Source organism: Panthera uncia, chromosome C2 (assembly GCF_023721935.1).
Source record: "Panthera uncia isolate 11264 chromosome C2, Puncia_PCG_1.0, whole genome shotgun sequence".
NCBI lineage: Eukaryota > Metazoa > Chordata > Mammalia > Carnivora > Felidae > Panthera > Panthera uncia.
Window position 1 is genome coordinate 72,421,069 of NC_064810.1, and position 142,826 is coordinate 72,563,894.

At 46.2% G+C, this 142,826-nt stretch overlaps 3 protein-coding genes across 5 annotated transcripts; 2 read left to right on the forward strand and 1 right to left on the reverse strand.

Moving 5' to 3' along the window:
- Nucleotides 1-8,850: 8,850 nt before the first annotated feature.
- FAM43A (family with sequence similarity 43 member A) lies at nucleotides 8,851-12,169 on the reverse strand. The gene has a single exon (XM_049628378.1). The coding sequence runs from the start codon at nucleotides 11,206-11,208 to the stop codon at nucleotides 9,925-9,927; it is 1,284 nt and encodes a 427-aa protein (XP_049484335.1). The 5' UTR covers nucleotides 11,209-12,169; the 3' UTR covers nucleotides 8,851-9,924.
- Nucleotides 12,170-25,338: 13,169 nt separating this feature from the next.
- On the forward strand, nucleotides 25,339-62,002 carry LSG1 (large 60S subunit nuclear export GTPase 1). Its single transcript, XM_049628379.1, has 14 exons — nucleotides 25,339-25,488; nucleotides 27,296-27,422; nucleotides 33,759-33,879; nucleotides 34,056-34,142; nucleotides 34,689-34,775; nucleotides 42,641-42,701; nucleotides 43,751-43,927; nucleotides 48,460-48,876; nucleotides 51,557-51,658; nucleotides 51,795-51,938; nucleotides 53,664-53,787; nucleotides 56,088-56,167; nucleotides 57,720-57,893; nucleotides 60,761-62,002. The coding sequence occupies exons 1-14, from the start codon at nucleotides 25,390-25,392 to the stop codon at nucleotides 60,938-60,940; spliced, it is 1,980 nt and encodes a 659-aa protein (XP_049484336.1). The 5' UTR covers nucleotides 25,339-25,389; the 3' UTR covers nucleotides 60,941-62,002.
- Nucleotides 62,003-72,920: 10,918 nt separating this feature from the next.
- On the forward strand, nucleotides 72,921-108,761 carry TMEM44 (transmembrane protein 44). Of its 3 annotated transcripts, XM_049628382.1 has the most exons (11): nucleotides 72,923-73,171; nucleotides 76,233-76,359; nucleotides 78,063-78,156; nucleotides 79,209-79,375; nucleotides 79,551-79,637; nucleotides 84,219-84,389; nucleotides 86,301-86,429; nucleotides 88,272-88,376; nucleotides 93,103-93,261; nucleotides 103,711-103,743; nucleotides 106,494-108,761. In XM_049628382.1, exons 1-11 carry the CDS (start codon nucleotides 73,035-73,037, stop codon nucleotides 106,602-106,604), a joined length of 1,320 nt encoding a protein of 439 aa, XP_049484339.1. In that variant the 5' UTR covers nucleotides 72,923-73,034; the 3' UTR covers nucleotides 106,605-108,761. The 3 variants fall into 3 exon arrangements, with proteins under 3 accessions (XP_049484337.1, XP_049484339.1, XP_049484338.1); XM_049628380.1 differs by lacking the exons at nucleotides 103,711-103,743; nucleotides 106,494-108,761 and adding an exon at nucleotides 95,604-95,899 and having other exon boundaries at nucleotides 72,921-73,171; XM_049628381.1 differs by lacking the exon at nucleotides 103,711-103,743 and having other exon boundaries at nucleotides 72,925-73,171; nucleotides 106,494-108,760.
- The last annotated feature ends 34,065 nt before the right edge of the window (nucleotides 108,762-142,826 follow it).

Sequence of the window (142,826 nt, forward strand, 5' to 3'; positions counted from 1 at the left end):
AATGCTTCTTCTAGAACCTAGATCAGGCAAGGTTTTATGATTCAGTCGGAGCTTTTGAGGAGACCACTTTGATGGTTGAAGAGGATGATCATCTCTTTTGTGAGGCCCTCTATGACTACCTCCCTCCCTTGAATGGATTGAGATGGGTTGGCTACCCCTTCTCTGTGTTTACTATACACATAAACTGTGTACATTTTTATGATGGATAGATACCACATATTTTGGTCTTTTCCACTGGATTCTAAGCTCCATGAGGGCAAGGACGGCTCTAGTTTCAGTCCTTACTTCCTTCTTGTTTCCCTCCCCCACCCCCCTCCTCATACTCCCCCACCACACCCCCACAACCAGCACAGTGCTTGGCACACAGTAGGTGCATTATAAATGCACACGGTAGATACATTATAAATGTTTCTTCAGTGAGGGTGAGAACAGGAATGAATTAATGAAGACATGTGAAGGTTAAGGTCAAAATTACCTAGGTATTAGGTTGGGAAACTATATCATTTATCATCCAAACTAGGACACCTTGAAAGTGAAAGGTGGCTCTGCTATAATTATGTGATGACCTCAGCCATAACTGGGACCATCCTGAGCAAACCAGAATCGACGGCCATCCCGGCAGTAGGCTTCTTTGGATCACGGTCTCCAGCAATATAGAGTATTCTCAAAGGAAATTGGTGATTTCTGTTAGGTTAAGGACCTTTTAAGATTAAAAACAAACAAAAAGCAAAACTCAGAGTACAATGGAAAGGAAAGGGTGATGTGATTTGAAGTTTTTCTTGGCAGAAATCTGGGAGGATCAGCATAGCTCTCTCATTGCGCTATGAGTTTTCACTGATCATTTCACACTAATGCCAACCACAACAACTCGAGTTTACAGTACAGCTCATATTCACCCTTGAGCACAGTCCCAGGCATACCCACAGGAACAAACACACACACACACACACACACACACACACACACACACACACGCACACACACACCACAGTTCTATTAGGACAAGAGGATCCTAAGTATTCCCGTGTGTACTCTAGCTATATAGAGTGTGTTCAGTAAAAACCTAGAATCTCTACATTTCTACAAAACAGTCTAAAGAATTACTTTAAGAGGACTGTGTCCATTTCAGAAACATCTGTCTGAGAGGTGAATTAAATTACGATTGCAAATATTTGTGGGAAGGTTTTGGGAAAGGGTGTGTGTGTGTGAGTACATGCATGCGCCTGAATATAAAACACTAATCACAGTAGAAATAGTGATCTGGGCTGATAATCACATGCTGACAAAATGAACCCCATTACAAAGAACAAATACAAATCCCGCCAGAGAACACAAGAGGCTGCCATGCTCTCCTGCCACACCTGATGGAAGAGATTGGGTTGGAGACAGAGCCACATAGTACATGGGGATATCTAGAGCTTCAGACGGAAAGTTAGCCCATAATCTTTCCACATAAAGCATGCCATTTAGATACCCACCTACTGTTTCCTATTCTTAATAGATTACTTCTCGTTTTTGCCTGTTTTCCCTCCTTGGGTCCTGGAATATGCCTCATGGAAAATGTTCCTGCCCATGACACATTCACACTATGAGGGAGCCCCACTGAGCCTCATTCATCCCAACTGTGTTATTTCAATCTGAATATTCCAACAGCAACCACTCCTTTCCTGCACTACCCTTGACAAAGCATTCGCTCATCCAATTTTTAGATTTTCAGCCTCAAAAGAATCGGAGAGAAAGTTTAAATATTACTATCTCCATTTCACAGAAAGAACTGGCCCCAAAGGAGATTTGCACAAGGTCATAGAACTACCGTACGAAAACCAGCACTGGAACTGGATCTCAAGCCCAGTTCTCTCTGAGCCATACCTTACAGACTCACCCACAGGAATACTGCCTGTCATCCACCCTAGGCACCCAGTCCCACATCCATCAGTTAATACTGGACATTTGCTAAGACCTGGGTCAAAGGAATGGAATGGTGAAAATAACAGTGTAAGACTAAAACCTCTTTTGACTTCAGCAGTGTGAACATGTCCAAACACGTCTGACCAGCCACGGACTCTGGGAGCTTTCCTCATTGGCAACGACTGCTGTAGATATGAGGGGAAGGGCCTCTACACCTTGGCGTGTCTACGCATCTCTTTTGAACAAGCAATGTCGTTTGGTCTAAGCACAAACAGGAGCACCTAATGTTGTGGTGCTCTTTTAAAGAGATGTGCTCCTCTACTGGAAACCAGGTGGTGAACAGTTTTCCCTGGGATTTGGGGGCACTGGGGGCAGGTGGGCAGGCAAAGGCTAAGATAAGTTTCTCTGCAGGGGCGCCTGGGTGGCTCAGGATGTTAAGTGGCCAACTCTTGATCTCGGCTCAGGTCACCATCTTACAGTTCACGAGTTGGAGCCCTGCATCAAGTTCCGCGCTGACAATGCAGAGTCTGCTTAGGATTCTCTCTCTGTCCCTCCCTCTCCGCTCCTCCCCCCTCCCCCCCCACTTGTACTCTCTCTCTCTCTCTCTCTCTCTCTCTCAAAAATAAATAAACATTTTTTTTAAAAAGAAGTTTCTCTACAGAGGAGGCCGAGGGGAGGACAGACAACAGTCATAAATAAGGAACCAATGATGATCTTGCAGATCTGTAAATGGTACCTGGGAATCATTTGCAAGCCTTGAACTGGAACACAGAACTGAGAGTGTGCTGATGCGGGACCCTGTGGCCCTACGCACCCTCCTTTCTTGAACTCACATGACCTTGGAAATACCACTTTCTCTTTCTCTGTGTAAGAGTTCAGCTGCAAGAGTGGAAATTTCAGGAATATGGCTTATGTCAGGAGGACATCTGTAATGTGAGGAGAGGTACTCCCAGCACCACAATATTTCTTCCTGCCTCCTCCCATCATGGTGCCCCAAATACCCTTATTATTTGACGTTTTACTGCTCAAAGTCTTTAAGTGTTCAAGAGTCCCATATTAAAATGTCAATTCCCTCAGAAGGCCATTTAGGTAAGAGACATCCACTGTAGGCTGAGGAACAATAGCTTGGGGACAAAATTGCAAACCTTACCACTTGCAGAAAAGAAGGGAACGCTGCACTTCACAGACACACAACTGGCCCATGGTACCAAGGAAGGGGGCTCCCCGTATGACTGTTGAGAGTTTCTGAAAGAGGGCAGTGTGGTGTCTTGGAAGGAGACTGGGGGAAAGTAGGAGCCTGAGTTCTAATCCTGGCTCTACTATCAGCTCCCTGTGACACGTGGACAAGTCCCTTCCCTTTCCTGGGCCCCAGTCTCCTCATCTGCAAAAGGAAGGGACTGAGCTGGAGGAGGAGTAGTGTTCTGTCTGGCTCTCAGATTGCAGGGCTAAGGAGGGGAGGAGATCTTGGAGTGAGACGGTGACCCCTTGAGTTGATTGTTGGCCAGTCCTGGAACAGAGGGGAGGGAGAATCCCCGAAAGGCAGCTAAGAAGAAATTGTCCTAGGAGAAGGATCTGGAATTGGGGTGGGTCCTGGAGCAGGAAGTAGCCTACCACAAGGGGGAGGTGGGGAAGCATGCCCCAGGTTATCAACTCCCTCTTATTCCCAGACTTGCTGCAAGTGGGTCCTGTTCTCCATTGTTAGGAGAGCAAACACTGATGCCAGGTGCCCTTATGGCCTTTGATCAGATGCCTGGGCTCTGCCAGGTTTCTCTTGACAGTGGCCGGGTTGCTTCCAAATGAACTTAACCCGAAAGACACAAGGAAAAGAGTAGAGGACTTGGATTCAGGAGACCTGAATTCTGGCCCCATCTTGCCGAGTGATCGATTTCAGGCAAGTCCTTTTATGACCCGTCACCTGGCCCTACTGGCCTTTAGATTCAATGTCAGTCCCCATTTTAGGACCCACTGTTGCCTCTAAGTTTTGGGGTAGTGAAAGGGCTGCCTCACAAGCAATCCCTGCTCTGCTTTAGCCAAGAAGACCTCCAAGTTAAACTCCAGTGGAGGGTCCAAGCCACAATGTGTCCTAAAGATGAGCCCTGTTTCCCAGAGCTCCAGATCAGGGGTTTCTTCTATTCTGTCTCACTAGGGAATGGAGGAAGGCAGAAACACACTTGACCTTAGCCTTTGCTCCTTCTTCAATTCAGGACATTAATGCTGAAAGTCTTGCTATCATATAATCGAACCTATCCACTTTACTCATGAGGATCCTGAGGCTAGTGGGGGGAAGTGACTTGAGTAGGTCAATGAGAAGGGATTCCAAGTCACTTCGAGGCCTGGATCTGAGGCTCTTCCTGCAGGCTTTCTGCTGTACACATTATTTGGGCCTTCATTTGACTCAGATTAGAGGGATTGGGGCCATAACCTTGGGGCTGAGATGAGCAGGAATGGGACTCCAATTCCATCCAGAGCCAATTCCAAATAAACCATCCTTCTCCAAACCAGAACCACCCCTCCCTAGGAAGATCAGGGAAGTTCTAAGGAAAATCTTGGGTCAGTTGAACCCCAAACTTCCCTTTTTATAAACATATGTCCTTAAAAGCTTGACTCCTCTATCCAGGTAATAGCCTTGAGCTTTATCAGACCTATTCTCCTAGCCTGAAGTAGAATCACTCCTTTCCTCCTTAGCATTTCCTGAGTACTAACTAGGCACAAGGCTCTGTGCTGAGTTTGGTGAATCAGAGATGCCTAAAAACACATGCCTGTCCTTGGAGTATTCAGCCAACCAGGAAGGATACAGATGATTCATAATCGTGATGCAATGGGAAGAGCTCCCCCCCCCCCGCCCCCACCAAACTAGACCTGCTCTTCTAGGGTGAGATCTTGCCAGACCCGATCTCAGAGTAGAAGCAAGAGGAGACCAGGTTCCTCTGGGGGCCACCACCCCACCCACCAGGAGCATTGTTGCCAGGAAGACATCACCCGCCCTCTCTACCTCCAGCATCATGCAGCTAGTAGATATTCATTCACACTTGGTGGCAGAAGGAGGCATGTTGATGAGTGGCATGGCAAATACTTATCCTCAAGCCTCTACCATGGATGGAATGTAGAGGTACAAAAGAAAGGGGGAATCAAAGAAAAATTCAACAGCCAGTTTCTGCCATCCCAAAACCAAAACTCTGGTTATAAGCCATTAACACTGGAGGAGCATGAAAAGAGCACGGGTTTCAGAGTCTGGACCCCTGGTTCTTCATCCCTCCTGTGTAACCTTGGGCATGACCTCACCCCTCTATGGCTCAGTCTGTTCATCTGTAAGTGGGGGACAGGGCCAGAACATGCCCAGGGACTGCAGGATTGGTGCTGACCAATGACTATGTGTTTGATTTGTCTGTCCCTTAAAGTTTGGGCTTTCTTCCCTTTTAGCTTTGATTTAAGGTCTGAGCTTGGCTTTCGGGCAGGGGGAGAAATGAAGACAGGATCAGGTGGGGAGCTGGGCAGTAGAAGAAGCCAGAGAGAAGTGATGCATTACAGGAGGAAATGACGCATTACAGGAGAGATGAAGAGGGGAAGCATCAGAGGACGCATCAGAAGGGCCACCCTCCATGCAGGTCAAAAACACGGACCATTGCTGGTGCCATTACACAGACCTAGAGAAGGGAAGGAATGGGTGCCAAGCTCCGGGGCCACCCAGTCATTCAAGCCACCAAAACAGCGGTTAGTCAGGGCTGTTCAAATTGGGTCACCTCAGAGCAGATGGGGGGGGGGGGTTGGGAGGGTGGCCTGGCTGGCCTCAGGCACACTGTGGCCTGTGAACACTGATGAGCCAGCAGGAGCAGCAAAGGCCCCAGCGGACAATAAAGCCAGATCCAGATGTGGCCACGTGTGGAAAAACCTGGTGTCCAGAGTACAGAGTGCCCTGGCCCGCGTGGCCTCCTGGCCCTCCTGGAGCCCTGAGTAGTCTCCCGCGTGTCAGATGTGGCTCCCAGGTGCCCGGTCCACACACACTCCCAGCTCTGTCATGCATCGCTCGCCAGCAGATGCGAGGACCACTGATGCATACCACATGGAGGAAAGAGTTCTGCTTATTAGATTACTAAATCCTCCTAGAAACGAGGGCAACTTGCTCCTAATAGAATTTTTTACGTGTCTCGCGATCCTTGGTGACTCCTGTGAGGTTTTTCCATCTCCGGAGTGGTGCCAGGGGTGGATTCTACCAGCCAGTCCTCTCTCCTTTCAGGAGCAGGGCCCTTGAAAGCAACTCTGTCCCTGGGAGGGAACCGTGCTTTCTTAGTATAACAGGCCCTTCTAATTTGTTTAAAATCTGTCCTGCTGACTGTGGGGGCAGTGGGGGGGAGGTCTGCTTTCAGGAGGGGGGAGGACGCATGTGTGCAGAGTGGGTGTTCTCTGAAACTCTAATCGTTGAGAGGGTAGGTAATACTATTGTTTATTTTGCTGGGTCCTACCTCTCCCTCGCTCCCCATCAACACACAAAAGAAACCGTACAGATGAACAGGGGATGATGTTTTTGCAATTGAATGTCTCCTCTGCGGACAATGCCATCCTGCAACGGAGGCTCTTGCCACCCGGAAGTCACTTCGTTTTTCTCCAGGTCAATGGTGCATTGTTGGACACCGAGGATTTCTTAGGCTGGGGAAGAATGTGCCAAGGGTCTCACTGCATTTAAAGTACCGTCAGGTGACGCAAAGGAGAAAGGCGAGCCTCGCCTTGCCAGGAGGAAAGAGGCTAAATGTGGCGAGTCAACCACACCTCAGGTGCTCTCTGGGACATGCGTTTCATCTAAGTATTTGGTTTTGCTTGGTCACAACCCTCTTTTCTCTCCGAGTGTCAGGAGCAAATTAGTGTTCAGTTTTTGTTTTCTGCATTCAAACTTCTCTTCTTACACTAGTGATATCATCCCTGGAAGACCGAGATGTAAGAAGAGGCGAATCATGTATCACCTTCGCATCTCTTCTAGAATTACATCAGCCAGAGTGCTGTGGGGTGCAGTGGGGATAAAAGCCAAAAAGTAGAGGGGAGGAAGGAGGGAAGGGGAGGGCACCCAGAGGGAGGGAGGGAGGGAGCCAGTTCTTTTGCAGTTTTCTTATTTTCTCCTTCCTCCTTCCTCAGCCCCTAACCCCCCTTCCCTATTTATAAATCAGACAAGTGGAAAAATTAGACTTTAAGGAGACAGTTGCCTTATATTTATTGACAGCGTTGGTTTAAAGGTCATTTCTCTGAACTTTCCGGCCAGTCGCCATATCCCCATCAATCACAGGCAAAAGCCAACCCTGGCATTGTCACTAGCCACATAAATTGGTTAAGAATGAAGACACACAGACCCTGCGCCACCACCAAGTATTAGCCATATGGTCTTCACCCTGTTTAATGTTGCATCTGGTTCAAAGAGCAGAGGGACTTGGCAATGTGTGAAAATAATTTGAAATGTGAAATCTAGTCATGCAGGATAGTGATGGGCCACACAAGCTGCCTGCCAGTCAGCTGAGAGCTGTATGGAAGGCACACTGTTAGCATCTGGGGAGGGTGGGATCTGACTTTCCTGACCTCTCTCCACCTGGGGGTTTTAAATGTCATGCAGTGATGTGCATCTGAGGTTTGTGGGGAGAGGGGTAGGGACTCAAGCGAATCAAAATATAACAGATTCAAAGGCCTGGACCTTATCCTGATGCCCTTAAGAAGTGATTCTGAGTGTCTTTTAGTTATTTCCCACCCACCCACCCCTTTCTTTTCATTTCTAAAGCTGATCTTATGCCTGAACCACTCCTATCAATTAATAAGAAAGTCTTTCACCCTCCCTTCCTCTATGGTTTCAACAAATTCCACCCTCCTCAGGATCTCTGTGTCTAGCTGCTCAAGACAGAATTATGATTTGGGGCACCTGGGTGGCTCAGTCGGTTAAGCGTCCGACTTCGGTTCAGGTCATGATCTTGTGGTTCATGAGTTCAAGCCCCATGTCGGGCTCTGCACTGACAGCATGGAGCCTGGAGCCTGCTTCGGATTCTGTGTCTCCCTCTCTCTCTGCCCCTCCCCCGCTCGTACTCTGTCTCAAAAATGAATAAAACATTAAAAAAAAGAGACATAATTATGATGAAAACAAAGCAGCGGCCTCAGGACAGCAGGGAAGGCCAAGAGTGGGATCCATTTCTGCAACACAGGAAACAGAGCCCAAAGGGGCGAAGGGAAAACATAATTTGAGGAAGGCACAGTTTAGGCAGCTTCTTATTACAACTTCCAGCTGATTGGGTGTAGCCAAGCCAGAGACATCTGTTTGGAGTTTACAACAGAAACAAGCACACAGAAAGCCTGAAAAGCCGGAGACAAACACACAGCTCTGACAGTTCTTGTCTGCCTTGACCTCCACACCATTCCCCCTCTGGGTCACGCTGGGTTGTAGAAGGGAAGGAAATAGGTTCTTCCGCCGGCCTCCCCACCAGCCCCACCTGTGCCATGACTCATTCACGCCATGATCGGAACTTACCAACCTCCCTCCCTCTGTCCTTGATTTTCCTCCCAGGGAAAACAGTGACGGTCCCACTCCTCACAGAGCCCCATGGACACTTTCTTCAGGTCTCCAGTCGATCTTTAAAGTCCCTTGAGCTGTTTGTAAAGGAATAGGTGACCCACAGAAGAAGGTGGTAAAACCTCAGAAGACCCTGAAAGTCACTCCGTCCCTAAATAACTTCACAAGTCTGGGAACGAGGTCCAGAACTCACCTTGCATCTCCAAGAATTAACTCAGAGAGACCAGAAAAGGCCCACACCCCCACAACTCACTGAGTGAAGAATACGGGAGGATACACTCAAGGAGAAGGCCAGGGCTGTCACCAGCCATGGCACCCCCCATAGTGGAGGGCCACAAAGACCCCAGACTATCAGACTATCAAACAGTGGGTTCCCCTTCTCCAGTCACCTCCAAGCACTGCAAAGGCCGAACCCTGTCCTACCACACCATCCCAGAGATGGACAGACCCTCTATCAGCCCAAGGGCCCAGGCATTTTCAGCAGACGCTCACCTGTTCTGTTACATTGTCCTCTTTATTCTCTCGCCGCTGGACGTGCAAACAGAACCAGAGCAGGGCTACTCTTAAAAAATAACAAAATGTTTTATACACATTTCTGTATGTACAACTGAACAACATTTTACATGTCCCTTTTGCACAGCAAAAGATATAAACATTTAGCTCTGAGAACACAGTTATGTACAAAAAAAATGTCAAAAATACTTCACAACAGTGCAAAATATTTTACACAGTATCATGGAGGGAGATCTTTTGAGCAGGAGTAAAGTGTGTGTTTTGAAAGGAAAACTCCTTTTTCAGATATTAGATGTCTTTAACTGTAAACAAAATGCAACTTTCTTTCATCCCCACCCCCCCCCAACACCCCTAAACAGTTATTTGAGGAATTTGGCAGAATTTCAAGGGTCTGAGTCTGAGGTAAACAACCCAAGCTCTCGCACCAAAAAGACTGGGGCAAGGAGGTGGCATTAGAGCCTCAAACATTGTGAGAGCAGATTTTTTTTTTTTTTTAATGACATGTCAAGGACAGCGCTAGGCGGCTCCCAGTTACTGTTATTCCGGCGGGTCGGTGGGGTGGAGAGGAAATTAACCCCTCCTCCTCAGGCCCCAGCTGCCCCACAAACAGGAAACTGGCCGGCAGGCACCTCTTGCCTGTGGGACTGCTAACCAGCGGGCCAGCTAACAAGCGGGCCCTTCCCTCACCCCTGCCTCTCTCTCCTTCCGTGCAGGGTTTGCCCCCTCGCATGACTCCACCCACAACCTCGGCCCTCTTCACCTCTTCAAACAGAGCCAAATGTGCCAAAGGAGAGGGGCAGGGTAACTCTGGGCCTCAAGTGTCCCATTTCCCCGCTTCTGGGGAGGGGGGCGGTGGGATGGGGGAGGGGGGGGAGGAGAACTGCGGGTAAGGAGGTTGTCGAAAAGACCCGTGGGGAGTCACGGTGGGGCGCTAGGGGCACGCGCAGGAGGCTGCTGGGATCTCAGCCCTAGTGGGGCTCCTCTGGGCCCGCGCTGTCGTCAGGGCCCGACCGGTCCCCGGCGGTGGCCGAGGAGGCGTCCAGGCCCCCACCTTCGATGGAGCTCTCGCTGCCGGTGCTCTCGCCGGACAGCAGGCGCGTCACCCGCAAGTCGGCCTGCAGGCTGCGCACGTCGTTGCCGAAGCTGAGCTCGCCAAGGTCGTTAATAAGCTGCGACAGCTCGGCCTTCACGTCAGAGGCGCTGCCCAGCAGCAGAGGCGGCGGCCCAGCCCCGGGGCCCACCGAGTCCCCGCCACCCCCTAGCGCCTCCTCGCGGCCACTCTCCAGCGTGTCCAGCAAGTCCCCGCATTCCAAGTGCATGGCCACCACCAGCGCCCGCTGCGCCTCGGCCTCTTCCGCTGCCGGGTCCTCCTCCCCAGCACGGTCCTCTTCCTCCTCCTCCTCCTCCTCCTCCTCCAGGCAGCCCTCGGTGTGCTCCTCTTCCTCTTCTTCCTGCAGCTCCTGCTCCTGCTGTTCGCCGAGCAAGTCCTCGGTGATGGAGCCCAGCTTGGGCGCGCTGCGGCTGCGTTCCACCGGCGGCTTGTAGCAGCAGGGTCCATGCAGGAGCAGCTTGCGCAGCGGCACTAGCGGGATGGTGTGCGCGCCCACCAGCTCCTGCTGCTGGTGACGCGCATCGTCCCGCCGCTTGAGCCTTTTAAATTCCGCGAGTGCGTTGGCCGACGTCTGGTAGAGCAGCAGGGCCATGGCCTGCGCTTTCTCGGGCTTGGACACCAGCACCGCGTGGCAGCGCAGCATTACCGCCTTGTGCTTGAGCTCGTGCCGGTATACCCAGGCGAAGACCTTGGGCAGCCGAGCGTCCGCCACGCAATAGGTAACGCGGTGCAGCAGGTAGAGGTGGCCCGGGCGGCGCAGTGCGCGCTCCTCGGCGTGCACCATGCGGATGCCCTGCGCACTCACAGTCAGCTTCATCTTGGTGCCCTGACGGCCCGCCTCGCTCTTGCTCCAGATCTTGCCCACCGCTAGGTCAGTGCAGCCGTCGCCGCGCGCCTGGATGGTGGTGGCATTGCCCAGGTAGAGCACGGTGTAAGTGGGGTCCTCGCTGGTGATGTGCAGCTTCTTGCGCTTGGAACGGAACATGCTGCCCACCCGGCTGAGCGCGCCTTCGGGGCACGCCCGCGCCAGCGAGCTGAGCGCGGAGTAGTGCAGGCTCACCGCGTAGCCCTTGGGCTTGGACGCCTGCCGTGGCGGCGCCTCGGCCAGCAGCTCGAACTTGTGCTTCTTCCACGGCAGCATCTCCGGAGGGCGCCCCCGCGCAGCTGGGCGGCGGCGGCAGAGCGCCGGGTGCGAGCCCAGCTGAGCCACCCGCCCCGGCCGGGCTCGGCCCGGGCAAGACAGAAAAATAAAACTCTGCTGAGAGTGGCCCAGTGGTAGAGAAGTGGGTAGAGAGTAGAATGCTCGGGGACCCCAACGAAGAGGGTATGGGTAAAAATTTTTAATGGAAAGAAAATATTCAGCTGCGAGGGGCGGGGGGGTGGGGGAGCGCGCACAGATTTACCCCAGCTCGGGCAAGGACCAGGACTAAGAGTCTTAGGCAAGCAAAAGGAAAGACGGAATGAGAGTAGAACGGGAAAAAGATGCGCGCGTGCAAAGAGAGGGGACCCCGGCCAAAGCAGCCGGGACGGGGCGAGAATATGCAGGAACTCCTGGGCGAACGTGGAACTCCCCCGCGCTCTCTCTCTCTCTCTCACTCACACACACACACACACACACACACACAATCCCCTGGGCTGAGACTAGAAGCTGCGGAAACTGGATGGCGAGTGTGCCCAGGGGCCAGTGCTCCCCCACCCCAAGGAGTGCGGAAGACCGAGAGTCCCTCGACTGGGCTGGTCCCAGAATCAGCTGCTTGCCCCAAGTGCAGTCAGACGCTACTCCCGCTGGCCGCGGTGGGCCCGGCGCAGCACTCCGGCTGTGGCTCACTGCATCTTCGCTCCGGCCGGACGCGGGGTACTCGGGCTCGGCCGGCTCACTGTCCCGGCTGGCTCGACCCGGGCAGCACGGGGCGCCGAGGGCGGCGCGCGCGCATGGTCGGCTCTGGGGACGGTCGCTACCTCATTTCTTCCCTCCGGGGGTGTCCGACTCCGCTCCCGAGGTCCCCTCGGACTGCTGTCCGCCCGTGCGGTGTGCCCGTCCCGTGCTGCGAGCGGTGTCCGGCTGGCCAGCCTCACATCCTTGCGGTCTGGGAGGAAGATCTCGGGTAAATATAGGCCGGCGCGAACCATTCGGCGCGCGGGGACAGGGGAGGAGCAGAGAAGAGGATGCGTTTCGGGCTCGGACGCCCGGCGGGTTCCTGGTCTCTTAAAGGGACCTGGCTGCAGCCATTTGCCAAGGGAAAGGGGAAACCGGTCCAATCCCGCAATTACATCTCAAATTTACCAACATCTCATTTATCTGCAGATATCGCCAAGACCTGGGGTTACCCCTCGGGAAAAGCAACTTGTATTCTGGCACTCCACCCCCAGGCTGAATTGCAACTCACTAAATAAACCTATGTCTACATCGAAACTTCTGGGGGAAGTGGTGGAAGGTGGAATTTAGAGTAATTTACTATGCAAAAAAGTTGGGGAAATAGTGGTTCTTTCCTTGTGTGGTAGCTCTCTGAGAATGACTGGGTGCTGTTTAATATTATATTTTTTTCACAATTTTATTTCGTTAAAGGAAATAGAAGCAAAGAAAACACTAAGACTTTTACTATTTGGAGCTCTTTCTGCACAGGCAAGCAGATAGTGAAAAACAAGATTGAACATAATGGGGTGGCTGGAATGAACAATATGGTATATAGTGCATAAATAAAGTGCTTCCTGACCCCAATCCCTTGCAGTGGCCACTCTTGCTCTCAGGCCTCAGAGGAGAGCAGCTTTCTGAGCTCTATACAATTTCTAAGTATGCTTATGTGTGTGGTTAGAACTCACTTTACTTTGGTAGGCCGGTCATTCAGTTTTATTACATCATTGACACAATTTGGATGAGAATTCCTGGTAAAAATTCAAATGACATTTTCTATTTCAGCATCTGATAACCAGGCACCCTCCACAAAGAATGACATTCACATTATTATGCTTTTCTCTTGTGCCACCCAAACAGTGTAGTGTTAATCATCTGACCAGCTTGGCCCTTGGCTTGTAACTCATTTCTGGGCCCTCAAGAAAACCTGCTTGCCTCCATGGTCTGCTCAGTCAAAGCCAAAAAAAACCTTTAGGCTGGAATGTGTGATAAATGTCCAGACTGGTCCTGCATCTAACTCCCAAGTTGGTCCTGGAAGAGGACAGTGGACCCTCTTACCCCACAGGCCCAATCCACTGGGGATCTCAGATGTCTCTGGCTTCCATGTCAACACTGCTGATTTCAGAGCCACTGTAGCCCCTCCTGGAAATACTCTGGAGCTACCTTTGTTAACTTTTAACTTTTCTTTGAATTCTAACCCAATTTTCTCAGAGTCATTGGTGCTGAGTTTCAATGTAACTTTTCCGAGTACTTTTTGCTGCCAAGCCCTTAGCTGGGAGCAGACCCAGGTCCTGTCTCCAAGAAGCTCCCAGTCCAATAAAGGATGTAAAAATTCCACCCAGCTCTGGGCTTCCACTGAAACTGTGAGAGCACCCTGTATCCCCCAGTGCCTAGTACAAATAGGCACTACTTGATCATTGACCTAATGAATGAGACATACATGTGAGCCAGAAGGCAGAGCAGGCTAAATGCCCTGAGAAAGACTCAAAGTACTATGAGAAGCCGGAAGAAGAGAAGGTTTGTTATGAGTAGAAAAATCAGAAAAGGCCAGAAGGTGGTGTTTGAAGAATGAACAGGATTGCTCCAAGCAGGGAAAAGTTGAAGGGCTTTCTGGGTATAGAGGACAGTGAAATTACAGAACATGAAAATGCATGCACATGGGCAGATTGGGATGGAGTTTAATGATTATAACAGTGAGTAAAGAAAGTTTCCTGATCCTGCTTTTGGGGCCCTCCTAGTCTCTGAGGGATGGAATGGCTTTTTCATGGCTGACTCGCCCCAGGGTGTCATTAGACCAGAGCTGTGATGCCTTACTCCTCAGCTATATTAATGGGCTAAGGGAGGGATACCAGGCCTGGTGCTGGAATGAACCAGTTAGGACTATAATAAGCCATTTAAGCCAAGGTTAATTCCTCTTCTGCTCAAAGTTCTGGAATATCTTGCAGTGGCAATGAAGTACACTGTATGTGCTCCAAACCAAAAATTCCGGTAAAAACACACCAAATTAACCTGGGTTAAGTGACCTTTAGCTGGTCCATAATCTCGAAGCCTAAACTCTGAAATAGTAGATGTCATGTTCAAGCAGATAACGCTTCCAGGTTGCTCGGAGGTCCAAGGGTCAGATGGGTTTAGGGAGGACAAGGAAGGACCAGCGGTGGGGTCTAAGGCTTGTCTCATCTCCTGCAAGGGGCCCACTGGGAGTCACATGTTAGCAGGGAGACCAGTGGGGCCCAATGAGGGGAAGGATCCCACTGGCAGGCCAGGCTTTTCAGAGGCAGCTAGAGCATCGGTTCTGGGCAGAGCTGCTCCTGCAGACTGGTCTCTGCCACACCTGGGCCTCCTTCTTAATAAGTTTGTTTTCAGCCTCGAGAGGACAGAAAGGTTCTAGGCAAACGTGAACACTCTGAGGTGTGAGTCACACTCGGTGCTGGTGCTCACAGACCCAGGAGGAGAAGGACCAGGCTGTCTCTTGCCGGTCTGGGCGTGGGCCAGCCTCTGGGGCCCGCCTCACCTTGTGAAGAAGCTGGCTACCCCCTCAGAAAGCACAGGTCACAACAGAGGCTGGGGGCTGGGTTTCTTCAGCGGGGAAAGCTGGTGGCACCATTTATGAGCCCACACCACAGTTCTGAGACACAGGGCAGCTCCAGAAGCAAACATTAGCAGAGTCGGTTGGGAAACAGGTCAGAAACTACATCAGACCACAGACTGTACTGTTTTTGTGTGATGCTGCCCCATCTACTGGTACCAGGCAGAAGTGCCACTCGGTGGGATGGTTTCTCATAGAACCGGATAAGGCAGTGGTTGAATCAACACACGGCCAAGTCAGAGCTGGAAAGAAACCTGGCCTCTAATTTGACATCTGACAGTCAGACTTTGAGCTCATAGAAAGCTTTCAGGCTGGTTTTCTCCCACCTTAATTCTTACGTAATGATCCGCCCTCTCGGTTCTCCTCCCCTAACATCCCCCTAAATGAATGCTGGCTTCAGAGACAGCAAATGACTCATCTGGGAGCCTCCAAGTCATTCAACAAACATTTGTTGACAGTCTATGGTGGATGTGATGTATTTGCTAGGAATATTGCATTAAAGAAGACAAACAAGTCTTTGCCCTTATGGGATTTATATCCTACAGGGAGGCAGATAATAAGCAAACAAATAATAAAATATCAAACAGTGATAAGTCTCAGTGCAAAAAAAAAAAAAAAAAAACAACCCAGCAGTGTTAGGAGCAGACAGTGATTGGTTTCAGACAGCATGGCCAGGGAAGGTGTCTCTGGGCAGAGATCTCAACTAGATGGAGTCAGCTATGCAGGAACATTCTAGCCTGTGTTGACCAATAAGGCAGTCCCAAGCCACATGTGGCTACTGAGCACTTGAAATGTAGTTGGTCCAAATTGAAATGTGATGCAGGTATGAAATACACACTGGGTTTTGAAGACTTAGGAAAAAAATAATATAAAATATCTCAATAATTGTATAGTAATTATATATTGAATGTTAATATTTTAGCTTGGTTGAGTTAAATACAATATATAGTTAAAATTAATTTTGGGGCACCTGCGTGGCTCAGTCGGTTAAGCGTCTGACTTCAGCTCAGGTCACGATCTCGTGGTTTGTGAGTTTGGGCCCTGCGCCGGGCTCTGTGCTGACAGCTCAGAGCCTGGAGCCTGCTTCAGATTTGTGTCTCCCTCTCTCTCTCTCTCTCTCTGCCCCTCCCCCGCTCGTACTTGGTCTCTCTCTCTTTCTCTCTCTCTCTCTCAAAAATAAATAAAACATCAAAAAAAATTTTAATAAAATTAAATTAATTTTGCCTGTTTCCTTTTACCTCTTTAATGTGGGTACTAGAACACTTACAACTATGTATCTGGATGGCATTGTGCTAAGCTGACGTGCAGGCCTGAAGGCGGGGATGAGCTCAGCAGGTTGAAGGATCCTCCAGTTTCAAAAATCCTGCTGTGTGATTACAGCCTCTGACTCTTAAGCCCTCCTCATTTCTGACTCTTATTATATCAATTCTTTAACCTCCTCAAGACCTCCAGGATCTACAAGAGCATTCCTCACATAGTGGACTCACCCACTAGCTGCACCAGAATCCCCTGGGCCAATTTCTGGCTCCCTTAAATCAGAATCTCTGCTTAAACTCCTCTGTGATCGAATACATACTAAAGTTTGGAGAACCCTGCCCTGGCCCACTTCATTTCTCCCACTATCAGCTCCTTCGTGGCTTCTTATCCTCCCTTCGCCCCCTTCTAAGGGTCTTTCAAAGTGAAAGCAGAGGCCTCAAAACCTTTATGCTAAGTGAAAGAAGCCAGACAGAAGAGGTGATATATTGAAGGAGTTCATTTATATGAACTATAGGGAATTAGGTGAATCCATAGTGACAGAACACAGATTGGTGTTTGCCAGTGGCTGGGGAGAGAGAAGAATAGGGAACGACTGTTTAATGGATATGGGGCTTCCTTCTGGGGTGATGAAAATGTTTTGGAACTACATAGAGGTAGTGGTTGCACAACGTTGTGAACGCCCTAAGTATCACTTAATTGTTGACCTTAAAATGGTTAATCTTATGGTATATGCATCTCATCTCCATTTTTCTTTTCTTTTTTTTACAGCAGAGAGAGGATCAGAGTGATGTGTTGTGATGTGAGAAGGACCCACCCCTCCCTTGCTGGCTTTGAAGATGGAGGGAGGGGCCACAAGCCAAAGAGTGCAGGCAGCCTCTAGAAACTGGAAAAGGCCAGGACAAATCCTGCCCTAGAGCTTCCACAAAGGAGAGCCTATGACACCTCGGTTCCAGCCTGGTGAGACCTGCACTGGAGTTCTAGCCTGTAGAATTAGAAGTCCATGTTGATTTACACCAAGTTTATGGTTAATCTGTTACAGCAGCGATACACCTCCCAGCCCGCCATCTCTTCTCTTATCCTGATTCCGTTTCCTCCCCCGGTCTCCTCAGTGGGCACCCTCTGGCCTCACCACTCTTCCAAAGCTGCCCACTCCCCACCAGAGCCAAGCACAGCACCTGTAGCTTCCTCAAGAAAAACATGGCAGTCAGGGCGATGTTAACCACGCGCCAGTCCCAACTAACCCGCTCACTGAGCGCATCCACACCTTCTCCCGCCCCTTTCCCCCAGGCTCGAAAGTCTCTCTTGAGACCTGTCCCCCTCAAACCCACCCTTCACACTGACGCCGAACCACACATCTGACCTGGTGACCCTTCTCATTATAACCGTTCAGTGGCTTCCCACCAACCACACGTTGCGGCCTCAGCTTCACAGCGTAAGATGGGTATTTTCAGGTCTGGCACCTGCCCGCCTCATTCGCCACTTCTCCGGGCCTCCTTATTTCTGCTCCAGCCATGGAGGAGGGCCTGTGCTTCTCACCATGCTCACGAAGACAAAACTGTTTCTTGTCTTTGTGTCACTGCTTAAGTGATTCTAACAGGAACGACCTCCTCCTGTCCCCTCCCCTGGCTGATGCCTACTCATTTCTAAAGAGCCAGCTCAGCTACCATCTCATCCAGGAGAAGCACCCGGCCTCCCTAACTCCTTCTTCACGCTCCTTATGTGTATCTCTACCTTTGCACTTGCCTTATCGTAATTTATTGTCTTTAACTCTGCCTCCTATACTGGACCGTGAGCTCTGGGAAGGCAGCAACTGTATTTGATTCATCCTCCTGTCCTCAGTTCCTAGCACAATGCCTGCCTCCAAGTCAGTATGTAGAATGAACAAACATTAACCGCATGTTTATTTTCACAGCAATCGGACTATCATATGCACAGGCTGTCAGAGCTGGAAGGGCCCTTCAGGACGATCTAGTCAACCCCCTCCCTGGGTTCACAGATGAGGAAACTGAGGTCCTGAGAGTGCATATACATGGCTATGCTGTTATTTAGCGGTGAAGCCAAGATTAGGACCCACGTGGCCTGAATCTCAATTCAGGGCACTTTCCTTCGGCTAACCATAAAGCTGGAGACTTTAAATACACAAGTGTATAGAACACATGTCCTGCTACTCTCCCCTTCTCTGAAGGGTTATGTTTTGGGGGCTCATGGCTTCATTTGGTAGACTGGGCAGGTGCAGCTCTCACCAACCAAACGCTTCTCCCTGTGACCTGACTAAGCTGCTGCTCACTGGACCCCTTAATGGAAAGTCCCCTTGTTACTGGCTGTCACTGCCACCAAAGAGGTTAAAGTCAAGCAAGACTGTCATGGGATCTACACAGTGAGACTTTGGTCTCTCTAGCGGTCAAGATCACGCCCAGGTCCAGGAGAGTCTGGTGGCCCATTGGGCTCCTCCGCTCTGCCCAGTGGCCCTTAATCTCTCTGGGATTTTCACTTGGAAAACAATGAGAAATGTGGCAGTTCTTATTTTACAGAGAACAGCATAAAGAAGTACCAGATGAAATTAAACGTGTATGTAAATGCTTGGAGGTTTTCACACTGAGAAAGGTTATTATGCAACCTGTGTTTTCCTTTGTCTCTTGTTTTTGAACTTCTCTCTGGGCATGTGGGCCTGGCACATCTTTAGCTAGGCTATGCAAATCAGCTGGCAAAGTGACAGCTATTCAGTCACAAATGTTAATGCACAGGCCTCTCCCCACTAGGTGCTGTGGAAATGCATACGGTCTCACCCTTAAGGAGCTTCTGAGTCCACTGATTCAGAAAGGTACTTTTGGTATGCTGTAGGAGGTGAAACATAGGTGCAAATAAGTGTGACCTGAGCTTTGTTAACACAAAGTACTGGGGGCTCAGAGGAAAAGGTAACTCTAGTGAGGGGGGAGGGGTGGAATGGGCTCCATGCTCCACTGAAAGACAGACAGGCAGGTTGCTTTGGGCAAAGACAGAAGACAGTCCAGAGGGAGAAAATGGCCCATGCAGAGGGTGGTTACTGCTGAGCTCTGAACGACTGGGCCCAAAGCAGGGAATTCAAGCATACTGAGCACCTACTATGTGTCAGACACTGTGCTAAATGCTTTGGATCCATCCAGATGTTTCATCCTCATAAGAGTGTTGTGAGGTCCATGATACGCTCTTCACTATACAGAGAAGAAGGACTGAGGCTGGGAGGAGTTAAGAAACTGGCCCAAGATCACCGAAGCCTGTGCTCTTGGTGTTCAAGTTGGCTCAGGGCCGGACTCTGGAGGGCTTTGAATGGCACTGTCTCCCAAGCTGTGGTGAGTCACGGGGCATCTGAGCAGGGACTTGCTGTGATGACAACCGGAGCTTAGACACCCACATCCTAGCCCTGAGTCACAGAGGGTCCCAGATGCTGCCCCTGTCTGGGCCCTGGCCTCCCAGTAGGTAACCTAAGCAAATTCCCTTCCAGTCCTGAGACTGCAGGAGGCTATATTGGTTTCCTAGAGCCGCCATAACAAATCGCCGTATACAGGGGGGTGAAAACAACAGAAACTTTTCCTCTCACAGTTTTGGAGGCCAGAAGAAAGGAGCATCGTTCCTTGCCTCTTCTTAGCTTCAGGCAGCCGCAATCCGTGCGTTCCTTCACTTACAGAATCTCTGCCTCCGTCTCATATGGCGCCCTCCCTCTGTGTTTTCTCTCTATGTGCCCAAATTTGTATCTTCTTATAAAAACACATGTTACTGCATTAGGATGCACCCTAATTCAGTATGACCTCATCTCCACTTAATTACATCCGTAAAGACCCTATTTCCAAATAAGGCCACATCCACAGGTATCTAGGGTTAGGACTGTAATCTATCTTTTTTTTTTTTTTAATTTTTTTTAACGTTTATTTTTGAGACAGAGAGAGACAGAGCGTGAACAGGGGAGGGGCAGAGAGAGAGGGAGACACAGAATCCGAAACAGGCTCCAGGCTCTGAGCGATCAGCACAGAGCCCAACGCAGGGCTCAAACTCACGGACCGTGAGATCGTGACCTGAGCCCAAGTCGGCCGCTTAACCGACTGAGCCACCCAGGCGCCCCTGTAATCTATCTTTTTGAGACACACCATTCAACTGAAAACAGAGGCCATGGCAGGGCATTTCAGGAGTGAGAGAGAAACAGTAGACAAGTAGATTTCTCTGAACTCTGGAGGTCCCTGTGGCACACGCTTGCCTTGAAGCCCCTCCTTTCATGGACTGCGTGCTTATGATGTTCGCCACCCAGACAAAACCCAGGCAGAAAAGCAAAGGCAAGAGAAAGAAGTCAAAAGAAGGGAAACCTTGAGCCTTTCTCACCGGTACCACCAGAGACAGGAACCAGATGGGTTTGTCCCCTCTGAAGTTGGAGGGAGGAGAAATCGGTAACCCCTGAATGGTTAGCTTAAAAACAGAAACCTAGGACCCTAACACTTTCCATTGTGATAATAGCATTTGTAACTGACGGACGATGGCTGAATTTGCTAGTTGATGGTTCACAGTACCCTCACACTCACGTGACAAGGAGGGCAGGACAGAGTCTTTTCTCAGAGCTACGTGGTGAAGGCACTGCCCCGCTACTGCCAGTCTAGGCACCCTTTCTTTTTTTTTTTTTTTTTAAGTTTATGTATTCATTTTTGTGTGTGTGTGAGAGAGAGAGAATGGGGATGGAGCAGAAAGAGAGAGGGAGAGAGAGAATCCCAAGCAGGTTCCATGCCTTTAGCACAGAGCCCGACACAGGGCTCAAACTCACAAACCATGACCTGAGCCGAAATCAAGTCAGATGCTTAATTGACTGAGCCACCCAGTCAGTTTCTGAGGCCATCGCTGTTGCCCTGTTATTTCAAATACCAGGGTGACATAGAGTAGTGTGAAGGGGAAGGGAAACTCTCAGGGTAAGAACTCTGTTAAGCACCTTAGTAGTCATCTATTCCAACCCCCATTTTGAAGCATGAACCTGCTTTAGAACATCCTGGCACTTGGTTATCCATCCTGTGCTCGAATACCCTTGGTAGCAGAGAGCTCACTGCCTTATAAAGCTGTCCACTCCATCTTTGAATCACCCCGATTGTCAGAAAGTTCAAACAAATTGAAACTAAATTTGCAACTTTGTATTTTCTACCCATTTGTTCTAGTTCTGCTGGCCTTGTGTCTACTCAGAGCCATCTTCTCTCCCTTCCCGATGACAGTCCTTCGCATAAACAGAAATGGCCCCCCCACAGTCTTGGAGGCCCCTTTCCTGAGGCTAGTAACACTTCCTTCACCTTTTTCTCATTCCCTCACCATCCAAGTGGACATGCCAGCACTTCTTAGTGTACTTATCAAGTGATTTAAGGGGAGCGGTCACATTTAGAAACAAAAGTAAAATCCCAGTGGTCAGAAGGCCATCCTGGTAGAGTAGGGTCTAACTGGTGGTGTGGTTCATGGCTCCACCATTGACCTGAGCAACTTAACTTTGGATGAATCCCTCTGCAGTCTGATAACCACCAAAATGTAAGCTCATGGGGGCAGGGTGTTTGTCCAGTGCTGACTCCCCAGAGCCTCATGATGAATGAATGAATGAATGAATGAATGGGGAAAACGTGGCACTTTCTATCTGCAGATTTTAGAGTTGGCTATTATTAATTCTATTTCTACTCTCCTATGTTGAGGAGTGAGTCACTTTGCTCTTTGCTTCAATTTATTGGGTCTCAATTTCTACAACTGAAAGTTCAGAAAAATAAAAGTTCCCTTTCTCACTTGACTGTTGTGAGGAAACAAAATAATTACAAAGTCATCTGTGAGTAAAAGACCCTGGATATCCTGCATAAAACAGTTTGGTAGAAAATTCACAGGTTCAAATATAGTAGAATCTTGCAGTATTTATCACCAAAGCAAAAGGTCTTTTATACTTTTCATTCCGCATGGAATGACTTGCACAAGCAGGCAATCAATGTTTGACTGAAGTGATTTAAGTTAATCACTGATAATGACCACAAATAAAAGGCTGCTAGATTATTGAAACTCACTCATGTGTAAGAATCCGCCCATTTTCAATGGAGATAAATCGAGAATGGCAGACAACCGGAGGGAGTTTTCCTTACTGAGTCAGTGGCTGTGGAGACCGCCAGACTTCTATTTTCACAACTCTCAGCCTCATGCAAACCGCCTTCATGCCCTTCTGGAATGAGGTGCTGTAGAGAATGGGCGAGAGGGAGAAGCAGGGCAGCAAGCCTGCCTTGGAACAGGGTTTCTGCCACTGACACGTTTTTGGCCAAGGGGTGAAAATTAAAACCAGAAACCCACCCACTCTCCCTTCTCCCTCCCCGGACAGATGTAACACCCAGAGGCACAACAGTGCAGAGATGGAGAGTGGAGAGTCACTCCAAAATTTGTTCCTTGGGTGTGGGTTTCAGGGCTCACGACTACATTGTTTAGCCACAGTAAATCAAGTGTTACGCAACACCGTCAACGAGGAACGCTCTCTGTTGCTATTTGGAAGCTGGCTATGAATCAAAATCAATGCAACCTCCTCCAGAGGTCAGCTGTCCAGAGAATCTTGGCTTCAACAGAAGAGCTCAGCTATGCGGGGAATCAGGAGAATCTGACCAGTTTTCAGGCACAGGCCTGGTGGATGAGCATTTCCACTGTCGTGACAGAGTGATGAGAGGAGTTTGGCTGGGTCGTGTGGTTCCCTGGTGTGTGTGGGAGGAACGGCTTCTACAGTTGGCCGGCAGAGACCTGGGCTGATTCATCTTTGCAACACCCCTCCCTTGGTTTGCAGCCATCGCCTTGCCCCACCCTCCACCACCACTATCATCACTCTCCACTTGATCTCACTTTGTTCCTCCAAGTCTGGACCCCGTACTCTTATCTCATCAGCACCCTCAATCCCCTTCCTCCTCCTTCTTCTCAATGAACTGGCCTCATAATCCCACAACATGGGTCAATTATACATGTGGACTATTACCTGCATCATCCAGTTGTTGGGGGGGGGGTGGTTATTACCTGCTCAGCTTTATTACCTATTACCTGCTCAGCTGTGAAAAGTGGTACCCCACAAACTACCAGGCAATGATCTTTCAGCAGTATCTCATTTGCTGCCTCTGCAGGACTGGAATTATTATTATCCCCATTAAACACGTAAGAAAACTGAGGCTCGGGTCATTCTTTTTCAGTGGTAGATTTGAGAAATGTCTTGAGGGAAATATTAGAATTATGTATGCCTTACTTATTTGTCAGCCAAGAATAGCTGCTGCTATGATAATCTTACAATGCCAGTGTCTGACTCTCTACTAGTCTTGATTAAATGATCACTTTACTTGGTTAAGGTATTTTGGAGAAGAACATGAGAAGAACGACCACAGGAACCCAAAGTGTTTGCTTTCACTGAATCTCTGGAGATGACAAAATCTGGAAAAGGAGACGAGGGAGAAATCCCAAGTTCCTGATTGAGTTCTAGTAATGAGATGGCAGGTTTCTTCATATCATCTACTGTTGTTATTAGAATGTAAAATCCAGGGCGCCTGGGTGGCTCAGTTGGTTAAGTGTCTGACTTCAGTTCAGGTCATGATCTCGTGGTCCATGGATTTGAGCCCCGCATCGGGCTCCATGGACCCTGGAGCCTGCTTCAGATTCTGTGTCTCCCTCTCTCTCTGCCCCTCCTCCACTCACCCTCTGTCTCTCTCTTAAAAATAAATAAACATTAAAAAAATTTTTAAAAAAAGAATGTAAAATCCATGTAATCCTGCTTTATGAGTTAGTTTTATCTTTCACCACTCAGCTTCAAGAGAATTCCAGGAACTGTCTGCTAATTCTCCTCCATGGATCTTTCCCATAACTTACTTCTAGAGATTATGTTCAAGTTCTTTAAAGATATACCGTTTCTACGCTAGGAAATGGGAGAAACCATGTTCTGATGCATTCATTCACTGATCTGTGGGCACTGACTTCCTGAAGTCAACTACTACATGGCTTTTCAGCGATCCTTTGGTTGTTTCCCAAAGTTCACTTCAATTCAGTATGGGTCAGCAGTGAGGTGTAGCACACGTGGGCTGGGAATCCAAAGATGGGTGGGCAGTATGGTCCCAGCTTTGCATGCCCCTAACTTGCTGTGATTGACTTTTTAGACGGTTCAGCGCCTTCATGTGAACAGGAAGGGAGTGGACTTCTCTTGGTACTCAAGGTGTGGCCAATGGACCGGAACGTTAGCATCAGTGCCACCCCTAAGCTTGTTAGAAGTACAGAGTACTGGGCCCAGTCCCAGACCTTATTAATTAGAACTGCTTGCTAACAAGATTCCTGGGAGGATCCACAGGTATGTTCAAGTTTGAGAAGCACTGGGTTCTTCTCACAATGCCCTCTCACAACCCTCATTCTTCCCTCTCCCCAAGAACATATAAGGTAGTTGATGACATGTGGGTTTGGCTCCTGACACCATATAAATTCCACCTATGACTTGAGCAAGCTGCTTCCTCTCTGAGCATGGTAACACTGAGGTGGTTCTCACAATTAATTAAATGCAGGTAAAACGCCCAGCGCCCACACAACTCTAACCCAGCATTCTACATTCCCAGCTTTGGGAAATTAACGATGAAGTGAGGATCAAAAGCCCAGGCCGCAAAGAGTGGAGCCGGCACTGTTTTCACTTTAATTATAGGAAATTTTAATGCAATTCTAAGTGGAACCTTTTTTTTTTTAACTCATTAAAGTCAGATCCTGTGGGCTCTCCATGCAACCTTGCCAAATTCTGGAAACAGTCATCCTTCCATTCCGAACTCCCATCGAGGCAAGGACTTTTCTCCCCAGTTCGCAGCTAGGAAAGACTAAGTAAACAAAAACTACTTAGATTTCGGACTTGAAGGTGTCAGACCATACCTCCAGACGCAGGCCGAAAACCAGCGCCAGGAAACAGCGCCTCTTCGCGCGGCTGTAAGTCTCCGCCTCTTCAATGACAAAAAACAGCTGGGAGGCGGAGTTAGGACCCAGAATACGAGCGGCCATTTTTTCAGGTCTCCTAGTTCCTCGCCGGACGCTAAAGATCAACGCACGAATCTGGAAAGTACCATTCTTTTAATTCAAACATTTTATCCAAATTTGAGATATTCGCAGATATAGTCATAGAAATTCAATTATGAGGCCATTTTCACATTTATATTTTATAACAGTGGCAACGCGAGATGTACAAAGGGCAGTTTGGAGCAAGTTATTCCGTTTTCTCTTCAACTCGGGCCTCCACCACTTGGGCTCGCTTATACGTCACTTCCCGGGGTCGAGCTCTTGAATACCGGAAAACGCGCGTGCCGGGCGGAGAGTCCTGGCGCGAGTGCTGTGCCACCATGGGCCGCAGAAGAGCGCCCGATGCCGGGACTCTCGGCCGGGCCCTTATCCGCCAGAAGACTCAGCGGAGCCGTAACCACCGTCACGCCGATTCCTGGGTAACACAGAGCTTTTCCTCTCTCTAAGCCTTTCTTTCTAGTCAGGAGATCCGCCTGGGGTCAGAGGTCACAGGAACATTTTCTAGGGAAAGTGACGCCGAAGTAGGGTTTTGAAAGATGAGTTGGTGCATCGCTTCTCGGCCTTTTGGCTAAGATCAAGTGTGAAAGATGAGTTGGTGGAAGTTACTGTCAGAACGATAAGCAGTCCTTCTAGCAAGGCGCAGAGGTAGAGGCTTGAAGGGAGGGCTAGTGTGATGGTGAAGCTATTGTGAGAACTTGGAAGGATCTCGAATGCCAGGGACGTTGAGAGTTTCTGAGTAGGAAAGACAGAAAAGCTACTAATTTTGGTGTTGTTCAAAGAATGCAACAACCCCAGGAGCGGCTGCTTGCCACCAGAAATAACAAAATAACGCAGATGCTTGCTACATCCTTATTATTCCCTAAGGGTTTCGCTTTGGAAGATGAATCTCCAAAATGTGGCGAGCTGGCCTAACATTTCCCAGGGCCTGGGGATGAACATAATTTTAAGATCCTTGAAAAATGGATGAGGTAATTTGACTTGTTTGGTCAACTCATACTCCCAGGTATTTGAGATTCACTTGGTTTTCCGTAAGAACCTACGCTAAAATAAAAAATATCCCTAGTGCTAACTCCCTGCGAGCCACTCTCACACCCTCCGATTCCCATCCGTTCCCTGGGCAGAGTAAACGCATACAGGGCTCTGCAACAGTCAGCAGGTCCAAGTTACTCCGTAGATTACTGATAACTTTTAATTGATTTTGAAGGAATTTGTTGTATATCCTTTAGGAAGTGGTAAGAAGATTGAATATGAATTCTAAACTGGATTCTAATCCTTACTCTGATTTTTTCTTTTTTTTTTTGCTGGCCTGTGGCCTTAGACCACCTAATCTTTTAACCTTCAACTTTGCAATTTATTTGTACCTGTGCTGAGCATGTGGCTAGAATAGTGTTTATCAAACTCTGTATTGCTCCTGGAAATTAGTTATGTAAGTCCCATCTACTGGTTTTTTAACCCAACAGGATAGAATTCAAAATATCAGTGTATTATATGTGATGAGGTAACTCTGCTTCAGGATTCTGTCGTTTCTATTTTGCCCTACTGAATGGCACAGAATTGTATCACTCTGCGGATCACAGCATTTGGAGGACTTTGTAACATGTTAAAAAAAAAATTTTTTTTTAATGTTTGTGTATTTTTGAGAGAGAGAAAGAGAGACAGAGCATGAGCAGGGGAGGGGCAGAGAGAGAGGGAGACACAGAATCAGAAGCAGGCTCCAGGCTCTGAGCTGTCAGCACAGACAGAGCCCGACATGGAGCTCGAATTCACAAACTGCTAGATCATGACCTGAGCCAAAGTCGGACGCTTAACCAGCTGAGCCACCCAGGCACCCCTAAACATGTATTTTTTACTGTGGGTCTCCATCAGAAATTTTCTACGACATCTGCCAGGATCAGACAGTCTGGATTCAAATCCTACCTCTACCACTTATTAGCAGCAACTCTGGGCAAGTTATTTTTATTTATTCAAGACTGTTTCCTCATCAGTAAAATAGAGTTAATAAAATTTATTTCAAAAGGTTTTGAAAATGGAAAGGTTTTGAATGGAAAGTGCCTGTTAAGAGGTAAACAGATGCTCTTTTAAGTGTTAGCCAGTATTAATATTGACTCTAAAGGGCCTGACACCACTCTTAAGACCACAGAATAGTTCCTTGGGAGTGTAAAGTTTCTTCAAACGTCAGAGGCAGAAGAGAGCAGCTGTCTTATTTACCCTGTGTTTTATTCATAGTTGCACACAAGTGAGCTCAATGATGGCTACGATTGGGGTCGTCTTAATCTTCAGTCAGTAACTGAACAGAGTTCCCTCGATGACTTCCTTGCAACTGCAGAACTTGCAGGGACAGAGTTCGTAGCTGGTAAGTGGCTTATTTCTGAGTACATGGGACACTGGTCACCTTTCCATCTTTGCTGACTAGGTACAAATATGTCTGCTTGGAAGTGTTCTGTGGACCCTAGTAAACTCATAAACAGGGATGCCTGGGTGGCTCAGTCGGTTAAGTGTCCAACTTTGGCTCAGGCCATGATCTCATGGTTTGTGAGTTCAAGCCCTGCATCGGGCTCTGTGCTAATAGCTCTTCTGTCTCCATCTCTCTGCCCCTCCCCTACTGGTTCTCCCTCCCTGCCCCCCACCTCTCGAATAAACCTTTAAAAATAAAATAAACTCATAAATGAGCTGTCTTTAAGCAGAGTCCCATATCCCAGAAGAACGTGGGAATGTCTACTCAAGTAGAATCAAGCTGTGAGGTTCAGAATGTGCCACAGTTTTAAAATTAAGTCTAGGGGCACCTGGGTGGCTCAGTAGGTTGAACAACCGACTTTGGCTCAGGTCATGATCTCGCGGTCCATGAGTTCAAGCCCCGCATCGGGCTCTGTGCTGACAGCTCAGAGCCTGGAGCCTGTTTCAGATTCTGTGTCTCCCTCTCTCTGACCCTCCCCCGTTAATGCTCTGTCTCTCTCTGTCTCAAAAATAAATAAACATTAAAAAATAAATAATAAAAAATAAAATAAAATTAAGTCTAAAAACACCTTCAGATTATGTACCTCATTATATCAAAAAACTCAATCTCTTGTGGGATAAAGACCAGTCAACATGGTGGACAATACCAGCACTTTCCAGAAAATGTTGTGTTTTTTTTTTTTAAAGTTTGGTTATTTTTGAGAGAGAGAGAGAGAGAGAGAGGCAGAGTGCAAGCAGGGGAGAGTCAAAGAACGAGGGTTTTTTTTAATGTTTATTTGTTTTTGAGAGACCGAGACCGAGAGTGAGTGGGAGAGGGGCAGATCCCAGGCAGGCTCCAGGCTCTGAGCTGTCAGTACAAAGCCTGACTCGAACCCACAAACCACGAGATAATGACCTGAGCCCAAGTCAGGTGCTTAACCGATAGCTACCCAGGCACCCCCAGAAAATGTTTTCTGATACCATAGTTAGAAGCAAAATCCTGGGCCTGGTGCTGTTACTTAGGCAGTTTGAATTGTGTTTTAAAGTACTTGTTGACACAGGGTTGTGAATTATCCATGCACGTAATCTGTTTTAGTCACTGCTGTCCTTTTTTTTTTTTTTTTTTTTGGTATCTGTCTTCTAAGCACAGAGGTAGCATTATAAACTATTTCTATTGCTCTTTCATTATGATAAGTGTTATTGTGTTGTTTAGCAAATTCATTGATTTGTTTAGATGCTTTTATTGGGCTTCAGCTACTATCAGGGATTGTCTTGGCTACTGAGAGTACAATGTTGAATACGATGATTTTATTTCTGCCAACTTTTGTTTTAGGTGCTATGAAAGAAGTCTGTAGCAAACAATGGGATCACAAAAGATGTAGTTAGTATTCATTCTGTCTGAAAGAGGACTGGGGCCACTCAAGAAAAGCTCTATGCTTGGGCTGAGTCTCAAAGGGTGACACAGGTGAGATGACACAGGACAGTATACGTGAGCAGGCAGAGGACTCCAGCTAAGATGTGAGCAGCAGCTTACTTTGTTCAGAAAATGGCTAGAAGTTGGCCTTGCAGGTGCTTGAAGTACACAGACACAGGATGTGATGAGCAAACACAAGGGAGGTGGGCAAGGGTTTTATTTTATTTTATTTTTTAATGTGTATTTATCTTGAGAGAGAGCAAGTGGGGGAAAAGGAGAGAAAATCCCAAGCGGGCTCTGCACTGTCAACAGAGAGCCCGATGCAGGGTTCTAACTCAACGAATCGGGAGATCATGACCTGAGCTGAAATCAGGAGTCAGACACTTAACTGACCCAGGCGCCCCAGCAAAGGCTTTAAATATTAAAAATATTGAAAAGTAGGGCTTTTAAAGGAGTCTTTCTAGAGGCTTAAGCAGGTATGAAACATGATTCTAGATTTCATTGTTTTGAAAGGTCACTGATGGATTTTGAAGAGGAATGACTGTCCAGCAAGAAAAGCAGGCCAGACAGAAATAGTAGTAGAAAAATGGCACAAAAAATTGGAACAAGATTACTAGGGAGATGTAATAAACCAGACTTTGTGGAAGGGAGTGGAGTGAGTGAAGAAGAGTGAGGAGAGGTAGAGCCATCATTGGAGGAGAGAGAAAAAGGAGTAGAAAAAGAGGGAGGTGGGTGGGGCACCTGGGTGGCTCAGTCAGTTGAGCATCCAGTTTTGGCTCAGGTCATGATCTCATGGCCTGTGAGTTCAAGTCCCACATCAGACTCTGCTGACAACCTGGAGCCTGCTTCGGTTTCTGTCTGTCTCCCTCTCTCTCTGCCCCTCCCCCACTCATGCTCTGTCTCTCTCACTCTCAAAAATAAAATAAAAACATTTTAAAAACTGAAAAAAAAAGGATAAAGAAATCGAGTTAATGAGCGTGTTGTATTCTTTTGAGATACTTGACTATGGCAGAGAGGTTGTGTGTGTGTGTGTGTAAAAGTTATCAAGGTTAATAAACCTATGCATAGGTTATAGGGTGAGAGTGAGCAGAGAGAGGTTGAATATACATTTGGTTTGACAGGATCAAAAATTTAAAGTACATATTTCATGACCTGGTGTTTCCACTTTTCAATACTTGTCCTAGAGCAGTGATTCTCAAATTTTAGTGAGCATCACAGTTACCTAGGAAACAGATTCCTGGGCCCCTCCTCTGGAGATTCAGTAGGTGTGAGTTGAGCCTGAGAATTTGCATTTCTCAAAAGTTCCCAGATGATGCTGTATTTTAGCAATGAACACTTGGAAACAACCTAAATGTTCAATAGGTGGGAAAATGGCTAAACTGTGGTATAAACACATTGAAATACTCTGTGGCAGTTAAAAAGAATGAGGTAAGTTTCTGGATACTAAAGTGAAGGATCTCCATGACCTGTTACACTAAAAGACCCAAGTTGGGGCACCTGGGTGGCTCAGTCAGTTAAGCGTCCTGACTCTTGATTTTGACTCAGGTCATGATCTCGTAGTTCATGAGTTCGAGCCCTGCGTCGAGCACTGTGCTGATGGTGCAAAGCCTGCTTGGGATTCTCTCTCTGCCACTCCCCTGCTTGCGTGAGCTCTGTCTCTCCCTCTCCCTCTCAAAAAAAAAAAAAAAAGATGAAGTTGTGGAATAGTGCATATAGTGTGGTACCATTTACATTAAGAAAATAATATGACCAATCTGTATGTGTATGTGTGTATTAGGAAACAACTTGGACGCCCACCCATTTAATGGATAATCTCAAGGGAGGGAACCAAGTTTGTAGGGGTGGGCAGAAGGTTGGGAGTTGGCTATAGAGAATGTTTGCCTTACTTTATTTTTGAATGTTTTTACAAGGAAAGTTTATGTATTGTGTAATTAAAATTTTTAATTTTTTTTTTTTATTGTTTTATTTTTGAGAGCAAGCAGGGGAGGGGCAGAGAGACAGACACAGAATCTGAAGCAGGCTGCAGGCTCTGAGCTGTCAGCACAGAGCCCGACATGGGGCTCACCTTTGGGGGAGGGGAGAGGGACTGGAGATGAAGCCAATCATAAAGGCCAGTGATTTAATCAAGTGTGCCTACATAGTGAGCCTCCATAAACCTTTCAAATTCCATTAAAATTTCTCATTAAAATTTATTTCGTACATTTTTCTCTCTCTCCCTCTGGGCCTCTCCCCTGCTTACATTCTCTCTCTCTCTCTACAATAAAAAAATAATTTATTTTATACTTTTTCTTCCTTTCCCTTAATAATGAATGTGGAGGTGATAGAATTTTGTTTCAATTCTCTGTAGCCTGCAGACACTGCTGGACACACAGGGATAGGGATTCTTAACCAGGAAACTACATATTTCACCTGTGTGTGAACCCTGCAGATTGCATGCTAAATTTACGTGTGTGTGTGTGTGTGTGTGTGTGTGTGTGTGTGTGTGTACGCACGTGTATGTTTTTGGATTGGTTGATGATCAGTGATTTTTAAGTACATTTTCATGTGAGTTCCTGACCTAACAGAGGATTGCAGAATAATGACAAATGCTAAATGTTCTTTGGGAACTCTTTACTTTTAAAAGATGGCACAGGTAGTGCTCACTCCTTTTTTTCAGCAAATAAGGAGAAAACGTGATGTTGTGGTAACATATATTTTGTCTTCACCCCCTGATTCCTGATACAAGAGCTTCTAAAACCCTTGTTGGTAACTTCCTGAGTCAGGGGTGAGAGGAGTGTCTTTTGTTACTCATAATAATCCCCTTATAATTTATTAACTTCCTGAGTTTATGCTAATGAGGAACTAGTGGGTCCCTAGGTAGGTTCTGCGCAGGGCTGGCTGCAGTAGGAACCAACCCTGTGATTATGGGTTGCAATTTTCAGGACCTCAGAAGAGGTGCTAGAGATTGGGCTAAACACCAGTAACCAGTGATTTAATCAATTGTACCTGTGCAATAAAACCTCTATAAAAGCCCATTCAGAGACTTGGCATCTGAAGTGGAACAGTCTTGTGGGACTGAGCCTTTAAACCTGTAGAGTGTGACACTAACTCTTGATAGTGTCAGAATATGATGGAATTGTAGGACATCGAGTTGTTGTCAGAGAGTTGGAGAGCTGGTTGCTGGTGTGGAAAAATGCACCCATTTGGTGTCAGAAGTGTTGTAAGTAAAAACAGTTCAGAGACAAGTGGCTGTATTGTGTTACTTGCAGCAACCCTGAGAGCATTGCTACTGAAATCAGAAGGGATACTTGGCTTTTTTAAGGTTAGGAGGTTTGGTAGCGGGTGCAGTAGAGTAAGGAATTTTAATGTTGAGTTGGAGGGTGGTTGTACCATATGGTTTTAGCCCAATAAGGAAGGAAATGAAGCTTTGAGCTGGATGTGGGACTGGGAAAAGAGGAAAGAATCAAGAGGGTAGAGGCATGGACAGAGGTTAGACACAGCAAAGTGGGAACGTCAGGTGGGGGATCACCATTGGAAGGAGAAAGAATTACCAAATATGGGGCTAAAGGGGTGTGTGTTTTGACTTGAAGATGGCATGAATGACAGTAACGGTTGGGTGGACTGTACTCTATGTTACTGGAGTGTGCAGACCAAGGTCATAGATGGTGTTGTTAGTCTGACGGGTAGCAGGTAGCACTCTGCTTGAAGGTCAAGAGGAACACTCCTAAAGGTGTTCTGTTGTGTTTGAGTAGGACCTTCCCTTAGCAATTAGGTAAGAAGTTTAACTGGCTTCTCTCAATGGAATCCTCTGCCCATGGAGACTAGGTGGCTATGTGTGGTGAAATAGAGAGGCCGAGAGCAACTTGGGGGGATAGGGCCCTAGAGCAGGGCTCTCCGTAGTTTATACATGAACTTGACATTTATTTTATTCCTTTCAGTTGTTATACAGCATTAATTGTGGGCATTCATCATAAATATCTTACATAAATTGTAGCTGTGTAGTAGTTGACTGGTTTTAACTGGAGTGAGTCTTTTTGCTGAATCTTTGCTTCCCCACCCACTCTTATTGTCTTTAATTATTCTCTATGTGTAAAATGAGATTGGTTGTGCTGAATCTTTGTAATCCCTTCCCACTCTTACGGTTTGCTTCCTTGAAATGCATTCAGTATATGGAGTTTTATAAAATTAGTACTTGAAAAGATGGTTGACCTTTTGAAAGCTTTAGTAAAGGTTTTTTTGTTTTTTTGTTTTTTGTTTTATTTATTTATTTATTTATTTTTGAGAGAGATCAAGCAAGCAAGCACACACACAAAGGAGGCGGGCAGAGGGAGAGGGGAAGGATCTTAAGCAGGCTCCACGCCTAGTACCATGCCCAACGTGGGGCTCAATTTCAAGACCGTGAGATTGACCTGAGCCGGATGCTTAACTGACTGAGCCACCCAGGTGCCCCAAGATTTTTTCTTTCATTCCTTTTTTGGAAATTATTTATCCAAGGCTGGAGGCATCTAAATCAAGAAAGCTTAAAGGGGCACCTGGGTGGTTCAGTCGGTTAAGTGTCCGACTTCAGCTTAGGTCATGATCTCACAGTTTGTGGGCTCTGACCCTGAGTCAGGCTCTGTGCTGGCAGCTCAGAGCCTGGAGCCTGCCTCAGATTCTGTGTCTCCGCCCCTCCCCTGCATATGCTCGCTCGCTCGCTTTCTCTCTCTCTCTCTCTCTCTCTCTCTCAAAAATAAACATTTTTTTTTTTTTTAAATCAAGCTTAAATTCTGTTTTAGGTACTGTATTTTTAGTTTTGCAGGTAGTGATCAGTATTCACTATCTATGTTGTCACTTCAGTAACAGTATTTTCTTTTCTCTAAACAGAGAAGCTGAATATTAAGTTTGTGCATCCGGAGGCTAGAACTGGACTGCTGTCTTTCGAGGAGAGCCAGAGAATTAAGAAACTCCATGAAAAAAACAAACAATTCCTGAGTGTACCACGGAGGTGAGTTGAACAAGAATGTGGGACATTATAAGGCATAACAAGACCCCTGAGTATAAAATTTTTAATTTGGTGTTCTCTTTTTGCCTGTTTCCTTTTCTCAGCTGTCATTATTAAATCCAAATCCCGTTTTATTTTGGTAACTCGTGGATTGTTTTTTCCCTCTGTAATTGTTTCAGGCCAAAGTGGGACAAAAACACTAGTCCTGAAGAACTCAAACAGGCAGAGAAAGATAACTTTCTAGAATGGAGACGTCAGCTTGTCCGGTGAGTATTAGAAGATAGGAAGATTTGTCTTGAAATTCTGAGTCTGACATTTTGGTGTGTTTGCACTATTTGCATTTTGAAGGCTTGATTCTTTTAGAAGGGAAATGGTAGATTTCTTCTTATAAGTGTGGTTTCTTTGTGCAACCAGCATTGCTGGGTACTCATGCATCTTTGCCCAGAGATGGTAAATTGATTACTCTGCTCCATTCCTGGCCTTCTCTCTTTTTCATACCCTTCTGTAACCATTAGTCATCCTGGAGTTGATCACCGCTCTCTTGAGCATTCCTCCAGAAAGAGGTGCGTGGGAGAAATGTCATTTTGTGTGCTACACTTCCAGGGCTTAAATAGATTAAGTATACAATTTCAAATTTGATTTTCATATTGACTCAGTAGAAAGTATATAAAAACAATTTGATAGTATTTGTGTGCGTGTGTGGGGGTGTGTGTGTGAGCTTATTTTTTAATGCAATTAATTTGAGTGTTTATACTACTTGAAACCATCAGTTATAATCTGGCAAAGATATAAACTTTTCATTCTAAAGCCAGGCTAGAAGAGGAACAAAAGTTACTATTGACTCCATTTGAAAGAAATTTGGACTTTTGGCGCCAGCTGTGGAGGGTGATTGAGAGAAGGTAAGTTACCATTTTCTTTTTGTGTAACCAAGACATTAGTAGTATTATATTAATCATATCTGGATGTTGATAAATGCTCATAGGCTCACGGGGCGGGGTGCTCAGGGCTTAAAGTATGCAAAAAGCTATTGATAATTATTATAAAAACTGAAAATAAGATGCTGTATTTCTTTTAAAATACTGATTTTTTTTTTTCTTTTTTAGTGAACACTTTGAGAGCATGTAGGAATGGTAAATGTTTTCTGTAAGATGAGTTCTAAAGTACCTACAGTTATTTCAGCAAATGTCTGTTGAATCCTATTGGAAATATGGAAACTATGGGTGTGAACAGGAGTAGGTGTCTGACCACAAAGAGAAAATATGTTGGGCAGTGGGCATCAGGGGCACACAAAGGAATGAAGTGCAGTCTTGTCAGATGATTCAATACCCAGTAAATCCAAAGTGCTTATGATTCTTGCTGTGTTACAGATAGAAAGGCAGTGGGCTGTGTTCTTACAGAGGAAGGAGCAGCTGATAAGGATTGGGCAGAATCAAGGAGTGGTTTATTTTAATTGGAATTAGTGGTGATGGTTGCACAACTTTGTGTATATACTAAAAACCACTGAATTGCATACTTTGAAAGGGTTAATTTTACCTCAATTATAGGTAAGAGGTGGATTATACCTCAATTTTTTTTTTTTTTAAGTCATTTACATGCCTTCCCCATCCTGTTCCCTCAGGGGCAGAGACAGGGCTATTGGACTGGAATATGGGCAAGTCACAGTAACAAGGCAAATCTCTAAGTCTGAAAAAAAGTAGAAGCTTGCTGCTGGTTCCCAGGCTCTGTGCAGGCCCCTTTGATTCAGTTAGGCTTCAGTGAGGTTTGGGAAGACCCACTATGATTCTTCTGGGAACTTCTTTGGAGCAGAGTGGATCTCTCCTTCAGTGTCTCATTAGCAGTTGAAGATGTGGACTGCTGAAATGCCTGTTTTATTATTTCCAAAGAGAAATAATAAGCTTTAAAGTAATGAAACCTCACCTTGGAATACTCCCATCTGCACATTTACAGTATTGTTTTTTCTGTTTTTTTTAATTTTAGATTTTCTATTTATTATATTGTCTGTCTTTCCTCTCTGTTCCTTTTTTTTTTCCATTTATTCTGGTTTCTGACTTTTATGTAAGAGGCCTTTCTCACATGTCAAGCGATGTTTATTGCCTGTTTGTATCTAAGAATGAAGCGTTACAAAGGGGATTGACAAGACCACCTGTTTGGATGGAATTTGCCAACTGGTGACTTCACTGTATAGGACTGAACAGGGATCAGTTTTATTTTGTTGGAATACCCCAAGATGTTAGGCTCTAGGGGTGTTTTCCCTAGATCCAGTCAGTTTCTTAAAGATAAAAATTCTCTCCTATTGAGAACGTCGCTAAAGGTGGGAGTATAATGCAAGGTGTGTGGGCATGTTCACCATTGGGTATGTAGGCTTGTTTAATCCACCCTTTTTCAGTATAGCATCTCTTTCCCATCTTCTCCTGTTGCTTGAGGTTCCAATTCTGGAGACTCTTGGGTTCATTTTCTCTATTAAGAAACCCTAGCCATCTGCTATTGGAATAGGAGAATCAGGCGGTGTAACTGCCAGACTGAATGGAACAGAAGAGAAGACCTAAGAGCTCCTCACCAGATTGATGTCAGTCCCATTCTTCACCCTTGCCTCAAGGCCTTCATCTGATGCCTCTAGTCCCCAGCTCCCTCAGGGCTCTGAGGCGTGAACAGGCTTCTTGATTGTGCTACCATGTCTCAGTTGCTGCTGTTCTTTCTTTCTCTTTATCCTAACGAGCATCAGAGTTTGCTTTCGTTTTTGTAGGTTTTAAGAGGGAACAGAGGTAACCATATGTGTTCCTTCTTCCACATTTGACAGACTTTTTATGTCCCTAAATAAGCTACTGGTTTCCCCAGAGTGAGCCTGTAGCTTCAGTAGATTTACAATATTGTTCTGTTAGTTTTATTATGTTGTATTTTTCTGTTTATAAGAGAGAGTGTATTTCTAGCTCAGTATAGTTTAGATCACATGGAAGTGGATCTGAATTAACATAGAAATATTTATTTTTAATTTTTTTTTTTAACGTTTATTTATTTTTGAGACAGGGAGACACAGAGCATGAACAGGGGAGGGTCAGAGAGAGGGAGACACAGAATATGAAGCAGGCTCCAGGCTCTGAGCTGTCAGCACAGAGCCCGACGCGGGGCTAGAACTCAACGGACCGCAAGATCATGACCTCAGCCGAAGTCAGCCTCCTAACCGACTGAGCCACCCAGGAGCCCCACATAGAAATATTAATAAAGGGACTACTGCCACATTTTTTAACAGGAAATATTTATTGATGTGTTTTGCATAGCAGATGTCTCCTGTTTGGTAATAGGCTAGCTAAGCCATCTGGCTCTTTAATTTTGAGAGTCGTTATTGGAAAAGATTCGATGTATACCCTGTAATTGAAATGCAGGAAGCTGCTGGGGCACTGAGGGCAGAACACCGTATTCCAGTAAGATAAGGCATTATTGTGCTGCATGAGCCTTTTCTGGTATACAGCACTTTGCATGTGCTAATTCAGCACATGAAGCAACTGGCCTTTTTTTTTGATGTTTAGTTTATTTTTGAGAGCAAGTGTGAGTGGGGGAGGGGCAGAGAGCGAGGGAGACACAGAATCTGAAACAGGCTCCAGGCTCTGAGGTGTCAGCACAGAGCCCGACGCAGGGCTTAAGCCCATGAACCATGAGATCCACCTGAGCCAAAGTTGGACACTTAACCAACTGAGTCACCCAAGATCCCCAAAGCAAGTAGTCTCAAGTTTGTCTTTTCTTCCTAGCGTTTCTGAGCTCATTATTGTTTCTCCGTGTTTGCTGGGTGGACCTAATGTTTGTGGACCTTGCAATTTTAGTTTATTAGGTTTTGTCCATGTTTTGCAGTCATTGTTGCATTTACTGTTAAATCCTCCCAGTTTGAAAGTGGTAGCTATTACCTTAAAGAAGAAATGCTGGGACCCACTTAATTACAGAACTTAACAACAATTTGTCTTAAATTAGCAAGTCTGTGAGTTCCTTTGAATCACATTATGAAGCTGGAAATGGAACTAGTCTGAAAGAAAATGAACTGTGAGGGACACCTGGGTGGCTCAGTCCTTTAAGCATCTGATTCCTGATTTCGACTCAGGTCATGATTTCTCCCTGTTCGTGAGTTCGAGCCCTGCATTGGGCTATGAGTGCAGAGCCTGTTTGGGATTCTCTCTCTCTCTCTCTCTCTCTCTCTCTCTCTCTCTCTCTCTCTCCCTCTCTCCCTCCCTCTCTCCCTCCCTCTCTCCCTCTCTCCCTTCTCATCCCCCTCATGCACGCATGTGCACACTCTTTCTCTCTCAAATAAACTTAGAAAGAAAGAAAGAAAATGCACTTTGATTGTCAAAGCCCTGCCTTATATGATAAGCTTGACTTAATACATTTCCTCAATGTCCAGCCTAGTTACATAAGCATTACCTCAGAACAGGCCAACCAGACATGGATTTTTAGGAGACTGCCGTATATCTGCAGCTTATTTCCTTCCTTCCTTTCTTCCTTTCTTCCTTCCTTTAAATCCAAGTTAGTTAACATATAGTGTAATAATGGTTTCAGGAGTAGAATTTAGTGATTCATCACTTACTTATAACACCCAGTATTCATCCCAAACAGTGCCCCCCTCAGTGCCCATCACCCATTTAGGCCATCCCCCTGCCCAACACCCTTCCAGCAACCTTCCGTTGTTTTCTGTATTTTAAGAGTCCCATATGGTTTGCCTCCCTGTTATTTTTCCTTCCCTTCCCCTATGTTCATCTGTTTTGTTTCATAAATTCCACATCTGAGTGAAATCATATGATAGCTATCTTTTCTGTGACTTAGTTCGCTTAGCATAATACATTCTAGTTCTGTCCACGTTGTTGCAAATAGCAAGATTTCTTTCTTTTTGATCACTGAGTAATATTCCAGTGTGTGTCACACACATAGGTATACCGCATCTTTTTTCATTCATCAGTCATGGACATTTGGGCTCTTTCCATAATTTGGCTATGGTTGATAGCAGTGTTATAAACATTGGAGGGGGGTGCATGTGCCCCTTCGAATATGCATTTTTGTATCCTTTGGATAAATACCTAGTAGTGCAATTGCTGGGTCATAGGGGAGCTCTGTTTTTAATTTTTTGAGGAACCTCTCCCTACGGTTCTCCAGAGTGGTTGCACCAGTTTGCATTCCCACCATCAGTGCAAAAGTGTTTCCCTTCTCCACAGCCTCACCAACATCTGTTGTTTCCTGAGTTGTTCATTTTAGCCATTCTGACAGGTGTGAGGTGGTATCTCAGTGTGGTTTTGATTTGTATTTCCCTGATAATGAGTGATGTTGAGCATTTTTTTCGTGTGTCTGTTAGCCATCCAGATGTCTTCTTTGGAAAATTGTTTGTGTCTTTGGTCCATTTCTTCCCTAGGTTATTTGCTTTTTGGGTGTTGAGTTTGATAAGTTCTTTATAGATTTTGGATACTAATCCTTTATCTGATATGTCATTTGCACCTATCTTCTCCCTTTCTGTCAGTTGCCTTTTAGTTTTGTTGATTGTTTCCTTTGCTGTGCAGAAGCTTTTTATCTTAATGAGGTCCCAGTAGTTCATTTTCATTTTTGCTTTTGTTTCCCTTGCCTCTGGAGACCTGTCTAGTAAGAAGTTGCTGTGGTCGAGATTAAAGAGGCTTTTGCCTGCTTTCTCCTCTACGATTTTGATGGCTTCCTGTCATACGTTTTGGTCTTTCATCCATTTTGAGTTTGTTTTTGTGTATGGTGTAAGAAAGTGGTCCAGGTTCATTTTTTTTGCATGTCGCTGTCCAGTTTTCCCAGCCCCATTTGCTGAAGAGACTGTCTTTATTCTGTTGGATATTCTTTCCTGCTTGGTAGAAGATTAGTTGGACATACATTTGTGGGTCCATTTCTGGGTTCTCTATTCTGTTCCATTGATTTGTGTCTGTTTTGTGACAGCACCATAGTGTCTTTGATGATTGCAGTTTTGGTACACAACCTAACCTTACGCCTAAAAGAGGTGGAAAAAGAACAGCAAATAACGCCCAAAAACAGCACAAGAAGGGAAATAATAAAGATTAAAGCAGAAATCAATGATAATGAAATTAAAAAAAAAATAAACAGATCAACGAAACTAGGAGCTGGGTCTTTGAAAGAATTAACAAAATTGATAAACCTCTAGCCAGATTGATCAAAAAGAAAAAGGAAAGGAGCCAAATAAATAAAATCACGATTGAAAGAGGAGAGATCACAACCAACACCGCAGAAATACAAACAATAATAAGAGAATATTATGAGCAGTTATACGCCAACAAGTTGGGCAATCTGGAAGAAATGGATAAATTCCTAGAAACATATAAACTACCAAAACTGGAACAGGAAGAAATAGAAAATTGGAACAGACCCATAACCAGTAAAGAAATTGAATCAGTAATAAAAAATCTCCCACAAACAAGAGTCCAGGGCCAGATGGTTTTCCAGGGGAATTCTACCAAACATTTAAAGGATAGTTACTACCTATTCTTTTGAAGCTGTTCCAAAAAATAGAAGTGGAAGGAAAACTTCCAAATTCATTCTGTGAGACCAGCATTACCTTGATTCCAAAACCAGACAAAGACCCCACTAAAAAGGAGAACTACAGACCCAATTTCCCTGATGAACACGGATGCAAAAATTCTCAACAAGATACTAGCAAATCAAATCCAACAATACGTTGAAAAAAAAAATTACCATGATCAAGTGGGATTTATTTCTGGGCTATAGGGGTGGTTCAGTATTCCCAAATCAATCAGTGTGATACATCACATTAATAAAAGAAAGGATAAGAACCACATGATCCTCTCAGTAGATGCAGAAAAAGAATTTGACGAAATACGGCATCCTTTCTTGATAAAAAATTTCAAGAAAGTAGGTATAGAAGGAACATACGTCAACATCATAAAGGCCGTATATGAAAGACCACAGCTGATCTCATCCTTAATGGGAAAAACTGAGAGCTTTCCCCCCAAGGTCAGGAACATGACCGGGATGTCCAATCTCACCACTGCTGTTCAACACAGGACTGGAAGTTCTGGCCTCAGCAATCAGACAACAAAAAGAAAAGGCATTCGTATTGACAAAAAAGAAGTTAAACTTTAACTCTTTGCAAACAACATGATACTCCACTTTTGGAAAACCCAAAAGACGCCACAAAAAAACTGCTAGAACTGATTGATAAATTCAGCAAAGTCACAGGATATAAGCTCAATGTACACAAATTGGTTGCATGTCTTCTATACTCTAATAATGAAGCAGCAGAAAGTGAAATCAAGGAATCAGTCCCATTTACAGTTGCACCAAAAAGACCTAGGAATAAAATACATAGGAATAAACCAAAGAGGTAAAAGATCTGTACGCTGAAAACAAAGCTTATGAAAGAAATTGAAGAGGACACAAAGAAATGGAAAAACATTTCATATGCTCATGGATTAGAGGAACAAATGTTAAAATGTCTATACTAACCAAAGCAATCGACACATTCAGTGCAATCCCTATCAAAATACCACCAGCATTCTTCACAGAGCTAGAACAAACAATTCTAAAATTTGTATGGAACCATCTATCTCTTCCTCCCCCACTTGCACTCTGTCTCTCTCTCAAAAATAAATGAAGATTAAAAATAAATGGGGCGCCTGGGTGGCTGAGTCAGTTGAGCATCTAACTTCGGCTCAGGTCATGATCTCACAGTTTGTGGGCTCAAGCCCTGTGTCAGGCTCTGTGCTGACAGCTTGGAGCCTGGAGCCTACTTCAGATTCTGTGTCTCCCTCTCTCTCTGTTCGTCCCCTGCCTGCACTCTGTCTCTGTCTCTCTCTCTCAAAAATAAATAAAGTTTAAAAAAAAAATTTAAATTTGTATGAAACCAGAAGAGATCCCGAATAGCCAAAGTAATGTTGAAAAAGAAAACCAAAGCTGGAAGGATCACAATTCCAGACTTATTTCCTTCCAGTGGCAGTTGCGGCTCCCCCTTAGAGCATCTTTCCTAGCCACAGAGGCAGGATAGAAGGGTGATCCTCCCAGGGAAGTGAGATACTTACTCTTGTAGTGCTAGGGTGCTGTAGTCCCCACTACATTTGTGAGGGCTTTAAGGAGCTTGTATCAGCTACAGAAGGTTCTCTTACTACTACATCTTCTATGTGACAGAAGTTGGACTCATCATTCCTGCTTCAGTGTGGCATCTTAAGTTGATATTTTCCTGTTTTGTATTTGTGCCATTTAAACACATTGTTGGAACTGATGGATGATGATTTGCTGGATGTATGCTTTCTCTTGTCAGCCCTGGGTTTTAAAAACTTACAGGCTTTGATAGTGGCTGCTGTCAGCAAGTGATTTATTAGTTTTCTTTTGAGGTCTTAACGCCAGTGTGGATTAGGTACTGAGTATGCAGTAGACCTCATCTTGGATTGAAGTATTTGGAATACTCTTTTGCCTCACCAGGAGAGTTTACTAGAGGATCCAGTTGAAGTTTTAGCAATGAAACATCATCAGGGTCTTCTCGGACATAAAATAGCAAGAGAATGTTATGATTACAGGCATGTTCTCTGGTCCAGACAAAGTTCCCTTCAAGCTCCATCAGGAGTAGCTGGTGACCTTAGACAAGTTACTTAACTGTCCTAAGCTTCAGTTTCCTCATAAATAAACGGGATAATTATACCTTAAAACGATTAATGTGCCAAGTGCTAATATATGGACAGTGTTTGCTATTATTATTATGTGGTCATGTTTCACTTCACAATGATTGGAGTATCTCATATTTCTTTTTCAGTGATATCGTGGTCCAAATAGTAGATGCTCGAAACCCACTCCTGTTTAGATGTGAGGACTTGGTAAGTAAAGTGTGACAAAATTCAAATGTGCAGTCCTCGGAGCTGCGGTGGGAGGACGGCCTCACTGACAGCAGTAACTGTAGGCAAGCGTTCTGTTCCCTCCTCTAGCTTCAAGTAGGCCCCCTCTCCTCCCAGGGTCGGGCGCTTACACACTGCTGCTGTTTAGACAGGTGTTTTCCTTCTAAAACAATTATTTTCATCTGCAGGAAGGGACAAACACATGAACTCTCTAGCTTTTAGTTTAGAGGCCAATTTGTTAATAGATATTTGCCAGTGTTTCTCATTTTTTAAGAGACATCGGTTTAAATAACATTGTACTTTTTAGTCCTATCTTACCCATCCTGTCATGTTCTCTCTCCTCACACCTTACTACCTGCTGTGATATTTTACAGTGAACTGTTTGTAAAACACCACAGGTAGTAATAATTAAGGAGTGAAGATTACATGAAAGAATGTAACACAGGCTTTGAATTAGTATAACACTGTACACATGTGAAGTATTCCTATTTGTGTTTGAGGACCATGATAGTAATAGTACAGGATATTTTTAAATCCATTGGTGAGAGACAAAAATCTCATTTGTGAAACTCTTGTGAAGTCACACTCTGGTGTGTTCCCTAATGAAGAGCTGTGTTTGGGAATTAATATCAATTAATCGAGTCTTGTTTTTCTTTTAGTCCCTGCTGGCTGACAAATCTAGCTCTGCAGTTCTTTAACTGTGTAAAAGAAACACTTCGGCAGTATCAGAGAGAGGAACAACAGTATTTAAAGTGGAAAGATCTATTACCCTTCAGGAGGACAGGAGAGCATTTCATTTTACCCTTTCCAATTTTTTATGTTGAGGGTACTTCTGAGTGTATGTGACCTACCTTTGTCAGAGCTTACTGGAAGGATCATTAGAATGTAGCAGGATAAAAACTCTTTAAATTAGGGTTGACTTAAAACTAGGGGCAGTAAAAACTTTTAGTCGTACTTGGGGGTCTTCAGTATAATTTGCCCAATATTTACTTGTTTGAAGAGGCCTTTCTAAATACCTTTGTCTTGCCCAGGAATGTTACGTGAAAGAAATAGATGACAGTAAGGAAAATGTCATTCTGATAAATAAGGCAGACTTGCTGACTGCTGAGCAGCGGAGTGCCTGGGCCACATACTTTGAAAAAGAAAATGTGAAGATTATCTTCTGGTCGGCTTTGGCTGGAGCCATTCAACTGATTGGGGACTCTGAGGTAACCTGAGGGCTTTTTCAGGTTGGGTTTCTGGGAGGAAGATTTCAGTTTCTGGTTAGTAAGCTTTGGGTTTGTTTGTTTGTTTGTTTGTTTGTTTGAAGTTTTGTGGGAATTCAGGGATTTTTGTTGGTTCCCTAAATGCTCTGATAGTAGGATGAGCTATACTATAGAAAAATGAGTCACAAGGTTGCTTTCTCTGGTTGTCAAATAGTCTGACATCTCTGGGGCTCTGTGTTACACACTGACACTAGCTAGAATTTTTAATTCTTTTAGATTTTCGGCAGGAAGTTGAATAGGAAGTTTCATAATGACTTTAATAATAGTTTTTAACAGGAGGCGGCGACAACCAAAGCCTGTACCTCTACTTCTCAGGACTTGATTAGAATCTCTTTTGACATTGTTTTCAAAACGAAATGAAGTAATCCTAAAGCTATACCGTGTTCTCTTTTAACCCAAATTTTACAGAAACAATTTGGGGGTGGGGTGGTGGCGTGAATGTGTGTGTGTTTTAAGTTTATTTATTTTGAGAGAGAGAGCGAGCGTGCACAAGCAGGGTAGAGGCAGAGAGAGAGGATCCCAAGCACAGAGCCCGATGTGAGACTCGAACCCACAAACTGCGAGGTTATAACCTGAGCTGAAGGCAGATGCTTAACTCACTGAGCTTCAGGCGCCCTGTGTGCTTGTTTTAAGTAATCTCTACACCCAATCTCCACCCATCGTAGGGCTTGAACTCACAGATCGAGTCACATGCTCCACCAACTGAGCCAGCCAGGTGCCCCTGGGGTTTGTTTTTTAATAAAAAATATAACTAATAACTAATAATAACTATGAAATGAAATTAGTAGTAGAATCTTAGATCTGGAAGAGACCTAAAGTAATATTTTTTTTCCTAGCCTTCTCCTTTTATCTCTGTCAACCATGTATTAACTTGTGTGTTGAGCTGGGTATCAGTGAATATAATACCCTCTCCTGATGAGTTTATAGGTTAGCTCACCTCCATGGCAAACAGTCATATAATCTCTCTGTGACTACATTAAATGACAGAGACCTGGTAGCTCACTGTTCCTGACTTCATTTAGAACGTTCTTCAGGATTGTCAACGTGGCTCAGTTGGTCCAGCTCTTGATTTCAGCTCAGGTCATGATCCCAGGGTCATGGGATCCACCCCTACACCCCACTTGCTCGCGCATGCACACACACAGTCTCTCTCAATAAAAAATAAAAAATAAAAATGTTAAAGAAAGAAAGTTTTTCAGTTTAGTGAAGCTAAGTTGGCCTCCCTAACCCTTGATCTAAGGACTCTTCCTTTGTCCCCTTAGTTCTCTCTTCTGCAAACTGTATGTATTTTCTGCCTTTCTATTCATTATGGACACAATATCTGGGGCACTCTTCATCTCAAGTGCCTGTTTGCCTGTGTCAGGATAACATTAAAATTGGTGGCACCTAATTGAATATGTTATTCTAGATATGGTTTGCCCAGGATGTATACAGAGAGACTATTAACTTCTTGTAATCAGGATACTCCTAGTAATTCAGAGTTTTTGTTAATTCACCCGTTTCAAAGGAGCTATATTATGGTCTTGGCTAATTTAACCTGTGAACAACCAAATCCCTGAAATATCTTTTAGAAATGAGAAGACTTAATGCAAATCTCGCCCCATATTTACATATGGAAAAAGTTTTTGTGTTTGTGGTTGTTTGTTTTTGAGAGAGAGCGCGCACGAGCACAAGTGAGGGAGGGGCAGAGAGAGGGGGCGGACAGAGGATCCAAATTGGGCCCTACACTGACAGCAGCAAGCCCAGTGCGGGGCTCAAACTCACAAACCATGAGATCATGACCTGAGCTGAATTCAGATGTTCAACCAAGTGAGCCACTCAGGCTCAACTTAGGACAGTATTGTTCCTCTGAAATATTGTTAGTATTTGGGGCTAAGGTAGAGAATTCATTTTGGTTGTGCAATTTGCTTTTCTCTCCTTCTAGCTTTGAATCTGCAGATGTTGTGTGTTTGTGCTTCTGTATATTCTTTCCAGTCATTGATGTTAAACAGGTCAGAACCAAGGGGAGAGCTCTGTAACCTTTTGTGAACTTACTAAGCACTTGGTACTAATAAGCATTCTGATGTGATGAATATAGATGTGTTTGCAAGGATAGAACAGTAAGGAGCATTCTGTTGTTACTATTGTTAATAAAAACTAACCCATAAAAAGTTTATTCTGTGCCAGGCACCACTATCCTAAGCACTTTGTATATTTTATTCATTTAATCTTCTCAACAGTAAATGTAAGTGCTTATTATCCTCAGGTAGTCTGGCTTCCTAATTTGTCCTCTTAACCATTATTTCTGTTTCACCTCTTTCCTGGAAGCCAGCATCTTACTGAAGGTTTTTGTTGTTGTATTTTTAAATTACCAAAAATGAAAAAAGGATTAGTTTCTAAAATCTGTAGTCTTCCCTGAACTGTTACCAAGTAGTACGTTCCACTTTTTTACATAATCTGTTCTCAGGAAACCCTTGTTGCCTCCTGTTGATGACTATCTTTTTAGGGCTCACCAGCTGCCTTGTGGACTTACTCCCATATCCAACTCTGAGTTAACAGTGTGTGGTTATGGAAGATATTCTTTCTTCCTTCTTAAGTTAGCCATCATTTACTCCTCCCAAGTCTTCTGAAGTCTCTGATGTTTTTCTTGATTTCTCAAGACCAATAACTAACTACTGTTGTGATGTATCAGTAATCACATCTGTCATTTGAGTATCAAACATGAACTTACTAGAAATAGTTTGATAATCACTGTACTCGCCTATCTGAAGCTTGGTTCTTCCTTTACAGTTGTTTAACCCCTTCTTATTTGAAAGAGCATGACAGTTTTCAAGCCGAGTACCTTAGTTTTTTCTTGGCCATCTGTTAAATTGCACTGTTTTCCTAAGAAATTGGCTTTCCCCTTATTTTTATTTTACTATAACTGCCACAAAGTCCTTCTGTTGTCCTTCTCATTTTTCCTGAACCTAAACTGCTTCTCGTTTTAGGTGGGGTCTTTTTTAAAAGTCTTTATTTATTTATTTTGAGAGAGAGAGAGAGTGCATGTGCATTGGGCGGGGCAGAGAGAGAAATTCCCAAGCAGGCTCTGCACTGTCACCGCAGAGCCCGATATACAAACCCACAAACCAACTGAGCCATCGAGGTGCCCCTGGTTCACATTATTGTTACTTGTTTCTTTCATATTTTGAAATGATCCAGAAGAGTTCACGGTGAAGACACACCATCTTCTTTACACTCATTGTTCATTTCTCATAGAAATTGCTCCCAGTTCTGTAGTTCTGTTATAAGCCATACTGTTTTGTTGTGGGTTGTTTTTTTTTTTTAAGTTTTGTTTTTTGTTTTTTTTTTTTTTTTTGAGAGAGAGAACATGAGCAGGGGAGGGCCAAAGAGCGAGAGAGTGTGAGAGAGAGAGAGAGAGAGAGAATGAGAGAGAGAGAGAATCCCAAGCAGGCCCTGCACTGTCAACACAGAGCCCAATGTGGGGCTCAAACCCACGAATCATGAGATCATAGAGTTGAATGCTTAACCAACTGAGCCACATAGGCACCCTCATGCTGTTTCTTTTTGACTCACCAGGCTTGACTGTGAAATCATGCCTATTTTCTGTGATGGTTTATGTCACTACTTTCCTAAAATTTAGGATACCTGTTTAACTCCCTGTGTCCTCTTCTGTGACGATTGCTCATTCTAACATTAGGTAATTTAGAAATGATACCAGGTTTGCATCACTTCTAAATCCAGACCAATTCACTCTTGTTGATACAAATCAATATAGTAATACCATAAATTGTCTTCGTTTTGCTTTAATATCAGTAGGAATTCAGAAGAATTTACACATCCCTAAAGAGTAAATGATTTTTATCTTTTTTTTCTTTTTTGCATATGTGAATAATTTTCGCATGTGGAGTTGAGTTTTATTTATTTCATCCGGAGGGAGCTGTGCTGCACAGCACTTTGATTTATTAAAGGCAATTATAAAGGAATAGCAGTTTCCTTAAATATGCAAACCAGAGTCTTTAAAAATGCAAATGTAAAAAACTCAAATTATAAATTCTGCCCTTCTTGCTTTGTGCAGAGAAGAGAATGTTAAATGTTTTATTGTTAACGAGAAATGCTTTGTTCTATAGGCCGTTGTAAAATGGCATACTGACAAAGAATTCAGCTTGACATGGGCTTTTCTAAGCTCTTGCTTTCTTTAAAAATGTATCTATTACAGAAGTAACGCATGTTGTTTGTACAGAGTTCAAATAATACAGGAACGCATAAAGTGACGATCCACTGTTCCTCCCGTCCCCAAAGGGCACCACTGTTGATAGTTTGGTTGTGTCCTCGCACTGAAAGACTTACATTGTCTCCCTGTTTTCACCTTTTCTGGTCTCCTTCATGGCTTTTCTTGTCCTCTGTTCTTCAATAACCAACTCTGAATACTTTCATTAGAATGAAAGATGCCATTGTTCTACCCTTCTGAACTTTTGCGGTTTCTGTTATTTCATCAGGAACATGTGAACGAGGGTGCTGGAGAAGCCAATACAACTGAGTCTGAAAACTCCAGTTGTGATGAGGCTGAAAATCCTCACAGTGAGACCGAACAGCTCCTGGACGGGGGATCCCCGCCACTTGGTGAAGTTGCCAGTAGCGATGAAGACAACAGTGAGTACGAGGACTGTCCGGAGGAGGAGGAGGAAGTTTGGCAGACGTGTTCAGAAGAGGACAGCAACCCTGACGAAGAGCCCTGTGGCTGGGACAGGAAGGAAAGCTGTACTGTGGATTCTGAGGCTCAGGACAGGAACACCCTGGAGAAGAGGCACACACGCAATTTCAGCCACCTGGTATCAAGGCAGGAGTTATTGGAGATCTTTAAGCAGCTACATACCGGGAAGAAAGTGAAAGATGGACAGCTTACTGTTGGACTGGTAAGGTGAAATAGGTCTTGAGATTGTTACCCCATAGGTATCTTTATATCCAATCCATTGGTAGCTACACTGGAATCCAAGGGACTACTAACCACGCTTCTGGCATCATTGGGAACGTTATTGCCCTCTTGTTGCCCACTGGCATTGTGGGAGTAGGCAGTGTGACAGGAAAAGTCAAAAGTGTACTCTTTCAAGGCTTACATTGGCTATACCTCTTTTCATAGTAATTATCTTCTCCCACCTCCTTCCAGTTCAGCGCTACCATTCATGTGACTTCCCAAGAAGTACTTGGAAAAGAGCACTTTTAAGCCCATTTTCACTCTTCCAGGTCAATATTCTTACCTTCTGGAGGCTTATGGTGTCATGTGATCCTTGCGAATTTGTACTGTAAATGTTCCAGATGCATTCTAGGGAGAATCCCAACATCTTTGGGCCAGGTACAACAAGATTGGTGCTTTGGTTGCATAAGAATAGGGGAAAGGATTCTGTGTCTCCCTCTCTCTGACCCTCCCCTGTTCATGCTCTGTCTCTCTCTGTCTCAAAAATAAATAAACGTTAACCAAAAAAAAAAAAAAAAAAAAAAAAAAAAAAAAAACCCTTTCAAAAAAAAAAAAAAAAAAAGAATAGGGGAAAGGAGGGGCGACTGGGTGGCTCAGTTGGTTGATCCTCCGACTTCGGCTCAGGTCATGATCTCACAGTTCGTGAGTTCCAGCCCCATATCTGGCTCATTGCTTACAGTGTGGAGCCTGCTTCGGATCCTCTGTCCCCCTCTCTCTGCCCCTATCCCGCTCGTGCACATGTGTGCGCACTCTCTCAAAAATAAACAAAAAACGGGAAAGGAGATCACGTCCCTAGCTACATATACACTAATTCTAGAGGTGGCTGTGAGAAGTACCCAAACCTCAGGGGTGTACAGCAGAGCTCCAGACAGCCATATCTTTAGCTAAGGAAGTGTAAGATGTTAGAGAAGGTATTTTATAGATCTTCCATCCAAGCAAGAAAACAAAACAGTGAAAGAAAGTAGATCATGGCAGCCTTAAAATCTTCTAGCTTTTAAGTTACGTGCCGAGTAGAGCAATCCTAATTGTTTTGAAGCACTGTCCCCCTCCCAAAGCGTACTTAAAATGATTATAGCAGATTGACATTTTATTTTAGAACACTAGGTAAAGGAATTGTCCCTGGAGCCAGGCAGACCTAGTGTAATTCCCAGTTCTACAGTGGAACTGATTTACTTGCTATAAACTTTGGGAAATGTAGCTAATTTCTCTTAGCTTTACAACTCCACTTCTGTATATTATTCCTAAAAATTCATTTTCCATATGCCACCAGAAAGCCCAGCTTCCCTAAAAGCTAGTTTATTTCTCACATTTACGGACATGCTAAGCAGCCTCGCCACTTTCTGAATGTCTTACTCTAGAAATCTTGAAAATAGGTTAATTTACTCATTCTGTGAACATTTATTGATCACTGGCCACATGCCAGGCGTCCTGCTGGGCCATGACAGTCAGTGTATCTCCACCCTCCCAGAACTTCTAATTCCAAGTGTAGGGAGTGGTAGAGAAGACATCCAGCACCCTATAAGAGTTGTATAATGAGGAGCCTGGTCTGCAGGAGGTGGGGGAGATGACAGCAACAGAAGTCCCCTGCCCCCAACAAAGGACATGTAAACAAATGGTAACATGTTATGTAATCAAGATATAAATAAACACAAAACATGAGAATATTGAAATTAATGAGCAGTCGTCTGAAATATTTATGTAAGAGGTTGCACCTTAAAGTACAATGTGACAATGGAAGGAAGGGCCTTCAGACAAACAGAAGGTAAAGGTTTAAACCAAGCCCCAGGAATGGAAGTATGTCCATGGACCAGCAGGTGGCAGTATGGCTAAGCATAGAGAGGGGCAAGAGCGAAGCTGAGCAATGGAAGTGATGTGTTACGAGGCCTGTACTGGAGGTGGAAGGTTTGGGGTTTTATGTTCCATGGGATCAGTATTTGTAATCTTCCAGTCGTGCTGATGGAGGATTGTTTGAACCAGGTAAGAAGGAATTGGATTTAGAGGTGCAGGGAAAAAAACCTAAGAAAAAGCCTGGAGCAAGACTGGCATGATTTGAGCATTTATTTGAGAATCTTTATATGATCCTGCTAAGACTCACTGAAGAGTTTTAATAGCTTGTTAACCCACAGCAAGTCCATGTGCCATTTACCATTGTTAACCAATAAGATAGAAGCTTGCTGGTAAGTTACTAAAAATTAAAAGTGATTGTATGTTGTGATGATTAAAATACCTGTCTGATGCTTGACTTCACCCACAGTGTGGAAAATATAACAGAAACTATGCCTGTAAGATGGGACATCGTGGGTCGTGGGAGTGACACGGGGAACCTCCCTATTGACCAAATGAGAGCTCGTGGGAGCTGAGAACAAGGGGCTGAGGTTTATAATATCTGCTGTTAAAGCAAGACCTCTACAAATAAAATGTACTTAGCTTGACTGTTCATCACTGGAGACCTGTCTGAATAAATACATCCACACTGCAGGGGAACAAATTGTCCACAAACAGCACCTATTTCAAATAATCTTTTGAAGCAACCAAACACGCTGGAGTTGGACTATTTATGTATTATCTTTGGGTTTGATACACGTACTGTCAGACGCTAGTAACTTAGGTGTCTCTTGCAGGTGGGCTATCCGAATGTTGGTAAGAGTTCCACAATCAACACCATCATGGGCAACAAGAAAGTGTCTGTGTCTGCCACACCTGGTCACACCAAGCATTTTCAGGTATTTCTGCAGCATCAGCCTGTTTCCTCCTTAGCCAGTTCCTCTGGCTGGGTATTTCTGAGTTCTTCACCACTCGCGTGTTGGTCTTTTCCCTTCCTCTGCTGTGTCCAGCGTAAACCTCTCACTTGTCTTTCAGACTCTCTATGTGGAACCTGGCCTCTGCTTATGTGACTGCCCGGGCCTGGTGATGCCATCCTTCGTCTCTACCAAGGCAGAAATGACTTGCAATGGAATCCTCCCTATTGACCAAATGAGAGACCACGTTCCCCCTGTGTCACTAATATCCTTTCTGCTTTGCAAAGACTGGTTGTTATGTGTACACTAGGGCTTCGAGTTTGTTTTGGACTTGGCTTTGCATTGGATGTATTGAAAAACCTGAAACACTTAACAGTAACCTGCCCAAGTTTATATGTGAGGTAGCATCAGGATTACAGAACCTCATGTCCTGAGTGCAGCAGTGTCGCCTGGAATCAGTGGAAGAGCCCAGTCTTGGATCTCAGCCCCGAGTTGCAAACCTGAATCCTGAGACTGCCATTTGACTATTTGTGTGATAAGCTTGCTTAACCTTCCAGAAACTCTCTTTTCTGAAAAGTGCCAGTAATAACAGCTCCTTCACGGTTGATAAGACCTGAATGAAGAGATATACGTGTTTATGGTTTGAAAGACTTCATACTCTTAAAATGTCAATTCTCCTCAAATCGATACATCAGTGCAATGCAATGCAATCCCAATCAAAATCCCAGCATGCTTTTAAAGTATGCATATAGGCCTACCAAAAAAAAAAACGAACTCTGCTGCTTCCCGGCATAATGAGTTAACTTATGTGAAGCACCTAGGATAGTGTGTGACATGAAAAAAATATTGTTAAGAACCACAGTGTCTTAAGATCTTACCCTACTTACAACCCAGCAGGTTAGTCTGTTACTGTTCCGTGGATGCTGGAGGAAGATAGGAGACTCCATGAAACTGACATGCCAATTTGTTAATTTATAAGTAGCGTGAAATTTCTGGCCCTGTACAGTTCTTGACAAGATTCTTCATGACTGCCCTGAAGGCCACCGCATTTTATTTACCCCAATTTGATTTCTCCTCCTGTAAGAAATAATGAGAATTCATCTGCCAGGATTGATAAAATATAGTATATCGCTAAAATAGAATAGTATATAGTTGTTAAAAATACTGCACTAAGTCTGCCTGTGGTAACCTAGGTAGATCTCAAAAGATCACATATACGGTGTGACACCCATTTCTGTAAAAATTGTCACCTCACAGAACAGTACTTTGCATTAATAGATAACATGCGAGTGTGAAAGTGGGAGAAGCAGACCAGTGGAGGTTTGCATTTGTAATACAATTTTTTTAAAAAATGGTTTTTTTAACATTTATTTATTTTTGAGACAGAGCATGAACAAGGGAGGGTCAGAGAGGGAGACACAGAATCTTAAACAGGCTCCAGGTTCTGAGCTGCCAGCACAGAGCCCAACACGGGGCTCGAACTCACAGACTGAGATCATGACCTGAGCCAAAGTCGGACGCTTAACTGACTGAGCCACCCAGGCGCCCCTGTAATACAATTTTTAATAGATGAAATTGTTACCACTTCTTGATAGTTGGGAACACAGTTGTTACATTATTTATGCTTTTCTGTATATTTTCCATTTCTGTTTGAATTAATAATCAGATGTGTATTGAGCATTCATTACAAGCCAGATAAGGTTGGGTTCTGTGGAAGCTATGAGCATGAATCAGCCATGGATCCTGCCCTTTCTGGATTCGGTCTCGGGGGCATATGGGGCATGTGCATGAATAGCCGGTACAAGGTAGAATGGTATTTAAAGAGAAAGCATTTGAAAATTAATGAATAGCTGTACTTCTTTTTTGGAGACATAAAAAGGCTTTGGTCATAGGAGTGCTAAAGTACCATGGTCTCAGAATTAGAGGCATGTGTCAGAAGCCGTGGTGGGAAGGGGTCAGTTCAAGGTAATGGATTCCTTGACAAGCTTATGTTTGCCAGAATATTCCGAGATATGTTTTAGAAGCTACCTATGGCATTAATATCATAAAGCCTAGAGAGGATGAAGATCCCCATCGACCTCCGACATCAGAAGAACTGTTGACAGCTTACGGATGTGAGTTGTGATTTATTTTAAAACATGAACAATTAAATGAACAAAAAGTAACAACATAGTTAATGAGAGCAACTACTCCTGCAGAGATAGAAATTTACATTTTTCCTTAGCATTTGTCATGTCATCTTCCAAGGTTTGTGCTTTCGTTGTCTCTGTTGGCCTTGCCTCCAGCTACCTGGTCTCCAGGTAGCTGCTTTGGTGGTGGGTTCAGAGTGCAGCAGTAAGGGGGGGGAGCTGACTGCTCCGTGAGTAGCATTTTACTTCAGTGTGGTAAGTGCTTTCTGGAGTTAGAGGAGGAGATGCTTTGAATCCCTTGCCTCTCCTCAGGTCTGCCCTATGCTTTCACTATAGCAGTCAGGCCCCTCCCTGTTGAATGCCTAGATGCAGACTGTTGAAAGCTCCCACAGAGAGCACCAGCAAGAGCCAGCAGTTGTCACATGCCTCTAAGAAAAGGCCCTGAGGGCATTCACTGTTTAGAAGATAACCAGGTGTAGACACGATTCAGATTGAGGCTGTGCTGGCTTTTTCTGGAGTCTTCTCCCAAACGGGGAAGAAAAGGGATGTTGGGAAGAAAATGAATATGCTGTCAGAGCAGGTAGGAGAGTTGTGAGGGCAGCATTGGAAGGGAAAGCCCTCAGATTGGGACGTTGCTGAATGTGGTTAGGGTAGGGACACAAAACAGCCTCCCTCCCCTTCCATCAGTCCCTTGGAAACCTTGTTTGACATTAACTTGAACTTAGCTTAGTTGAGAGACTTTAAAGAGGATAAATATTAAGCATTTGTGATGAGACCAGTGTAGTCACAAAACCGCGTAAGAGACCTTAAAGATCATTCCGCCTCTCACCTCTTTTTTTTTTTTTAAGACGAGTAATCTGAAATCAGAGCATGAAATGACTTGCCTACAGTGGTGTCTGATCAGTGGCGCATAGCCCGAGTTTCATATTCCAGGCCTCTTTCCAGTAGTGGGCTTCCACCAGACTTTCCATTTGATTGGACTTCCAGATAAAACTAAAAGTAATCGTTTTTTAAGATTTTTCATCTAATGCTGATAAAATCAGAGTAAGGAAAAAGCCAGTTTGTAAAGATGGGTGACCACATACGTATAGTTTCTAAGATCATTTTGCAGGTCTGTAAAGAATAGTCTCTGACAGGGGCGCCTGGGTGGCTCAGTTGGTTGAGCGTCCGACTTCGGCTCAGGTCATGATCTCACAGCTCGTGAGTTCGAGCCCCACGTCAGGCTCTGTGCTGACAGCTCGGAGCCTGGAGCCTGCTTCCAATTGTGTGTCTCCCCCTCCCTCTGCCCCTAACCCACTCACTTTCTGTCTCTGTCTCTCTCAAAAGTAAATAAACATTAAAAAAAAAAATTTTTTTTTAAGAATAGTCTCTGATGGTTCATAAGACATTGCTAAATAACTTTAATTTGCATATCTTTACTAATGAAATGGAACATCTGTGCATATGCTGGCCATTTCTGTTTCTTCTGGGAATCACCTTTTTCTATGCATCTTGTGTTCTTTTAAGGATTTGTAGGACTTCTTTGTGGTTTCTTTAGCCTTATATATGTTAACAATTTTAACAGACTTTCCTTTTTGGCTTGATGGTGTTTGGTGTTTTACTTGGGAGGGCCTTCCCTATCTTAAAAGGATAAAACTATTTTCCTGTAATGTCTTTTTTTATGTACCTTTAGATTTTTAATCTGCCTACGTGTTTTTTTATGTATTGTGCGATCTAGGGTTCTAACTATTTTCTTCTGAACTGAAAGAGCCAATACACAGCTACTAAGTGAAGGAGCTATTTTTAACCCAACCCGTCTGCCAAAGGCCATATTCTTAACCACTAGGCTCTGCTACCCCCTCTAGTTGAGTTAGTATTAGAGGGATCTTTGTTGTATGTTTGGGAAGTTGGGAAAATGCATAGATACATTATTAAACAAGAAGACTTACTATGTTGCTTTTGGTTTTGCTAATTGTAGTGACGGCATAGCATTCTACAGGTGGCCTCCGTATGTAAATGTTTAAAATCAAGAGATGAAAGAAATAACTGGAGTGGAGAGAGATTGAATGTGTGTGTCAGCCCTTGGTGCTAGGCTATCAGAACAGTGTGGTCTGTTCACCCAGATTGTCGGAGGTCGTTATAATTGCTACCACAATGTCTTCTACCATGACAGTTGCTTTTTAAAGCTAGAGAGTAAGGATGCGTAGTTGGTGTGGTAATGGACTAAACTTCCTTCACCTCAGTTGTCTTCGTTGTGATTTGCCGTCTTCTAACTTCAGTTTTGCACAACCCATTTCTCCTCACAGATATGCGAGGATTCATGACTGCGCACGGACAGCCAGACCAGCCTCGGTCTGCTCGCTATATCCTGAAGGACTACGTCAGTGTAAGTGAGCCCAGCTCCTCGATGCTCTTGAGTGAGCAGGCCTCCTCTCTCACGGCACCTAGACGCCAGCAACCTGTTGCGTCACAAAGGAGGGATTTTCTCATTGAGGGTGTGTTGTAATTGGCAAGATCCAGTGTTGGCAAGGTTGGCGCGGGTCTTCTGCGGGAGGAGATCGGCAGCCTCGGCGTGGCTTTCTTGATCCGGGGGAGTGGGCGTCATGTGAGCCAGAGATGGAACCAACAGCACAATTACGAGAGAGAGAGCTCTCTGCACGTTGTCAGCGAAAGTGATAAATGCGTGCTTCTGGCTTTGCCATCGCCTGCAGCTCCTCTTGCAGCTGTGTCACAGTCCTCCTGGGAGCGGAGCGTCCGTATGCCGTTCTCCCTGCGCTCACCTGGTAACGGTACTCACAGCCCTGCCGAGAGTAGTGCTGTTTTCGGTGCGTCATCTCATTAAAGATACATAACGAGTCTGTCCACATCACAGATGAGGACGTGCTAAGTTTTGGGTTTTCCTCATCAGTAAAATAGGAACGAATAGTAGCTGTCTCACGAGATTATTATGGGAAGTAAATGAGAATAACGTGTGTGTGGAAACACACACACCACTAAGCTCAGTGCCTGGCGCATAATTAGCCCCCAGTACTTGTTATGTATTAAGCTTAATTCTTTCTGCAAACAAGCATCTTGGGTCTCCCGTAATAACTGGTTGTGAGGATTCCCTCTTCTGAATGCCACATCAGCAGAGCTCTTGGAAGCATAGGAGTAAAATTGAACATCCATACTGTCTTGCCTTCAGTTCAGGAAGAAAGTAGTTAATCAGTAGAGTATTTGTACGGATACATTATTTATTCATTTGCCATTTATAAAACTGTGGAAGATGAGAAGATGAGTTACAAACCATAGTTTATAGAGTGTTTATGGTGGGAAGCAGGAAATTTGCATCCAGTGAGCGACCGCCCAACATCTGCATTAGTATAATCCTGCTGTGCAGTTGTGTCCTGATTTTCATTTTGGAAAACGCTTAGCCTAAGTATAGTCACATAAGTGCACCGAAGAACATGAGTAGAAATGCAAACAAGGTAAAAAGGAGCACAGAGGAGAAAGATTTCCTCCTGGTCTGCAGGCTGTGGGCAGGCTAGGCCTTCAGAACACTTTAAAGGTAAGTCAGTGTATTCATTAGGACTCTCCATTTGCAGGTGACCAGAAGTCAGCTTGGTTAATCGAAAAGCAGGAAGGGGTGCCTGGGTGGCTCTGTTGGTTAAGCGTCCGACTTCGGCTCAGGTCATGATCTCATGGTTCATGGGTTTGAGCCCTGCGTCAGGCTCTGCTGACAGCTCAGAGCCTGCTTTGGATTCTGTGTCTCTCTGTGTGTCCCTCCTCTGTTCACACTCTTACTCTCTCTAAATAAATAAACATTTTTTTTTTTTAATTGAAAAAAGAAAGCTGGTCAGAGGGTGCTTGGCGGAGATGTCTTCTTTGAGGATTTTTCTTTCTTCTGGGAGAACACAGACAACACATGTGATGTGCTGTTACGCTTCTTGTCTTCGTAGGGTAAACTTCTGTACTGTCATCCTCCTCCTGGAAGAGACCCTGTGACCTTTCAGCATCAACACCAGCGACTCCTAGAGAACAAAACGAATGGTGGTGAACTAAAAATGCATCCAGGCGGAAATAAAAAAGCAAAACAGATTGAAAATGTAGTTGACAAAAGTTTTTTCCATCAAGTAAGTTTTAAAGTTTTTCTTTAACTTCTGATCAGCATATATTATATAGCAGTTCTATTGAAATAACCATTCACATAGTGTAAAATCCACCCTTTGCAAGTATAGTTCAGTAGTTTATAGTATATTCAGAGTTGTGTAGCCATCACCATAATTTTAGAATGTTTTCATCACTCCAGAAAGAAACGTTGTACCCATTATCAGTCACTCACCGTTTCCCACTCTCCCCAGCCTTTTCCAACTACTGATCAGCTTTCTCCTATATAGATTTGCCTATGCTGGACATTTCATATAGATGAAATCACCCACTATGTAGTCTTTTCTGACTGGCTTCTTTAACTTGGCATAATGACTTCAAGGTTCATCCATTTATCAGTACTTTATTCCTTTTTATTGCCAAATAATATTTCATTGAGTGGATATGTCACATTTTGTTTATTTCTCATAGATGGAATTTGGGTTGTTTCCCCTTTCTATTATAAGATAAATGATTTTTTTTTAATTTTTTTTTTTAATGTGTATTCATTTTTGAGAGAGAGAGACAAAGCGTGAGCCAGGGAGAGGCAGAGAGAGAGGGGGAGACCTAGAATCTGAAGCAGGTCCCAGGCTCTGAGCTCTCGGCACAGAGCCCGATGTAGGGCTCAAACTCATGAACCATGAGATCGTGACCTGAAGTCAGATTCTTGACCGACTGAGCCACCCGAGCATCCCCCCTTTTCTATTATAAATAATGCTATGAACATTCATGCACAAGCTTTTGTGTGAACATAGATTTTCAGTTCTCTTGGGCATATAATTAGGGGTGGGATTGCCGGGTCATGTGTTAACCACATGTTTAACATTTGAGGTACTGCCAGACTTACCAAAGTGTCTGTGCCATTTTACATTCCCACCGTCAGGGTATGATGGCTCTAATTTCCTTATATCCTTACTGGTATTTATTTTCTGTCCTTTTTTACTTTAGTCGTCCTACTATATGAAGTGGTGTCTCATGATTTTGATTTTGATTTCCCTAAGGATGTTGGTAATCTTGTGTGCTCATTGGCACATGTAGATAGATCTTCTTTGGAGAATTACCTATCGTTGAGTTGTAAGAGCTCTTTATAAATTCTGATAAAAACCTTTATCATATTTATAATTTGCAAATATTTTCTACTGTTTAGTGGTCTTTCTGAGCCAGTACATTTTAGTAACTTTCATTGTTTACATCACAGCTACAGTTTATATGCTGCACTTTAAACAACAAATTTAGGAGCACCTGGGCGGCTCGGTCATTTAATTGTCCACCTTCGGCTCAGGTCATGATCTCACGGTTCATGAGTTCAAGCCCTACATCCAGCTCTGCTGTCCGCGAGCAGCCTGCTTCAGATCCTCTGTCTCCCTCACTGTCTGCCCCTCCCCCACTCACATGCACTCTCTCTCTCTCCCTCTCAAAAATAAACATTTAAAAAAGATGTTTTAACATAAGAAAATAAAGAAAACTTATATGCAGAACAGTTAAATCCTATAACTGTACTTAATATATTTTTTAAATCCTTTTGTGACTACTACAGCCATAAAAGGGTGGTGGGGGGAGGGGGTGTCATCTGTATCCAGAGTGATTTCTTTCTGTATTTATATGATGCTTTATTTGTGTGCCTCACACAGGCCAAGCAGATAGTGCTATCCACCACTGGGGCCATTGAGGCTTAAGGAGGCAAAGTGACTTCTTCAAGGATACTTGTCTTAAATGGCAAGGCTGGGCTAGAACTTGATTATTGTGGCTCCTGGTTTGAATTATTTCCAAGTCTGCCAATATTTAGGAGGAAATTTACTGATAGGCAGAAAGATCATAGGTTCTTCCTTGGACCCACTACTATTAAGACAATCATGAAATACTGCTTTGCACTTGCAGAATCATATGGGATTAATTTTATTTTTACTAAGTAAACTTAATTGTTCAGTTTTTTGTTTCATTTTGCTCTACTTAAATAAAATCACAAGTTTACAGAAACTTTTTTGAGCACTATTACATGTGGATACTACACTGGGACCTAGGATATCAAAAGGAAGAAAACATAATTACTGTTTTCAGGGAGATCACATTCTAGCTAAGGGGAGATGGGCAAGTTAACAAGTAACGTGACACGTTAGGTCTAGGGCAGAAGTATAAGTCAGGTACTTTGTGAACCCAGATTGGGGAGCAGTTCCCCCTTGGGGCCAGGAGGAGAGTAGGTGAGTGAACGCCACAGAGAGGAGGTGATATCTAAGCTGGACTCTAAGGGCAAATATAAACGTACTGGTTGGAAGGAGTGGTGAGGGCGATTCTCCAGGCAGAGAGGGAGTAGCGTGAACAAAGGCATAAAAAGATGGGAGTGTGGATTCTATCAATAAGAAGCCCATGTTGTAAGTGGTCTTGTGTACCCTCTGAGGGAATACGAACTCGGTTCCCCAGGCTACAGGGAGCCATCAGAGGTTTGTGAGGAAAGAGAGATATGTGATGGTTAAACTCTAGTAAAACTGGGGAGTGTTGCAGTGTTCCAGTGAAAGCTAATGAATACCGGGGCTAGAACAGGGTGGTGGAGAACAGTGGATAGGTACACCAAATGCTAGAGCCTGGAGCCCACAGAACTTATTGGCTGGCTGTATGTGGTAGATGAGGAAGGCATAGGGAGTGCTTGCTCAGTGGCTAGTTACAGATGGCATTTGAAGCGATGGGACTAAGCAAAGTGAAGGACAAAGAGAATGCACTCAAGACAGAATGCGGAGAAACTTACTTAAGAATGGGGAGAGAGAGAGGAGCAGTGAAGGGGGTGGAAGTCCTCTGTCTTGGAGTTCTCCATAAATAATACTGTGCTTACATCTCCCATACTGCTGTCTTCACTTCCTAGGAAAACGTGAGAGCTTTGACCAAAGGAGTCCAGGCTGTGATGGGCTACAAGCCAGGGAGTGGCCTGGTGACTACAGCTGCTGTGAGCTCTGAGGGCAGGGCTGGGAAGGCCTGGAAAAAACATGGCAACAGAAATAAAAAAGAGAAAACTCGTAGACTCTATAAGCACCTGGATACGTGAACTTGGGCTGCAGTGGAAATGGCATCTGCGTTGTGCACCTGAAGAAGACACAGAAGCTGCTCTTGGCCGTGATGCTGTGAAATGGACCCTGCTTCTTGTGGCACGCAGCCACACCAGACAGCCAGTATCAGGACGCAGGGGCTCCGTGGAGCACCGAGTCTAACACAGTCATCTTGGAGCCCCAGAAACTTTGTCCTGTAGAAGGCTGAATTTAAGATGAGGGAATGAATGATTGCATGTGTAAACAAATACACATGCATACTAATTTGTAAATTGGGTTTAAAAAAAAAAAATACTAAAATTAAATGGTCACTAACAGGCGTTTTATTGGTTTATGTAGATACACTGCCATTTGGACATTTCGCATTCTTTAAACAGTTGCAATTTGCCAAAGCATGACTGGGATTTTAGATGGATTCTTTTGAGAACATTATATAGGTTAGTGATTCTCAACCTCACATGCATACCCAGCAGTCCCCTGGTATTGCAGAAGGCACATCAGGTCTTGGAATGAGGGGGCTAGCAGATGTAGTTTTTAAAAGCCTCAGAGAGCCCACCCTTCTATTGAAGATCCCTGTCAACATGAGCCACTACTATGGAAAGTAGTGTGTGTTTTTCTAAAGCTCACCACAGGCATGAGGAAATGGGCAGATGATCAGCTAGTTCTTGTTTTAGGTATAGTTGCCTGATCTCCTTAGTACTTAGGACCATCAAGAGTGAGACAAGGACAGTTTACCTTTTATAGTACCATTCCTGTTTTAGCCTCTCACTTTACTTTTGTCTCCCTTTTTCTATGAACCTCATTATTCCCTTAGCTCAGATCCTTTCCTTGTGTTGTGTGGTAGATGTTTTTGGAAATCTAACGGACGTTATGGACGCCTTCTCCAGAAAAATGCACATGCCCATGAACAGTCTTGTGAAATGTATCAGAAGATGACAGACCCGCGGTTCGTCCACAGTTTTGCAGTTAAGCCTTGCCCGATGTGGCCAGAGTGTATTTTAAGATATATTTGAAAAATGTGTTCCACCTGGGGAATAAAAAATATATACTTGTTTATTTAACAGATAGCACCTTCTGTGTGGCAGGAAAGGCACTGGAAACCGGGGACAGCAGGAGTAGGGCCCTGATGCAGGAAGTTAGCAAGAGCCATCACATGGCCTTAGAGCCTGTGAGGGGATTCTGGAGGTTTGCTCAAAAGCGGTGGGTAAGCCAAGGAAGAGTTTATAAACAGGTAAGGAATTAGTGTTCTAGTTCTTCATTTGAATATCGGGTGAAAGGTTATTCCAGATCAAGCCTGAGGCAGAGCTAGAGAGGTTCCGCAGTTGTGTTCATCCATCTGCAACAATATACTTCTAGTTCTTCCCTTTGATCTGAGGAAAGGGACAGTCTGAAAAGCCCATGAAAGAAAAGGAACATGCATCAGCATGTTAAAGCCTACTTTGTTCCATTCACTGAAGAACAGGCACGGTTGTCTGGGAGAAACTTCCATGCTGAATGGACAGAGCATGTACTGATTTTGAATAAGTTTTGCTTTAATGATAGTGTAATAGCTAAAACGTGAGACTTCTTAGAAAAAGTAATTACATACGCTTCACATTCCTGATTATTTTTGTAAGTTTTATTGAGATACTCACATACCATGCAAGTTCACCAGTTTTAAAGGATACAATTCAGCGGTTTTTAGTATATTCAAGAGTTCTATAACCATCACCACAACCAGTTCTACATTGCTGCCACAAAAAACCCAGGACCCTTTAGCCAGTGGCCCCCAATCCTCCCAATCCCCCCCAGCCGTAAGCAAACCCTAATCTACTTTATATATGGATTTGCCAATTCTATATGTTCATAATAAAGGAATCATAAGCTATGTGACCTTTCGTGACTGGCTTTCACTTAGCCTGATGTCTTCATGGTTCATCCATGCTCTAACATCTCTCAGTATTTCATTGCTTTTTGTTGCCAAATAATACATTCCACTGAATGGGTACACCACATTTTGTTTATTCATTCATCAGTTAAAAGGCATTTGGTTTCCACTTGCTGTCATGAGTACAGTGCTGCTGTGAACGTTTGTGTACAGGTTTTTGTGTGGTTTCTAATTCTTAAGTATATATCTGGGAGTGGAATTGCAATATATTTAACCTTTGAGTAGCTACCATACTGATTTTCAGAATGGGGGTACCATTTTACATTTTCCATCAACGGTGTACAAAGGTTCTAGTTTCTCCGTAGTTCTGTCAACACACGTTACTGTCTTACTGTCTTTTTATGTTTTGGCCATCCTAGTGGGTATAAAGCGATACGTCATGGTTTTGATTTACATTCCCTTGATGCCAAATGACGTTGAGCATCTTCTCATGTGCTTATTGCCCACTTGTAGATCTTTGGGAAAATGTCTACTCAGATCTTTTGTCCATTCTTTTTTTTTTTTTAAATGAGGATTTCTTTTATTTTTTAATTTTTTTTAATGTTTATTTATTTTTGAGAGCGAGAGAGGCAGAACACAAGCAGGGGAGAGGCAGAGAGAGAGGGAGACACAGAATCCAAAGCAGGGTCCAGGCTCTGAGCTGTCAGTGCAGAGCCCAACGCGGGGCTTGAACTCATGGACCATGAGATCATGACCTGAGCCAAAGTTGGACGCTTAACCGACTGAGCCACCCAGGCGTCCCCTCTGTCCATTCTTTAATGGAGTTATTTATTTTGTTACTGAGTTATAAAAGTTGTTTGTACATTCTAGGTACAGGTCCCTTAGCAGATGTGTAATTTGCAAATGTTTTCTGCCATTTAGTGGGTTGTCTTTTCATTTTCTGATAGTGCCTTTGAAGCGCAGTTTTAATTTTGGTGAAGTCCAAATGAATCCATTTTTTCTTTGGTTGCTTGTGCTTTTGGTGCTAAATTTAAGAAACTATTGGCAGATCCAAGGTTATTAAGATTTACCCCTGTGTTTCCTTCCAAGGGTTTCAGAGTTTTAGCTCTTACGTTTAGGTCTCTGGTCTATTTTAAGTTTTCATATCTGGTGTGAGGTAGAAGATGGACCTTTTGCATGTGGCATCCAGTAGCCCCAGAGCAGTTTGTTGAAAAGACTAGTGTTTACCCACTGAATTGTTTCAGCACCTTTGTTGAGAATTGAACATAAATGTGAGGGCTTATTTCTGGATGTATGCCTTTGGTATTTAACCTTCATGAATGTACAACAGTTGTGAAGAGCATCCGACTCCATCTTCTAGCAAGTATTCCTGGTAAGAGACGTCTCTCTGTGTAGATGCTCCACACCCCTCCATCCCTTAGTCACTTTGAGTTCACCTGCAGCCCCAGTGGACGGTTCCTGTGCGAGCCCTTCCTCTGCAAGCCCTGTATTTCCTGCGTTCCTTTCTCCTGCACCACAGGAGCCTGCTCGCTGCACACACAGGGCAATCTAGACGGCCTGGGGATTTAACAACCCCCGGAGCAACCCCCAACTGGTCAAGAATGGGGGCTGGGTGCTAAGTGCCCCAGCTTCCCTGTCACTTGGTGCATACACTGTACATTTTCCACACTAGATCCTCCATGGAAATCATCTCACTAACTCGCCTGCTGCCCTCCTCCCTTACCTCACTGTCCACTCCCTCACTTCTGCTTCAGGGGGTTGCCTCCCAGATTAACTAAATCTAAGTCCTCTGCTTAGAGTCTGAAGAACCCAAACTAGGACACCCCGGAAGGTGTTTGTTTTTAAGTATCCTCACCCTTGTAGCGAGGAGTACGGTAGACTTACAAGTTCCAGCCATTAGCATGATCACTTCATTGTTTTGAAATTTTTTCCCCAGCATTTTATTACAAGGAATATACCTCCCTTTTAAAGTAGAACCTGCTATACATCTGTCCTCCGTTTCCTTTTCAGGAAGTTAGGAGGAAGTAGAGGTTTCTGTCAAGACATCAATAGCAATATAGGTTTTCTTGGCAGGCAAACTGGGAAATGTGGCCACAAGCCAGAAATCGACCTAATGCCACCCCTCTAAAGTCCTTGTGGAGCAGTGAGGAAAATCATTCAGAATGAACAAACGCCTAACAGTTCGTTGTCTGTTTTGTTCAACACACCATAGACCAACTGAGGGTGAAGAGAGGGCCACACAGGAAAGAACTTGCTATCAAAGGCTCCAATATGAAGGCAAAACAATTCTGAGCAATCCAAAAGTGAAGGGCATTATGTAAGTGAAGAGTGCCCAGTGCACAGAACACTGAATACATAAGTGTTCTGTTGAAGTGTGATACGTATACAGAAAGAACACAACTGTGAGAGTATAGATAGCTGACTTTCACCAACATACTGATGCAACCGGCACCTTGACTGAGAACACGGTTAACACTTCGTACCTCCTTTCAGCAAAGACTGACCACCCCAAAGTCTACTGCTGTTCTCACCTTTTCACCACGTTTTGTATGATACGTAAGCAGAATCTACGGGGGTACCTGGCTGGCTCGGTCGGTCGGGGTACAACTCTTGATCTCGGGGTTTGAGTTCAAGCCCCCCACGTTGAGTGCCGCGATTACTAAAAAAAAAAATCTTAAAAAAATTTGTTTAAAAAAATCTACACAGCGTGCACTCGTGTATCTGGCTTCTTTAATCCAACATGGTGAGGTCCGTCCACAGTCTTGCATTTGATAAATAAATCATTGTCACCGCTGTAGGGTATTCTGTGGTGCGAATATGTCACCATTTATCTGTTCTATTATTGATGGACATGTAGACGTTTTGCAGGTTTGTGGTTTCTTAAATTTTTAACAAACCGTATTTTGTAGAACAGTTTTAAGTTCGCAGCAAAATTGAGCAGAAAGCATAGAGAGTTCCCATATTCCCCAGTCCCCACGTATGCACAGCCTCCTTCACCCTCAGCATCCCCCACACAGCGGTGCATTTGTTAACATGAACCTACACCGGGGCATCTGGGTGGCTCAGTGGGTCAAGCGTCCGACTTGGGCTCAGGTCACGATCTCACAGTTTGTGAGTTCGAGCCCCGCGCTGGGCTCAGTGCTGACAGCTCAGAGCCTGGAGCCTGCTTCGGATTCTGTGTCTCCCTCTCTCTCTCTGCCCTTCCCCCCCCCCCTCCAAAATGAATAAACTTCAAAAAAAATGTAAAAACAAAACAATGAACCTACACTGACAACATTACTCTCCAGAGGGTTTTGATTTTTAAAAATAGCGCTGCCATGGATACCATAATAGTGTGGTCAAATAGAACTTACTACTACAATGCAAATAAATCTATAATCTGTGCTATCCCATAGTTAACTACAGCCAAACACTTAAAATGTGGCTAGTGACAACTTCAGAAGTTCACTGCTAACAGTAATGACTTTTAACTCCTTCCTGACCCAACAATCAAAGGTCAGAATGGTGGGAGTTTTTCAGGAGAGTGGGGGAAGAAGGGTAGATTTCATATTTATAACTTCTACATCTTGGCTACTTCTAAAGCAGGTTACTAAAAGTATTAAAACACAATCTTTCGTGTGAATTGTAAGGCACTGAGTTTTTTTTTTTTTTTAAAGGATTCTTGAATCCATAGTAGTACTCTAAATAAGGAGAGGCAGGGCAACTTTTAAACAAAAGCATCTCAATGAAACAACGTAGAAGGGATGACGGAATCACCATTTTGGAACCATCAACAAAATCATGGATTCCAGCAAAGTGCTGAGACCACTGACGGAAAGGTCCCGGGGGATGGGATAGTGGCCCCCTTTTAAAGTATCACCACTGCTTTATTCAATGCCAAGGGAAAGTGCCTTTTACAATGGAGCGATCCAGCAGACACTACCTTAAACAAGTGACCAAACTCTGTCACCAGTGCTATGCCAGTATGTTCTGCACCTCCTGATGTGGTGCAACAGGAAGTCCACAGGATAACCCTGTGCTGCTTTTGCAGAAACATTTCGGCTCAATCTAATCATAAGAAACCAATTAGACAATTCCAGATTTGGAACATTCCAGAACACAAGGGACCGGGACTAAAGAGACACAGCTAAATGAATGAATCCTGAACCAGAAACACACATTCACACTCTATATATTTGACATTCTTGGAGCGGCCGAGTAAATTTTACCATGGATTACACAGGTGATAGCGTTGTATCAGTGTAACAGAAGTGTGGCGAGGTCGCGAACACTGCTGGAGATACATGCTGAGGCACTGGGGGTAAGGTGTCACAGCTGCCACCTCCAATGGTTCCACCGGAGCAAGGGACAAAACAAATGTGGCAAAATGTCTGCAGCTGGTGTTAGGTGGGTAGGTAGGTAGGTCCTAGGTGGTTTTCACCTTTTTGTAGTTTTGAAAATTTTCAAAATAAACAGTGGGGAGTGGGGAGAGGTCATAGAAGTAGACAGTTAAATTCCAGAAGGGCTCAGGAGCCATTCAGGAGAACAGACAGAACTGTACTGGGAAATTAGAATCAAATAGGGACCACAAGCTCCTGTCTTTACTCTGTCTTGGCTGGCTTTGGGGAAGCAGGTTAATCCAGCTCCCTTACTGGCCCGCATGGAATTTGGCAGGATGCCGATTTCCTTGTGAATTGTAAACTGCGGTGAGAACACCCATTTCTTTTAACTAATTATTTCAATGCAAGTATTCAAGTACTGAATTCTATTTAATTGGCTTTTTAAAAGGTGAGTAGCCTGGTCCGCCTGGCTGGCTCAGTCAGGAGAGCATGCAACTATGTGTCCCAAGTTCCAGCCCCACGTTGGGGGTAAAGATCATGTAGGAAAAAAAAAAAAAAATAGGGCTTTCCTTGATGTAACATTTCAACATCTGTGCATTCCATTAGCCCTCGCCCAACTTCTAGCATCGTGAAGTAAGTTGCTTTCAGCAATAGGATGTTATTAATGAAGCATTCGAGGGTGAAAAAGGTAAAGAAACTCTCACAAGATCAAACAGTAAGCTGATGATAGAGTTTTAAATAGAACCCAGGACCTCTGTGCTGACAGCAGGGAGCCTGCTTGGGATTCTCTCTGCCCCTCGTGTGTGTGCTCACTCTCTCTCTTTCTCTCTCTCTCTAAATAAACTTAGATGATGGATGGGTGGGTGGATGGATGGATAGATAGATGATTAACTAGGTGGGTAGATAGATAGATAGGTAGATAGAAGATAGATAGATAGATAGAACGAACCCAGGACCCCACCAGTCCTACCACCTGCTTCTCTCATGATAATCCAACATGTCCACAATGGGATTGATTCAGATTTGGAAATGCCATTATTTCAAAATGCATTCTCAAAGAATTGATTTCTCTATACTTACAGCAGGTAAATCAAACTGGCATAGAGCCTTTTTTAATGTTACCAGTTGAGTAGTAGCCACAAACCCTCTAAATAACGCATTTCATAAGAACATTGGCAGGAGGTAGCATGTCCTCAGAAGCAAAAGCTGTTGAGCTGCTGGTCTGTGCCCCCAGGTGGCCAGGACCTAGGGCCATGATTGGCCAGCAGGCTCCCACAAGGACAGGCCAGGCTGATCAGCCCTTCCTTCTTCAGGACAATGCCTGTGGGCTCAGTGCCTCTGCCAACAGGAAATGCCTACGAGCTGTGGCCCTCCTGTTAGCTTTTCTTCTTGGCAAACTCTGAACCATGGCCAAAGAAACTTTAGCTTTAGCTTTGGGGTGGGGCAGCCACCAAGCCTCAGAGGAGCCTGCTAAAGGAACTGATTCACTTCCCGAGGGCCGACCACGGAAAAAGCCCTTTGGAAGGTCCTGGCAGAATTTGGGAGGGGTCCTAACTCCAGGAGGGAGGGGAGTAGATTAGCACATACAATCCTGAGTGTTCCCCACCGGATGAAGAGCTGGTGGGTGCCGGGAGCCTGCCTCTCTTGCCCCACATCCGCCCTCGCTGCAGGACCTCTGCCATTTGCAGGCATCCGCCAGCCAGCGTCTTCCTGCCGCCAGGACAGCTTTCCAAGATTGCTGCCGCACTAATTGCCAAAAGCAAACTTGTTCTCCAAAGCCCAGCTCGTGGGTTTCTTGAAAGCCCTCCCAACACCCCCCCCACACACACACACACACAATGGTAGGGGCCACCAAAGCATTGTAAACATGCTCTCACTACCTTTTTACAGCCTATCTAAAAATCAATTCATTCGGTAATTATGTTCCTTATTACGTGCTAGGCAGTGAGTCAGGTGCTGGGGTACAGATCTGAAATCAGCAGCCCCGGCTGAAGACTCTCACAGCCGGGTTGAAAGACAACACCTGCCACACTGTAAGGGGTGCCCTGGTTGAGGAGGAGCACAGGCCCAGGGGCTTGTGCCTGTCCCCTATAGGACCAGGACACAGAGGCAGCCTGGGCAGGGAGGACAGCAGGTGGAGGCGCCTCGGGAGGGAAAATCACAAGTCTGGTTGTAGACGTGTTCAATCGGACATGCGAGTGGAGATGTCGAATAGGCAGCTGCGTATATGAATCTAAAGTCTGGGAAGGAGGTCTGATCTGGAGATAGATGCTCAGGAGGCAGGCACAGGGGCGGTATTTAAAGCTAGAAGTTCAGATGCTTCAGGTGTCACCAAGACCCAAGCTCTGTGTCTCCACGCCATTAGCTATTCATATTTTCTTTGAACCATTATTATTATTATTATTATTTTTAGTGGATCAGAGGTTCTTCCCAGGAAAGACAACAGCAATAATAACTTCCAGATGCTTCACCTCCAGGGTTTCTACTAATCCCAGTTGCCCTGACGGAGGCACTATCATCCCCACTTGACAGGTAAAAATACACAGTTGCAGAGGACCCATGCTTTGCCCCAAGTCACAGCTGCAAGGAGGCAGAGTGAGAACTGCAGTCCGACTTGCGGGCTCCGAAGCACCCATTCTTCCCATTGCATTTTTCTCTGAGCCAATATGTCCAGTGACTGGCAACGGCTCCCCACACTTGTCCAAGCCACCGAGGGCCATCTCCACAAGCCCGTGTTCCTCGTATGAATCTCACAGGAAGCTTGCGGGAAGGCAGTTTAGTAGGCTGAATGATGGCCCCCCAAAATACAAGGTCTTAATCCCTGGAACCTATAAATGTCACCTTCTGTGACATCCGAACTCTTCACAGACGTGATTAAGGATCTTGAGATGGGGTGTGTAACATAAATTACCTGAGCAGGTCACAAGGGCCATCTTTATAGGAAAGAGACAGAGGGAGATTTCACACACACAAGACAAGAGGGAAATGTGACCACGAGAGGAAGAGATTAAGTGACGCGGCTGCCAGGCAGGTAGTGCTGGAAGCCACCAGATGCTGGATAAGGAGAGACAATGAAGAGATTTTCCTTCTAGGGTCCCCGGAAGGGTGGCAGCCCCGCGGCCACCTTGACCGTGGTCCAGCGGACCTGATTTCAGAATAGGGAGAGAATACGTTTCTGTTATTTTAAGCTGCTAAGTTTGTGGTAATTTGTTAGAGCAGCCACAAGAAATGAATCCATGCAGGTTCCAAGGACACACGCCCAGAGAGTTGGATTTCGCCGGGCTGGTTTTTGACAGGCAGTCAGAGTGATCCTGAAACCATGATCCATGATCTATGGACCACACCCCTTCCAACTGCTTTGGGAGGGGGCTCAGGATTTAAATGCTTAAACTAGGGGGTTTAGTCTGGGGTCTAGCCCTCCACGAAATCCACAGTTGAATTTCAGAGACTATAAATTCCTAAAGATTGTATGAACACTGTGTGGGGGTGCATAGATGTTCAGATTTTTCAGGGACGAGGTCTTCCTCAAATTCTCTGAGTTCACCACAAAGGCTGAGAACTAACCACTCTGAGGAAAAGCTGTTGAGGTGCGTAAACCTGGTCCAGGGTGTGGTGGGAGGAATGAAGCAATTTTTCATTTATTTTGTTTTTTGGTGTTTATTTTTGAGGGAAAGAGAGAGCATGAGAGGCAGAGAGAGAGGGACTGAGGATTCGAAGTGGGCTCCACACTGACAGCACAGAGCCCGACGCGGGGCTCAAACTCACGAACCACGAGATCATGACCTGAGCCGAAGTTGGATGCTTAACCACCTGAGCCACCCAGGCGCCCCAGAATGAAGCCATTTTTAAATTGGGTCCAGCCTCCAAGGGCTTATACTGAGCCTGAGGGAGAGGAAAGTCATCATAAGTGAATCAAATTAAATAGCGGTATCTTCAAGTCTCAACAAACAGAGCATAAGGTAGCCCTGCCTAGGGCATGAGACGGGGAAGGTGTGTCCTCATTTCAGCAAGATAGTTAGTGCGATGGATTATCTTTCCAGAATAGTAAATAGGCAACGTCACTAGAGAAACCGGGAAGCTGGGCAGTCACAGATCAGTATCCACAGGTCGGCTAGAAGAACCCACAAAGAATCAGCAGGCAGGGACTTCAGGGTACTTGGTTATCATCTATGAGACGCTTGGCTACTGTATGTTTCCCCTTTTATTTTAACCTTTCAATCTTGTCTTCGCTGGTACTCATTTTGTATTACTTTATCTTATCATCATTTTTATATTTTAATTTTGGCCCCTTTTGTCGAATAACCTATTTTAATTTTACCTTTACTCGCTCTTTTGCTTGTTTAGTGTCGCTCTCTCTCCTACTGGACTGTTAGCTCAGTGAAGGCAGGGACTTGTCTGTTTTTCTCAAAAATGTGTCCCCAGCTCCTCGTCTGACAATGTCTGACAAATTATGTTTCATGACCAAAAGCGGTCATAACTTTAAAAATAAATAAAACAGTAAAATAATGTAGCCCCTTTAGAAGAACAGTCTGGGGGCGCCTGGGTGGCTCAGTCCGTTAAGCGGCTGACTTCGGCTCAGGTCATGATCTCGCGGTCCATGAGTTCGAGCCCCGCGTCGGGCTCTGGGCTGACGGCTCAGAGCCTGGAGCCTGCTTCCGATTCTGTGTCTCCCTCTCTCTCTGCCCCTCCCCCCGTTCATACTCTGTCTCTCTCTGTCTCAAAAATAAATAAAAACATTTAAAAAATTAAAAAAAAAAAAAGTTCACCTATTGGATGGGATTGCATTAATAAGGAATTTTCCACAACAGGCAAGTCGGTAGAATCCTAAGGTAGATTTGTGGTTGCCTAGGGCTGGGAGTGTGGAGAAGAAAGTTAACCGCTAATGAGTACTTGCTTTTTTAACAAGTGATGAAAATGTTGTAAAATTAGATAGCGGTGGTGGTAGCACAACTCTGGATACACTAAAACACTGTACACGTTAACAGGGTGAGTTTTATGGTATATGAATGAGATCTCAAGAAAACTGCTGTTTTTAACAACGAAAATAACGAAATGACGGGGTCACCTTCTTTAAGCAAACTTACTAAAATCAACAAGGACATTTTAAAATTATAATAGCTTGTTTTCAAGAACAGCTCTGCGTGCCAGGACTGTGTGGCAACGTGGCTGGATGGGACAGCATGACGGCCAAGACCACGGGCCTCCTGGGGCATCTTCTAGGGTGACTTCTGGAAGTCCGGCTTGGGCGACTAGAGTGGGGGTGGAGGGTGCCGCTGACGCCTTCAGACCAGAGAGTGGGAGAAGATGCGTTGGGGGGCGGGGAGGGGGCTGTATCCTTCTGCCGCTCCCCGCCACACCCCCCTCCCAGGACCCCTTTCTTTTGTACCTTTTGAAGGATCAGACCAGCCGCTCACGCCCGGGATCCCCAGCACCCAAGAGCTGCGTCAGGCGCGAAGCATGTGTATTGTTCGGGTCAGAAAAGGGGGCGCACTAATGGGCGGACAAAGCGTCTTACCGTGGCCGGGCAGGTCACGGTATACGGCCCTGGCCGCCGGGAGACCGCAAGGGGTCTGCGAGCGGAGCCGCCACCGCTGTCGGGGAGCGGGGGCTGGGGCCGCAGCCTTTGTGCCGAGGCCGCTCCCAGCTCCCGCCGCTGGGGGGCGGCCTCCGGCCCGCCGACCCCCGACAATAGCGCGCCGGGTGGGGAGCCGCGCGGTCCCGGAAACTTTTCCCTCGCGCCTCAGCCGCCGCCGCCAGCGCCCGTCTCCCGGCCGCGGTCGTGCACTGGGCCGGGGCCGCCGCCGCCGCCGCGGGAGCACCGGGCCGGGGGAAGGGGGCGCGGGGAGGCTGCGCCCCGGCGGGGCCACGCGGGAGGCTGGGGCCCGGGCCGGGCGGAGCCACCGAGCCATGGGGGAGGCGGCCAGCCCCGCGCCCGCGCTCTGGGACTGGGACTACCTGGACCGCTGCTTCGCCCGCCACCGCGTCTGCATCTCCTTCGGCCTGTGGATCTGCGCCTCCTCCTGCTGGATCGCCGCCCACGCGCTGTAATGGGGACTGGGACCGGGCGGCGCGGGGGAGGGGGCCGGGTCTGCGGCGGGGGGCGCGGGGCGACGCCTCCCGCCAACTCCCTCCTGGAAACCTGGAGGGAAGGGGGCATAAAGGGGGGAGGTAGGAGGCAGCGCGGTGCCAGGATCGAAAGGACCCTTCCGCTGTGGACTGAAGTCGGATAGGACTTCTTTCCGGATTCCGTGCACAGGGAGGGGGAGGCTGGGCTGTGGGCCAGTAGGAAGAGGCCGGGTCGTGCGGTGCGTGGAGCCCTCGAAGGCAGCTGTCCTGAGTCCTGGGTTCTATTGTCACCCTTTCCCCATCGACCAGAGGTGTGAGCTGGGCAAGCTGTAAAGCCTCAGAGCCTCATTTTCCTCACCTAAACGGGGTTAATAACTGATGGGACGGATGGCAGGATTAAATGAGTTAGTTTCCGTAAAGCTCTTAGTATGTGCTCATTAAACATCCTTATGATTGCTCCTGTCCTGCCACCAACCTTTGGCAGAGGGCAAGGACCTTGGACAAGGCTCTTGGCGTTTCTGGTCTCCCTTTACCCCAGGCCCTCTGATCTGGGGAGGGGGACTGGCTGTGATCTGACTCTGGCCAGTACCTGGAGCCTTCTGGTCAGGTGGTCACCATAACCTGGGTTCTATGAAGTCTGGCTAAAGATGGCCTCCAGGTCTTCAGGTACCCTGTCCCAAGCAGGTGCAACCCAAGTATTCCCTGGCAGAGGAGAAAGGATCAGCACCCCCGGGGAGGTTGGCACCTGCTCATCTTAGGCACTCTTAAGATGATATTTGATATTGTTGCAGAGATCTGGCAACCCCCCTACCCAGTCATTGGAAACCAAATAAAAAGACACTTAGAATATTTAACGTGGGCCTAGTGTTGCATTTATTAGCTCGTGTCTTCCCTGCCACAACCCCACGAGGGAGGGACCGTTATTACTCCCATTTACCCCTCCTCCCCCCCCCCCCGAGGAAGCTGGAGGTTCTGACAGCTTTACTAACTTGCCCTAGCGAATGGAAAGAACCGGACCGCCAGACCCTTTTCGAAAGGGGCAGACTTGTGAGGATTAAACTGTCCAGATCAGAGGTGGACACCAACAAGCCACTCTCTGTGCGTTATCTCATTTGGTCCTCACAGCCGCCCTGAAGTCAGCAGTATTAGACATTTCCTGAGCTGGAAACTAAAGGTGGGAGAGGTTAGGTAACTCCGTTGAGAATGCCCAGCCAGTCAGTCTGATGAGAGCCAAATCTGCTTTTTCAGCCTGCCTCAGTCTGGACACACCCATCTGTTGTCAGGACTTTGCCATCCCTGAGCCTCCTCTTGTCCTTGGGGAATGTGTATCCTCGGAGCTGTGTGTGGCCTGGGGTAGGGTCAGCCTGGATCCCTGACCTGAGGGCTGGGGAAATGGCTAAAGAACAGCAGGGTACAGAGAAAGCCTCCACATGTGAAGCCAGAGGGTCGGCCATTAACTCAGCTGGTCACCATCGGCCTCACTTTTCTCCACTCTCTAATGGGAAGGTTGAAATAAACTATTTCTTTTCTTTTTCTTTCTTTTTTTTTTTTTTTTTTTTTTTTTTTGAGCCTTTGTTTTTTTGAGAGACAAAGACAGAGCATGAGCAGGGGAGGGGCAGAGAGAAAGGGAGTCACAGAATCTGAAGCAGGCTCCAGGCTCTGAGCTGTCAACACAGAGCCCGGCGCGGGGCTCGAACTCATGAGCCGTGAGAGCATGACCTGAGCCGAAGTCGGACGCTCAACCGATGGAGCCACCCAGGCGCCCTGAAATAAACTATTTCTAATCTGAATCCAACTCAGAGAGTCTCTAGAGCCTTCACTCTTAGGCTTTGAATTGGTGCCAGGAGCCCAGGGCCTAGATGAAAGGTTGCTGTTCTCACTGTGAGCTCTGGGCTTCGTCTGACAGATCAGGAAATGTTCTGGAACCCAGCAGCCTTCCATCCCCATCCCCTGCTCCCAAGGGCCGACCCTCAGAACCAGGCAAACAGTCTAACCGTGAGGAGTGAGTACCACCCTGTGGTTGATGGAAATAAAACAAGAACTGCAGTTATCCCGGCCCAGATATGTAACGTGGAAACATCTAGAACAAAGTGTTTCTGAGATCCGATCAGGTGTTTCTGAGCGACCTCTGACTCCTTCCATCCTGTTGTGCCTTTCTGTGCTTGTTCTAGGGGAGTGGGGTGGGGCAGGAAGAGGGGAATAAGGGAGAGAAACCAGCAGTGGGGGACTCTAGGGAGAGCTCAGCCCAAAGTGCCATGGCATCTTTGAGGAGTTTTGCTCTCCGTGTATGTTAAGAACATGCTCGGGGCGCCTGGGTGGCTCAGTCGGTTAAGTGGCCGACTTCGGCTCAGGTCATGATCTCGCAGTCCGTGAGTTCAAGCCCCGCGTCAGGCTCTGTGCTTACAGCTCAGAGCCTGGAGCCTGTTTCAGATTCTGTGTCTCCCTCTCTCTGACCCTCCCCTGTTCATGCTTTGTCTCTCTCTGTCTCAAAAATAAATAAACGTTAAAAAAATTAAAAAAAAAAAAAAAAAAAAGAACATGCTCAACTTGACAAGGGCCAGCAAAAGCCCAGCCACCCCACTGCACACATGAACTCCTTAGCAGGATTTCACTTTAATTGAAAAGAAACAAGTTGCTGTTTTAATTTAGGCAATTAACTATACTCTGCAGTTAACCACAGTGATTGGGTTACTTTTATAATCCACATGCTTCCTTTCAAAAAATAAAACCCCATAGCTAGTTTGTTAGCACTGAGTGGTGGGTCATGAACTTGAGTTGGCCAGATTTGTAGGAGGAAAGAAATGCCTCTTCGTTAGAGAGGCAGGTCTGGCTCCTGCCACGGGCTGGTTCTGGAGTCTTTGACCCTTTATTTTCCCATCTGTAAACTAAGTTCAAAAATACCTGCTGAATATCTGGGGGAGAGAGTGCCTCACGAGGACACAAAATCACAGTTGCCCTTTGCAGACACCTGCGTTGGGAACCCACTCATGGCTCCCGCGTTCCGTCCATACCCATCCACACCCCCGTCTGTCACCACAGGCTTCTCTATCTGAGGTGTACAAAGAAATCCGGACGGGACCAGTCAGCGCTGTGCGCGGCATGCTGCCTCCTGACCAGCCTGTGTGACACCATCGGAGCGATTCTGGCCAGACAGCTCACGATCCAGGTGCGTAGGGCCCACAGGGTGACAGTAGCTTCTGTCTAGTTCCCTCACCATTGAGGTACGGTCTCACCTCATGCCCGCGCCCCTGTTGGTCTGTCTGCCCCTGCCCTGATAGCCACAGGGCTCACTGCTCACCTCCTTCAAGTCTTTGCTCAAAAGTCACCTTCTCGATGAGGCCTAACAAGAGCACTCATGTAAACTTGTGTCCTCCCTCTACCACAGGTGCTCCGGACTCCTTCGTCCTGCTCCGTTTTTTCCCAAAGCGGACCCCCCCCCCCCCAATACACCATCTATTTTACTGAGTGTGTCTGTTGCTCCTTGAACTCCTAGTGTGCCAGTTCTCCGGGGGCAAAACTTTGTATTCACTACCATATCCCCATCCCTTAAAACAGCAGCTGGCACATTGTAGATGCTCCATAAGTAGCGATTGTTGTGGTCATTGTTTTTAGAGCCTGGAGCCCAGCCTCAGTTCAAACAGGGGTGGCTGAGTGCTTTCCCAAGTGGTAATGCAGGCCTTGGGGCAAGTGAGAAACAGTTTCAAGCTCTTCTGAAGTCTAGGCCCTCAAACCTGTGTAGATGGGGCCCGTCCCAAAACACATATCCCAAAGGAATATGCCCTGGAGAGGCACCTCATGGGGCTGGCACCCACCCAGGTAGACATGGAGGAAGGTGGCCTCATGGCCGGGACACACACCTGGGAGTTCTAGACCCTGCTTCAAACAGTATTGTCTCACAAACAAACCACCTTTTATTCTGGGTGCCCATTCTCATTGGCTGCTGGAACCCAATGATGCTCAGCCCGAGTCCAAGAATAATAGCTGATGTTTATTAAATCCTTTGCTGCGGGGGCGCCTGGGTGGCTCAGTGGGTTGTGCGTCTGACTTCGGCTCAGGTCATGATCTCACAGTTCGTGAGTTCGAGCCCCACGTTGGGCTCTGTGCTGACAGCTCAGAACCTGGAGCCTGCTTCGGATTCTGTGTCTCCTCCCTAACTTGTGCTCTGTCTCTGTCTCTCTCAAAAATAAATAAATGTAAAGAGAAAAAAAAATCCTTCACTATGTGCTTGGCAATGAGGGCTTGGCATGCATTCACTCATTTAATCCTCTAATTATATTAGGACGTAGGCTCTCTCCTTATCCCTGTTTTACACATGTGGACACTCAGACTTAGCGGCTGAACAACTTTGGGAAGGATCCAGTAAGCAGCAGTGGCAAGATCCAGACTCCAGAGTTTGCTCCTCACCACTGTTACACTGGCATAGTAGCTGGTGCGTTTGTGGGTAGGAGCCTTGTGCTTTCCTGCTTGCCGGTGCTGGTCTAAGCACTTTCCCTGTAGTGCTTCATGTAATCTGCTTAGCACTGAGAGAGGCACCATGACTACCCCTGTTTTACAGACGATGAAACAGAGGCCCAGAGAAGTCCAGCGGTTGGGCCAGAGTCACACAGCAAAGAGTAACCGTGCACCGGAAAGAGCGCGGCATGGGAAGTGGAGGGCGGGTTCTGCCAATGGGCCTCCATGTAAGGGATTGCTCGTTTCAGCGCCCCGTTCTCCTCGTCAGGCAAATAGAGGTGATAACCAGCCTTTCCTGGGGTTGGCAGGCGGCTTCGGTGGAAGTACCTCATCAGGGGCAGAGGAGATCCAGGATGACAGGTGCTGTGATTGCTGGAGAATGTTTGGACGCCATGACTCTATTTCCTTTGCCCCCAGGTTTTCACGGGTGCCTACCTAGCAGCTGTTGACTTGGTGAACTTTGTGTTCATCCTCTTCCCGGTCTGCGGCTCCAAGTTGAAGTCTAATTTGGGTGAGTGTGTGGCCATCTGTTCCTGTCTTCATTCATCAGTGCGCCAAGCGCCTACCCCCTGTCAGGCTTCAGCTGGGTTCCTGACAGGCACGGACACGTGAATGAGCTTGGAGACCCCACCCAGGGCCGAGAGACGGGGCCCTAAACGGTCATTAACGCTGCTTGCGAGGAGGTGCGTGCACACCGTGGGCAACCAGAGGGAAGGATGTGACGTTAGATCAGGGGCCGCAGGGAAGGGTATTCCAGGTGAAAAGAACAGCATGAGCGAAGGCCAGGAGGATGGGTGTGCATGACTGTGGGGATGAACAGTGATATCTCAGTTTGTGAACCCCGGTTGGCCAAACACAGCCCCGTAACTTCCAGAAATGGATGCCAGGAATGGGCGCAGGCCACCTCAGGCAGAGTGGGGGCTGGAAGTTACTGAGGTAGGATGGGTCGCCCTGAGTATGCCGGACTGGGCGTTCTGAGAAGGGGCAGCCGTGTGCCCCCGCCGTGGTGCAAAAGGGGAGTGCTTGCATCAGTGGGGTAACGTAAGATCCCCGAGCTGCTCAGCGCTGCCCAGAGGAGACGTGTTCCTACTGCAGTTCTCGGAGGACTATCTGTCTCATATTTTAAGGAGACTTCCAAGACCGTGCTCCTTTTTGGCTCACAGCTTCAGGCCCTGGCACAAACACCGTGATGCATTCTCCAAAGCTGTGCCGCTTCAGCTCTGTGCCAGGCTCTGTGGAGATTACAGAAACTGCCGGCCCTCGGGGGGTTCCAGTCTCACAGAGGCAACTCTGTGTGCACAGACATGTGTGAAAAGAAAATGCTTTGAGGGCCGAGGAAGGAGAAGAGCGCCAGTCGTGCGAGTGGGTGGGATGAGGTGGTGGGGAGGAAAGATTCCTCCAACGGGGTGGCAGAGCTATGGGGCCTTGAAGGGTGGAGAGGATCTGGCCTGTCAAGCAACGTGGGAACCCGCTCTGGCATCAGAGATGGGCGCACACCAGAGATGCAGCTCTCCATTGAGTTCTAGACCCCAGGGGCCTGTGGGATTTTGGTGTTTGTTGCAGGTCGGGGCTCCCGGGAGAGGAAGAGGAGGCAGCGGCTCAGGGCCAGTGTCTTTGCTCTGGCCCTGCCGCTGAGCCTGGGGCCAGGCTGGGCTCTCTGGGCCACCGTCCGGAAGGCGTCAGGCCCTGTCCGAGGGCCCCAGCGGAGGCTACTGGAGAGCCTGCTGCAGGTGAGGCCGAGCCTGCCCAGGAGGGCGTGGGGATATGCATTCCCTTCCCTCTTCACGGCCCCAACAAATGCCCTGGCAGGGGCAGGGGCAGGGGCAGCCCTAGCCAGAAAGTACTAAAAGCCGGAAAGGATGGGCTGTCTCCTCAGGGCGCTGAGTGTATCACCTGTTCCCTCAGGACAACACCGAAATCTTCGGCTACCTGCTGGGTGCCATCGCTGCCTTCGGCTCCTGGGCTTCCCGAATCCCCCCGCTCTCCAGAATCGTGAGGCTGGGTCGGGGCTGGGACTGTGGGTTGCCATGGCAGGTCTTAGAGCATCTGGGAGCGTCTTCCGAGCTCCGAGTCCTGGGGTGGAGGGGTTGTGTCGTGTGTGTGCATGTGTGCACGTGCAGGGGGTGGGGCGCCCACCCAGGGGAGGTCCTGAGGTTTGCGAGAGCCTCTCACAGGGGAGCGCACTGAGTTCTCTCCAGAGCAAAGGAAAAGCAGGCTGTCAGGAAGAAGGCATTGGGGTTCGATAAACAAACATTCCACTAGGAGACGAGAAGGTTTTAGAGGAGAGAATCCTTCAGGTATTTGGGTTCCATCTGGGAGCATTTTGCTGCAGATGCTGTCCAGGCATCCAGGGTGAGGAAAGCCCTGTGTTGGCCAGTTCTGTAGGGGACTGGAGATGTGACTGGAGATGTGACGGGAGATGCTGTGCTTACCCTTGGGAAGCTCCCAGTCTCATGGAAGACATGGAAATGCAAAGCAGAATATTTTAAATGTTTATTTATTCATTTTGAGAGAGAGAGAGAGGGAGAGAGAGAATTCCAGCAGGTGCCACACTGCCAGCACAGAGCCCTACTCAGGGCTTGATCTCAAGAACCATGAGATCATGACCTGAGCTGAGATCAGGAGTTGGATGCTCAACCGGCTGAGCCACCCAGTCGCCCCAAAAGCAGGTTATTTTAATGCTCGAAGAAAGATAGAATCAGGTGTTAGGGGGTTCGCAAGAGGGAGAGAAGGCTCCTATGCTATTCCTATGAGTGAGGGTGAAAACTTTACACTGCCTGGTGGACGGGGCCAGAGACGCTTCCTGTTGGCTCCGAAGGGAAGGCGAGATTGGAGGAGGCAGAGGTGAGGGAGGGAAAGCGGAGAGCATGCGGGGAAAAGCCACTGAGGCAGGAAGAGCAAGATATCGTGGGTGTACAGAACTGCTCTGCTGTGCCGGGAGGGCCTCCCTGACAGGAATAATGGCCAGGCCTAACACCGGAAACGTGATGGGCCATCACTAGGTCTAAAGAAACCGCTTGCCCCAGAGCATCATTTAACAGCAGTTCCAGGATTTGGGGGGTATGGGGGGCAGGTGCTTAGTTGATCATTGATAGGAAGCTGATGCCTGTGCTGTCATGGCCAGAAACCTCACGGGTGACGGGGCCTCCCAGCAAAGGCGCTGCCTCCGGATCAAGGGAGGGGAGAGTGGGGAGCCCCTGGGACGGTGGGGCTCGAAGCTGCGTCACGCGAAGACCTTCAGAGGGGCTGGTACAGTGCCTGGCTGTATTAGTTTCCTGGGGCTGCCATTAGAAAGTATCACAGACTTTGAATAGCAGAAACGTATTGTCTCAAAGTACTAGAGGCCAGAAGTCCAGTATCAAGGTGTCCGCAGGGCCATGCTCCCTCTGAAGGCGCTAGGGAAGGATCTCTTCCAGGCCTCTTTCTAAATTTCTGGAAGTTCCTTGGCTGATGGCCGCGTAACTGCACAACTCCAGTGTTCGCATGGCATTCTTTCTCCCTGTATGTGTCCTCACGTGGCCTTCCCTCTGGTCGTGTCTGTGCCCAGGCTTCCCTTTCATAAGGACACGGTCATATTGGATGAGGGTGCACTCTAATGACCTCATCTTTAACGTGATCATCTACAGGGATCCTATTTCCAAAGAAGGCCACATTCACAGGTTCTGGAGGTTGGGACTTCAACATCTTTTGAGAGAGGGGAACGCGGTTCAACCCCTGACACCACCCACCTAACATAGCCCCAGGCCAGCCCCACCACTGACCTTCACTCCGCTACATTTTATTCACGGCCTTGGTCACAACCTGAAATTAGCTCCTTCAGTTATTTACCAAGTTGATCCCAGGTAGGACATCAGCGCCACGAGAGCAGTGGTCTTGTCTATTTTACACTGTATTCCAGGTGCTGGGAGCCTGCTCATGGTAGGTGCCAGCACACTCTCAAATGAGTTACCTAAGGGGTACCTGGATGGGTGGCTCAGTCGTTTGGGTGACCAACTCTTGATTTTGGCTCAGGTCATGAGCTCATGGTTTGTGAGATGGATCCCTGAGTCGGAGTCTGGGCCGTGCGTGGGATTCTCCCTCTCTCTCTCTCTCTCTCTCTCTCTCTCTCTGCCCCTCCTCCACTTGTGTGCGCATGCATGTGTGTTCCCTCTTTTTCAAAAGAAATAAATGAACATTTAAATAATAATAATGATGATAGCGAGTGACATCATCTGGTCTGGAAAAAAAGAAGCTTATGGATGCAGGAACCAGAAAAGCCGTTTGGGGGCAGAAAGAGCAGCTTTGTTCTCTGTGGTCTTGGGAAATAGAAGCAAAACCAAGAGTGGAGAGAGGTTATGGGGGGTCCACATCCACTTATGGGTTTGATGCTTTGCATGGCTTCTGGCATATTGAGAGCAATTAGTATTGTTATTCTTGCCTTAGGAGCTAGTGGACTCCCCATCACTAAAGGCATTCAAGCCTGATGGCCCCTTGGCAGGAAGATAGAGTTAGATTGTATTAAGGATTAAGTTGGGCAATCTCTGAGGCACTGCCAGCCTTGAGTATCTCTGGTTCCATAAAGAAGAACCCAGAGCTAGGGTCCCCTTATTAGGGAGAAACTCAGCAGGGTTTGGGGTGTTCTAGGCAGCCTAGCCAGCATGGCCTTGAACCCTAGATCCCCCAGAAGCTGCTTCTAATTTATCCCTGCTGGGGGTGCTGAGGAGCAGAATGGCTGGGTGGCTTTGGTGGAAGAAGTTTCCATTCTTTCAGGAGTGCTTGAACAGAGCAAAGGGCATGACCCACCCGCTGACCAGTATGGGGTTGTGCTGGCAGCACTGGGACCCGTCGCTGCTGCAGGAGCTGACACACGTCCTGCTTCGAGCACCCCGCAATGGTTTCGCCAGGTAGCCACCCTGAGTTCTGTGTGACCAGCCAGACGAAGCCCACATGTGCTGGACAAAGACCTGCTGTATCTCCAGTCGGCAAGCCAGTCCCAGTCTTCAGCAGCTGCTAAGCACCTACAGCGTGTCCAGCGTGTAGGCAGACAGAACCCAACAGGCCCCAGGACTGACCAGGAAGAGAGATGGAGTTTTGAAGTCAGTGAGCTCTGTGCGCGGGTTGGCACATGAATGACGGCAGAGAGCCCACGCAGAACAGCAGCAAGTGTGAGTCAAGAGGCAGAAGGCAGTTCTCAGCCCTGACCCTGCAAGTCACTGGCCATCAGTGTCCTCTGTAAATGGGGGTCAGTAGCCTGGGGGACCCCTGAGGGTTTCTCACCACAACAGTGCTGTCTGGGACAGAGCCACTTCCTGGGCTGAGTCAGGTGGAAGGGGACAGGGCTGCTTCCCGGGCTGTGTCAGGTGGGAAGGGCCTCTGGGGCCAGCAAGTCAGGGGCCACCCTCCCCAGCCTGGCTGCTGTCTCTGTTAACCAGTCTTCAGGGCAAGGCTAAAAACAAAATAACCAAAACCAGGAAACCCTGGGAACCAAACCTGAAGAAATGCAAAGGAAAGTGTAACACTCCCAAGGAATCTTTTTGAGAGTTAAAATAAAAATGGGGAAAATCAGCCAAACCTTGCTTTTTCCTCTGAAAGCTTTTCAATCCCTAGCCAATACCTGTATGTCTCTAAATACAGTTATTTAATGAGTAAAATAAATTACATATAATTTATACTTCTATAGGTTTAAATATACTATATTATTATATATAATTGAAAATATACAGTATTTGTGTATATACATATAAATGTATATATAAGGTGACTTCATACCTGTAAAAGGTATTTAACATATAAATATTGACTATGTTTCTTTTTTTTTTTTTTTAACCAATATTGCCATCACTCTTTCTCCAAAAATATTCCCTTGGCTTCAAAACTTCCAGAATGTCACCTCTAATTTTCCTGACTTTCTCCAGCTGGCCAGGTTGAGGATTGGCGGTCCCAGGAAGAGAAGTCAATCCTTAGCTATTCATACTTCATGAAAAGTCCCTCCCATTATCCCAGGTGACACTCGTGAGCCACTACCCAGTGCCAGGGGTTAGGGGTGCCAAGATGGGCAGGACCCCAGCCCTGCTCTCAGGAGCCCTCTGTCTGTTGAGATGTGTCATGTGTAATGGAGCCTAGAATGGGAGTTATTCACCCCTGTTAGGGTGGAGGTGTATGGAAGACTTCTTTTTTTTTTTTTTTAAGTTTATTTATTTATTTCGAGAGAGAGAGAGAGAGCGAGCACAAGTGGGGGAAGGGCAGAGCCCAACGTGGGGCTCGAACTCACCAACTTTGAGATCACAACCTGAGCCGAAACCAAGAGTTGGACACTTAGCCGACTATGCCACCTAAGTGTGGGGGGGCGGGGGGTGGGTTTGTTAGAGTTGAGTTTACGCCAGGTTTTGAGGCATGAATAGGAGTTCACCAGGTAAAGGAAGCAGCTTGAGCAAAAGCTGGAAACCTAATAGAAGCAGCACCTTTGGGGACTGGCCATGGGCAGAAGGCTTGCGCTCCAACTTGCCAAGGGCAGGACCAAAGGCCTAGATCTTAGAATCCTGCTCTGAGGGGGCTGGAGGACAGCAGTGTTCTTGCACTCCTCTCTCTGTCCAGTGCCAGGGTAAGGCATTTCCCTCCATCCACCTGTGGACCCGGCTCCTGTCGGCCCTGGCGGGCCTCCTCTATGCCTCGGCCATTGTGGCCCATGACCGGCGGCCTGAGTACCTGCTTCGGGCCACACCCTGGTTCCTGACCTCCCTCGGCCGTGCTGCACTGGACCTCTCTGTATCCACGCTGGGCCTAGGGGGCTTGACTGCTGGTGTCTCATCTCCCCCTATCCCTGCGGTACCCTCCTTCCCTATGGCTAGATGGCACTCTCTCCCAGGGGGGCCAGGGAGGAGGTTTGAAGCCTGGGGCAGACAGATGCAATGGCAATCATTTGCAATTTTGTATTTTGTTCCCTTTATATATATACTATATGGAGCAATTATCTCTTGGCTGGAGCTCTGAGAAGCCGCAAGGGGGGGTGTGCAGGCCCCAGGAGCAGACCCAGGTTCCAGTCTCAGTGCTGCTCCTCACGTGGGCCGGTCCCCACCCTCCTGTGAACCCGTTTTCCTCATCTTTGCCCTGTCTTTCTCACAAGGCTAGGAAGGGGCTTTGCAAGCTGACCTGCCACGCAGGGGTGATCATCCCATTCTGTTGTCTTTGGCACTGGAACCTTGGGTTGAGGAAGCAGAGATCAAAGCTGACAAGGGCCGCCCTTTGTCAATGACTGCTTTCTGGTTCCCCAGGGGTTGTCGCCTGATGTGATGACACCCCAGTGACCTTGACGTGAGAACCTCAAGGGCAAGCTAAGCTCAGACATTGGGCAGATAGAGAGGTGGACAGCGGGTAATTTGTGTATGAAGCACCTGTGGATTTATCATAAATAGTTTAGAAATCGCTAGAAACTGTGATTTTCTCCTGTGCTGTAGTAGTTTTCTGGGGCTGCCCTATTAAGTTACCCAACGTTGGTGGCTTGTCACAACAGAAATGTGTTCTCACGGTTCCAGAGGCTACAAGGCTGAAGTCCAGGCAGGGCCACACTCTCCCGGAGGCCCTGGGAGAGAATCTTCCCTTGTTTGTTCCAGCGTCTGATGGCTCCTGGTGCTCCTGGGCTTGGGGCAGTGTAATTTCATTTTTTACCTCAGTCTTCACATGTTCTTCTTCCCTTCACGTAGCTCTGTGGGTCCACCCTAATCCACTGTGACCTCATCTTAATTATATCAGCAAACACCCCCCCTTTTTTTTAAAAGATTTTATTTTATTTTAAGGGGGAGATGCCTATTTTCTTTTAAATGTTTATTTTTGAGGGCAAGTGACAGCAAGTGTCAGAGAGATGGGGACAGAGGATCTGAAGCAGACTCTGCGCTGATGGCCCAAAGCAGGGCTTGAACTCATGAGCTGTGAGATCATGACCTGAGCTGAAGTCGGACGCTCAACTGACTGAGCCACTGGGGTGCCCTTTAAAAGATTTTATTTTTAAGTAATCTCTACACCCAGCGTGGGGCTCAAACTCACAATCCTAAGAGTTGCATGCTTTTCTGAGCCAGCCAGTTGCCCCAAGACCCTATTTTTTTTTGAAAGTTTATTTATTTATTTTGAGAGAGAGAGAGACAGAATGAGTGGGGGAGGGGCAGAGAGAGGGAGAGAGAGAGGATCCCAAGCAGGCCCTGTGCTGCCAGAACTCACAAAACTGAGACCGTGACCTTAGCTGAAACCAAGAGTCAGACGCTTAACTGACTGAGCCACCCAGGTGCCCCTCCCCCGGACCCTATTTTTAAATGAAGTCACTTTCGGAGTTTCCAGATGGATATGAATTTGGGCAGGGGAGGAACACTATTCAACCCACTCCATGTTCTGTCCCTTCAAGGGACAAGCCAAGCCCTTCAAGGAAGGTGTTTTTCAAAATGCTTTTGATTAACAAATATTTACTGAGTGCTTGTTGGGGGGCAAGGTGTTGCTGGCTGCTGAGTCCTTGTGGGGGAAATGTGGAGAAAGTCAGACCTGGCTCTGTTCTTAAATGAGCTCATGTCTGTTTTGGGGCCCACCCAGGCAGGATCATCTGGAGAGAGAGAGCCCTCGGGGTGCAGAGGCGAAGGTAGCCCTGGGTGGCTGAAATGCTGTGCTTTGTTGCACCTTAACTCTACCTCTCAGATCATTTTCCTTTCCTGGGTGATGAAGAGCAAGATGAGACGGGCCTTGGGGTTTGCCCCTGAAGCCAGAGGGAGTCCCGACACCCAGGCCCTTTTGACCTGCACAGACAAAGAGGAAGAAAGCCAGGAGGCAAGGTCTCGCCGGTTGGAAAACTGCTGGGCCCACCGGGGTCTGCGCAGAATGCTGGGCGTTTCTCGAGCTAGGACAGTTGGTCACTTTAAAAAACTACTACTATTTTTTATGAAAAAAAAAAAAAAAACCCAAAACGCTACTGTTTATGCCCAGTGCTAAGGATGCCCTGAATAAATAGGATCTTCCACTTTCCCAACTACAACATATTTTTAAATGGGTTTTTGAGATCATTTAATAAACTTTAATGTATTTTGAGCAATGTAGACGAGATAGTTAAATGTCCGCTTAAGCTAGTTAGTAACTTCCTCATATATATAAGTTCACATACTACATAAATTAATAGGTTAATTTAGAAATAATATGATTTTACCCTATTTCATAAAAACACATATTCCTAGTTGCACATGCGTCTCTGACGTATACATCGTCACCATCACTAACACAGCCCTTTTTTTTCAGTTGATCTTGCCAAAAAGCTGATCTTTAAAGGTGCTGTTTACAGTAACATCCCCCATATACATCGTACCAGAAAATGTGTTTGTCTCCTTACCGATTTTAACAGGTGACCTAAGTAGGCAGAACTTACTCTAACTCTCAGTTTGTCTTTGTCAAAAGTCCTTGGTTCCAAAAAGCTGAGAAATTGCTTCATAATACAAGAGTGCTTATAAGGACTTGAACATAAGGCAGCTCCCTCTTTTCTAAGATAATTTCTTGAGGAAAAAGTCTCACCTGTTACCTAGGCTCCTCACTGTCCTTGTTTTTCTTCCAGAGAAGGTGAGTGAGTGAACTGGGTCCATCCCTTCGAATATTCTAGGTTTAACAATGTAATCTGACTGAGTTAACGAAACAGAAGATAGTGGTGGGCGCGGCCAAGGTAAAGGGGTTTATGTAAGAGCTTGGACCAAAGCTCCACATTCCCGTGGAGGCTCTAATGGGAGGTTATTTTCATTCCATTCTAGAAACTTGACGAAATTCTATCCCCAAAGGGAGCTAAAGTATTTAAAGAGAGAGAGCCCTGTGTGGCTTGGCATTCTGAAGGGATGACACAGAGCCTTTGCAATGGCTTCCACGGTTCTTTACGAGCGATGGTTTTCAATGTGAGGTCCCCACACCAGCATCGCCTGGGAACTTGCAGGAAATGCAATTCTAGGGCTCCATCGGCTCTACCCAATCTTAAACTGAGGGTGTTTTATTTATTTTTTTAAATTTAATTTTATTTACTTAGAGAGAGAAAGAGCAAGGGAGGGGAGAGAGAGGGGGAAGGAGAGAATCCCAAGCAGGCTCAGCTCAGATCCTGACAAGGGGCTCAGTCCTAAGACTGAGATCATGACCTGAGCCGAAATCGAGAGTCGGACACTCAACCGACTGAGCCATCCAGGCGCCCCAGACTGAGGGTGTTTTAATAAGTGCACTGGGTGCTTCTGATGCACACTAATGTTTGAGAACCATTGCTTTACAAAAGCATTTAGCACCTACTGCAGTGGTTCCCAAACTTGGCCCAAACTTTAGAATCATCTGCAGGGGAGTGAGGGGCTTTGAAACTCTCCAGGTCACGTCCATACCAATTAATCAGAACGTCTGCTGGGAGAGCTAAACATCAGTTGTTTTGTTTTCTAAGATGCCCAGGTGACTCCACTGTGCAGCAAAGTTTGGGAACCCCTGACCTACTGTGACATCAAAGACAGAGATAAGATACAGCTTATAGGAAGCAGAAAGGGAGATGGGCCATGAAAAAACAGAAATAATATTTTAGAGATGCTTTTGAAGGAACGGGATCTTGTTTTTAGAAAAAGTCTCCTGACTGAGAATTCTTTTTACCTCCCCGTCTCCACTTGAAAGAATTCAGACTGGGTGCCTCTCACCACATTACCACCCTGCAAATCACTCAGGACAATGGCAGCCATCAGTCGCTACATGGAGCTGACCATCGAGCCTGTGCAGCAGGTAAGCGGCCGGAGTCCAGAGGGGTGGGAAGTGGCCATGGAAGGCTTCCCGGAGGAGGTGATACTTTAGCTGCAGGATGGGCAGGATGAGACAAGAAGGCATGTAAAAGGAGGCAGGAGGTCTCCAAGGCCTCAGTGGGGGACAGATGAAAGGGTGGAGAGGAGGCAAGCGAGAGATCCTCGCCACCTGACTGTCATCCTGAGGGACAGGAGTCCAGGAGGCATCAGGACTAGAGACTCAGGGTCAGATGTGCCTGTTAGAGGTGTCTCTCAGGCAAGGTTGGGGGGCAGACCAGGGGAGAGGAGGTAGAAACAAGGCAGTCAGTGAGGGGCGCCGATAAGTCTAGGTGAGAGGTGGTGTGGCCTGAAGCAGGGGCAAGGCTGGGGCAGGTGGAGAGGCAGAGACCAAGTGGGGGGTTGGCGGGCAGAGTGCTGAGGGCGTGAGGGTGTAGGGTGAGAGAGGCTGAGGGCTCCCGATGACTCCCGGGGTTCCGGCCTGCACACAGGGCTTCCCAGGAGCGAGAACGTTAGAGAAGTGAGGGAAAGAGCTGACAGGAAGTCCGCCCCGTCGTCCCACACCCACTGCGACTTCTCGTGGAGGTTTCCAGTGGCCTCAGGGTCACTAAATCCTGGGTTAGCTCTGTCTTTGTTGAGATTCAACACGCTCGGCCACCGGCTGCTTCTGGCTTATGGGGCGCTCGCGCTCCCAGCTCCCCATGCTTTCCTCCCCTCAGTGTTCAGTCTGGGCACCCGTCCCCACGTGGATTCTCACACTTGCGGTGTCCAAACAGAACGTGGGATTTCCGTGCCCCCTTCCTCCCCCATGCTCTCATCCTAGGAAATGAATTCCTCTCCCCCCCCTCAGTGCATGCCTATGCCCGTCCTGTCCATGTGTGAGTCTCCTATTTATTTGGTGTAAAATAGATCCCACAGCCTCCTACCTCGTTTCCGTCTCCACTGTTAATCTTGTCCCACCCCCGCCACCTGCACCCTGCAGCCAGGAGGGGTGATTCCTTGTGTTCCTCCTTGGCTTGAAACCCTCTGGCTTCCCATTTCATACAGAAGAAACTCTAAAGTTACACAGACTTGCAAGGCCCCACGAGCCGAGCATTCCCTCTCTCTCTGACTGTGTCCTCGTCTCTTCTCTCTTCGTTCACTCCTCCTAGCTGCCTGGGATTTCCCTCCGTTCCTGTGCCTCCAGTGCTCTTCCTCCCCATTTTTTTTATACGGCTGCCTCCTTCCTTTCCTTCAACCTAAATGTCACCTTCTCCAAAAGCCACCCCCGACTGCACACTCAAAAGTAGCCCGCACCCCTCTGTCCTATTTCTCTATGTTAAATGTGCCTTTTTAAATGCTCTGCAAAGTACTTCTCGCTGTCTTTTACTTTTGTTTGTTGTCTGTCTCCTGCTGGGGTAGAAACTTTGCCTCTGTCTTGTTTGCCGAGACCCTGGTGCCTTGGGCCACAGGCCCTCAGTAAAGGATGTTTGGAGCGTAGCATGAAGTTCAGTGGTAGCAGCCGCCGCTCAGCTGCCCGTGGGACCTACGGGTGCTCAGAGAGTTTGGGCCTGAGAGATAGGTTTCAGTCTTTGCTGTGGTTCCTTGGAAAGTGGGTACAAGTAACGCTATGTGACATAAGTGTGTTCAGGGAGATTCAGAGCCTGCTTTCACAGGCCCACAGGTTTGAGAGCCCATTTCGGCCATGAAACCCTTCTTAGATGGGAAGTCTGGGGAAGGCACAGGGAACCCCGGCAGCATCTGGCCAGTGTTTTGCACTAGAAATTTTTAAATCCTCAAACCTCAGAAACACAATAGTGCAAAACTTGCATTCACTCTAACACAATACCTGAAGCTTGAGTGGATTCTTCCTGCAGAACAGACTCCATTAAAGAAGAGTGTGTCTCTCTTTCTCATTCTCTTCCACTGAGGCCTCTGGCACGTTTTTTTTTGAGCAAATACTCGCACTTGGCCTCTTCCTTCCGTGTCCACCAGAGGGCGAGTGGTGTCCCCGAGACAGCTCCCAGCAGGGAGTCGGCAGCCTGGCCATCCAGGGCTAGGGGCACCCCTTCTACAGTAGCCTGTTTATTGAGGGTTATTTGCCAGTCTCTGAGAAAATAATAACAGGCAACACTTCTGTGATGTTTATTGTGCTGGGCATAGTGCTTAGAGTACTGGTCTACATGAGGTATACTCACGTAAACCTCACCGCCAACCCCTGAGGTATTAACCTCATTTTACAGATAAGGAAAATGAGGCACAGAGACATTAAGCAAGTTGCCCAAGGTCACACAGCTTGTCAGTGGCAGAACCAGGATTCAGAGTCTATGCCCTTGACCACTATGCAACACTGCCTCTTACTTGGCATAATGTCTGACACCAAGGAAGCACTTGATAAATGGTTGGGTCTTTAAAAATTATTATTAATGCAAATTCTCATTAAGTATTATTATTTATATTGTTTTATTGTCTAATAATTAATCATTGTATTAGGATTTTAAATTGAGGCACAGAGAGGGTTAAGTAACTTGCCCAAGATCTCATAGTTAGAGAAGCACAGAAATGGGTTTCAGATAAAGCCCGTCTGATTCATAAAGAGAGCATGTTCAGGATGCCTGGGTGGCTCAGCTGGTAAAGCATCCGACTTCAGTTCAGGTCACAATCTTGTGGTTTGTGAGTTCGAGCCCCGCGTCAGGCTTTGCTGCCAGCTCAGAGCCTGGAGCCTGCTTTGGCTTCTGTGTCTCCCTCTCTCCCTGCCCCTCCCCTGCTCATGCTCTCTCTCTCTCTCTCTCGAAAATAAAATAAACATTAAACAAATTTTTTAATAATAAAAAAAAGAGAACATGTTCTCTGTGCTCATTTCATGCCTGCTCAGTTGGCAAAATTTTCCTTTTTTTTCCATGAGAATGTTCCAGTGGGCAAGGTTGTGGTGAAATAGGTCCCCTGTTGGCAAGTGCATTGATGTATGTCCCATCTGCACAGCCACCTGGAAGTGGACAACAAGAACCACAGGGGCACTTATTGTCTGCTCAGCAGGCCCCCCTAGGCACTGGGCACTGTCCTAAGGAAGGGTCTTCTAGAAGATGCAGCTGGGTTCAGCTGAGCTGAGGGGCTAAGGACCTTGGGGTCCTGGGGATCAATGGCTTGGAGCATCTGAAAACTCCATTTTCCCTCTTGATTCAGACCTGGTCGGGCCCTGAGGAATTTATAGAATCTATCGTTGATGTTGCCTGGGAGGCCCGTGCCCCCCGCCCCCTAGCCTGTCTAGCCAACTCTCATGTGAAACTGTGTACTTAACCCATCCAGGGCTAGAGCCCCACGTGATTTGGGGCCCAGTACGAGTAGCCATTCTCATGTGTCCAGGGCATTACATCTGAGCCCTGTGACACCCCTTCAAATGAGGCAAGGCAGGGATTACCACCCCCTTCGCTAGATACATACCTTGGCATGTGCTTCATTGCGGAAGATGTGGATCCAGAAGGCAGGCTGTTGCCCTGTGGTGTGTCAGTGGAATGACCCAAATCCTGCCCACTCTGAAACCCTAGCCAACAGAGCTTCCCGGAGCTCTGACAGCCCCAGGAGCTCTGTGGGGGAAGCTCTCTCTGAGATGGATGGATGGATGGATGGATGGACAGATGGATGGATGGATGGATGGATGGATAGACAGACAGATAGATAGGTGATAGATAGAAATCTTGTAAGGCTCTTCCTCCCTTTAACCTCCCCACCTGTTGGTGGGTATGAACCCATACAGTGCATTTTGGCAGTTGCTATCCAAATTACAAATGCACATATCCTCTGATCCAGCAATTCCACTTCTAGAAATTGGTCCTTTAAAAACCCTGAAACCTTGGGTGTATGGTATAATTTATTGCAGTCAGTGTTGTAAAAGCAAGAGATTGGAGGGCTCCTGGGTAGCTCAGTTGGTTAAGCATCCAACTTCTGCTCAGGTCATTAACTCACGGTCTGTGGGTTGGAACCCTGCGTCGGGCTCTGTGCTGACAGCTCAGAGACTGGAGCCTGCTTCGGATTCTGTGTCTCCCTCTCTCTCTGCCCCTACCCCACTTGCACTCTGTCTCTCTCGGAAAAAAAAACCAGCCAAGCAAACAAGCATGAGACTAGAAATGCCTTCAATGTCCATCAGTTTGAGGACAGGTTACGCAGATTGTGAACACTTACATGATGCCACAAAAGAAACAAAAAGAAAAACAAAAGCCTCTGCTCTAGAGCTATCTCTAGGACAAATCGTTAAGTGAGAAAAAGAAAGGTGCATAGGAGAGTGTAGATGTGCTGGCAGCCTTTGTACAACTAGGGAAGTCATATATCTGCATTTGCTAGGTTATGTATGGACTATCTGGACAGATACACAAGAAACTGAGCGCTGATTGCCCCTGGGGAGAACTGGGTGCCTGGGGGATTCAGGTGGGAGCGGACCTCACATTCTACACCCTTTTGTACCTTTTAAAAAACATAAATGTTCATTTATTTATTTTGAGGGGGGGGCGGGGAGAGAGAATCCCAAGCAGGATCTGCACTGCCAGCACAGAGCCAGATGCAGGGCTCGATCCCATGAACCAGGAGATCATGACCTGAGCCCAAATCAAGAGTCCGAGCTCATCCGACTCAGCCACCCTTTGGTACCTTCTGAACACCAGCGCATGTGAATGCTTCGACAATTCAGAAATAAAGTAGACTAAGTCTCCCTGCCTGCCCTTTGCCCACACACCCTGCAGGCAGGCTGCAGCACCACCCGGCTGCCTGGCGATGGACAGATGAACCCTGGAGACGCGAACCTGCAGGAGCCGCCCTCTTACCCTCCCGTTCAGGTCATCCGGGCCCGCGTGTCTTCCAGCAGCTCCTGCGAAGTCTCCTCCATCAACTCCGACCTTGAGGTACTCACACGCTGCTGCCCGCCAGGTGCATGGCTTGTTCTTCACTGACACTGGCCGGGGCTTCCACGGTGCTCACGCTGCTGTGCCCTAATCCGCCCACGCTGGCCTCCCGCCTGCCAAGCAGTGAAGGGGCATGCATGGGGCAGCGCCCACGCGGGGTCTGTTGAGAAGAGGTTTCCACGGTCAAATGAGTCAGGGAAGCACTGCATGTCACGGTCCCATCTTAAAGAGTCACCCGCACGTTCAGGTCTTACAGAAATAAACACACGCGTAATTAACATTTATTAGAGTCTGGGTGTTCCCCAAACCCACTTGACCGTGGAGCATCCCTTCCAGAGAGGAGCAGCAGCTACACCTGCAGTGTCCTCAGGGTCATACACAGGAGCCCCGTGGTGGACACCATGCCTGGCACTGTCATCATTTTGAGTTTTTGGATCTGTGAGCAAGACACATGTCATATTTTGGACACCAGCGACAGGTGTAACTCCCTGGTCCGAGCTCTTGGGTCACTGCCTGTCCCCCAGCTGTGGCTCCCAGCCCTGTTCTGTGAGGAAGTTTCCTGTTGTGGAAAATGAGAGCAAGGACAGGGGGCACATGATGTCAACAGGAGAGTGTCCGCTGTCTTTTGGCAGGGGTTGGGTGGGGGAAGGAGGACAGTCCTTCATCCTGGGTTTGCCTTCTACTATTTTGGAGTTCAAATGCCCTTTTATAAAATGATGATAATAGGAAGGGGGTGGTTGGTGTTGGTTTTAATGGCCTTATTTTGCAAAACAGCCACTTCGCCATCTTGGATAAGCCCCCAAACTTGTTGAACTCGTTGTGAAACCCCAAATCCAAAAGACTCAGAGCCACTGATCTGTGGGATAAAGTCCTGATTTGTTAATGTGAGGTTCTAGACCTTTCACAACTACCCCAGCCTTATGTGCCTTGCCTACCCACCCCTCCCCACTGCCCTAGCTGTCCACCTTGGCCATGGACTGTTCCCTGTACCCAGGCCTCTGGGCCTTTCTTCCTGGGGTTTTCCCTGGCCCGTGTGTCAGTTTCTCTTTCCATGTGTCAGAATCCTACTCAGATGCCACCTGCTGTGTGAAGTTACTTCCATCCCGCCAAACTCACACACACACACACACACACACACACACACAAGATTAATGGCTCTTTCCCTTGGGTGCCAGAGCACACACGACTCTCTTACACAACTTCCATTGTTCGCCGTGTCATCTGGTGAGCTGTAACGGCTTGTTCCCCGGCCAGGCTGGGCATGAGCTTTTTAGGAGTGGGGCCTGAGCCACCTTCACCTTCCTCTGCCCCTTGATTCCAGAACACAGCTAGCCATTAAGAGCTGGGTTTTGAGGGAGCAATTCTGCACCAGACTGAGGACCCTTTGGGGTCCATGTATCCCCATATCACTCGGTGTTGTTTATTTCTTGGATCCAGTCTCAGAATCTGTAGGACACCCAGCGCACGTGGCTTGGCAGCCTGGATCCAGCGGCCTTGGCAGAAATCTAAGGTTCAAGGGGAAAGAATGAGCCTGAGGGCAAAGTGTGTTCAGTGAGAAGAAAGGACAGTTAAGTCAGTGAGTCAGGGAGGGGCTGGGGAGACCCAGAGGCAGTATTTGCTCTGTGGAAACAAGGGCAGCAAAAGCTGAGGTAAGGATTAGACAGTGACCTTGAACCGTTGGGAAGTTGGTCTTGGCGGCAGGTTTATGCCCTTCTGTGATTTGTGGTCCTTGTCATTCTCCCTTCTAGTATCTCTATCTTTTTAGACATACATGTTTTTCAAACTAAATAAGTTCCAAGGGGACAGGGTCATGCTTTTAAATTAGGCAAATGGGGGACTCCTGGGTGGCTCAGTCAGATGAGCATCTTACTCTTGATCTTGGCTCAGGTCATGGTCTCATGGTTCGTGGGATTGAGCCCTATGCTGGGCTCTGTGCCAACAGCACAGAGCCTGCTTGGGATTCTCTCTCCCTCTCTCCCTGCTCCCTCCACCCCAAATAAATAAATACACATTAACAAGATAAATTAGGCAAATGGAAATGAAGGCTTTTGCCCATGCTAAAAGGAATGTATGTTTATAAAGTCACCTGCCCCAGCTCAGCCCGCAGAACAGCCCTCCAGCCCCACTCAGGGCTTTCCAGAGTGGCCTGGCCTTCTCACTTTCCGGGGCAGCCAGCACCTGTGTGCTGAGCGCCGGGTGGACTTTCTTCCAGCGTTGAAACCATTCCTATGCTTTTTAAAGGCTTTTTCTTTTTCTTTCTGCCTCTGGGATGCAAGCAAAGATTTGAGTCCAGCTTTGTGATGCGAGAGTGCTTAGTCATTTCTCCCTGCTGTGCTTCCTAGCAATGCCATAGACGTGGTGGAAGAAGCTTTGTAGAAATTTTGCAAGAAGGCTGTTTCTGTCTATGGAACAAAGTCTGTGTTGTGTGTACATGTGTGGAGGATGAGAAGAGGGCCAAACACAGACTGCTGTCTCTGAAGAAGGTCAGGTCCTTGTGTGTTCCTGCTAATTCTGTGCCTAAGTCTCTTGACAACCAAGATTGCTCGTTCCCTCTCCAAACCCTGCCTTTGCACCAGGAACGAGAACACATTCCTTTGGATGTTTGCCATTTTTAAATCCAAGTCATTCTTTTAAGGAAACAAATTATATATATATATATACACATATACATATATATATGACATAGTTATATATTATATATGTAATAGAATATACTTAAATAAAAATATTTTAAATATATATTTATTATATATACATTTATATTTGTGTACACATTTATTACATATATTTTTATAAATATATATTTATATAGGCTATAAAAGTGCTAACTTTAGAAGAAAATACATACAGATACGAAAGACGCCAGAAATAGGTACCAAAGGTCAAAATCAAGTCCAGGAGGGGGCACCTGGGTGGCTCAGTCGGTTAAGCTTCTGACTTCGGCCCAGGTCACGATCTCACGATTTGTGAGTTCAAGCCCCACGTCGGGCTCTCTGCTGACAGCTCGGAGCCTGGAGCCTGCTTCGGATTCTGTGTCTCCCTTTCTCTCTGCCCCTCCCCTGCTCATGCTCTGTCTCTCTCTCTCTCTCTCTCAAAAATAAATAAACATTAAAAAAATAATAATAAAAAAAAATCAAGTCCAGGATGTGGTTTTACACCCTCCATGCATCTGGTTCTTTCCCAGAGGGGGGCGCCACCTGCAGTGAGGCAGTGAGAAACAATACTTCCTGAAATGTGTGGTCAGTTACCTGGTTTCCCCGGGGTGAGCAGAGAGGTTCCCCGGAAGGCCCTCAAAGGGAGACAGGCTGTGGAGGAGACCCAGCCCTGACCCAGGAACCACACAGGCTCGGGGGCTTTTGACCTGCAGCCTTGGGCCTGCACCGGACCTCCTGAGTTTTAGCTTCTCCTGTGCATAGGTATCCTGAGACTTGCCCTACCTGTGTTGCAGGGTGATTGGGAAGATCAAATGGGTGCAACTGGTGCTTTGCAAGACTTCCAGAGGTGCTCCACATAGCGTCGTGGGAAGCAGGCTGGGGGTGGGCTCGGATATGCACTCTTAAGGCCGTGGAATTGGGCAGCACTCCTTCATTCCTCTGGCCCTTCTCTGAAGGTGGAGATAATGACTGCAGGGAGGGTGGTAAGGCTCCGACAAGGTTGGGATGTGAAGAGCACTGTTCCCATAGATGCTCACCCTGCAACCCCAGCTTGGGACCGGGCCGTCTTGAAGTGACCATGCCTTTAAGTGTAAGAGTGTCTTTGTGGAGGGGTCGCAAGTAGAGGCTAGCAGTGCCGAGTCACTTCCTAGAAGTAGGAAGGCTTCCATCGGGAAAACAAGAGTCAAACCTGTTAAAAGTATCATGATAGCACAGCCACTCGGGCTGCTGGGTCTGCCTCGCTGCCGCCCACGGAAAACTTCCTCTGGCCCCGAAGTCCAGGAAAGAGCCTTCCACTTCCACCGGGACCAGCGCAGGCACTCCTAACTGCCTCCTGTCTCCATTCTCCTCCTTCCATTGCTGTCCTGCCGGGATCCTTGCAACACTGGACCCCCGCCCCATGCCTGCCCTGCCCTAAGGCCTTTGTGGCTTCTCCCTGCTTATAGTGTAAGTCCGGCACACTTCACCTGCTGGCCTGGGCCAGCTCCCAAGTTCTTCTCTGCGTTCCTCTGCTTTTCCTCCCGCCTTTCAAGGCCCTGGCTAAATCCCGCTCCCTCCAGGAAGCCTTTCCTGTATTCCTGAGTACAGTTGCTAGATTTAGCAGACAAAAAACACAAGATGTACAGTTAAGTTTGAATTTCAGATAGACACACTTATTCTAAAACATTATTTGTGATCTGAAATTCACGTTTACTGGGTGTCCTGTGTTTTGGGGTTGTTGTTGTTGTTTTTATTATTTTATTTTTAATTTTTTTAACGTTTATTTATTTTTGAGAGAAACAGACAGAGTGTGAGCAGGAGAGGGGCAGACAGAGAGGGGGAGACATAGGATCAGAAGCAGGCTCCAGGCTCTGAGCTGTCAGCACAGAGCCCGACGCGGGGCTCGAACTCATGAGCAGTGAGATCATGACCTGAGCTGAAGTCGGACGCTTAACCGACTGAGCCACACCGTCGCCCCTGTTGTTGTTGTTTTTAATGTTTATTTATTTTTGAGAGAGAGAGAGAGAGAGAGAGAGAGAACAAGTGGGGGAGGGGCAGAGAGAGATGGGAACAGAGGATCTGATGTCAGGTCAGTGCTGACAACAGAGAGCCTGATTTGGGGCTTGAACTCATGAACTGTGAGATCATGGCCTGAGCCGAAGTCAGACACTTGACCAACTGAGCCACTCAGGCACCTCTCAGTGTCCTGTGTTCCTGAATCAAACTTGATCATGCCCACTCTGGCCCTTCCCTAGACCACTTCGGTTTTTCAGGGAAGCATCTGAACAACATTTACTGCAGTGAGGAACACACTGTTTGTCACATGTGTCAATTCTATCTCAATAAAACTGGAAAAAAATGGTTAAAAAAAAAAATCAGGAATAGAAGCCAAAGCTGCCAAGGCCTTCCCACTGGGAATTGACCTAAATACAGTGTTTGTCTCTCCTTGTGGCTGGAGTTTGGAGGTGCACCTGCCTAACCCTGCAGCCCACTGTTTTAATACACAGGACTTCTCTGTCTCGGCCCCTTTGTCCCAGCCTCAGAATGTCCCTGACGTGAAGCTGTCTGTTGTCTTTGTAAAAGAAACCAGCCCGCTGTAGGTCAGAATTCTCTCGCTGATCCAGTTTATAATGGGCCCGTTCAGCCCCGAACAAGGAGAGGTTGAGTGGTTAAACGACCCAGAGCCACCAGTAACAAGGGGGGTGTTGGGGGGGGGGGACACTTTCTATAGAAGCCCAGCTCTTGCATACAGACTTCATGGCCTGTGAAGCATTTTCCCATCCCCCATTCCATCTTCCCCACAACAGCTGGGAAGGAAGGGCAGGCAGAGAGGGCAGAGAGGGCAGGTAGAGAGGAGGAAAGAACACGTGGGGAGGTGAATCCCTGCTCGATCTGGGGTAAGTGCTATGGAACTGCTTAATGAACTAGAGAAATAGGAAGGGTGCAATTTTGAAGCATACAGTAATTGTTTTAAAGTCTGTAAGGCTCCAGGTCAAAAGGAAATCCACTTAGTGAATTCTGGGAGAGAATCGTAGCTGGTGTGTGCCTGGCCAGTCTTAACGTTGTATAGTCAGAGGAAGCAAAAAACTTTATGATCTGTCCTGAGTCCAACACCGTGTCACCTCCCCAGTCTTGGGAAAAGTCGCTTCTCCCTAAATGTAAGATGACACAGTCTAAAATGTAATCCTGGAAAGTGACCCTGTTTCCTCAATGGTTTCCTAAAAGCCTTCAGGAGCAAAGGAAAATATACTGCGTGCTTGGTAAACAGGGGCTACAGGTTGCTTCTTGGTTTCAGAAGCAGAAAGAAGTGTGCCTTTAGAAATGAGCTGAGTTGAAATATTACGTGCTGTGTGGTTCATGGAGGTGATAGAATCATGGTTCTAAAGACAATTTAAAGATCTGTGGTAATACTCAAGGGAGAAAAGCCATTGGCACATTTTGGTTTGTGTGTGTATGTGTCTGTATTTCAGAGGGCTAATCAATAACTGTTCATGGAGGCTTTTTCTTGGGGTAAAATTCATGGGCTAGAATCATTTTGTTTTTGAAGAAAAATCTGTACAAAAATTAACACATTTTGCTCTTGAAATTAAGAAAGGACTAGAAAAATGTTATTTTATTTTTACTTTTACGGGCACGGAGAGAGATCTCAGTTACCAAGATTTGGGTTAATTGCACTCCTTAGGCACATTATCATTGTTGGCTTAAAAAAGGAACTTCTCCTACTTCCACTAGAGGGCAGGGTTCTTAAATTTTAGATTATGATGCTGAAGATTTGGAAAGGAAGTTTCAAGGTTTCTTATCAATCCATTTGAGGGACACGTAAGCCTGTTTAGTTGTTTGCTTATTTATTTGCTTGACTTTAAATAAAGTTTTTTTATTTTGAAATAATTTTATATTTACAGAAAAGTTGCAAAGGTAGTACAGAAAGTTCCTGTGTGCCTTCACCTGTTTTCTTAATGTTAATATCAAAACTGAGTAATTAACACTAGTACATTACTATCATCTAAACTAGAGACTTTATTTGGATGTCACCAGTTTTTCCATTAATATCCTTATTCTCTTTCAGTATAGCACATTGCATTTAATAATTTTTTTAACAAACAAAACAGCTACTCACTGTGGTAACATCAGATTACTGTCGCTGTTTTTACATGAACATCTGTATTTTCTAAAGAAAGGTGAAAGTTAGCATCTTTTCTTTTGTCTCTTTAGTTCGGTTACATTTGTAAAAGTTACTTCACTTTTCAACCACTACGTTCTCACCAACATTTCTGTCTGCAGTGTGTGTAGAACTGTAATTTTTTTGTGATTTCATATCTTTTCCAATTAGTCCTGTAGTTTTGTTTTTTTTTTTCAGTTTGTGTCTCCCTCCCCCAGTAGGATGTCATTAAAAGATGAATACTATGGAATTATCACTAATTTTGTTAAGTCTAATAATGGCACTGTTCTTAGGGTTTTTTAAAAAATGTCCATGGGGCACATAGGTGGCTCAGTCAGTTGAGTTGCCAACTCTTGATTGCAGCTCAGGTCATGATCTCAGTTCATGAGTTTGAGCCCCGCATCCGGCTCTGCTGTGCGGAGCCTGCTTGGGATTCTCTCTCTCTCCCTCTCTCTCTGCCCCTATCCTACTTGCACTCTCTCTCTCCCTCAAAATAAATAAATAAATAAATAAATAAACACTTTTTAAAAATGTCCTTATCTATGAGAGACATACTAAAATATTTACAGATTAAATTATTTATTTACAAATATTTAAACAAATAAAAAATTGGGGAGCTAGAGCAAATAAGATAAGGTATGTCCATGGGTGTTCATTGGATATTCTTTTGTTGATGTATGACTGAAAAATGTACAATTAAAAATTTGTATGTATACTTTTTTAATGTTTATCTTTTAGAGAGAGACAGAGACAGAGAATGAGCAGGGAAGGGCAGAGAGAAAGGGAGACACAGAATCTAAAGCAGGCTCCAGGCTCTGAGCTGTTAGCACAAGGCCCAACACAGGGCTCGAACCCGCAAACCGTGAGATCATGACCTGAGCCCAAGTAGGTTGCTCAACTGACTGAGCCACCCAGGTGCACTTTTAATGTTTATTTATTCTGAGAGAGAGAGAGAGAGAAAGAGAGAGAGAGAATGAGCAGAAGGGGGGCAGAGAGAGAGAAGGAGAGAGAATCCCAAGCAGGTTCCATGCTGTCAGTGCAGAGCTATATGAGGGGCTCGATCCCTCGAACCATGAAATGATGACCCAAGCTGAAATCAAGAGTCCGATGCTCAACCAACTGAGCCACCCAGGTGCCCCTAAAAACTTGTTTAAAATGGAGATTTAAGGGGCACCTGGCTGGCTCAGTAGGTAAAGCATGCAAACTCTTGATCTCAGGGTTGTGAGTTTGAGCCCCACATTGGACATACAGGTTACTTTTTTTTAAAGTGTTGGATTTGGGGTACCTGGGTGGCTCAGTCAGTTAAGTGTCCGACTTCGGCTCAGGTCATGATCCCATGGTTCGTGAGTTTGAGCCCCACGTCTGTGCTGACAGCTCAGAGCCTGGATTCTGCTTCAGATTCTGTCTCTCTCTCTCTCTCGCTCTCTGCCCTTCCCCCATTCATGCTCTGTCTCCCTCTCAAAAATGAATAAATGTTAAAAAAAATTTTTTAAAAAGTGTTGGATTTTTAATTAGAAAATAATTATTAAAAATATTTTACATTTAAAACAAATCTTTTAAATGGAAATTTAAAATAATTGAACAGTAGAGGCTTTTTTAAAAATTTTTAAAATTTACATCCAAATTAGTTAGCATATAGTGCAACAATGATTTCAGGAGTAGATTCCTTAATGCCCCTTACCCATTTTGCCCATCCTCCCTCCCACAACCCCTCTGGTAATCCTCTGTTCTCCATATTTAAGAGTCTCTTATGTTTTGTCCCCCTCCCAGTTTTTATATTATTTTTGCTTCCCTTCCCTTGTGTTCATCTGTTCTGTGTCTTAAAGTCCTCATATGAGTGAAGTCATATGATATTTGTCTTTCTCTAACTAATTTCGCTTCACATAATACCCTCTAGTTCCATCCGCATAGTAGCAAATGGCAAGATTTCATTCTTTTTGATTGCCAGGTAATACTCCATTGTATATAAATACCACATCTTCTTTATCCATTCATCCATCGATGGACATTGGGCTCTTTCCATACTTTGGCTATTGTTGATAGTGCTGCTATAAACATGGGGGTGCATGTGTCCCTTCAAAATAGCACAACTGTGTCCCTTGGATAAATACCTAGTAGTGCAATTGCTGGGTCATAGGGTAGTTCTATTTTTAATTTTTTTGAGGAACCTCTATACTGTTTTCCAGAGTGGCTGCATTGGTTTGCATTCCCACCAGCAGTGCAAAAGAGATCCTCTCTCCCCGCATCCTTACCAACATCTGTTGTTGCCTGAGTTATTAATGTTAGCCATTCTGACAGGTATGAGGTGGTATCTCATTGTGGTTTTGATTTGTGCTTCCTGGATGATGAGTGATATTGAGCATTTTTTCATGTGTCGGTTTGCCGTCTAGATGTCTTCTTTGGAGAAGTGTCTATTCATGTCTTTTGCCCATTTATTCACTGGATTTTTTGTGTTTTGGGTGTTGAGTTTGATAAGTTCTTTATAGATTTTGGATACTAACCCTTTATCTGATATGTCATTTGCAAATATCTTCTCCCATTCCATCAGTTGCCTCTTAGTTTTGCTATTTCCTTCGCTGTGCAGAAGCTTTTTATTTTGATGAGGTCCCAGTAGTTCATTTTTGCTTTTGTTTCCCTTGCCTCTGGAGACGTGTTGAGTAAGAAGTTGCTGCCGCCAAGATCAAAGAGGTTTTAGCCTGCTTTCTCCTCGAGGATTTTGATGGCTTCCTGTCTTACATTGAGGTCTTTCATCCATTTTGAGTTTATTTTTGTGTCTGGTGTAAGCAAGTGGTCCAGGTTCATTCTTCTGCATGTCGCTGTCCAGTTTTCCCAGCACCACTTGCTGAAGAGACTGTCTATTCCGTTGGATATTCTTTCCTGCTTTGTCAAAGATGAGTTTGCCATGTTTGTGGGTCCATTTCTGGGTTCTCTCCTCTGTTCCATTGATCTGAGTGTCTGTTTTTGTGCCGGAGGATTTGTCTTAATGTGAGACAATGGCAAGTCCTGTGGACTGTGCAGGTTGGCAGCTATTCAATTTGACAGACATTGAGAGATCGGTACGACAGACGTCTGTAGGTTCATAAGCGCTCTATGTCAGAAACACACGTCTCCCAGGCACTGCGTGAGGTGCCAGATGAACCAGAGAGGACCGTCACACCACCCTTCAAGAACCCGAGTCAGACATGTTTGAGCCTTGGGGTGGAACCACCCATGCAGTAAAGGCTGATTAAAAGTGAATCTTGGCTGGTAGCAAATGTCCTGTATTTTTGAGGTGGGGATTTTATTTGCATCTCTTTTAGTTTTATGGGTTTGAGTTGACTCATCTCAGCCATGTGGTTAATAAATGGAAGATTTATTATTATGCCTGATAATAATTCCTAATAATAGTAATTTTTAAATCTGTATAATTTTTCCAAGGACCTGCAGCCCTTCATAATTATCACAATTATCCTGTTGATCATTTAGCTAAATTGTAGCCACCATAGCTGCTGCCTTTCTGCTTGCTGAAGTCAGCTTTTCCTCTGCCTTCAGATCACTGAAGGGCCTGCCTCCTCGCTCACCAAGCAGACAGTGCTGGTGCTGAGCTGAGCTCTGCTCTGCTCTGCTGGCAAAATCCTTCCAACACTTTTTTTTCCATCTCTTTTTTTTATTCTGCAGCAGAAGTATTGGGAAGCCTTAAACTTGGAGCAGGTATGGACAATCATACTCTATTCCAGAAGGGACATCCTGTGGCTTGATTCCATTTCCTGTTTTTGTTATCTCCCCCCCCCTTGGATGGCCGGGCCCATGCCACATTCCTTTAGTTAAAGAAAGAATGAAAACGGAGGCGAGTCAGAGGATCAGGGGATTTTCCAGGCTCTCTCAGTTCAGAGTTCTTTCTGCTGTGCCCAAACCCTCTGGTAGGGACTCCGAAGATGTGTAACCCAAGGAGAAGCATGGTTTGGAACAAAGGTCCATGGACAAGTGGAGTAGCTGCAGGTTACCACGGGTGGCGGTGCTGGGGGTGGCTGCAGGGGTGGAGATAACCATTCCCCAACACTGTCACCTTGGGCAGCTGGCAGCTGTCTCCCTGCCACCCTTGCCTGCGAGGGACAGATAAGCACATGTTTTATGACAAACACCTGTGCATGTCGTCTCCCAGGATTATTTCTGGTAAGATCATCTTTTGCTCAAATTTTCTTTATGCCTGGATTCCAGCAATGTTTTTTTATTGCTTAAAGTGAGATTTTGAAACACGTTATTCTGGGGATTCAGAAGAAAGAGATTTAAAATGCTTTCAAAGGCTTAACCCACTTCAAAGAGTGCACTTGGTCAAAGTGGCTCTGTTTTCCCGCAGCTGAATTGGTCAGGAGTAAGTAGCAAGAACAACTCTTAAGACGCCATTTCAGGAGCTGGAGCCAGGGTTCTGAAATATCAGGGCAGCTAAAAATCATGCAAGGAGCTTGGTAAAATGTTAAACCTTAGTTCCCAAACCAGATAGGGTCTAGGATGCCTGGCATCACCCTTCCTAATGAGCATCCTGGCTGCTTCTGGTGAGGTTGATCCATAGCACACTCAGAGAACTGTGATCTAGAACATGGGCCTCAGCTTGGAAACAGCATATATTGAAAAGCATACTATCCATCCTCAAAGAATGGAACAGGCCCCTATTTCCACTGCTGGGCATCTGTACCACGGAGGCTGAAGGGCCAGGGGGACTCTTTAACTTGGGATTTGCTTGCTGTTCCCCCAAGTCTGCAACCACAAGTAAATAAGAAGTTAGCACTGGAGGGGCTGGCAGAGCCCCAAACAGGTACTGGGGGTCGAGCAGCACCAACCCAATCAGCTTAGTCCCTGGCCTGCAGGGTCACTGGGGATGAGGTGGCTGTTTTAACATGATGCTATTTTTCAAATTATTATTTTTTAATGTTTATTTATTTTTGAGAGGGAAAGAGTCAGAGTGAGCGGGGGAGGGGCAGAGAGAGGGAGACACAGGCTCCAGGCTCTGAGCTGTCAGCACAGAGCCCAATGCCGGGTTTGAACTCACAAATCATGAGATCATGACCTGAGCCGAAGTTAGACACTTAACTGACTGAGCCACCCAGGTGCCCCAACATGATACTATTTTTAATCAGCAAGTAGTAGAACTCAGTTATCAGTAAATCACTAATTGAATTGGGCTCTTCCTTTCTTTTCAAAACAAAGCCACATTTTGTATTTTACAACTGGCATGGTGGGGGCATTTCTCTCAGTGATGCCCAGAGTGGCTCAGGGAGCCTTGCAGACCTTATCCAGGACCCCTAAGGACTGGGCTGTTTTATTCAGCTTAAGTTTGAGCTGCTGGTGGAGTGTTTTTCGTGGAGAGCATGTCCACGACTGGCTATGTTTTCTTGTCCAAACAGATAGTCAGGTCTAGGCTAACACATCCTTTCCTATATTATTTCCTGGGTCTTTTAATAATGTCAAATGTAACCTTGTCATTCAGAATCATTAGTCATAGAAACTCAGAAACTAAAGAGATCATATGTAGTTACTGATCCAACACTCCAGGTTACCCCTGGAGAAACTGTGAGGCCCAAGAAAGAGAAAGCAAGTTAGTGGCAGAAAGAGGATTTGAGTCCAACCCCCACTTGCCCCCATGGCTAGACTCACCAAGGATTCCCTGCTCTTGGCCACGTGCAAAGTTCTCTCTGTCATTTGTCACATGAGAACAATAGGAGGACTTTGCAAACAGTGTCCTCAATGCTATGACTGCTTCTCTGTTTTTAACCTTTTATTCCTAACCTTTGCCATACTTGTCTGAATCAGAGTAATGAAATATTCTCTGCCAGTGACCACCATTCTGAATCAAGCTTTAAGTGTTTTGGACAAGTCTGCTGAGCCTCAAGTTAACAGGAAATGCATGGTGGGAGGAGGGGCAGGTAGCAAGGGCAAACTGGTGCCCTGCTCTTAAGAAGCTCATCATTTCCCTGGAAGGACAAGGTGGTGCCCAGAGAAAGGGCAGGGCTGTGCATGTTCAGCTGCAAATGAAGGGTATGGGCAGTACACAGAAGGGGGTGAGCTCAATGGGTGAAAGCAGTCAGGGTAAGCTTCCTGGAAGAGGAGGTACTTACCTGGGCCGTAAAGAAAGGGTTGAATTTGCCTGGTCTATTCCAGGAATGAGTTAGGCATGGAGGTGGGAAGTCTCAGGATAAAAGGAACATAACTCAGTCTCACTAGAGTAAAGATAGAAAAGGGGGGTAGGAAGGGAAGTGGGGCTGGTCTGTTCAGGGTGGCTGTCCATTAATTCCTTGATTTAAACTTATACTTGTCCCATTAGGCCTGATTAACCTGTCCTTATTTCTCCTTGTCTGTGCCTGGGTCATGAGAACCAGGACTGGAGCTATTGTTTGGGGTGGGGCATTGTAAGAGATGGGAAGAGTCTGTTCCACCAAGGTACCATTTGTGTCTTTTCTCCACAGTGGGACCCTGAAGATGTAAATCTTGAAGGGAACAAAGACAACGTGGAGATGCTCAGATCCCAGGTGCACAGGTGCTCCATGGGGCCAGTGGTCTTGACATCTGATGAGTAACACCTGGAGCAAGCCCATCAGCTCAAGAGCCCTTAGTCAAGCCTGTGTCAGGAACTGAGCAGGGATCAACCTGCAGTGACACCCATGGTGGGAATTTAAGCTTCCGCAGAGGCTGCCCGTGAAAGCAAAGAACCAGGAGCTGTCACTGAGCTTGGTTGGTCTGCATCACAGCTCAGAATGGAGCTAAGACCTTGGGTCCTGTGGACAGACCTGGGCATGTGGTTTGTTTTGAAGATCAGAAGTTCACAGACCACTCTTGCTTCGAAGTAGAAACCTTCATCTAAAGGGCATTGGACCTGCTCTTCCCTTTCCCTTCAGATTCAGCCATACTCTCAATATCTGCTAGGTGACAGGAACATCTAACAAATAGCTGATGTGTTTGGATCTCAGTACAGCCTCATTCTGCAAGACCTGGCTAAGCCCAGGAGACGAGAGGGGTGGGAACATATGCTGGAGATCTGAGACATGATCCCTGGTATTAATGGGACCTGGCTCCTGCCCTTCCAGTCATCCACTTGGGTTTTCTTCTGGAAGCTAGAGGTAGGACTTCTTGGTCAACCAGGAATTTATAAGATTGGTGGTGTTGCAAGGGCAAGCAAAACAAATTGCCTTAGATACCAGCCCCTGCTCCAACTTGGCAAGGTGTGTGCTGGGCAGGGTTTGCAGGTGAGGGGGACTGTCTGCTTCAGGAGCTAACATGAAAGCATGTGGAGGGTGGGAGGCATGGTGGGAGGTGTCAAATTCAAGGACAGCAATCCCGTTTTAGGATTATTTTGATACTGTGATCATGGGAGGGGGTAAAGAGGGAGGGAATGGGGCCAAGGTGGGAGGAACACTGGAGTGAATAAATCATGATTGAGTGAGTTGAGGCATCTCACTGTGTAGTACAGAGATGTCTGAATCCCAGCACGGCCACAAAAGCCAGCCACAAGGGGAACTGGGAGACATGCCGAGAAACACAGCTCTGCTCCAGGATGGCCCCTGGCAGCCTGTGTGACTCAGTCACACAGCTGCCCAGTTTTCTCCAAAGGAGTAGTGCAGATCCCAGCACAACGAAGAGAGTGCCTCAGGGAAGCAGATTGGTTCCATAGATCTCTGTGGAGATACTAATCCTCTGAGTGCCTTCTAAGCTGGAAGTGAACTCTATCCCCTTTATCCAACTGCTTTGATCCCTGGGTGTCTTGTAATGGAGTTTGCTAAAGCCAGTTTTGCTTTGTTAACTTAACCACAGAAGCTGTTCTTTGAGAGAAGATGAAGATTTGAGTGGGGGATGGGGTGGGGAGAGCATTCCAGATGAAATCCTACAGAGGATTGGACACCAGGAAGGATGGAATCTCGTCAAGGAAGGATGAGTCTGATGTGGCCAGAATGGGTGGTGCAACAGTGGCTAAAAGGTGAAGAGGCTGGCAAGGAACCAGACCATGGAGCCTAGGGAGCTGGCACTTAAAACTGTGGCTAATTGGTAGCCATGACTGATACCAGAGTAGGAAGGTGATGGACATGCCTCAGGTAGGCCACACCTGGTTGGTGAGGCTTTTCTACCTATGGCCACAACTTTTCAGGAAGCAGAAATGTAGTCATGGATACAGTAGGAACATGGAGAACATTTAATCTGAGTGATAACAGCAGGGCAGGAGGAGGGCTCAACTTTAGAAAGATAAGGCACAGGGGCAGGATATCCTCTCTGGAGTCTGCCTGTAGTACAGCCTCCCTCTCTCAAGGGGAGGCTGGCCCGTGCTCCCTGGAGCATCAGAAACTGGCTGGATCCTGATGGAAGTGGCCACTTACCCAAGAACGTCAAAACAGTCTTGCTGATCGAGCAGCACAAACTACTTGAGCCCCAGATGCCGTCTGTCTCCCTAGATCCCATCGTCCCAGGCTTCCTTCACAAACCAGTTCCTATGGCTGTGGTCCAATCCTGCCTCAAAGCTGAATCCCAGGTTTCTTCACCCAGAGTGAACTATTAAACTGAAAATGTTGGAAGCAAAGTTTGGCCTCATTGTTCAACGAGAACGTGCCTGTTATGCAAAGCTCTGGAACCCTGGAGCCTCTGTGAAGAGGTGCCAGCCAAAATGCCTTTCTCCTAGTAGGAGTGTCCCTGCCCCAGGCCCCCACTGTAGCTTCATCCGCACTGTTAGTCACACTGGAAGGATATGGGAATTCCTTGCTCTGAAGACTCGCCAAGGGGTAACCTACACAGGGGACAAACTGCCCACTCATCCGGATATGAGAGATGGTGTAGTATGGTCTCAGTGGTGCTGCCTGTTATCTGCGTGGCTTGGAGCAGGTCACCTAACCTTTGTGACCTGAGGTAGACTGAGAATAATACCTATCTACAAAGCTTGTTGTGAACACTAAATAAATCAACATATATGAAATGCATAACACAATACCTGACTCAAAGGAAGACCTTGAAGAGGGATTGGTTCCCTTCCTCCCTATACTTCCTGGCCATTTATGTGCTGAAAGGCAGTGAGTAACCCAAAATAGCAGCTCCACAGATAGAAGGGACTTCAGCAGTTTGAATCCCTTTAACAATCCTAAGAATTGACTAGCTAGCCCTTACTTAAGCTCCTCCCCTTCCAAAAAAGATTTCACCATTTTCTATTCCAAAGAAGTCTGTATCCTTTAGGGAGAGTTCTGATCACTAAGACTTTCTTAAAGTCCTGTCTAGATCCTGAAGAACCACTGTCTCCTTATCTCCGCCAGTACTTTAGCATGAGGAAGAGATCTTTGAACAACATCTGATGCCACACTCACATCATGTTTGTCACAATGGGGTATGAACTCCTCCTACAGAGTAAGGAGAGGCACTCAGCCAAGTAGCAGGGCTGGGCTCTAGCTCCCAAATCTGATTAAGTGTGATCCTGGTCATTTCCCTTTCTGGGTCACAGTTTCCTCATTTGTAAAACGGAAGTTAGGCCAGATTTCTTTCCTGTATTCCCTTTTATGAATATGCCAGTGAGTTTGTTTCCCACAGAAGATTGGCATTTTTATAAACTCTCAAAAAGATATTAAAACATAAAGACAAATTTCAGATTTATTGTGAAAATAGATTTCATTATATAATATATACTTTTGTTTGAGTTTTGCTATCCAATTAAGATAAAATCTGTCTATGCTAGAACACGAAGAGATCACAGCATTTGACATTTAAAAATTTTGCAGATTCCATGGTACCTGGATGGCTCAGTCAGTTGAGCACTTGACCCTTGATTTCGGCTAAAGTCATGATCCCAGGGTCATGGGATCGAGCCCCGCATCAAGCTCAACACTGAGCATGGTGACTGCTTAATATTCTATGTGTGTGTGTGTGTGTGTGTGTGTGTGTGTCCCCCTCTGCTCCTATCCCCCGCTCATGCACTCTCTAAAAATTAAAAAAGAAAAAATTATTATTATTTGCAGGTTCCTTCCAGTACTGAAAACCAAAAACTATTAACACCTTGTTTCCAAACTTGGGGATTCTGGTGACTTCATTTAGTTTATTAATACTAAGAGCCTCTATTATTGGCAGGCTCAAGGCTCACTCTTGCTAAACCATCTCTCATATTGAAGGATATATGAAAAATATTTTCCACAGTGCAAGAAAAGGGATCTGTATCAATCACTGAGGAAAAGGCTAGAGATGTCTTAGGAGTGTCTCAAGACTGACTTCTAAATATTTCCAAGATTCTGTCCACTTCTTTTTCAGTGCCTACTTGATCATCCTCCGCATTTTTCAACCATGAGGGCATTGCTCTACTCTCTCCAACTTTACACTGTTCATTGTTCCCCTTTCCCCAAGTTCAGGGTGATGCTTTAGCAGAGACCGCTCTGCCTTGAAACAAGCCAAGCTATAATGCAATGTTAACAAAGATCTTTTTCAAGTTTACACATCCTGTGTGATATTACCCCAAAGGTCACCATCAGGTGAGAGGGACGACCTTAAACAAGAAAGAAGTTCAAGAAGCGGTGCTAAATCAAATGACTTAGAGAACATCTGATCTGCTTTTTCCTTACCAAACTCTGAAAGCTTTGAAACAAGCACCAGGCATCCAGGACTGCTCCTCTGGGGCTGGACACTTCAACAGCGCGTTCACTTGAAGTGCCTTCAGATTCACTTCAAATTAATCCATTGCTTGGAGAACTCATCATACCCCCACCCCCATTCCCTTGGAAATTTTCCACCAGCTGCCAGCATTGACGACAGAGGTTCCCTGCTCTTCCTTTCCGGGTCCTCAGTGTCTGCAGCTGTGACTGCAGCAGGGCTTAGTCCCTATGGGGTTCAGGTGCGCTGGCCCCTCTTCAAGCAACGTAGGACTACGAGGGGAGGTGCGGAACCGCTGCTGGCCCTGCCAGAACTTAAGCCCGGTTCCTATCGGCGGACCTCTTTCCCGGGGAAGCCGCCAACCCTCGGCGTCCAGCCGTCCACTCAAACCACCCGCCGGGCACTTCCGGGAGGAGAGGAACTGGGCGGTCTGGCGCATGCGCACACTACACCCACCGCGCGGCGCGCAGGTTCCCGCCTCGCGGGCTGGCTGCGGTCGGGAGAGTCGGCCTGAGCGGCGGCTGGTGTGCGAGTTGCCCGGCTTGCGTTTTAAAGGGATGGTTCTAAGATTATTCTACCGTACCTAGCGTAGTTGAGGCCACTCGACATCCTTTATGGTGTACTGTAAGTCACTCTCATCTTTGTTTTTAAATACACATATTTTTTGAAAGAAAGGTAGTGCGGATACACAGTTTTTTAAAAAAGAAGCAGGTTGTAACAAAAAGTTTATGAAGAAAAGTAACAATGCCCTGCTCATCCCCTCCACCTTTCTTCCTTCCATTTTCAATTCCTCCCTCCCGTCCTTCCTACCAGTTTTACCTTTTTTTTTTTTTAAATGCTTATTTATTTATTTTGAGAGAGAGAGAGAGCGGCCTATGTGCAAGCAAGGAGAGGGGCAGGGACAAAGGAGAGAGAGAGAATCCTACAGGGCTCAGTCTCACAGTGAGATCATGACCTGAGACAAAACCAAGAGCTGGATGCTTAACCAGCTGAGCCACCCAGGTGCCCCAAGAATTCCCAGTTCTAACACGGTTAACATAAAAACTTAACAAAAGACAATTTCAAGTAACAAAAGTAGTAGAACACAGGACAGTGTGCCACTGTTAGGAGCTATTTTGGTTTTTTTAGCAATTAAAAAAAAATTTTAGGTTTATTTATTTTGAGAGAGAGAGGGAGAGAGTGAATCCCAAGCAGGCTCTGCACCATCAGCATGGAGCCCAATAGGGCTCAAACTTACAAACCGTGAGATCATGACGTGAGATCATGACCTGAGTGAAAAACCAAGAGTCAGGTGCCTAACCGACTAAGCCACACAGGTCCCCCCTTTTTAGCAATTATTTTAAGAACATCATTCACTAGTAAGATCAGAAGAGCCTTATCAGTCATTCTTAGTCTTTCCATTGCAAAGGGATGATGTGAATTCTTGTAGTAGTGGCTTCTCTACTGTGGAAGCAGTTAAATACACCCCCAACTAAAAAATATCTCCCCCTAAATTCCCTTTCCTTTAACGTTTGCAGCATAAACATCCTTGTTTCAAGAGAAACCCTGTGGCTCAAGCAGATGCTGTTGTTCCCATCCAGCTCATTGCCAAGTATGTCCCCCAAGACCAGATAAAGGTAATGTAATGGGAGACCAGATAGTAAGTACTCCCAAACTGAGGAAAGTAAGCAGGAGAGAGCCCCTGGGAAAATATGACAGCCTAGTTGCTATTTAAAGGCAGGGCAGGAAAGTTAAAAGGACAGAACTTTTTCAGAGTTCTTAGTATAAATAAAAAAAGAGGCATATGGAAAAGAAAATGTATGCACAACTTTGCCCGGGATATGTTTATGAATTTTATAATTTTTAATACTTTTTTGTTCTTTATAGACTTTTTCAATTAGTATATATCTATTATATAATTAGACAAAATAAACTAAAGAAAGTTGTAAATGAATATATGCTACCCCCCCAAAATCTGCATAAACATTAGGAAAAGGGGAAATTCATGTGTAACTGTACTGTGTGTTGTGCATGCATTTTTATCTTGTTCTCTCTGTGTATGTAGAAATTATATTTCCTTTATACTTTTTGGCATTTTACACCTTTTCTGTAGTGAGTATGTATTTTTTTTTAATTAGGTAAAGACAAAGTGATCCGCCATAATAATAATTGATAGGCAAGTATCTCAATAAATGCTAAAAGCATCAGGTGGAAGGTTATTGGGAATATTCACAGGGTCTCAAATATCACCCCACAAATTATGAATTACAAGCAGAAATGGGTTTCTTTACAATGGTAAAATCTGGAGGATGTTACCTTGACCGAGTAATCACATTCACATCACCAAAATGAGACAATTTGGCATCATTTCCCTCCTGGTGCAATATCCTGAACAGGATACAACATCACCTGTGAAATAGTCTTGTCCAGTATTTTGATTGGAATCTATATATACTTTTGAGGAAACAATCAGACAAATCCAAATTGTGGGACATTCTGCAAAACAACTACCTTGGGTTTTTTTAGATGTCATGAAGGACAAAAATAAAACAAAACAAAACAAAACAAAAAACAACCAAACAAAAGAACTAGAAAGCTGTACTGGTATAAAGGAGTCTGAAGGGAGGGATGGGACACTATATTGGCATTATTGGGGCAATTGAGGAAATTTCAATACGTACAGCATATTAGCTAACATTGTTTCATTTTTTTTTTTGAGAGTGATAATAGTGTTAGGTTGTATAGGAGAACACCCTATTCTTTTTTTTAATTATTTATTTTTTAATTAATATCCAAGTTAGCATATAGTGCAACAATGATTTCAGGAGTAGATTCCTTAATGCCCCTTACCCATATAGCCCATCCCCCCTCCCACAACACCTCGAGTAACCCTCAGTTTGTTCTCCATATTTATGAGTCTCTTATGCTTTGTCCCACCTCCCTGTTTTTATATTATTTTTGCTTCCCTTCCATTATGTTCATCTGTTTTGTCCTCATATGAGTGAAGTCATATGATATTTGTCTTTCTCTGACTAATTTCACTTAGCATAATACCCTCCAGTTCCATCCACATAGTTGCAAATGAGAATGCCCTATTCTTAGGATACACATGCCACACTACTTAGGAGAGAAGCATTATGACTCAGCAACTTTTCAGTGGCTTGATGCAGGTGAGGAATATATATTTTTCAGGTGTGTATGTATATGGAAAGAAAGAGATAAAGTGAAAGATGAAATGAACAGCTAGTGAATCTCGGTGAACAGTAGGTATGTTCGTTAGATGATTCTTTCAAATTTTCTGTAGGTTTGAAGTTTTCCTGAGTAAAAAGTTGGGGAGAAGGTACAGGAATAAAGACCCTCACAGTCAGCTCCACCAGGAGACGGCTTTTCATCATACTCGCCAGTGGAGGACCCTGAAACCTTAGGGCTTTGCGAAGGAACCAACCAGATTACTGCAGGCTGCTTTTCAAGCAGCTTTCCAGTGTGGCTGGATTCAGAGCGGGCTAATTGTGGGATGATGTCAGGACACAAAAGATGGACAGATTCCAGTTTGTCTGGTACTGAATAAAAAATAGGTCCTATATCTTAGACAGCCCTGATAAGGCGCCTCCAGGGATATGAGTAATGGTCAGACCCAGGGGATGAACCGGGGCTAAGAAAGCTGGACAATGGAGAGCCCAGAGCACCGTGACAAGGAAATTCTTCCCCTGAATTGCCTTTTCCTATTGAGATAAGATAGTTCACAATAAAGCGCCAGGCTCAGAAGTGCTGCATCAAACCCAGCGAGAGCAGCCGCCACTCAGGCCTGTGAGCCACAGGACTGCATGCCTGGCGCTGTGGGCACCTGGATGGTCTCCAGAGGGCCTCGGGGGGGAGTCATTGATCTTGGACCCAGAAGGCCTGGTGGTGAATCCCAGTCTCACCACTCCCCAGCTGTGAGACTGATTCCTGCTATTCTTGTTCACAAGAAAGTTCATTCCTCTCCTACCTGCCTTATCGGTGGGCTACAAAACCTGAAAACAAACCATGAAAGGCCTTTTCAACTCCTAAAGGCCAGTAAAATGTTGGTCATCATCATTACCTTGTAGGAATGAAGTAGTTTGTTTTATAGCTTCTCTCCTCCCCGCCCCCCCCCCCTTAGGGGTCCAAAGTGAGTTGGGCCTTGAGTACATTTGTATTGTGAAATTGTGTGAGTAAAGCCCCTTTGAACCTCTGAGGAGGCAGGAGTGAGATACTTTGAGATGCTCACTTTCTCCTGGGCAAAGAAAGAGTAGCAGAAGATGTCACTGCTTTGGGATACCTTACCCAGGAAATAGATCCCCATAGACAGGTGGTGACTCATCCACGCTGTCCCGAGCTAGTGAGTAGCTGAGCGAACACTGGGAGTGTGGGTCATTGTGCTGCACTGGAGGGGAAGCAGGGCCTCCTCCTTAGTCCAAGCTGTGGACCTTGGGGTCTCATGTGAGGTAGAGCAGAACCAGGAGAGTGGAATGGGAGCAATGCCTTAGACCTTCAGGAGGAGAGGACTGAGCTGCTACAGAGAAGAGTGTAACTTAGTGCAAGCGAGAACATTCACATGGGCCTGCCCCAGCTGCTGTGGTTGCACGGAGCTCCCCGGCACTAGAGTTATTCCAACCCAACTCCATCACCCCTCCTTGAATAGGTTTTGGGAAAGATGCACCATTGCCCAGAGAGTTGGATCAGATGATATGCCATGGCTCTTCCAAACTTAAGAATCTGAACTCCTTTTGTCTAGCCAAGAATTTGGATGAATCTGTCCTCTGCTCACTAGCCACATGACCTTGGACATGTTTATTAGCTTTCCGAGCCTTCATTTTCTCAGCTGTAAAATGAGGTTATTATCTCAAAAAATTGTTATAAGCATCAACAGAGATAAGGAATGATAAATCATAAACGTCTTCTCCTGTCTCTGTACCTTACCCAGTTCTGGGGTGACCAGGTGAGTGCCTGGAGTGGCTGTCCCATGGGTCAGAGCAAAGGTCACATGTGCTTGAGGAATCAGCACTAAATCAGATTTCACTAGCCATCCTCCCTCCAGGGTGTTCCCTTTAGCTCTTTTTGTCTTCCCTATCTCCTGTCTTTAATCTCCCCTTCTTCCTTTCCCTTGTGTTCACTCAGCTAGCACTTTCTGAGAGGTTCTCTGTCCCAGATACCCTGCTGGCTGGGGCAGTGCATGAATCACATGCAGTTGAGAATGTGAGCAGTGTCTTGCCTGGTGCTGACAGAGAATGGAAGAGGAGGGCCATGGTCTAAGGGAGGCCTGTGCTGTGGGCTTACAGAGGGGCGGTCCTTTGGCGGGGGCAAGGCTAGAGGAGTGGTGGCCAGACAGGGGAAGTTTACACTAGGAATAAGATGTTTGAGCCTGTCTTTGAAGAACAGATAATGACTTTCTACACAGAGAAGATGAGGGGTGAGTATAAACAAGCATACGGGTCTGTCTTGAGCCCCATGGCCTTTGGTTCTCTGCCCCAGTCCTTAACCAGCTCCTTCCCTCTGGTCAGCTTCTACAAGCAGCTTCCTTTTTTTTTTTTTTTTTTTTTTTGGGGTGGGGGGGGGGGGGGGAGAACTTTTTTTTTTTTTTTTTTTTTTTTATCTATTTTTGAGAGAGAGCGAGTGAGCATGCTGGAGTGGGGGAGGGGCAGAGAGAGAGAAGGAGACACAGAATCTGAAGCAGACTCCAGGCTCTCAGCTGTCAGCACAGAGCCTGACGTGATGTGGGGCTCGAACTCACAAACTGTGAGATCATGACCTGAGCCGAAGTTGGACACTTAACTGACTGAGCCACGCAGGCACCCCAGGCAGCTTCTTTCTAAGCGAGATGATGTGAAAGCTAGCCACAGTTCCTGGAATCACTGCTGCCTGCTCACTGGGGGCTGTAAAACATCACTGTGAAATAAAGGGAGTAATTCTTAACGCTGGCTGTGCCCTAGAATCACCTGTGGTTTGTTTTCGTTGTTTTAATTCAGGTTTCCTGGCTCCACCCTTTATATATTCTGATTCAGTGTATCTGGAACAGTACCCCCCCGCCCCCCCTGGTTATTGGTATGGCCTGCTCTCACAAATCCAAGGTAGAGATATTGTCACACCCACTTTGTTTCTCCAGTCTCTCACTAAAGACTGCCCATGGTTTACTTCAGGAAGCTCAGCATCCCCTCGTAAAGATCTCCAACTCTTGCTTCAGTTCGCTGAGAACCCGAAAGGCTTAGATAGTCCAAAAAGTGAAGGTGCTGCGATGGGGTTAGGTGGCATTCTTCCAGCCTCCATTCCCAGAGAAGAGAGGACGGATGATGAACGGTCCACTACTTATCTATCTTCCCCATGCCCCACTTTCCCCATCTGCGAAATGGGAATAAAAACAGTCCTTACTTCATAAGATGGCAGTGAAGACTAAGGGAGCACGGAGCACACAAGAGCACACAGTGAGCACTCAGTAAATGATGGCTGTGGCTGTAGAGGCAGCTGGGCCAGCCTGTTGTTAGGGGGTGGGCTCTGGAGCCAGACTCTCTGGTTCACAGCCTAGCAGCTGTTCTCCGTATAACCTCCATGCCTCGGTTTCCTTCTCCGTGCAATAGAAGTGGTCGTGACTCCCTCCCAGAACTGATACTGAATGTTATTAAATCAATGAATAAGTGCAAGGCACTGAATTCAATGCTGGGCAAACAACACTTAAGAAAGGTTAGCAGTTACCATTACTTCTGCTGTGATCTCTCGCTGCCTCATGGTGTCACTGTTGGACACCGATCCCCTCGGTTCTCAGCTGGTGCGTGCCCCCTGCTCCCTACAGCCTTTCAGGCCCAGCTGGGGCCCTTGGAAGAAGGGACAGCAGCCTCCCCCTTTCCTAATCATGGCCAAGGGTACCCTGACTTGGTCTCCTAAAATAGCAGTTCACCTACACAGCCTCCTCCCTGGGAGACCAGCTAGCTGAGCAAGGCTGAGTCAGACTGGTTCCAGCCCCTCCAGCTGGCGAAACCTGAATCTTCACTCTCTTCCCCACAGAGACCCACCCTGTGCCCGCAGCTTTTCTGTCACCGTCTTGGAGTCTAAGGATCTGAGCGTATCCCTTTCCCCAGTGAGGCTACTCTTTGAAGGAAGTTACCAGGGTGAGTCCTGGGGCCCCACACCCCATTTTGTTCAGAAGGCTGTCTGTCCTCTGTGGTGCCAAGTGACTGACCCTCATTAGGAAGATTCCCCAAGAGATTAATTACCACGTGCCACCACGTGCCCTTGTGGTGGAACCACGGCCAGGGATCCTCAGGCACTTTTTTGTTTCCTAGAGAAGAGGGCAAAACCCCACACATCTACTGTCTGCTTCGAAATCACGTCATGTGCAATTTTTACAAACCGCACGTGTGATTCTAATAAGCAGCCAAGGCAGAGAATCACTGAAATAAGAAGACTGACACCTAATGGTTATTAATACCCACCTGTGCAAATGGCTGTGCGCTTATTCCCCAGAGGCTGCCATCCCCCAGAACATTTTGATCCTAAAATGTTGGAGCTAAATCCGTCCTTTGAGATCAGCTGACTCGATGATTACCAGACTCTGTGCACAGCCGAATCATCAGGTTGGTCTGTTTATCATATAGATTCTCACGTATTGCTGATGCAGTGGGTCTGGGAGTGGAAGAGGGCAGGGACCCCAAATCCTACTGAGAATGCAACAAGGAGGGGACCTGTGAGGAGGGTGTGGACAAAGTGGATGGAAGGCTGCCCACACAGTCGTGCCCCGGCAGGGAGTTGTTAGAGGCAAGGGCAGCATCCCAGGTAGAATCAGACAGTTGGCATCAGAAGCTGGAAACACAATGCAGTTCTCAAAATTAAATCTTTTTTTTAAAGTATTTATTTGTATTTTTACCTTTTTTTAACGTTTACTTATTTTTGAGAGAGAGAGTGTGTGAGGAGGGGAAGGGCAGAGAGAGAGAGTGCGGGCCTCGAACGCAAGAACCATGAGATCATGACCTGAGCTGAAGTCAGTCACTCAACCAACTGAGCCACCCAGACGCCCCCTCAACGTTAAATCTTAAATCTCTTGCCAATTAATATATCCCCTGTCTGGCTATTGGAGCATAATTTCAGATGGAAGAAAAATGTATGTCTAAAGCAGGAATCCCAATATCAAAACCCTCCGTGAGAGTGGAGGTGAGCCCTGGGAATGCAAGCTAGGAAACCATTGCTGCCAATGGTCAGTGAGGAAAGCCTTGGGCTCCGATGACCTCATGGCTCTTTTCTGTCGCCGGTGACTGGACACTCCCTTCCCTTTGCCCCCCTCCACCCACAGGCATATCAGACAGATGACCACAGGAGCACAGGGGAAAAGTGCTCCCCATCAATAACACACATTCTCATGTGTTGCTGTGGCCTCATCTCCTGAATGTCCTGTGATGTCAGGCTGAGCAAGCCTGAGTGAGGTCAGTGGGAACTCTCTCCCTGGAGACCCAGGAATTTTTTGAAAAGTCGTACAAGGACAAATGCCTGGTCATGCCTTGAATTCTCTGTGTGAAACCTTTAGCTCTGACAGCTCAAGTCCCATTTGCTCCTTGGCTTACCGTGCATGGTTTTGTTTTTCTGAGCAGTGTTCGCTGTGAGAGGTGAAAGAGTATTTTCATCTGGCTCCAGAGGAGTCAGCAAGGCAGGCTATCCAGCCAAGAAGGAGGTAATTGCTGAACCAAACTAGGCTCAAATGCTACTGCCTCCAGAGCCCTTACCTCAGAAGGGGTCTCTCCCACTCCTCTGCATTCAGGCAGTGACCCTAAGTGACCTTTCCTGAGCTCCAAAGAACTCAGTTAGTGATAAGGAACTCAACGTGCGGGGACCAGAGCCTCCTGGGTGTCACCATTCCCAACATAATGCCAGAGCCTCACCAAAGTCCTTTCCCCACATTCTCATGCTCTCAAACCTCTGACCGCTCCCCAACCTTCCCCACCTCCTACTTAGCTAAATATTTGGGAGCTGAAACAATAGCCTTACTGAGGCAGTGGTGGGCAATTACTGGAAAGCCATGTGATTGTCCAAATTGAACCAATTTGTCAAAGACCGTTTTCCTTTCACTCATCACCTCCCCCACACCCCATGATAAGATAGGGTCCCCAGAGCACAATAATCCTTTCCTGAGATACAATGTAGAGGCTCCTGAGAAAAGGAACAAAAGTGAGGCTAATTTTGGCTTTTCTGGGACTAAAGGAAAGGAGGCAGGCCAGCCCCATCCAGCTCCAGGAAGCCAGGGTGGGCCTTGTTTCGTTGCTCCAGGGTATCTGCTCAGACCACCAGGGGATTTGGAGAACAATGCCAGGAGGGTGGGGAGGAGGGGAGCAGAGTCCTGGCCCTGGCTGCAGTGTGGGAAGCCTGGTCCCAGCTCTGAAGAGGTCTCTAAAATGACAATCCGTGACTTCAGATTTGAAATGGGTTTTAACTGTAAACTCCTCACCACTGCTCCCCAACTAAATCAGTAATGAATTAAGATTTGGGGATCCTGGGGCGCCTGGGTGGCTCAGTTGGTTAAGTGTCCAACTTCAGTTCAGGTCGTGATCTGGTGGTTCGTGAGTTCGAGCCCTGCGTTGGGCTTTGTTGACAGCTCCGGGAGCCTGGAGCCTGCTTTGGATTCTGTGTCTCTCTCTCTTTCCCCTCCCGCTTGCGCTCTGTCTGCCTGTCTCCTTCTCTCTCTCTCTCTCTCTCTCTCTCTCCCTCCCTCCAAAAAATAAATAAATATTAAAAAAAAAGTATTTGAGGATCCCTACAGACAAGCAGTGGTCTTCATGCTCTTCAGGGCTCCGTGATGCCCCTAAAGTTGTAAGCTACTGTTGGTATGCATCAGCACTTTTTTCCAGGGTGAGGGTCCTTGACTTTCCTCTGATTCTCAAAGGGATCCACCGTCCTCAAAAGATGTGTACCTCTAGGAGGAGTGCGACACCCAGGCAGAGCTCCTGTCCTTTATGGCAACGCTGGACAGATTTCAATGTGCATTAGAATTGGCCGGGTATCAGGTTAAAACGTAGACTATGATTCAGTAGGTCTGGGCAGGGCTCAGAGTGTGCATTTCTGACAAGCTCTAGGTGACTCAGAGTCGGCTGGTCCACAAACCACATGCTTGAGTAGCAAAGCTTGAGGGTTTGCAGTGGGTTTCTTACTCCAAGTCTGGATCAGGGCCATAGCCTCCTAACCCAACTCTCAACTACCTCCCGATGGCCATGGGAAGTGACATAATTCTAATCCCATTCTTCCTCCTTCCCCCCACCCCCACCCCAGCCTCTATGTTAAATAATGGCACTGAAGAATCCATAAACAAAATGTTTCATGATTTGTCTTCATCCTATGTTTTCTCCCATTGTCTCGCTCCATGATTAATTCCGTTCATGCTGGATTACATAAGGACAAGGACAGGGGGGAGCTGGACCAGGGTCTGAATCCTGTTCCTGTCATTTAGTAGTTTTGTGACCATCTGAATTCCAGTTCCTTCATACGTACAATGGGAATAAAAATATCTACCTCATGGAGTTACCATGAGCAGCAAATGAGATAGTGTGTGTAGAGCATTTAGCACAGCGTTTGCATGTAGCAAATGCTCAATAAGCAGATTGATAAGAGTCCGACGCAGGGCTTGAGCCCACAAACCACGAGATCATGACCCGAGCTGAAGTCGGACACTTAACCGACTGAACCTCCCAGGCGCTCCCTGAATTCAGTGTTTTAGATTGAGGGGTTAAAAGGTCTCTACAGTTTGGTTCGTTGGCTAAACCATGGATCTAAAGGTGGCCTACACAAAATGAAGTTAAATGCCAGAACAGCTTTGGCATATTGTAGAGGAAGGTAGCCAAAAGCTTAGGGAGACTGGTATGTTAAAGTCAATTTATCACGTAAGACCTGCTCACCGACATCAGCAGGGCCAGGAATACAAACCTTTTGCTCTGACTGTGAAAATAAGTTTGTGAAGGGGGCCTCAGCTTCCTTGTGGTCACTAGGAACTGCAACCACCAAACTTATATCCCTCATGCAAGGGGATAATGGGATCTCGGAGCGGCAGGTACCAAGTGATAATCACTTAATCACCAAAGACAAGCTGTGTGTGGTTACCATCATGGATGATTATGCCCAAGCAATAATCACAATATTATGATTCATAGAGACCTATGGTGTTTAGCTGGTAGATCACGGTCCCTTTGGGGAAGACTGAAAGAAAGATTAACAATGTTAGTAGAGTTCTTCCTCAAGGGAACCTGGTCTCTACTTCATTCAAGAGGTTCTAGGTCTGCAAACTGGCTCAAGTCTAGGAATTGATTGAAGGGCCATCATGACTCTGTTTTTGGTGATCCAAGATATACTACTTTTCACTCAACTCAGAACTCTTATGCTCATACATAGGCAAGATTCTATGCTAATTCATGGGCTGTGGTCAGTGGTTTGGCTGGATGGTCAGGGACTTGAAAGGAACATTATTGGAAAGTTAGTGACAAGGAGGTCTGGGAAGGAGGTAAGTGTATAGACCTCTCTGAATGGGCAAAAGATGTGAATGTATTTGTATTCCATGTGAATGTTCACCAAAGGGTAGCCTTAGCAGAGGGAAAATTTAATCAAGTGGATAAGACACCCTATTTTATGGATACCCGTCACCTTATTTCCTCAGTCCTATCATTGCCTACTGGGTTCATGAACAAAGTGAGAATGGTGGCAGAGATGGAGGTCATGCTATGGGCTCAGCAACATGGACTTCCACTCATCAGTGCTGACCTGGCTATAGCCACTGCTGAGTGCCCAATGTGCCAGCAGCAGAGACCAACACTGAGATCATCTGGGGTGATCAGCTAGCTACCTGGTGGCAAATTGATTACATTGGACCATTTCCATCATGGAAACTTTGTTCCATCATGGCACTTTGTTCTTATTGGAATAGCCACTTAGTCTGGGTATAGATTTGCCTTGTCGACACACAATGATTCTGCCAAAACTACCATAGGTGCACTTACAGAATACCTTATCTGTCATCATATTATTCCATACAGCACTGCTTCTGATCAAGGGACTTAACTTTATTGCCAGTGAAATGTAGCAATGGGCCTATGCTTGTGGAATTCACTAGTCTTACCACGTTCCCCCATCATCCTGAATCAGCTGACTTGATAGAATGGTGGGATGGCCTTTTGAAGACACAGTTACAGTACCAGCTAGGTGACAATATCTTGTGGGGCTGGGGTAATGTCCTTTAGAATGCTGTATATTCTTTAAACCAGTGTTCAATATCTAATGCTATTTCTCCCATAGACAGGATTCATGGTTCAGGAATCAAGGGGTGGAAATGGGAGTCCCTCCACTCACTATTATTCTTAATGATCCACTAGAAAAATTCCTGCTTTCTTTCCTCGTGCTCTTAGGCTCCACTGGTCTAGAAATCTTAGTTCCAAAAAGAGGAATGCTTACACTGGGAAACACAATGATTCCATTGAACTAGAATTTGAGACTGACACCCAGCCACTTTGGGTTCCATACGCCTCTTTATTAACATGCAAAGGAGGGGCTTATGAGTGGCCTAAGCAAAGGAGGTAAACATTTTTTTTTTTTAATTTTTTTTTTTTAACGTTTATTTATTTTTGAGACAGAGAGACATAGAGCATGAATGAGGGAGGGGCAGAGAGAGAGGGAGACACAGAATCAGAAGCAGGCTCCAGGCTCTGAGCCGTCAGCCCAGAGCCCGACGTGGGGCTCGAACTCACGGACCACGAGATCGTGACCTGAGCTGAAGTCGGACACCCAACCGACTGAGCCACCCAGGTGCCCCATGGAGGTAAACATTTTTAAAGAAACTTGATACATGCAGGCACATTTTCTATCAATTCTTCCTTTCCTTATAGAAAAAGGAAATAAGCACATATATAGAACAAGTCACTTCCAAAGTTCCAAGATAGGTCTTTGAGGGATGTATTGGGTCTCTTTTACATGTCCACTTGGCTAGATCACAGTCCCCGGTTATTCAGCCAAATGTTAATCTAAATGTGGTGTGGAGGTAATTTGTAGATAAGATTAAAGTTCTTAATTGACTTATGTAAGAGACATTATCCTAGATAATCAGTTGGTTCAAAGAGTTCAAAGGTCTTAAGAGGGTAGCTGAGGCTTGCCTGGAGAAGAAAGTCACTTGAGAGTTCCAGCTCACCTTTCTCGAAGGTCTGCCCCATAATTTCAGGCTTATCTAGTCAGCCCCCAGAAATACATAAACCAATTCTTTGCAATAAATGTCTTAATATATTCATATATATCTCCTACTTGTTCTTCTCTAGTTGAATCTTGACTGATAGAAATGCCTGTCTCTGAAGTCCCTCCTATTTCCCACCTTCTCATCCAGCAGAGAAACCCAAGAGTTAGGGAGCATGAAGGCATGATTTTCTGAAGTAAATGGAAGAGTACCTTGTATTGAAACTCTAGGATTGGGAAAGCAGAGGGACCTTTGTTCCTCTACAAAATGAAAGATTAAAATTATGTTGACAAAAGGAACATGAAGTACTAACATAGACTCATTGAAGGATTAATTAATCCTTTTTAATCTTTTTTTTTTTTTAAGTTTATTTTGAGAGAAAGAGAGAACACAACTAGGGGAGGGCCAGAGAGAGAGAGGGAGAGAGAGAGAATCCCAAGCAGGCTCCTCACTCTCAGCACAGAGCCCGATGAGGGGCTCAAACCCACAAACTGCAAGATCATGACCTGAGCTAAAAAACAAGAACCAGACATTCAATGAACCGAGTCACCCAGGCACCCCTTTATCTTGTTCTTTTTAAACTGAGATATAATGGACATGAACATTATGTAAGTTTTAGGTATATAAGGTATTGATTTGATACATTTATATATTGCAATATGATTACCATGGTAGTTTTAGCTAACATCTCCATCAGGCATGCACATAACATAATTATTATTTCTTTTTTGTGGTGAAAACCCTGAAGATCTAGTCTCTTAGCAACTTTGAAGTCTATAATACAGTATTGACCATAATCACTATCCTGTGCATTATTAGCTCTCCGTGTTGTATTCATCCACTAGTTGCAAGTTTGTAATCCATTTTTTAGTCTAACATTTTTGGGGGAAAGCAAGCTGCATTCTGAAGTGGAAGTCCCCTTTATTCTAGATGTCCTTTATTTTCATTGTTGGGTCTCAGAACCACCTCTCCTCTGTACCCAGTGGCAGAAAGTGGAGAGAGGAGAGTGAGATGCCAGAGGCTGAGTAATTTACAAGCACTAGAAGGGACTTAGACCTGGAGATTTCTGGTGAGAGTGTTGGTAACTCAGAAAAATGGGGTGGGGTGATGCAGGGACTCCGAGGACAGGGGCTATGAAAAGGAAAGAGAGACTAGGAGAAGGGGGAGAAAGGCTAATATTAGAAAAGGACGGGACAACCACAAGGTATAGGTCAGAGCAGTGAGGCTTCAGACTTACACTCAGGGCAAAAGAACAAAGCAAAGGGATTCAATATTTGACTTTCCACACTCCTTATTCTATATAGTTCGCATTTATCACTGCAGCTTTGAGTAAAGAAGTGCTCACCCTTTTCCAGGTTCTGAGGTCTCAAAGAGGAAGGGGGAGACTCCCTCCCCCAAGAGCAGTGTCTTCAAAAAAAAACAACAAAAAAAATCCGTGTCAGGAATTGGAAGCGCTTTCATTGAGGCTGCCCAGGGGGCACTGAAGGGAACAAGAGAGTAGTGCCTTTTCCATGCCCTTTGCAAAGTGACTCAGAGTGTGGAACTCTGGGTGGAAGTTACAGGGTGACAGATTTCACTTCTGTGAAGAAACGTCTTTTAAATGCTCTTTTTGGCTAAAGGGAAATGGGCTGCTTTGGGAGGCTTCTTGTCTCTGAGGTGTTAGTAGGTACTGGGTGACTACCTAGTGGGGGTAGTGCAGGAGGTACCGCCTAGTTCAGGCGGTAGACTCTGAGGTATTATTCAACAATAACATTTTCCAGTTATACTGAGATAACTTAAAACAGTTTTTTAACGTTTATTTTTGAGAGACAGAGACAGAGTGTGAGCGGGGAAGGGGCAGAGAGAGACACAGAATCCAAAGCAGGCTCCAGGTTTTGAGCTGTCAGCACAGAGCCCAACGTGGGGCTTGAACTCATGAACTGTGAAATCATGACCTGAGCCAAAGTCGGACACTTAACTGACTGAGCCACTCAGGTGCCCCTATACTGAGATAACTTTAAGAATATTTGGGACCGGGGGCATTCACTTTCAAATGCCCCCTCTCTGTAAAGAGAACTTTCATACTATTCTTCCTTTCTGATCTTATATTCTAATAAACTTTTGCCTGCTGCCCCCCCTCCAAAAAAAGAATATTTGGGACCAAAACCATGAGATATTCTATTATAATCTCAGGGTTAAAACTCATCATAGAGAGGCAGAGATGGACAGGATCTTTAAAATCATCTCGTCTAACCTCCTTCCTTCTCCCCTTTTATGTAAGTGAAAAAAGGTAAGGCTCAGAGAGAGGTGACTAACTCAAGGTCATATAGCCAAAAAGTGGAAGATCTGGACTAGAACCTGGAGCTTGGAGGCAGATCCGTTCTCTCAATGTCTTTGCTGGCCTCAGGATCAAATCTACCCAGCAATGATCTGGAAACTTACCAAGAAAAAAAATAACGGAGACAATTAAACCTTGACAAATGACAGCTTCTTCAGATATCATTTAAACACAAAGAAATATAAGGAACTCAACTGCTGAAGCGCCCTGATAACATCAAGGAAAAGGAGTCATTTCACATAAATCTCAGAGATGATGTCATCTAAACACAAGCAGTTAGTGGAAGTTCCAACTCATTATGAAGGAAATGATTCTTATAAATAGTTTTGATCTAGAGATACTGTTTGGCGTCTTCAAGCCATAGATTCTTGAAATAGGAAGACCTACCATAGAGGTCATCTGACCGGGGCACGTTGGTCCTGCACACACCGGGCAGGGTGAATGCCACTCTCAACTCTGTGTTTCCAGGGTACCTCATACCGGCCACTGCTCCGGCATTTTGAACATTATAGTATGCCAAATTGAATGGAAGCTTTTTCTTTCAAACTGAAAGTCCTTTTTTCCTAATTATAAAATAAACATGCTCATTGTAAAATGTCAAGCAATACAGAGAAGAATAAAAAAGACTTACCAGAAATCTCACCACCCAAAGATAACCATTGTTAGCATTTTGATGAGTATCATTCAGTTATTTCTCCATGCACGTGTGCTTATACTTGCACATCCATAGTTTTGTAAAATGGGGACCAGAGTAGAAGAATGGGCAGTTTTGTCACATTCTTTTTTTCACTTTTAGTATAGATCTGTATTTTCACTTTAATGGCTTTATGATAAACCTTAATATGCTGTATGAATAAACCTTAACATAGTGAGCCAGACCCCGACTGATGGATCAGTTGTTCCCAGGCTTTTGCTAACTTGGGGGTTATTTCCTGCTTCAGGGAGAGAGGTCATCTTGGTCACCCTTGGGAGGATGAATCATCTCTGGAGACTAAAAGTAGCTTGCTTCCTCTCAAGTGGTGAGGGGAGTGATTGTGGGGCTAAGGCTCCCTGGAGAATGAGGGGGTCGGGGGAGGCTCCCTGAGAAAGGGAGTATAAGGGGCCTTTGGTTGGCTGGAGAAGCTGCATGCTCCAGATGGAAGCCTCAAGGAGAGGCCGGAGACTGGAGCCCATCTGACTTTGGCTGACTTCTAGGTCAACTTGCAAACCTGCCCCCGCAATGCCCAGAGCAATCGCCAGAACAGACGACTGGGCCACCTCCTGGTCCAGGACTCAGCCCACCCAGGCCAGCCATTGCTCTGGGATCAGGACTCCACTCCTGGCCCCAGCAATAAATGTGGCTCCCTAATTCCTTGGTCACTAAATGCGACCAAAGCTTCATTCACTTCTGGGTTTTTGGGTACCGATTACTTAAACCATTGCTACTCTGTTTCCCCTCACAACTATAGTAAGAGGCACCACCATCAGCTAATTTGCCGCCCCACCCCCCACTCCCAGGTGCTATATGAGGCAGGGCCTGGGGGGCTCTAGCACCCACCCACACTCTGGGGATACAGAGCATCTGTATCTGTGTCTGCATGCGATACAAAATTACCACCACCACCTTTAGCTGAGGAAGAGGGCAGACGACTTCAATCATGAGCACCTTTCTGCATATGTCTTTACATACTTAGCCAATTCTCTCCTTAGTACAAACTTCTCTAGGTGGAATTGCTGGGTCTGTGGGAAAATGCTAAACAAAGCTTGCAGTAATGCTGGGAGAGCCCAGGAAAGACCAGCAGGCCAACTGCTGACTGCCTTCAGAGGGTAGTCACATATTGTAGACGTAGCCGCTGTCCAGGGTCTGGCCTTGAAGGTTCAGAAACTTGATCTCCTCAGGGCCCCAAAGTTAATGGGACTCAGAAAGCTGACTCACTCAGAGGAGACTGGAGGGGATAAAGCAGAATGCCAAATGATTAATTTATAATGAGATGTATAAACGCCTGGTGAAGCGGGCATTTGGGTCAGCCTGACCAGCCTGTTCTTTCTCACTGTGGGAGGTTGCTTGCAAAGCCAAGTCATAATCAAGAGGCTAATGATGGCCCTAGAATGGAGTGAGGGGAGTTAGTTCAGTGATCTGAATGGTGACCTGATGCGGTCACTCTCCAACCAGGGAGATATACACCTCTCAGGTGACGGTGGTAGCAAAGGGAAGTCAAGTGAGTCGTAAGTACAGAACTGCTCTGTGGCTAGGGTGAACCCCACGCCATTCTCCCTGCAGACTTCTTTTTTCTGGCAGTCTCTAGGAGTTAGGAGACTCACAGGTTTTCTTGGAAACAAAGAGGGTACAGATGGGTCAAATGACAGCAGAGGACCGTGTGTGTGTGTGTGTGTGTGTGTGTGTGTGTGTGTGTGTGTTTAAGTTTATTTATTTGTTTTGACAGAGACATGAGTGGGAGAGGGGCAGAGAGAGAGGGAGGAGAGAATCCCAAGCAGGCTCAGTCAGTGCTGTCGGTGCCGAGGACCCCAGGACCCTCCCCCTTTTTTTTTAAATGGTCTATCCAGGGGTGCCTGGGTGGTTCAGTCGGTTAAACATTCGACTCTTGATTTGGGCTCATGTCATGGTCTCACAGTTTGTGAGTTTGAGCTCCACATTGGGCTCTGCACTGTGTCAGTGTGGAGCCTGCTTGGAATTCTCCCTCCCTCTCTGCCCCTACCCTACTCATGCTCTCTCTCTCTTCTTCTCTCTCTCATAATAAATAAACTTAAAAAAATTTTAATAGCCTATCCATATCTCACTTTCTCTATTCATTTATTCCTTTACTCACTCGCTTAACAAGCGATGGTTGGGTGCTGTTCAGGTCTTGAGGGGAAAGCAGTGAACAAAATAGATAAAATTCCTGCTCTTGTGGAGCTTACATTCTGGTGGGGGAGAGAAACAATAGACATAGAGTCTAATAAACACACAACTATTAAAGCAAACACACCAATAAATAAAACAATTACTAACTGCAAAACTTATGTGCAAGATGCCAGATGGCAATATTTGCTATGAATGAAAATTAAATGAGGAATTAAAGAGTGATAGGGTGGTAGTGGAGAACATTTTTTTTTTTAATGTTAACTTATTTTTGAGAGAGAGAGAGTGTGCAAGCAGGGGAGGGATGGGGGGTGGGGGGGCAGAGGATCCAAAGCAGGCTCCTCACTGACAGCAGTGAGCCCGATCTGGGGCTTGATCTCATGAACCATGAGATCATAACCTGAGCCGAAGTCAAATGCTTAACCAACTGAGCCACCCAGGCACCCCATGGGGAACAATTTTTATAGGGTGATCAGGGAAGTTCTTTCTGGTAAGACATTTGAGCAAAGACCAAATTACACAGATATCTAAGGAACAGGTATTTCAGGTGGAGGGAACAGCATATGCAAAGGCTCTGAGTCTAGAGCATGCCTGGAACAGCAAAGAGGCCACCTTGGCAGGAATATATCTATAAACAAGGGGAAGACGTGGTAGGAAATGGGGTTAGGAAAGTAACGGAGGGGGGGAATCAGATCGTATTGGGCTGTAGAGGCCCATATGGCGAAATTTGGATTTCATTCTGAATTATATGGGAAGAAACCAATGGGTCAAACAAATGTATCTTTTATAAGGAGTTCAGCTGCTGAATAGCAAATAAACTGATTAATGTGTCAAAAACAGAGCCATTGAACATTAGGAAAGGGACCTTTCCTGTTGAAACCTCTGCTTCTCAAAGTGTGGCTCCCAGACCAGAAGAACTAGCATCACCAAGAGCTTGTTAGAAATGAAGAAACTTGGACCTCACCCCAGACCTCCTGAGTCAGGACCTGCATTTAAAACAAGATCCCCGGGTGATCTGTGTCCACACAGAAGTGTGAGAAGCACTGGTCTAGTCCGACTTCCTTATTTTACAAGTGATAAAACCAACTATCAGTCTGCATTAGTGACTTGCTCATGATCACACGGTTGAGCTCATAACAGGGCTAAGGCCGAGGCCCAGGTCTCTTGACTCTGGCAAGCCTGCTTTCCACGGCCCTCACATGACCGTGAGGCTAGTGGATTATAATATCCATTCACTCAATCAGTCAATAATTCACTCTCTCCAGCATCACTAAGTCACCATCCAATAATCATATACAATCATTTCACTAAAGATTTTTTACCCTTTGATCAACTCAAGAGCAAGTGAAGAGGAACCAATAAAAGACTAGGTTAATCTACCTTAATTGAACACCTACAATGATTGGGGGAAAAAATCTGCATTATAGGTTTCAACTGCCATATTTTTCCCACCACATCTCATCATCTGCTGAGATTTGCTGGAAATGCCCAGGATGTTTAGGTGTGGTGCCCCCTGAAATGTTTCTTCCTCCAGAAGGGTGGGAAAAAGCACAAATTGCATTGTCTTCTCAGCACAAAATTCCCCTATGGCCTGAAGCAATTGAAAAAAAAAAAAAATCTCTATGTGGGTACCACCCTAGGATCTTAGAGATTAGACACAGAAACCCAGGTCATGTCCCAAAAGGGAAGAGTGGAGATAGGAAGGACTATTTTAAGGGATTGATAGGGTGAATGGCTGGAAGTTTCTACAATGGAAAAAAAAAGGCGGGGTTATCATCTCTGTCATTGCTATTATTGTTGTTGTTATCAAAAACTTGTAAATAGTGCTCTTAAATTATTGTCCCTTTAAAACAATAAAGGACATAATGGAGATTTCTGCATGCATTTGCAAAGAGAATATTGCTATTCACCAACAGCTTTAAGAAAAGCTGCCCAGAGATGACTGTTGGGATCCAGGCAATTCTCAGGGCAATGCTAGGTGTGTTGTTGGAGGACTGAAGAGGGTCCAAGGGCCCCATAAAGAAATGGTTCCGGCAGCGTGGAAGGGTGCTTCCAAGAGAAGCAAGCCACCCTCTAGAAGGCCATTTGAGCCATCCAGGTGGTAGCAGCAGGGGAGAGGGGAAGGGAAGAGAGGAGAGGTGGGAAGGAGACACTGTGGAATGAGACTTCCATGAAGGGGCAGACAGGGAGGCTCGAAGTTGTCTCTGAAAGATCAAGCCTGAGGGACTGAGGGGTGTGTGGGTTACCAGGAAAGTTACTTGATTTCTGTATTAGCCGGGACTGTTGGCACTAGCTGCTGGTCACCCTCCTCCACCTCTCATCTCAGTGTTCAGCACGACAAAAGCTTATTGCGTCCCCCTCATTGCAGGAAGATGTGGGTGGCACGGGTGGGGTAGGGCTCTCACACAGCTGTCTCCCAGAGACAACGGCAATCTTGGCTGGACCCCTCTGGCAACTTTGCCGTCTTGGAGTCCTTCGCTTCCAGCCACATGGACAGAAGAGAAAGTGAAGCTTTTTCTTTGCCACCACCAACTGGCAGTGACCCATACCTTTCACTTGTTTCTGTTGGTAAGGATTGGTTACATGACCCCATCTAAGCCCCAGGGGCTGGGAAACCTAGTTTAGGTGTAGACCTGGAAGTGAGCCTGGGTAGGGAACCTAGCCAGCACTGGCCGACTCACACGAAGCAGGGAAGGTTGTGCTGCCCACACCCTGAGCGGCTGCTCCGCAGGCTGGCAGGGAGCTTGCCCTGCTAGGAGAGGGGAGGTGGCAGGTGTCTCCTCACGCCACATTACACCCTGGTGCGCTGTCTGGACCATCCTTGGTTAGGTTAGGTTTGGAGGTTGCCAGGGGCCACTGTGGCTTTGGCAGTCCCCGCCTTATAAATGGCAGAGCCGTGAACTTTGCTGTTTATCGTGGCAGGGCTGTATAACCTTTAATGCTCCTTCCAGCGCTGAGATTTGATGACATATTCAGGAGATTTGGATTCTCACGCTGTCTCTCTCAAGGGAGTCTCCTCTTCCTGGGTCTTACTTTCCCAGCTGCAGAGGGAGTGGATTGGCCCAGATGACCTTTAACGTTCTTCCCAGACCTGAGAATCTACTTCCCTTGGGGGGCTAGCTTGAACTGGCATGTTTCCACCTCTCCTGAGCCCTTGGAAAGGAAGTAGGCCTGAAAAACCTGGAGTTACCACCATGAGCTTCAGCCCTACCCGATCCTGCCCAACGTCATGTAACAAATTCAAGAGATTCCTTCAACGTCCCAGCTGCTGGCATTCAGTTATCCAAAAAAAGCGGGATCTAAATGGATAGAGGGGGAAAGCCATGGGCCTGTGCCAGGGCTAGAGGTCAGATTTCAGGGCAGCAAATTGTTCTGCCTTCCTGGACCTCTGTGAGGTGCAGGGCATGAGCAAGGCCTAGAGCATCCATGGATGTGAGAGCAAGTCCATCATTCAGGGTCCCGTCAGGCAGCAGGTGCATACTCAAAAGTGTTTAACTGGAGGGAGGGAAAGAATAAGAGCTTCATGAAGGAACTATTTACAAAGGTATGGCTAGAGTTAACGAACCAACACAGAATGGCAAGAAACTAGGACCAGACCTGAAGGGCCCAGGGAGCAAATGGTGTGCCAGGAGGCCTTGAGAGCTTCAGCCATGAGAGAAGGGCCTCCCCTTCCAGAGCCGCAGAGGACATGACCACTGCTGGAACTGTAGTCAAGTGGGTGGGATGGAATGGAGTGGGGAAGCAATGCGTCAACCTGGAATGTTTGCCAGTGCCTCCCATTGGCTGAACCCAACACGAAGCCAGAGGAACTGGGAGATTAGTGTTACAGTTATAGGAAACAGAGGGCACAGAGCAGGGCAGGGAATAGAAGGGGAGGAGGGATATGTGGAGAATAACCAGGACACTGGTCTCGGGTGCCACCCAGTCTTTCTCCCCAACAATGTGAGAAGAGTCTGAATGGCTTGGACCCGGTGGCACACTCCCGATAAAATTCCTTGCCACATGGGTGATGACAGTGATAATAATGAAGGTGGTGACTTTGTCTTAAATGTATCTAACCATGTTCTCCTGAAATAATATCCCGTGACATGGAGCAGCTTTCACAGCATGTGAAGGAATCAGGTCAAATCTTCTCCATCTTTCATTTGAGATTTCTTTTAGACACACATTTGGACCCCATTCTGCCTTTTTCCTGAGCAGTGACACTGGCTGCTGTCAGTCCGGTGAGAGCTGGAGGAGGGGGGATAAATTTAGACCAGAGGGTTATTATTCTGGAGCCAGTATTTTAGATACTTGATTTTTAACATGACCTTGACCTGTATGCCTTGCGTAACTGCATATTCCCTGTCCTCAGCTTGATCAGCTTCTCAGTCTCTTGCCCCCACACTCCTGTGTATCTCCCGCCCCCGGTGGCTATGAATAAATAGTTGGTGTGTACAATGTGACTTGGTCGGGCTGAAATCAGTTCCCACTCTGTCAGATACCATCACTGTCAAAACAAAGTCAGCTATGTGAAAACCCTCACCATTCTGCCTGCCTCCTTTTGGAATGCACTGTTCTGACTGCAAGTACAAAGCAGCAATTTATAAGCATGAGCTGGTGCAGAAAGCAAGACACAAAACCAAGAAAATGAATATGACACGGCATAGCATGAAATTCAGAACTGTAAACAGGGAGACAGGGATGGAATCAGGAACAAGATGACATTTTGAGATTAATATACATGAGACAGGAGAGCCAAGAAACCAGACCTTAGGGATTTCTTTTATTTCTTTTCATGGCTACCTTTACTACGGAATTACTTTCAGTAGATTGTTTCCTATGGCATTTTAAACGTTTTAAAACAGATATGTCTGTGCATCAGCCATGTCTTTTAGTACTATAACAGTGGAAAAAGGTATAGAAAGTTTGTTTGTTTGTTTTTTCCTTCCCCTATAGCATAGCATATTATTTGCAAACTCTGGGTCACAACCCATGAATAGCTCCTGAAGTTAATGAATTTCATGGAGTGTGGTCAGCTTTTTTCACAAAATGAAATTGAGTTAGAATGGAATATGAACATCAGAGTGTATTACACAGTAAAGTTAACTAGTGGATAATACACACGGACAAAATGTGTGTGTTGGTGTTAACGTAAGAACGCCTCTTGGCTGCGGGCCTCAGTTTAATAGAGTTGGCTGGTTGTCAGGGCACTTGGGTCCTTGTTTCAACAGAGCCGTTAATCTTCTAAGTGGCCTCCTCTGGACAGTTGTCCTCTGGCCTTGGTATCTTCGTGTGTCAACTGACATGTTTGGACTGAATGAACCCTGAGAGCCTATCAGTCCCCCTTTTAAAACACCCTTATTGAGCACCTACTAAGTGCCAAGCTCTGGGGATTTAGCAGCAAAGACCTTGCTCTCACTGAGTGTATATCCTGAGGGGTGGGGGCGGGGGGGGGGCAAGCAACTGACAAACAATAAACAAACAAACCAACAGGTAAAATGCCGAGGGGTGATCCGTGTGATGAAAAAAAAACAAAGCAGGATAAGGAACTAGAGAACACTGGAGAGCGTGGGTGCTGTTTTAAAAGGAACAGCCCTAGGAGGCCTCTCTGGTAAGGTGATATTTCAGTGAAGACTTTAAGAAAGTGAAAGGATCACGCCCCAAAGATATCTGCTGAGTCTGGAAAGTGTTTGCCTTGTTTGAGGAAGAGGCCAGAGCAGCTGGAGCAGAACCAGGGGGTAAGGGCAGGCTGGCTGGGCCGAGGGAGAAGGGCAGGGCCGGAACCAGTGAGGTGGTCTGACCCGATCTGACTCAAGTTGCAAAAAGATCCCTATAGACTTTAGGAAGTGAGCTCTGAGGCTCTTGGCATACTCCAGAAGCAGGATAATGATGTCTGGCTCTAGGATGATAGAAAGAGGAGGTGAGAAGGATTCTGAATGTATTTTGGAAATAGAGCAAGTAAGATATACTGATGGTTTATATATGAAGTGAAGGAGAAAGAGGAATGTGGGATGAATTCAAGGCTTGAGGCCTGAACAGCTGGAAATACAGAGTTCTGATTTATGGAGGCAATGAAGAAGATGAGAGAGAGGAGAAGCTTTGAGAAAGGGAGGGCAAGTGATCGGGGAGGGCAGACTTACTTATTGGACATGCACGAGGTGATGGATGTCAATGGCACTTGGAAGTCTGGATCTGGAGAGAGGCATTTATTTAAGAGTAACCAGCAGGGGATGATACAGAAAGCCAGAGTGCTGGATCAGCTGACCTAGGGAGGGGCTATCCAGTGATCAGAAAAGGCCCCACGGCTGATCCCTCCTGGGCCCCTCCAACAGAGGCCTGGAAAATGAGAAAGAACCAACCAATGTCATTCGACTCTTATGATTCTTTTTAGAAGAGGTTGCTGAATAAGAAGAGGAAAATCTGAAAAATGTGGGTTTTGTTTTGAAATAATTAGCATGGCTTTGCTACCAATCATTGCTAAAATTATCATTCCTGATTACAACGAAGATAGCTTCTTGTGTAAAGCTAGGCAGAAGATTGCTGGCGGGTTAAATGGAAATGCATATGGATTGACTCCCAGTTTTTTCTAGTTTCTTGGTGTTGTGAAAAAAAAAAGGGGGGGGGGAGTAAAATTGCAGCTTATTGGCTTTCAGCGACCCTTTCAGACCAGAACAAACTGACCCCCAGGGCTGCCCCGTGCTTTAAGGGCACCTGTAGACTGGATTCCCCAACTCTGCTCCAGTCCACATCATCTCCATCTCAAAGTATGATTGGAGTGACCAGGTCCTGAGCTCTCTGGGGTCCTGAGCTCCTTTCATTCCATGAAGGCAAGACAGCCCAGCCGTGTGATGAAGCCCTCAGCACATGCTTTCCAGTGGTTTCCTCAGGCTTCAGCACTAGCTCTCCAAGCGAGCAGAAGAATTTTCAAGTGGAGGAGGATTGAATACGAGCCTCAGCTTATTAAAACTTGTCTGAAAAAGGATTCCAAACTGCGGTGTTCAGCAAAACATGCAGGGTTGCGGGGCGTGTCTTTCTGTTGGTGCTTAATTTCAACTGCAATTCCTATTGGCCACTTGGACACAGCAGCTGGAAGGCTGTGGTAGCCACACCGAGATTAGAGGGGAGAGAGGATTGCTATATTAGGAGCAGCCACAACGGGAACTAGCAATTTTTGCACCCCAGGAAAACTTCCTAAACTGCCCCCCGCCAACCATTGTCCTCTGCCCGATGGGCCTCTTTCCTCCCTCTAGCAAACCAATTCTCTGATTCCATTGTGACATCTCTGGGCACTCAAGCCAGGACCCGACGCATTCCAGAAACTGTTCCCTGAGCCTTCACCCTCCTCTCTTCACCCCCTTTGCCCTTAGAGCACCAGACCCCTGAAATAATTACCCCTGGCCTGCAAGACAAGTTGAATTTGGAGGCTCACCACTCAATAGACTCAGTGTAGTTAAATATTGTCAGAATCAAAAGGGAAGATGTGTTGAATATTTTTCAGCCTTCTGAAAACGTACTTGTCAGGTTGAGGCAAGAGCAGGCAGCTCCCTTCTCCTAACCACCAGGGTGGAGGGAGAAGAGGGGAGGGGAACAACACTGGGGCCAGTGTATAACCTCACAGAAAGTCTGGTTTTGTTTCTGGCTTTACCACCCTGATCAGACTAAGCATTATTTTTAAAAGTCCTTCCTTAGTTTCCAGGTGCCTGTAGTACAGGGACTAACCTTGGTGGCTTCTCATTCAAAGCCTCACACCATTTAGACCCTTCGCAATAGTAAATCATATCCGTTTCATCATTTCCTGTGCAGGCATGCACACACACACACACACATTCTAACATTCTATCCACGACGGTCACAAGGTCTTTACCCCAATGTCTTCCCACATCTCCGGGCCTTTGTCCAAGTCTTTCCCCTGTCCTTTGGCTCTCAAATCCACCTTCCTAAACCCTAAATTACCCCTGTTCTCCTCTCTGGGCTGTCAGAGCACTTTATAATATGACTCCCCACAGTCTACATGGCACTCACTAACTGTGTGGGTTCCTGTCCCAATGTCCGCCCTCCCCACCACTTCATGCCCCTGCACACAGGAGGTTGAGCCCTTTGAGAGCAAATTAGCACTGGTGACAGTCACATGGCAGGGGCTCAGGCCCTTTTACAGAGTCAGAAGAAAGAAGACTTTGCTATTTCAGAATGGCACCAGGCTGGCAGCTCCATTGTACTTTCTGCTAATTTCCTGTATGAGGATTCCAGGAAAAGATGAAACTTGACATCTTCAAAAACAAAGAAAACTTGGCACATAGTCTGGGACTTGGGCACATCAAATACTTTCCAACTATGGTTCCAAGAAGGTTGTGGCCGGAAACTTGATCAAGGCAGCTACCTGAACACAGGCTGAGAAAGGTGAGCACCCCTCTATCTACATCTTTGACCCAACAGTTATTTTGCTAGGAATTTCTCCTGAGGAGTAAGTATGTATGCTGATAAAAATTTAAAAACAAGGGGGAAATAGGAGCGAAATTACATGCCCACTGGAAAGGATAGGCTGAAAAATTGGGATAAATATGTGTGAGGGTATATTGCACATCAATAAAAATTCTGTTTTATTTTTGTCTTTTCTTTGTGCGCTAGGGTGCCAGAGCGTTTGCTAAGACTGGGGAGAATCGGAAGGGATTTGGAGACCCAAGCAAAGTGGAGAAGTTTTGAAATGGTCTCTATGGAGAGCAGGACAGCCGTAGACTAAAAACTCCAGAGGGACCGTCAGGTCCTTATCTGTGTGGGAGGGGTCCTTCTTTGCCACCTGTAATTCTTCCCCACCTCTAGTTCCATAGCCAAGGATGTTGAGACCCAGAGAGGGGAAGTGATTTGCCCAAAGTGAATGGCAAAGCTTTGGCTGGCAGCAGGTGTCTGGGCTTCCAGATGAGGTCACTTCCATCACATGGCAGCAGACATTTTCCCAGGTGTCTGCTCTTCATGCTGAATAGTCATATCAGGCTCTTTTCCAAGGATGGGCTTCTGGATCTTATTAGATGTTCCATCACCTCCTCACGCAAAACCTCACAAAAAATATAGAAGAGATTCAAGCAATATTTTCTCAGTAGATGAACAATCAGGCCCACTCTTCTTCTGTCTCACTCTCCCTTAAAGGGAAGTCCACCTTTTATGTGATTCCCCACTTAACCCTACACCCGTATTTCAGAATAAGCCAAGGGTAGAGCAGAAATAGGGCGAGCAGTCTCTTTGTCATTTATAGTAACAGACATCGATTCCCATAATATCTCTTTCCCTAAGTTGGGACATGGATAACATTTATTCATATATACCCCACCTGGTTCTGGAAAGGAATTCATGCCTCTAGTGTGTGTCAGTCTAGTCGCTAAAAAGTAACAAGCCCTCCCTTCAGTTTATGGTAGGTGTCCTAGGGATGAGGGACCGTAAGGCAAGCTGAGGGCCAAGCATGAGCTAGAACAACGCCCTCCCACCTCCCCCCCCACCCCCCACCCCCCGCCCCCAACAGGTGGGATATGTGTGACATTCCTCAGGCACTCCTGGCTGCCTAAGAACAAAGGAAAGGACAGAACACAAATGGTTAAACTGATAGTCTCCATCAGTTTACACATATCTCATCAATAGCCTAATTTCCAGGAACTCTCTACTATCTTAATGATAATGCTTTGCTAGAGGGAAAAACAACCTTAACTTGACAACAGTTAGGCCTCCAGTAAACTGTAAGTCCACTTTAGCATATGGAAATGACTTTAAGAAACTCCCTCTTGACTTTACCTCCCCCAACTCCACAATATATAAGCAATCATTCTGCACAACCCCAGTGCAGCTCTTCCTGCCCACGGGTCCTGTCCCCATGCTTTAATAAAATCACCTTTTTGCACCAAAGAATTCGTAACTGGTCATCAGCTCTGAACCCCCACCAACACCCCAAAACCTCATCACTAATGTTCCACATAACTGGATTTGGCTATTATAGGCTCCATTAATTAATTTATGGTATTTCCTCCGGGGCTGGGGGAACTCATTTACATATATGAATGCGAAATAGATTGCAAATTAGAATTCCCATCCTGTAAACATGCCATATTATAAAGATAGAATCAGGAAGGAGTGATCACTATTTATCCACTCAACAGGCTAGCTGAGCTAATATGGTTTTCGCAGTTACAAAGATGTAACTCTATATAAATGCCAACAGAAGACCCATAACCTTGCCGTGGTGGGTGGCAGGCCTTTCACTGTGGGATACTCAGATCATGGGATCAAAGATGCACAGTGTGATAGCGAGAACAATGAACATGTGGCTATTAGGAGAACTCTGTTCTAGGCTTGGTCTTGTTACTCCACTTCTAAACTCTTCTGAGTCTGTTTCTGATGGACTATAGATAAAAGGAAGCGTTCTAGCTGCTTGGACACGGCAAGAACTTTTGGGAATCTAAACTATTTCTGGCTGTGGGCCAAGCCTTACACAGCTTCCGCGTCCCTTCAGGCACAGCAACCAGTTGCTTGTCCCCAGGGCAGTCAGCATTTATCAGTGCACGTGAGGAGCAGGGTCCTGATGGTCAAATCACTCGCGCTGAACTTGGGAGGGCTGAGTCTGGTTCTCATGATTTGTTCCGGTAGCTGAAGCTCTGACTGGAGCGCTCTAATGCAAGGTACACTGACAAGTGTATTTAGCTTAGTGGAATCGAATGCTCCCCATCACATTTTAACAGCTGAGCAGGACTGACACTCTAAGACTTTTTTCTAGGAAACTTCTAGTTTGAACTTCTCTGCAGGCTTGACTAGAGGATTATATATGTGCAGATAAGGTAAAGACCACAAAGTGACCTGACCGGGGGTGAGGGGTAGGGAAAGTGTGCCTGTGGCCTGAGCTACTCTGTTTCTGCATCTGTTTCTGGAACCCCAAGTCCTTACTATGAGCAAGATACTGCCCCAGGGTTGAGTATTCAGGCTCAGGCAGGGGGAACGAGAGCATGAGGAGCTTGTAGTATGGTGGGTGATTTCTGTCCTCAGCAGAGGGTCAGGCCATGTGAGAAGCGAGATGATTCATTTTCAGGAATACCAAAGAAAAGCTGTGCTGTCTAGTCAACAATAGGTTTACAACTTACTGGAAATATGTACAACACTCCCCCCACCCCTGCCAGTGGAGTCCCAAATCCTTATCACTACCAGATTTCTCTTCCCCTCTTTATTTGGCCGGCTTTGGGTAAGGCTGTAACCTCTGTCGTACTCAGCCAATGAGGAATCAGGGGAGGGATTTGCAAGCTAAGAGGTAAATTGCCTGCTGTAACCGCCCCAAGTGTTCCTGTCCATCAGACACCTGCTCTCGCAAGAACGTGAAGCCTCACTTCACTGTGCTCCGAGTCTCTGCGTCCCTCTTTGATGGGGTCAGTGGGCTTATTTCTCACAGGCCACCAGGTCCTCCGAAAGGAGCTCTTCCTCCAGAGCAGGAATGGATGTTTTATTTGGAACACATGAGTATCCAGGTTGCCAGGAAAGTCTGTTAACTGTTGTTGCAGGTAGGACTTTGCTAGGCACTGAGAATTTGGAGATGGATAAAAGATGATCTCTGTCCTCAGGGAGTTCACAAGTGGCTGGTCATTAAGAAGTGTTCTCTCCATGCCAAGAAAGCTGCAGGGGAGCATCCAAAACATGTTCCAAGACATGCAAAACTGAGGATCAGGCTGATGCAGCCTGGCTGGGTCCGAGGACCCAGAGGGGGTCCTGCAGGACCAGCCAAGAGAGTCCTTGGCTTTGCACAGGATAGAAATCAAATGTGAACAGGGAGGAAGTGAGAACAGAGGTTAATGAAGCCAAGCAGACAGAGCAGATACAGAGTGTCCAGGAGACTCGGAAAGGAAAGGAGAAGAGAGTGAGTCTCATCTTTGCTTGGTGTCAGGGGTTTTTATTGAGGATTGTGGTCCCATGTATGTGTCTTCTCAAGCATCCAGGAACTGGTTAAAACAAAGACGAGTGTTTAAGTGTCCTCCATAAGTCACTTAGGCCCTGGAGCCAGGGATCTTGGGAAGTCAGAGGTTTGGAAAATGCACATGACAACCCGCCCACCCAGTCACTCCTTAGATGTTATCTATTGGGCTGCAAGTCTCCAAAGAGATCATTAACTCCTTCACCTTTACAAGGAGGACATACGTTAAGACATGTGTAAGATAGAGCTGTGTGTCCTAGCAAAAATAGAGGCAGCAAAAATGCAGTCCTGGGGCACCTGGGTGGCTCAGTTGGTTGAGCCTCTGACTCTTGACTTCTGCTCAGGTTATGATCTTGTGGTTTGTGGGTTCAAGTCCCGTGTCAAGATTGTGGGGGCAGTGCAGAGCCTGCTTGGGATTCTCTCTCTCTCCCTGTCTCTCTGCCCCCCCCCCACTACCCCCGCTCATGTCCTCCCTCTTTCTGTCTCTCAAGATAAATAAGTAAACTTAAAAAAAATATGCAGTCTTTCATGGGGTCCCTTCAGTTTCCCTATCCACAAGACCCTCAACACCAGAAAGGTGCTGTTGTGGCAGGAAGGGCTGGAAAGCCAGCTGGATTTTGCCCCATCTCTGCTCAGTCAGTGGACTTTATTGAAGTAACCACTTTCCTCTCTAACCAGTCACAGATTTATAAGAATGTTAGAAAATAATTGTTACCTTTTGTACTTAACTTGCTATTGACAGTGACTCTGCCCATATTCACTTGCTGTCTCCAGCTCCCACCCTTAAGGAAGGAAACAATGTCCTTTAAGCACCTCTGCCTCCTTTTAAATTATGAAATGCATCACATTTACCGAAGTATATGCACAGTTTAAACATAAATAATAAAACAAAACACCTGTTACCCACTAGTATCTGAAGCCCAGATGTGGGCCTATCTCCAATCTCTGCCTCTTCTGACTACCCCCATCCTCCTCGGTAAGCATTGGACTGACATTTATGTTAATCTTTCCACTTTTCTTTACAGTTTCTCCCCAAGTTACACAGCCCTAAACAATCTATCACTCGAATTTGAATAACACAAAGCCAGCTGTGGAAGAAATGAGCACTCTTGCCAGTATTTGATGAGATTTCCCAGAAAAACAAGCTAAATAGAGTCACTGGGCTAAGAATTCCTTCCCTGAGTTTTCAAAACCCTTTTCTGGGGGGAGGGGGTCGCCGGGGTGGCTCAGTTGGTTAAGCCCCCAACTTAGACTCATGTCCTGATCTCACAGGCTGTGAGTTTGAGCCCCACGTCAGGCTCTGTGCCCAAAGCTCAGATTCTGTGTCTCCTTCTCTGTCTGCCCTCCACTGCTCGCACTCTCTCTCTCTCTCTCAAAAATAAAATAAAAATGTAAAAAAAGTTAAAAAAAAAAAAAAGAAGACTTTTCTGGAGAAGTTGGAAGGCAAAGTGATGAGTAGAGAAAGATTCAGGATTTGTGGGGGTCTAAAGATTATGTAATTTGGAAAACTCTTTAAGAAGATTATGAGTTTAGGGGCACCTGGCTGGCTCACTTGGTAGGGCGTGGGACTCTTGATCTCAGGGTTGTGAGGTCAAGCCCCACATTGCAAGTGGAGCCTGCTTAAAATAAAGGAAAAAAACATGATTATGAGTTCAAAATTAGAAATACTGAGTTGGGTACAGGGCATTGGGTGGGACCCATATGAGTAAGGAGCTTAAGTTTATAAGTAAGTCTCTAGCAATGAGGGCTCACCTGTGTCTAAGCATCTGGGAGATCTACAGTATGGGCCAGGTGCTGAACACCCTATAGAGATAGGGGCAGAGGGAGAGGGTTGCTTGTATTTTCTGCTTACAAGCTTACATGGCCTATGTCCAGCTCTCAAGAGTAGGTCAAAGCAGAACACCTGAGAAATGGGATTTTTTTTGGGAAATTAATGTTCTCAGCTAAT

Coding starts and splice junctions, on each gene's coding strand:
- FAM43A (XM_049628378.1), bottom strand. CDS start 11,208: ATGCTGCCGTGGAAGAAGCACAAGTTCGAGCTGCTGGCCGAGGCGCCG.
- LSG1 (XM_049628379.1), top strand. CDS start 25,390: ATGGGCCGCAGAAGAGCGCCCGATGCCGGGACTCTCGGCCGGGCCCTT. Junction 43,928..48,459: donor AACTGATTGGGGACTCTGAG/GTAACCTGAGGG, acceptor TTATTTCATCAG/GAACATGTGAACGAGGGTGC. Junction 51,659..51,794: donor GTCACACCAAGCATTTTCAG/GTATTTCTGCAG, acceptor CTTGTCTTTCAG/ACTCTCTATGTGGAACCTGG.
- TMEM44 (XM_049628380.1), top strand. CDS start 73,035: ATGGGGGAGGCGGCCAGCCCCGCGCCCGCGCTCTGGGACTGGGACTAC. Junction 76,360..78,062: donor CCAGACAGCTCACGATCCAG/GTGCGTAGGGCC, acceptor CTTTGCCCCCAG/GTTTTCACGGGTGCCTACCT. Junction 84,390..86,300: donor GTGCTGCACTGGACCTCTCT/GTATCCACGCTG, acceptor TCTACCTCTCAG/ATCATTTTCCTTTCCTGGGT.